We start from the raw sequence: 144179 nt of genomic DNA on the forward strand, positions 1-144179 counted from the left end.
AATGTCCCTGTCAACAGCTGATGGAACGGTATGGTTCTACTCAGACTGTCCAACACGACACGACGACACGTTACGCTGGGATGCTGTCTCACTTTTCTTTGGTAAGTGGGACTTGTCTTTAGAACGTGGACATGCTGGGGAGACATGAGGACGTCCTCGCATGTCTGAAATCCTGATTCCATCCTCTTCCTACCATCCTCTTCCTCCTCCTGTGATGAAGGAGACGAGTCTGCAGCTTAGAGGCTCAGTTAGATACAGCAGACCCACCTTTCACCTCGGTGCTGCTTCATGAACATTCACACCTTCTGGATGTCTGATTACAGCTTCCTGGATGGTGATGAAGATGATGATGATGGTGGTGATGATGATGAAGAGCAGAAGCCAGTGAGAGGAGGAGCTGGATGTGAACGGCTTGATGCTGGAAGTGAAGAGCTGCTGTGTTCTCTCTGTTCTTCATTGAGTCCAAGTGAAAATAATGTTGCTGCTCTTCATGTGGATGATGATGGTCTCCTTTCAGACTGGTAAGTCATGAACACATGCAGCTAAATGGAAGCCAAGAGGCAGAAAAACTGCTTCTATTTGAATAGAAACCAGTTGAAAGATGCAGAATGAAAATGCAAACATGATGGTGAAATCTATCTTTGTTTCAGGATCTTCTGAGGATTTACTGAAACCATTTAAAGAAGTCTGGATGTCTTTGGAAGGAGACAACGTCCCTCTCTCCTGCTCATATTCAGGCAACGTTTATAATCTCCTCTGGTACCAACAGAAGTCCACTTCACCTCCACAGCTCGTCATCGCAGGACTTTCAGACACGACAGTTAAAAAGTTTTCTTTAAAACATGACAGAGACAAAAAAGAGTTTCATCTGCAGATCAGCAGCAGTGCAGTGACAGACTCTGCTGTGTACTACTGTGCTCTGCAGCCCACAGTGACAGGAAACAGCAAAACTCTGTAGAAAAACCTTTGGAGCAAAGACAATGCAATACTCCACAACGTCCACTAGAGGGCCTCACACACTGTTCCACTTCTATGGTTTGTCAGGATTCAGTCTGGCTTCTTTGTTCAGGTGGAAAGAAAGTAAACAGAGTTTCTGCTGCATCATTAAACTGGAATGAATTTATATTGTTTAGTACTTTAATACAAGCATCAGAAAATAGTACAAATACATAATAATAATAATAAACGATGAAATATGGAGTAAAAGAATGAATGATTCTGCTGCACCAAAAGACTAAAAATGAATCATTTTCAAACATCATTGAGAAAAACAAACTGTTTTTATATGTTCCTGTGAATCTGGATGTCAGGAGGATCAGACCCTCAGCCTCCCTGGTGACGTCTATCCAGGGGTCCTGGAGAGGAGGGGATGTCTGACTGAGTAAGAGCAGTGTGGTTTTCATCTCAGTCCTGAAACAGTGGACCAGCTCTACACCCTCATAACCTTCATGGTCAGAATTCCTGAAATGAAATGAAAATAAAAACAGAGGTGGTTTTGTTTGGTCGCCCTGAGACTGTTCAAGTCCTTGCTAATGACCTCGGGCCACTTGCAGCTTACTAAAGATCTCATGCCAGGAATGTTGGTGTGATTATAGAAGATGACTTTAAGATGGACAAGCAATAAACAATCGTTCCAATTGATATAAACTTGGGAAGGTTCCATTTCTGCCATCGCTATCCTTCACTAAGTATGCTTTGCAGGATGTGAGAGATTCTGGAGATGTATTCGTGAGGAGAGACCCATGGAGGAAGTAACAAGCCAGCCAGAAATCACTAACAGAAAACTTTAGTTTTCTTCATTCATCGTCCTAATCAGTGTTTGCTGGGTCCTGGTCCAGTGAGGAGGGAAACAACACAAAGCACAAGGCTTCTTGGGATAATCTACTCTCGGTCTACAATCAAACATGTTATTGGTACTTACCTCCACAACGGTGTGCTTCCTCTGTCTAGGTGGTTCTTTTCATCCTCCATCTTCCCTTTTCTTTTATCCTGGCTTCCCCGTTTCTTCTCCAGCGTTTCATCCTTTGTCTCTCTCTCTCTCTCTCTCTCTCTCTCTCTCTCTCTCTCTCTCTCTCTCTCTCTCTCTCTGTCTCTCCGGCCGGCCACCTAGCCTCCATTTTTATCACATCTCCTAAGCAGCTGCACCTGTCACTGGTGTGTTGGCTTCTGGGAAATGTAGTTTCTGGCCCAACCGTCGTCTTAGACATAAGATGCCAGATTGGGGTGTATCGGCTGTTCACTACATGTCCTCTGGTGAGGTCACAGCTTGCAAAGGTATTCAGAAGAAAACTATTGTAATTATGAAACTATAGGGTTTATTTTTCTCTAACACCTGTTTTATATTCAAGTAAAAAGACAGTTTCTTTCACAGAAACCAAGGTAACACCATCCAGAGGAAGTCCAGAGTGAGACAGTGTCTCCTGAAGTATCCGGGTCCAAAGATAACTTCAGTCTGTCTGAATTCAGCAGAAAATTCAGTCATTCAGACTTTTAGGTCTTCAAGGCATCTTAAACTCTACGTATACTGAATAAGGATGTCCATTGGCACCCTGTAGAGGTGTGTTGGTGCTGTGCTAGCTGGATCTATATGAGGGAAATTGATGCAATGTTAGCTCCAACTGAAATATGGCCTGAAAGGTTTTACGAGTTTTATTGGCATTAAAAGACGTACGAGCTAACGCTACAAAAGGCTAACAGTCGTAAAGCCTGCGCCCACCAATGTATTGTGGTCAAAGGCCATTAAAGGCAGTAGGTAACTTCTGATAAGCCTTTGAAAATAAAATGAAGCGCCAAAAATATAATATTAATGGAGCTTCTGGTTATTTTAAAAGTAATAATTTTGCATGAAAATATGTGTTATTACTGTTAAATGTGCCATTATTCCAGTTTGAGAGTAATTACAGCTACAAGGAAGTGTTAAACTGTTCCTACACTCTCAAAACAAATGTGTTGTTTTTTAACACAATTTTTGCGTTATAGTCCAGCTGACACATATTGTGTTGTTTTTGACACATGATGTGTACATCCTTTTAAGTGATTGGACACACACAAGATGTGTTAAACCACTGACCAATCATGTTCCTACTTCTTCCCGGCGCCTTCTGGAAATTCCCATTTGCGTTAACCGTTTGGCCTGAAACAGAATGTCGACACACTGGGAAACCGAAGCTAAATGTATTTTCACAGTACTTTATGTTATTTGGGGGGCAAATTGGGTTATTACGTCAGACTTTATTTGGTAATTAAAATAGATCTGTTCGTGTCAAACATGATGCAAGTCTGCTTTAACATCTCCGTACTGCACAGCGGTGAAGAGAAAGGAAAAAAACTGCTTGCTAAGTTTAGAGTAGCTTTCCAGATGTAAACTGCATTAATTACACTCTGTCAGTCGCAGTCTTGATGAAATAAGACACTGTAGATAAGAATTCGCCATTGCCAATGTGGCGTAGCCTACATGCTAGGCGGCCGGTGTCACTTAGCTTATCCGTAGGACATCTGCAAATAACTTACAGATTAAACTTGTAAAGACTGCTATTGGTCTATTTTGGCACTTGTAACCGGCTTAGCTAGCTAGCGTGGGTGCTCCTTCTGCGGACTCCATTTGTTATGCTGAAGTCATATACATAGGATTCACATGTGATCCGATCCCCGGCTGCAGAAGCTGGCTCTAGGGACGTGGAATGTCACCTCTCTGGTGGGGAAGGAGCCTGAGCTTGTGCGTGAGGTTGAGCGGTTCCAACTAGATATTGTTGGACTCACCTCGACGCATGGCTTGGGCTCTAGAACCAGAACCCTCGAGAGGGGCTGGACCTTCTTCCACTGGCCGAGAGTTGTACCGCAGGGTGAAACAACAATCTGGTGAAAACTGGTAGACTGAGCCGTCCTTAAGTAGGCTTCCGCTGATTGTCTGAATGAGGACCAGGTGTAATCCATAGCCAGGAGCACAAGGCATGCCCACCACTGCCACAGACACAGGAGAGGGCACCATAACACCATTGTTCTGCTGGGGGACTTCAATGCTCACATGGGCAACGACAGTGAGACCTGGAGAGGAGTGATTGGGAGGCATGGACCCCCCCCCCCCCCCCCCCCTCTGAACCCAAATGGTGTTTTGTTATTGGATTTCTGTGTTCGTCATGCATTGTCCATAACGAAAACCATGTTCCAACATAAGAGTGTCCATATGTACACCTGGCATCAGGATTCCCTGGGCCGCAGTGCAATGATCAATTTTGTAGTCGGACCTGCAGCCACATGCCTTGGACACTCGGGTGAAGAAGGGGGGCGGAGCTGTCAACTGATATCTACCTGGTGGTGAGTTGGCTCAGATGGTGGGGGAGGAAGCCGGTCAGATCTGGCAGGCCCAAACGTGTTGTGAGGGTCTGCTGATGGGTACCGACAGGGTACCCATTAGGTGCGGCTTCGGCTGTCGCCAAGGCAAAAACACAGGCATGGGAGGAGTTTGGCGAGGCCATGGAGAAGGACTTCCGGACGGCTTCAAGGCAATTCTATTCCACCATCCGGCGACTCAGGAGGGGGAAGCAGTGCTCCGTCAACACTGTGTACAGTGGAGATGGGGAGCTGCTGACCTCAACAGCACCTATTCCTTCCACCTGTGTGTCGGTGGAAGGAATACAGCGAAGACCTCCTCAATCCTACCAACACGTCTTCCAATGAGGAAGCAGAGCTGGGGGACTCAGGGGTGGACTCTCCTATCTCTGGGGCTGAAGTCGCTGAGGTGGTCAAAAAGCTCCTTGGCAGCAAGGCCCCGGGGGTGGATGAGTTCCTTAAGGCTCTGGATGCTGTGGGGCTGTCCTGACTGACACGCCTCTGCAGCATCGCGTGGACATCGGGGACAGTGCCGCTGGACTGGCAGACTGGCTTGGTGGTCCCCCTTTTTAAGAAGGGGGACCGGAGGGTGTGTTCCAATTACAGGAGAATCACACTCCTCAGCCTCCCTGGTAAGGTCTATTCAGGGGTCCTGGAGAGGAGGGTCTGTCAGATAGTCAAATCTTGGATTGAGGAGGAGCAGTGTGGTTTTCGTACTGGTCGGGGAACAGTGGACCAGCTCTATACCCTCTTTGGGGTCCTGGAGGGGGCATGGGAGTTTGCCCAACCAGTCTACATGTGCTTTGTGGACCTGGAGAAGGCGTTCGACCGTGTCCCCCGGGGGCTCCTGTGGGTGGTACTCTGGGAGTATGGGGTACCGGACCCCCTTGTACGAGCTGTCCGGTCCCTGTACGACAGGTGTCAGAGCTTGGTTCGCATTGACTGTAGTAAGTCGGATTCGTTTCCAGTGAGGGTTGGACTCCACCAAGGCTGCCCTTATCACCGATTTTGTTCATAACTTATATGGACAGAATTTCTAGGTGCAGCCGAGGTGTTGAGGGGATCTGGCTTGGTGGCCTCAGGATTGGGTCCCTGCTTTTTGCACATGACGTGGTCCTGTTGGCTCCATCTGGTCGTGATCTCCAGCTCTCGCTTGAGCGATTCGCGGCAGAGTGTGAAGTGGCTGGGATGGGAATCAGCACCATCGATTTACCAGTCGATCTACGTTCCTACCCTCACCTATGGTCATGAGCTGTGGGTCGTGACCGAAAGAACCAGATCTCGTATACAGGCGGCTGAAATGAGTTTCCTCCGCAGGGTGGCCGGGCTCTCCCTTAGAGATAGGGTGAGGAGCTCAGTCATCCGGGAGGAGATCAGAGTAGAGCCGCTGCTCCTCCGCATCGAGAGAGACCAGTTGAGGTGGCTCGGGCATCTGGTCAGGATGCCTCCTGGACCTCCCTGGTGAGGTGTTCCAGGCACGTCCCTCTGGGAGGAGACCCCGGGGAAGACCCAGGACACACTGGAGGGATTATATCTCTCGGCTGGCCTGGGAACACCTCGGGATCCCCCCCGCAGAGTTGGCAAATGTGGCTGGGGAGAGGGAAGTCTGGGCTTCCCTGCTTAGGCTGCTGCCCCCGTGACCCGACCCCGGATAAGAAGCTGAAAATGAAGATGAAGATGAAATGAAGTTTCATTGGGTCAAAGATTAAGTACTTCTTTGGGTTGAATTTATGGGAACATCCATCCTTATAAAAGTTCTGTGTGTCTGAAGAAGATCACATTATTATCAGTTATAAGTTCAGACCTTCCTACACTTGAATAGAAGCGAGAAGATTTGATTTTCCTCTTGGAAAATATCAAACACTATAATTATAGACATCATCGTCCTGATGTCTCCAGCTGTGAAAAGGGGATTCATGGTTTGAACTCCTGTTCTAAAACAATAAGTAGTCTAAGCTGCTGATCTGAGAGTGATGAAGATGAAGCTGGCAGACTGTTAACCAGGAGGAAGAGGAAGTGAGAGAAGAGAAAGTGGAGATGAAAGAGGAGATGGAGAGATGGAGGGAGGAGCTGAGCTGTTACTGAACTATAGAAGAGACACAAACTTCCACATTCAACACAGTTCAACACACAAACATCACCTTTATTCAACATGCTGTCTTTGCAGACATTTGGATTCACTCTGCTGTTTCTAGTCATTCTAACAGGTTTGTTTGATTCTTTAAAAGATCCTTTTCTGGATTTTCTGCTTCTTCTTCACTTATTTGACTTCTCTCTTCCTTTAGGTGTCAGCTGTGAAGAACTCACTGCAGTCAAGGATGAAGAGTCCAGTTTAGAAGGAACCTCTGTTACTCTGTCCTACAGATATCCCAAACTGTCAACTAGTGATGATTTCTTCTGGTATCGACAATATCCAGGGAAACCACCAGAGTTCCTCCTGCACATCTCAGGATTTAACATTTCAAGAGCTGCTGAGTCTCTGGAATCATCCATGAGGTTTTCTACTAAACTGAGAGGAAAAGAACATGTAGATCTGCAGATCTCCTCTGCTGCAGTGTCTGACTCTGCTGTGTACTACTGTGCTCTGCAGCCCACAGTGACAGGAAACAGCAAAACTCTGTACAAAAACCTTTGGAGCAAAGACAATGCAATACTCCACAACGTCCACTAGAGGGCCTCACACACTGTTAAAGCTCTGATTGTTGAGTCATTGGACTGATGACAAAGACAAGAGAGAAATGAAGCAGTAAAGATCAGAGACAGAGACAGAGCTGCTGTGGAAGCAGAAAACAATCTGATTGGTTGGAACGGGCCCCGCCCACTCCACTTCAGCTCATCCAATGACATTATTTCTTCCTCATTCTACTGCAGTGGAAGAACATTGTTCATCTGCTGTGTGTCTGGCTTTAAGAAGTCCAAAGACATGTTGCTTTACCTCTTTCTGCTTCTATCTCACATTCTAGGTGAGTTTAAGAACAGGGATTAAAGTTTGCTTGAAGCTGCTGCATTAAGCAGATATCCAGACTGCATTTCACTACTTTTCTGCTTTCTTTGCTCTGATAGAATGAAAATCATCTTTGGATCATCTTGTAAATGGAACTGACAGAGTTCTCCAGTTGATTTAGTTGTGAATGTCCACAGAGTAACACTGTACAGGAGACATTGTCCACTGTCTTCTCCTCTCAGCCTCATGGACAATGTTAGTCTGATGGCTTCATTTTCTCTACTTTTTCCAGGACTAAAAGCTCAAGACGCAATCTCTCCTACAAGAGATGGAGTCAGTGGAAGAGAAGGACAACCTCTCACACTCACATGCAACTATCAGACAAGTTATAGCCCTGTCTACCTTTCCTGGTACAAACATCATTCTGACCTTCAGGCTCCTCAGTTTATACTTTACAAAGGAGCAAAAGGATGGAGTGGTGAACACATTCCTGATGATCGATATTCCTCAGCAACAACTTCTACATCAACTGAACTGACCATCAGAGAGCTAACCCTGGCAGACACAGCTCTCTACTACTGTGCTCTAGAAACACAGTGATACAAAGTGGAGAAGAGGCTGTACAAAAACCTGAACACAGATATCTGACTACTCTTCAAAGAGGAGGGAAGTGGGATTCAAACCACAGCTTCATATCAGATGGATTCTGATCATTCCTGTTTGATCAGAGTCTCTGTGCTTCCAGCTGCAAAGACTCTTTTATTTTCAGAGAAAAACTCACCAACAATGTGATTCATGGAGCTTTGGAAAGAAGAGAAAATGGTTTAAAATGTGTTCTAGAGAAGATAAAATAAAGAAAATAAAACAGAACGGTGAAAAGTAGAGTTTAGATTTCATCTCCAACAAGTTAAAGTAACTGCTTGAGTCATATTGAAGGTTTTCTAGGTAATGATGCAGAGTGAATCAGCAGCGTTAGGAGAGTAGAGTCAGACATCACTATTTACCCAGAATATAACAATATTGTTCCACGTTTCTGCTGCATAAAATACACAAATATGTGTCCAAAGTTCATTTTATTTAACCAGGTGAGTCCATTTGAGATTTGTGTCTCTTTAAAAGGGAGCTCTGGCCAAGAAGGCAGCAACAAGATTTACAACAATAAAAAGCTATAAAATAATCCCAACAAAGCATAAATACATGAGATACTTACAAGACACAAGTCACATAAAGCAGCTCCAGATTTCTGTTTTTACAAACTGGGAGAAAGTTTTAAACTCTTCCAGGGTGACCAGGTCAGACAATCTGAGCATTTTCTACGGTAGATTCCAGGACCAAGAAGCATGATAACAAAGTGCTGTCGTCCCAAATTCAGTGAAGGCACGAGGGACCAAGAACAACTAAAAGTCCTGGGAACGCAGACTGTAGCCACGAGAAAAGCTAATGAGGAGGCCATTAAAAGGGGGAATAAAAGAGAGAGATAAAGAGAAAGAAGCTCAGTGTATCAGGAAATGTCCCTCAGCAGTCTAAACCTATAGCAGCATAACTAAGGGATGCTAACCATCCCTAGCTATAGGACTTATCAAAAAGATAAGTCTTCAGCCTAGTCTTAAAGGTGGGGAGGGTGTCTGCTTCCCTAACACTAACTGGGAGCTTATTCCATAAGAGAGGGGCCTGATAACCAAAGGCTCTGCCTCCTGCTCGGCTCTTTCAGACTCTAGGAACCACAACTAAGCCTGCAGTCTGCGAACGAAGTACTCTGCTTGGTATATAAGGAACTATGAGGTCTTTGATATATAGTGGTGCCTGGTTGTGGAGGGCTTTATATGTAAGGAGAAGGATTTTAAATTCTATTCTAGATTGAACAGGCAGCCAATGAAGAGAGGCTAAAACTGGAGAAATATGATCTCTCCTGCTGGTTCTGGTCAGGACTCTGGCTGCAGAATTCTGGATCAGCTGAAGGCTTTTCAGGGCATATTTAGGACAGCCCAGTAATAGAGAGTTACAGTAATCTAGTCTCGAAGTAACAAAAGCGTGAACCAGTTTTTCTGCATCACTCTGAGACAGAATGTCCCTAATTTTGGCTATATTACGTAAATGAAAGAAGGCTGTTTTAGTAACCTGCTTAATATGTGGGCCAAAGGACAGGTCAGGGTCAAATATTACTCCAAGGTTTCTCACTGTAGCACTGGAAGCTAAAGTAATGCCATCCAGGTTCATTACAAAACCGGAAAATTTAGCTCTGAGTTTTTCAGATCCAACGAGAATTATTTCAGTCTTATCTGAGTTTAAGAGGAGAAAATTTCTAGACATCCAAGTCTTTATGTCTATGAGACAATTTTGTAGCCTATTGGGCTGATTTGTTTCATCTGGTTTAAAGGATAAGTATATCTGAGTATCATCTGCATAACAATGAAAGTTTATTCCATGCTGTCTAATAATTTTGCCGAAAGGGAGCATATCAAATCAAATCAAACTTTATTTGTATATGTTACGACCCTCAATGGAGTTTGTCCAGGGGTAAACGGGGGTGGCAACATTAACAAAAGAATACCACGAAGATGTACAAATGAAGGCTTTATTTTTGGACCCACTCGTCCCTAAACACATCAAAGGTCAGAAAACAACCAAAGAAACCCAATAACAAAAGTGTCCACCAAAGCTGGCACCAACCCAGCGGTAATCGCAAAAGCGTCAATGCAAACACCAAACAGTCAAACTCCTTCGCAGTCACTGAAGGAGTGGCAAGCTGTGGCACCAGGCTCAACCAGAACACAGCTGCCAGGAACAGCTGACAGCCTTTATTCCGGTGCTCTGTAGAAGGTCCGACCAATCAAGGGTAGGTGGCGACCAATCAGCATCCAGCACACATCAGCCTGAGGGCAGCTCCAGGAAGAAAGCCAGGTGTATCAGATCCCCAGGTGATGCTTGTTGAAATGATGAGCTAGATGACAGGCCATGGGCCGTAACAGTAGAGCACTTTTTGTGCTTAAAAACAATACAAAGTGCTTTACATTATAAAACAAGTTACACTAACACACATACAAATCCCCTTTCACCCACCCACAACCACCCTCACCCATGCCCTATTTGCCCTATAACAGTTAAAAGAAGATGAATGGCCAGGTGCATTTGCACCAGATGTGCACCAGATAAGGAAACGATATTCTCAGGGAGCCTCTACACAAAGGGCTGCCCCCAACCAAGACCACCCAGGCCATCACCATAGTGGCCACCCGGGTCCGGGCAGACAGGACCCACGCCACAACTGTAAGGCTGCAGCGCCGGATCCCGACCCACCAGACAGGGACAGCCCCCACAGCAACACCCATGCAGTCAGAGCAGGGGCAGCCCTCGGTGAAGAGGACCCCAATGAGGAGAGAACTGGAGTGATGACTAAAAAAAAATAAAATCCATTTAAAAAATAATAAAATAATAAAATCTATACTAATATGTAAATAAATATATAAAATAAATAAATCAAATTAACTAAAAAGATGTAAATCAATATATAAAATATATAAATCAAATTAACTAAAAAGAAGAATAAATATGGGTTAATATAAGAATGTTAAAACTTAGTTAAAAGCTAAACTAAAAAGGTCTTGAGCGTTTTTTTTTTTTAAAGACATCAACAGTCTCTGCAGCCCTGAGGCCCTCAGGCAGGCTGTTCCATAGGCGAGGCCCGTAATACTGAGATGTGGCCTCGCCATATGTTTTGGTACAAACTTTAGGAAGAACTAAAAGGCCGGTACCTGAGGACCTCAGGGTCCGCGAGGGTTCATACCTTAAAAACAGATCAGATAAATAAGAAGGCCCAGGATCATTAAGACATTTATAAACCACTAAAAGAACCTTAAAATCAATCCTGAAATGCACGGGGAGCCAATGCAGCGACTTTAAAACTGGTGTAATGTGTTCCCGCATCCTGGTCCTCGTCAGAACTCATGCCGCCGAGTTCTGCAGTCGTTGTAAACTAGAAATACTCTTTTTGGGAAGACCAGCGCGTGGGGCATTACAGTCGTCTAGTCTACTAGAAATAAAAGCATGCATTAGTACCTCCGTGCTGGCAAGAGAGAGAAATGGGCGGACTCTGGCGATGTTTTTAAGATGATAAAATCCTGTCTTTGTAACATTTCTGATATGTGGAATAAAATTCAGCTCAGAGTCAAAAATAACACCCAGATTTCGTACACACTGAGAGGATTTAAAACTCTGCAGTTTGCATGACATGATCTCTCTCTTGTCTTCAGGACCGATGATTAAAACTTCAGTCTTGTCCCTGTTGAGCTGTCAGAAGTTCTCTGCCATCCATGACTTTATATCTAAAATACAGTTTAAAAGGGTGTTGACTGGCTCCAGGTCATCAGGAGACACGGCGATGTAAAGCTGTGTATCATCAGCATAGCTGTGGAAATCAATGCCGTGTCTCCTGATGATGTCCCCAAGTGGCAACATATACAGGTTAAAAAGTAATGGGCCTAAAATTGATCCTTGGGGAATCCCACATTTTATTTTATGGGTCTTTGAGGAGCATGTGTCCATATTTATAAAAAACTGTCGATCTGTGAAATAGGAGTAAAACCATTTTAAAACAGTACCTAAGAGGCCCACCAGACATCTGAGTCTGTTTAATAGAATCTGGTGGTCTACTGCATCGAAAGCGGCACTGAGATCCAGCAGCACCAGGACAGAAAGTTTTTGTGCATCCAGATTGCCTCTTAGATCATTCACAATCTTTAAAAGGGCCATCTCAGTACTGTGGTCTCTCCTAAAACCAGACTGACACTTTTCTAAGATATTATTCCTGTTTAAAAACTCATTTAGCTGAATAAAAACAACTTTTTCTATCATTTTACTAAGAAATGGCAAGTTGGATACAGGTCTGTAGTGATCAAGAATGTTGGGATCCAGATTACTGTTCTTCAGAAGGGGCTTCACCACCGCTGTTTTAAAGGCGGTGGGGAAGACACCCGTCTAAAGAGAGGAATTTATTATCAGTAAAAACTCACTCAAAGAAGCCATAAAATGTCTCGAACAGTGATGTGGAAATGGGGTCTAAAAGGCAGGTTGTTGAGTTCAGCTGGGAGAAAACTCGACCAAGCATCTTCGTATCAACCAGAACAAAACTCTCCAGCTTCTCCTCGGGTAAAAACAATGCTTCAGATCTGTTCAAATCAACACTGCATTTAGATACCAGATCTGATAGCATTGATCTTACTTCTGAAGTGGTCTGCAAAGTCCTCACATGCTGTTTGTGATGGTTGCATGGAGGACTAATTGAAACCAGTGTTTATTAAAGTATCAATGGTGTTAAAAAGGAACTTTGGATTACTTTTGTTGACAGTTATGAGTTTTGAGAAGTGATCAGTTCTTGCCTGTTTTATTGAGTTATTATAGATTCTTAGGTGATCACACAGGATTTCATAGTGCACTACAAGTTTAGTTTTTCTCCATCTTCTTTCTGCTCTCCTGCAGTTTTGTTTCAGCTCTTTTGTTTCTTCAGTTCTCCACGGTGGCTTCAATTTGGTTTTTACGGTTTTTAATACAAGTGGAGCTGCTGTATCAATTGCTGTTTTTAATCTATTATTAAACTGATTAACAACTGAATCGCAGGAAGCAGGTACGATCTGAGAAGGTGTTTGGTTTAAAATTTCAATAAAATTCTCATCCACTTCAGAAGTAATATATCGTTTCCTTACAGTTCTCCCTGGGGCATATATAGCGTGAAGAGTACTGGTCCAAGTACAGAACCTTGAGGAACTCCATGACTTACTGTAGTTTGGGAGGAGGACTTGTCATTTACATGAACAAACTGAAGTCTATCAGATAAATATGATTTAAACCAGCTTAACGCTGTACCTGTAATTCCAATCACCTGTTCTAGTCTCTGTAACAGAATGTTATGATCGACTGTATCAAATGCAGCACTAAGATCAAGCAAGATAAGTACGGACACAAGTCCTTTGTCTGAGGCCATAAGAAGGTCGTTAGTAACTTTCACCAATGCCGTCTCAGTGCTATGATGAGCTCTAAATCCTGACTGAAACTCCTCGAATAAATTATTTCTGCTCAGGTGGGCATGTAGCTGAGCTGAAACTATTTTCTCCAGAATTTTGGACATAAACGGGAGGTTAGATATAGGTCTATAATTTGCTATCACCTCTGGATCCAGAGATTGCTTTTTAAGTAAAGGCTTGATTACAGCAGTTTTAAATGATTGTGGTACATATCCTGTCACTAAAGGCATATTGATAAGATTTAGTAGTGATGTATCAATTAAAGGGAAAATGTCCTTAACGAGGCTCGTTGGGAGAGGGTCTAAGATACAGGTGGATGGTTTAGATGAAGCTATTATTTTAGTTAATTCAGAGGGTTGGACAGGACAGAAACTATTTAGACACAAGTCAGATCCTGGTTCTAAGGATGCTTCGGAGACCACAACAGGCTCAACATTATAGGTAGAAGGAAGAGTATTGTGAATTTGATCTCTAATAGTGTCAATTTTATTCCTGAAAAAATACATGAAATCATCACAGCTAAGTGAGAAAGGAATACATGGCTCCACAGCGCTCCGGCTCCTAGTAAGCCTAGCTACAGTGCTGAAAAGAAACCGAGGGTTGTTTTTGTTTTCCTCTATCAATGATGAATAATAAGCTGTTCTTGCCGTACGTAAGGCTTTTTTGTATACGATTAAACTTCCTTTCCAGGTTAAGTGAGACTCCTCTAGTCCTGATGAACGCCATCTGTTTTCCAAACGCCTTGATGCCTGTTTTAGAGCTCGAAGCTGGGAATTAAACCAGGGAGCCTTCATAATCTTACCTAATTTCTTCTTCTTTAGGGGAGCAACATTATCCAAAGTTGTACGCATTGAAGCTGTTATAGTATCAGCATGTTGATCAATCTGAGCAGGAGTAAAGCTTAAAGGGGGACTCTCAGTCATGCTAACACATGGTAGAGGGGAAAAAATTTATTCAATTTGTTTAAATTTTGTAATATTATTGTCTGATAAACATCTGCTATAGTAGAATTTATTTTTGGTCAGTGAGTAATCAAATAAAGTGAATTCAAAGGTTAATAAGAAGTGATGGGACAAGACAGGGTTTTGAGGAAATACTTTGAGCTTATCAGTCTCAATACCAGATGTTAGAACAAGATCAAGAGTATGGCCATGAGAGTGAGTGGCTCCATGGACATTTTGTGAAAACCCAATTGAGTTTAGAATAGAGCTAAAGGAAATGTTTAAACTATCATTTTCATGGTCAACATGAATATTAAAATCGCCTAGTACAATGACCTTATCAGTAGTCAGCACTAACTCAGACAAGAGATCAGAGAATTCGGTCAGAAACTCGGAGTAAGGTCCAGGTGGGCGATACACTAATGCTAAAAGGAGCGGTTTCTCTGAATTCCATTTTGGATGAGATAAATTTAATGTCAGGAATTCAAAGGATTTATAGTTAGTTTGTGCTTAGGATTAATTAATAATTCTGACTTAAAAATAGCTGCAACACCTCCTCCTCTGCCTGTAGTTCTAGGAATGTGAAAGTTTAAATAGTTAGCTGGCGTAGCTTCATTAATACTAACATAATCCTCTTGCTGTCACCAGGTTTCCGTAAGACAGAATAAATCAATGTGGTGATCACCTATCAAGTCATTGACTAATAAAGACTTATTTGGGAGGGATCTGATATTCAGTAGGCCACACTTTATTGTCTTATTTTCAGATTTTATTAGATCCATTGTTTTTATTTTTATGAGGTTTTCACGATTAACCCCAGAAGTGTTTTTGTGTTGTTCAATTCTTACTGCTGGGAAGTTGTATAAGGTCGGAATGGGGTTTTGGGTGGGCGGTGGCAGGTGGGAAGCTGCAGAAAAGTGTGTAGGACTACAATTCTACCTCCTGGTCCCAACCCTGAGTTGTCAATTTAGCTGACTAATAAAAGAGTCCATATTGCTAGATAAGAGAGCGGCTCCATCCAACGTGGGATGGATGCCATCTCTCCTAATAAGACCAGGCTTTCCCCAAAAAGCGCTCCAATTATCTATAAAACCCACGTTGTTATCGGGACACCACCTAGACAACCAGTGGTTGAAAGATGACATGCGGCTAAACATGTCATCGCTGATTAAATTTGGCAAGGGACCAGAGAAAACTACGGAGTCCGACATGCTCTTGGCAAAGTTACACACCGAAGCAACATTAATTTTAGTGACCTCCGATTGGCGTAACCGGGTGTCGTTACCGCCGACGTGAATTACAATCTTACGGTATTTACGTTTAGCCTTAGCCAGCAGTTTCAAATACGATTCGACGTCGCCCGCTCTGGCCCCAGGAATGCATTTGACTATGGTCCCCGGTGTCTCTAGAGCCACGTTTCTGACTATGGAACTACCTATAATCAGGGTTTCTGCCTCAACGGGTGTGTCGCCGAGCGGGGAAAATCTGTTAGAAATGTGAACAGGTCGGTGGTGGCCAGTGGGTTTTGGTTTGGGGCTACGCTTCCGCCTGACCGTCGTCCAGCCCGCCTCGGCTCCCGGCTGCGCGGGAACTGCTGAGGGACGGCTCGGGATGGCTGCCCTGGCTGGTAGCTCCGCACTGGCTAATGGGGGCTTGCTGACTAACTGCTTCCCTAACTGAGTGCGGAGCTGGGCTTCTAACTCACAGAGCCTCGCCTCCAAAGCTGCCAAGCTGCTACACTTAATACACCTACCGTTATCACTAAAGGAGGCGGGGGAGTAGCTAAACATCAGACACACCGAGCAAGAAAAGGCAGGGGACCGGGGTGTGGGAAGAGAGCTAGCAGCCATGCTAAAACCGAGTGCTTGAGCTGTTTAAGTCAGTAAACAGAAAGCCAAAGATCCCAAAAATAAATGCAATATATAGAACAGTGGTTTGGGAAGATTTTGTGCGCTAAAGTGAGTGGTTGGTTAGCAATAGATAGAAGTTAGAAAGAGATTCAAGGTGCCAACGGCTCGTAGCAATCCGCAGTGACACACGCTAGGGAAACAGGAAATGACACGATACGTTACCGCAACGTCAGCACGTCTATGCACACAAGTGCTGTTGTCTCAATTCTCCAACACACCTGACCAACATTCATGAACAGGCTGATGAGAAGCTGCTGGATCAATTTGATTTGAGTCAGCTGTGTTGGTAGAGAGAAACAACAAAAACCTGCCGGATGTTGCCGTGGCTGACAATGTTGATGGAGAAACTGTGAGACTTGGTTAGAATGGAGGAAGTGCCAACAAGTAAAACTTCTGTTGAGAAAATTAGGGGAGAACCAGGCTTTGATTTCCTGGAGACAGTCAGAGAGGGAGGTGGGTGGAGGAGACGTAGAGATGGGTGTCATCTGCATAGGAATGGAAGTTAATACTATATGTACGGAATATGTGTCCGAGGGGAGAACATAGGTGATGAACAGAAGGGGTCTCAGGACTGAGCCCTGGGGAACACCAGCTGTGAAGGGGAATAACGTAGAAGTGTGAGCCTTTAGGTGGATGAACTGTGTGCGGTTGGAGAGATATGAAGAGAACCCAGTGAGAGGTTTATGGGAGACCCCGAGGAATGCCGGTCTGTTTAGCTAGCTGCTGTGGGAAATGGTCAAATGCTGAACTAAGATCTCAGAGGATGAGGATGGTGAGGAGACCAGAGTCAGCTGCCATCAGAAGGTCGTTGGTGGTTTTTAGAAGAGCTGATTCTGTGCTGTGAAGGAAACGGAAACCAAACTGGAAATGTTCATACTGGTTATTATCAGTGAGGTGTTCGTGGAACTGAGAGAAAACAACCTCTTCAAGAACTTTAGAGATGAAGAGGAGATTGGAAATAGGATGAAAGTTATTGAGGTTGGATGGATCGGCACCAGGGCTTTGAGGATCGGAGTGATGGCAGCTGTCTTGAAGGCCGATGGAACATGACCGGTGTTGAAGGAGGAATGAACAATGGCAGTGATGGAAGGAACCAGTGAAGGGAGACAAGCCTTGACTAAGACTGCTGGAAGAGGATCAAGCAGGCAGGTGGAAGGTTTGGATTTCTGAATCAGTTCAGAAATATCTGTTGAGGAAGGGAGAGCAGAACCTGAGAATGGATGGAGGATGGAAAAAGATGGAGGTACAGAGTCTGCAGCAGGAGCAGCAACTCCTTCAGAGGCAAGTTGTCGGTGGATGTTGGAGATTTGTGAGGCGAGGAAGGACAGGAAGGAATTGCAGAAGTCTGTTGAGATGTGGAGGGAACGAGTCCGAGGGTCTTGTGGTATTATTGAACAAGGAAAAGAGAGATTTGGGATTTCCTTCACTGGAGCAGATCAGACCAGAGTAGGAAGTGGATTTTGCTGAAGCAATACAGTCCTTATAGAAAAGAATATGATGATTGTACACGTCCGTGTGAATGGTGAGTCCACTTTTCATAGCAAGGTCCTTAAAGGGTAAGAAGGCTCACAGTCATGAAGCCACAGATGATGAACTCAGTGTGTTTCTGACTGTTTCAGAGTTTAGAGACATTTTTACCATGAAGAGAGTTTCACAGAGAAAAACCATCAGATCAGAAATCTGCAGTTTTTTCCTTCAGGCATCAGCTGTGAACATGTGAGTGAGACGCTGCTGGAAGCTTCTTTCCTCACTGCTGAAGGCAACTTTTTCCCTCCACTAGAGGGCGACATGATGAAGGCGGCGCTGCTCTACTTCTGCACTGTGTTCAAGCATTCTGTCAATAAGAAGAGCTGCTGTGAAGAGAACAATTGTCAGACTGAATGTTGAACATCAGCTAGTTTCTCCTGCTGATTTAAACCTTGTTGTACACATGGAACATTGGCTGTGGATTATTCTGGCTGCTCTTTTCTTTGGTAAGATACAAACTCAACATGTTTCCTCTTCAAACACTTGAACACATTACTGAGCTGCACATGAAGAGCTTTTAATCTTCATTCTCCACTAAATCATTTCTTACCTTGTAAAAACACCTTCTATGCTTCAAAGTGACAATGAGGAGTGAAAATGACATGTATTCTACATGGAATAGAACTCTTTAAAGCTGCTGATTGTTCTCCTTTAATCAATCATCTTTATTGATTCATCTCTTCCTCTGCATGTTCTGTTCTTCCTCAGAGTGTAAAGGAGAAGACACAGTGACCCAGCCAAGAGGAGATGTTACTGCTGCTGAAGGAGATGATATTATACTCACATGTAACTTTACTACTAGCAGCACCTTTCCATATCTGTTCTGGTACAAACAAGAAGTAAATAGTCCCCCAAAGTACATGCTGAAACGTTTCTCAACATCAGGAGAAAATGATCCAGAGTTCAGCAAAGACAGATTTGATGCAAATCTCAGAGACAAATCATCAGTTGATCTGAAGATCCAGAAGCTTCAGCTGTCTGACTCTGCTGTGTACTACTGTGCTCTGCAGCCCACAGTGAGAGGAAACAGCAAAACTCTGTAGAAAAACCTTTGGAGCAAAGACAATGCAACACTCCACAACGTCCACTAGAGGGCCTCACACACTGTTCCACTTCTATGGTTTGTCAGGATTCAGTCTGGCTTCTTTGTTCAGGTGGAAAGAAAGTAAACAGAGTTTTTGCTGCATTATCAAACTCCAATATTGTTCTGTTATAAACTTTAAATAAAATTTGGAAGAAGAACAGAATGAAGCCGTGTGTTTGCTGCAACATATGCCAAACCAAAGTCATTATCAAATATTAATCACAAAGGTATTTTTTTTATTGAATCTCTCCTAGACATATTATTCCTAATGTCAGTAATGTCCAGGTGGATGAAGGTTTTTTTTTCAAGAAACCTGTTTTATATGCGAGTCAAAGGACAGTTTCTTTGACAGAAACCAAGGTAACACCATCCAGAGGAATTCCAGAGTGGGACAGTGTCTCCTGAAGTATCCAGGTCCAAAGACAACAACTTCAGTCTCTCTGAACTCAGCAGCAAATTCACTAATTTAGACTTTTATGTCTTTAAGGCATCTTATTCTCTACATATACTGAATAAGTATTTTAGTGTCATCTGTGTAACAAAGGAAGTTCGTGCCATGCTGTCTAATATTAGCTAAAGGAGGCATGTACAGCCTTAGCATTGGTCATTTTGAAGGACTATGAAGAAATAGAAACTTTCCACCCTAGCATTCTAACATGAGATCATTTTGAAGATATTGGAGCTACATGTTGTTGTGAGATTTTTTTTTCTGTAAAATCGTCTTTAGTTTAGCTATCCTTTCTCATCTACATGCATGTGTCCCTTTATAGTTTTGGATTTGAGCTTTAGCAGACTTGCGGGAGGACAGATGGTCCTGGTTCGCTTCTGGATTTCTATGATACATTTTCTCATCAACTAAAATCATTCACTTTCCACTTGGGTTCAGTCCTGGGGTCTCTGCTATTCATCATTTATATATATGCTCATATTTTCCAAAAACAGCATATAAACTTCTACCTCTATGCAGATGACACCCAGCTATACCTCTCCTCTAAACCAGTTTCCATTCTCCCACCTTCATCACCTCAACTGTGTTAATGAAATTAACTCTGGTTCACATTCAACTTTCTTGCATTAAAGAGTGAAAAACTGAAATGCTTCTCATTGGTACCTTTGAGGTTTACAGCTCAACCTCTGGTGCTGATTTTTTGTCTAATTGGCCACTGCAGGGCTTCTGTCAGAAAGCATCTAAGTCGTCAGTGAAGTATATGAGGTTTACTGTTAAACTGTGTGGATACAGCACTGCCTTCAGATTACAGAGCATGTTCTGTGATATATATAACAGGAAACAAAAACAGGAAACAAAACAGATTAATCAGTGTGTGCATTTTGGTAATTGAACATGGTTTTCTGAAGAAAAACTTCACAGTAAATGAAATATATCATCAGCATCAAGCAACTATTGTTCATCAATGCTCAGTACTCATGAGTGCTATAACACTAAATTATGTAACATACATAGGTTGGATGAAAGAAATCCATAGATAACAGTCAGACAAGCTCAGTTAGCCAAAAAAATGCTAAATCTCGATCATGCTAGCGAGCTGAAACGGACATTTTAAAGAGTGGAAAAACACCCACAGGAGCGAGTCAACACTAGCAGAAAAGGTAAGTTACATTTAGACATTCATTCCACATCACTATAATCCTAACTTACATCGTCAGTGATTGCTGTTCTGTTGCAAACATGTCGACGACAGAATGTAAAGAAAATGAACAGGAACTACATAAACTGTCTTCAAAATAAAATGCCTAGTTCAAAATAAAAGCATGAATGCAGGAACATTTATAACTTGAAGAATTCATAACAGCCGCCCCACATTCGCCTGTGAATGTGTAAGACTGGGAATTCTTCAAGTGTCTTTGATGTAATCTAGAAATACAGGACGCTCGGTAGGTTGAGCAACTGATCTCGTGTAGATTTTGCCTTTGACTTTGACCTCTGCCATTCTGATACATCCATCCTGGCCCACAATGGCCTTGATGACTCTCCCAATAGGCCACTGACCTCTCTGTAGTGAAGGGTCAATGGTTAGCACAACAGAATCCACAGTGATGTTTCCTGATGACCTCTGCTACTTTTGCCGTGTTTCGAGATTCGGCAAGCAGTTCCTCACGAAAACTGGTCCACTAATGTTTGACAGTGTCACCATCTATGCCATCCCATACTTGCTTGAGTGAAAACCACCTGAGGCAGAGCCGCATCCTGTCGCCCCATCAGGATGATATCTGGAGTGATGGCATCCAGGTTGGCTACATCAGCTGACATATATGCCAGTGGCTTAAAATTTAAGATCCCTTCTGTTTCCACCAATGTTGTGTACAGAAGATCTTTTGTAATGAACTGGCTGCCCACAGCGACTTGGAGGCCAGATTTGATAGAGGGTATCTCTGTCTCCCATGCTCCACCAAAATGGATTTGGCGGGTTGAACTTGAAGTAAATCTGGTGTAAGTTAATCATTCAGCTGATGGCTGCAAAGGCTCATTTATTCATTTTCTAAACCACTTTATCCAATTCATGGTTGTTGGGAAGCTGGAGCCTATCCCAGCTGGCTTTGGGCGACAGGCAAGGTACACCCTGGACAGCTCGCCAGTCCATCGCAGGGCCCCAGAGAGACAAACAACCACTCACGCTAACACTCACTCCTAGGGGCAATTTAGAGTAACCAATTAACCTATCATGCATGTCTTTAGATGGTGGGAGGAAGCCGGAGTACCCAAAAAGAACCCACACATACACGGGGAGAACATGCAAACTCCACACAGAAAGGCACACAGACCAAACCTTGTCCCAGCCAGGGATCAAACCAGCAACCTTCATGCTGTGAGGCCACAGTGCTAACCACTATGCCACCGTGCAGTGCGTTGTCTGGCATTTAAGCAGGCAAAATGGATTTTCTGGATGCAAACTTACTTTGCCAAGGGAAGCATCATCGATATAATGCTCCCCTTGATATTCTAGATTTTAATTTTATTTTTCTATTTATTTTGCAGAATTCTTTGTATTACAAAGTTTGTTCCGCTGGACAGAAGAGGGACAGAAAGAGAATCGAAAAGAATAGAAAACAGAAATCACCTTGTAGAGAGAAAAAGAGAGAAAGAAAAAAAAGTGAGAAAGAGAACAACCTAGATAAATTTGCATGTATATAAGCACACATACACACCCGCTTATATATACACACATCCATACACCTATACACACTGGAGTCATGTTCCCCCTGCGGGAGGACGAAGGCATCAACTATCAGGAAAACCCAGAGCTCACAAGCTAGATCAGACACAGGAATAAAACCAGCCGTTGTTGGTAAATGAACCTGCAGACGACTCAGTGACTGTGTCGCATGCAGAACATACAGAGTGGAACGTGTTCAGAGAAGAGAGATCATGCCAATGTGGCCCCGTCCACACGCAGGCAAGAGGAAGGCCTGGAGAACCCCGAGGCTCGAGCAGCTTGAGGCCGTCCCCAGCCATGCATCCACCCAGGAGGTGGCGGGGGGGGCCCCAGCAGAGCCCACCACGATCAGGGGTAACAGGCCCCAGCAGGCCCAGACCGGCAAAGCCTCTGCCAGGCACTGGCCACCCAGGGCAGACAGAGTGCGGGACCCAGGACCCCAGGAGCCTGAAGGCACCTCCCCCCCCCCACTCCTTCAGGCAGAAGGTACAGCCCTCGCCGATGGAGAGCCAGGACACCCAGACCGCCTCCAAACGGCAGCCAGGCCGCGCCCCAGTGCACTGGTCGCACTCCCCGGGCACCAAGGCCCTCTCACCCCTCCCACACACTCAGTCACACACTCACACACTCACTCACTCACATACATACGTGTGCACACACTCCCTTCCTACACACACACACACACACACACACACACACACACACTGTCTATCTGACACTTACAGACACCCCATCTCGCACTACCCCGCCCCTCTGCCCCAAACCCCCCCACCCCATTCACACACTCACACCCCATAACATCCAAGCCTCACACGCTCCCCTTGACACACCCTCACACTCATCACACACCCACTTCTCAGTATCCATCCAGACCTCCACATCTACATTCACACACGCACGCTGAGACCACCCACTCCCTTGGTCCCAGGGCTACAACCAAGCACCAGGGCAAGGGCCCGCACACCACAACAGTGGCAAGTCAAGGCCAGCCCAGCCCACCTGGCACAGGCCGACCCTCCCCCCCATGAGAGACAGGGGACAGCCCCGAGCACCGGAGCCCAGGATCACCACCCAGTCCACCCCACAGCGGCACAGCAACCCGCCACGGAGCCAAGGCCCGCCAATCCCCCCTCTGCCAGAGGCCTCGCCCCGCCGCCGTGAGGCACAGTTGAGTTGTTGGTGTCTGATGGCCTGTCGTTCATGCAATATCCAGTACTGTCTCAGTCACTCGGCGTAGACCCATTCTGTGCCATATTGCAGCAGACATTCATACATGTCTTTAATGACAAGTTTAACAGCTAGGAGCTGTTAAACTTCAAACATGATTGGGTGGATCTTCCCAACACTTGGGTTCTGTAATCTGCGCAGTTTCCCCCCTACACGGATTAGGCATGCCACATTGTCCCTCTCTGGAGCAAGGCTGAGGAGATGCCTGTGATTTAGCATGGGTTTCTGTGCTTTATTGGCAGCAATTTCTCCTGGGGAACTATGTGCTTGACACCCTCTCAGCAGCAGGAGCTCTGCTTCTCAGTTACTGATAAACTGGTTAATCTGTTGCTGCCACTCCATAAGCTTGCGAATTTGCCTCCACTAGTTCCTTTCATGAGCTATACTTGGTAGCATCAGGGTTGTTGTTGGAGTTCACAGCTGTGAAGCAGCAGAAGGTAATACTCTTCAATTCGAAGGAGCCCACTGTTTGCTCATGTTTCTTTGGCCAGTGTTCTGTTTAAGGTGTGCAGGCCCTTGACTCCAGAGACTGCATCTTGCTAACTTCAGCAACGATTTTTGGCTTGTTTTATTGTCTGATGGATTCTTTAGGCTGTCAATGTATCAACAAGCCTTAGTCAGTCAGTCTTGGGTCTTCGATACATGAGTTCCAACAAACACTTTATAGCAGCAGGAATCTGACTGGAGCCATTTGGGAGCATAATCTCAGTCTCTATGAGCATAGACAGCTGAACTCCAGCTAGTGCCGCGAGTTCCAGGTGGGGTATGGACTGTTGTCATTTAGGAGGAACCCTGAGCCTAGCCATCACGAAGAAGGAAAATTAAAGCATGAATACAAGAACATTGAAAACTTCCATCCATTTTCTAAACTGCTTAATCCAATTCAGGGTTGAGCCTATCCCAGCTGGCTTTGGGTGACAGGCAGGGTACACCCTGGACAGCTTGCCAGTCCATTGCAGGGACAGAGAGACGAACAACCACTCACGCTCACTCATTCCTGGGGGCAATTTAGAGTAACCAATTAACCTATCATGCATGTCTTTGGATGGTGGGAGGAAGCCAGAGTACCTGGAGAGAACCTATGCATACACAGGGAGAACATGCAAACTCCACACAGAAAGGCCACTGACCAAACCCCTCTCCAGCCAAGGATTGAACCAGTGACCTTCTAGCTGTGAGGCCACAGTGCTAACCACTATGCCACTGTGCAGCCCACATTGAAAACTTGAATAATTCAAAACAGGTACCAGATCTCAAAGTGTCATTGATAACAAGCTGTGTTTTCATCATCCCTTGAATTTCACAACACCAAAATAAAACAACAAATAAAACATGTGTGTATATATATATATATATATATATATATATATATATATATATATATATATATATATATATATATAGATAGATAGATAGATAGACAGATAGACCCACACAAGCCAACTCTAGTTTCATGGTCCCTGCAGAGAACAAAAGTGTTGACTGTCAGGAGGACCAGAAACTAGCAAGTTAAATCAGAAAGACAGAAAGAAAGCTACTGATGCTAATGAATAAACTTGCTGGGTGACTCAGTGACTGTGACATGCAGAACATTCAGAGTGGAACGTGTTTAGAGAAGAGTGATCATACCAATGTGACCCCGCCCACCCATGGGCAAGCAGCAGACACCTCCAAGCACAGGCCCCAACGCCCCCACTCCGGAGCCAGGCATGCATCCACCCAGGAGGTGGCGAAGGAGGGCACCAGCCGGAGATCCCCACAGTCAGGGGAACAGGCCCTAGCAGGCCCAGGCCGGCAAGGGCCAACAGAGCGTGAACCCCAAGGCCCCAAGAGCCCGAAAGCAGCCCCCACCCCCCACAGGCAAATGGTGCAGCCCACACCGATGGAAGTCAAGGATCCCCAGACCGCCACCTAGTGGCCAGGCTGCATCCCGGTGCACCAGCTGCGCTCCCCAGGCACAAGACCCCCCCCAACCACACACACTCCTCTCCCAACTCCTAACCACACACCCCTCCCCAATCCACACACATGCCCCACCAAACACCCCTCCCCCCCTCCCCCTCCCACAAACCTTCCCTCCAAACTCCACCCTCACTCGCACAGCCCACTCCACATATATCGCCCCCCCCCCCCCCACACACACACACAGGCACAACCCATCACCCACAACCCCCCCTCCCCACCAGCTGAGAATCTAACTAGCAACCTTCTTGCTAACCACGGTGCAGCCCATCATCAGGAGACACTGTATTGATGTCCACAGCTATGCTGATGATACACAGCTTTACGTCGCTGTGTCTCCTGATGACGTAGAGCCTGTTAAAGTCCTTTTAAACTCTATGTTAGATATAAAGTCATGGATGGAAGAATTTCCTGCAGCTAAACCAGGACAAACTGAAATTTTAATGATTGTTCCGGAAGACAAAAAAGATCATTTTACCTACACTGAAACATTTGAAACCTTCTCAGTGTGACAAATCTGGGTTTTCTTTTATACTCTGAGCTGGATTTTATTCCTCACATTAGAAAAGTCACAAAAACAGGATTTTATCATCTTAAAAACATCTGCAGACTCCAGGGAGGTCTCTCTCCTAAACAGCATGAGGTGCTGATGCTTTTAGTTCTACTAGAATAGATAACTGTAATAACATGTTCTCTAGTCTTCACAAAAAACTGTATTTCTAACCAAACTAAGTTTATCTCCAGATGTTTTCTTTGCACTACATTTGTAAGACAAATGCTTTATAAATAAAGTTTCATTTGATCAAAGATGAAGCACTTCTTTGGGTTGAATTTATGGGAACATCCATCCTTATAAAAGTTCTGTGTGTCTGAAGAAGATCACATTATTATCAGTTATAAGTTCAGACCTTCCTACACTTTAATAGAAGCGAGAAGATTTGATTTTCCTCTTGGAAAATATCAAACACTATAATTATAGACATCATCGTCCTGATGTCTCCAGCTGTGAAAAAGGGATTCATGGTTTGAACTCCTGTTCTAAAACAATAAGTAGTCTAAGCTGCTGATCTGAGAGTGATGAAGATGAAGCTGGCAGACTGTTAACCAGGAGGAAGAGGAAGTGAGAGAAGAGAAAGTGGAGATGAAAGAGGAGATGGAGAGATGGAGGGAGGAGCTGAGCTGTTACTGAACTATAGAAGAGACACAAACTTCCACATTCAACACAGTTCAACACACAAACATCACCTTTATTCAACATGCTGTCTTTGCAGACATTTGGATTCACTCTGCTGTTTCTAGTCATTCTAACAGGTTTGTTTGTTTCTTTAAAAGATCCTTTTCTGGATTTTCTGCTTCTTCTTCACTTATTTGACTTCTCTCTTCCTTTAGGTGTCAGCTGTGAAGAACTCACTGCAGTCAAGGATGAAGAGTCCAGTTTAGAAGGAACCTCTGTTACTCTGTCCTACAGATATCCCAAACTGTCAACTAGTGATTATTTCTTCTGGTATCGACAATATCCAGGAAAACCACCAGAGTTCCTGATCTCTCACACAGGAAACAGAATGAAATTATTAAATCCAGTTGCTGGATTTACTTTTAATGTGAGTGAAGATAGTAAACGGATGGATCTGCAGATCTCCTCTGCTGCAGTGACAGACTCTGCTGTGTACTACTGTGCTCTGCGGCCCACAGTGACAGGAAACAGCAAAACTCTGTACAAAAACCTTTGGAGCAAAGACAATGCAATACTCCACAACGTCCACTAGAGGGCCTCACACACTGTTCCACTTCTATGGTTTGTCAGGATTCAGTCTGGCTTCTTTGTTCAGGTGGAAAGAAAGTAAACAGAGTTTCTGCTGCATCATTAAACTGGAATGAATTTATATTGTTTAGTACTTTAGTACAAGCATCAGAAAATAGTACAAATACATAATAATAATAATAAACGATGAAATATGGAGTAAAAGAATGAATGATTCTGCTGCACCAAAAGACTAAAAATGAATCATTTTCAAACATCATTGAGAAAAACAAACTGTTTTTATATGTTCCTGTGAATCTGGATGTCAGGAGGATCAGACCCTCAGCCTCCCTGGTGACGTCTATCCAGGAGTCCTGGAGAGGAGGGGATGTCTGACTGAGTAAGAGCAGTGTGGTTTTCATCTCAGTCCTGAAACAGTGGACCAGCTCTACACCCTCATAACCTTCATGGTCAGAATTCCTGAAATGAAATGAAAATAAAAACAGAGGTGGTTTTTGTTTGGTCGCCCTGAGACTGTTCAAGTCCTTGCTAATGACCTCGGGCCACTTGCAGCTTACTAAAGATCTCATGCCAGGAATGTTGGTGTGATTATAGAAGATGACTTTAAGATGGACAAGCAATAAACAATCGTTCCAATTGATATAAACTTGGGAAGGTTCCATTTCTGCCATCGCTATCCTTCACTAAGTATGCTTTGCAGGATGTGAGAGATTCTGGAGATGTATTCGTGAGGAGAGACCCATGGAGGAAGTAACAAGCCAGCCAGAAATCACTAACAGAAAACTTTAGTTTTCTTCATTCATCGTCCTAATCAGTGTTTGCTGGGTCCTGGTCCAGTGAGGAGGGAAACAACACAAAGCACAAGGCTTCTTGGGATAATCTACTCTCGGTCTACAATCAAACATGTTATTGGTACTTACCTCCACAACAGTGTGCTTCCTCTGTCTAGGTGGCTCTTTTCATCCTCCATCTTCCCTTTTCTTTTATCCTGGCTTCCCCGTTTCTTCTCCAGTGTTTCATCATTTGTCCACTCTCTCTCTGTCTCCGGCCGGCCATCTAGCCTCCATTTTTATCACATCTCCTAAGCAGCTGCACCTGTCACTGGTGTGTTGGCTTCTGGGAAATGTAGTTTCTGGCCCAACCGTCGTCTTTGACATAAGATGCCAGATTGGGGTGTATCGGCTGTTCACTACATGTCCTCTGGTGAGGTCACAGCTTGCAAAGGTATTCAGAAGAAAAGTGTTGTAATTATGAAACTATAGGGTTTATTTTTCTCTAACACCTGTTTTATATTCAAGTAAAAAGACAGTTTCTTTCACAGAAACCAAGGTAACACCATCCAGAGGAAGTCCAGAGTGAGACAGTGTCTCCTGAAGTATCCGGGTCCAAAGATAACTTCAGTCTGTCTGAATTCAGCAGAAAATTCAGTCATTCAGATTTTTAGGTCTTCAAGGCATCTTAAACTCTACGTATACTGAATAAGGATGTCCATTGGCACCCTGTAGAGGTGTGTTGGTGCTGTGCTAGCTGGATCTATATGAGGGAAATTGATGCAATGTTAGCTCCAACTGAAATATGGCCTGAAAGGTTTTACGAGTTTTATTGGCATTAAAAGACGTACGAGCTAACGCTACAAAAGGCTAACAGTCGTAAAGCCTGCGCCCACCAATGTATTGTGGTCAAAGGCCATTAAAGGCAGTAGGTAACTTCTGATAAGCCTTTGAAAATAAAATGAAGCGCCAAAAATATAATATTAATGGAGCTTCTGGTTATTTTAAAAGTAATAATTTTGCATGAAAATATGTGTTATTACTGTTAAATGTGCCATTATTCCTGTTTGAGAGTAATTACAGCTACAAGGAAGTGTTAAACTGTTCCTACACTCTCAAAACAAATGTGTTGTTTTTTAACACAATTTTTGCGTTATAGTCCAGCTGACACATATTGTGTTGTTTTTGACACATGATGTGTACATCCTTTTAAGTGATTGGACACACACAAGATGTGTTAAACCACTGACCAATCATGTTCCTACTTCTTCCCGGCGCCTTCTGGAAATTCCCATTTGCGTTAACCGTTTGGCCTGAAACAGAATGTCGACACACTGGGAAACCGAAGCTAAATGTATTTTCACAGTACTTTATGTTATTTGGGGGGCAAATTGGGTTATTACGTCAGACTTTATTTGGTAATTAAAATAGATCTGTTCGTGTCAAACATGATGCAAGTCTGCTTTAACATCTCCGTACTGCACAGCGGTGAAGAGAAAGGAAAAAAACTGCTTGCTAAGTTTAGAGTAGCTTTCCAGATGTAAACTGCATTAATTACACTCTGTCAGTCGCAGTCTTGATGAAATAAGACACTGTAGATAAGAATTCGCCATTGCCAATGTGGCGTAGCCTACATGCTAGGCGGCCGGTGTCACTTAGCTTATCCGTAGGACATCTGCAAATAACTTACAGATTAAACTTGTAAAGACTGCTATTGGTCTATTTTGGCACTTGTAACCGGCTTAGCTAGCTAGCGTGGGTGCTCCTTCTGCGGACTCCATTTGTTATGCTGAAGTCATATACATAGGATTCACATGTGATCCGATCCCCGGCTGCAGAAGCTGGCTCTAGGGACGTGGAATGTCACCTCTCTGGTGGGGAAGGAGCCTGAGCTTGTGCGTGAGGTTGAGCGGTTCCAACTAGATATTGTTGGACTCACCTCGACGCATGGCTTGGGCTCTAGAACCAGAACCCTCGAGAGGGGCTGGACCTTCTTCCACTGGCCGAGAGTTGTACCGCAGGGTGAAACAACAATCTGGTGAAAACTGGTAGACTGAGCCGTCCTTAAGTAGGCTTCCGCTGATTGTCTGAATGAGGACCAGGTGTAATCCATAGCCAGGAGCACAAGGCATGCCCACCACTGCCACAGACACAGGAGAGGGCACCATAACACCATTGTTCTGCTGGGGGACTTCAATGCTCACATGGGCAACGACAGTGAGACCTGGAGAGGAGTGATTGGGAGGCATGGACCCCCCCCCCCCCCCCCCCCTCTGAACCCAAATGGTGTTTTGTTATTGGATTTCTGTGTTCGTCATGCATTGTCCATAACGAAAACCATGTTCCAACATAAGAGTGTCCATATGTACACCTGGCATCAGGATTCCCTGGGCCGCAGTGCAATGATCAATTTTGTAGTCGGACCTGCAGCCACATGCCTTGGACACTCGGGTGAAGAAGGGGGGCGGAGCTGTCAACTGATATCTACCTGGTGGTGAGTTGGCTCAGATGGTGGGGGAGGAAGCCGGTCAGATCTGGCAGGCCCAAACGTGTTGTGAGGGTCTGCTGATGGGTACCGACAGGGTACCCATTAGGTGCGGCTTCGGCTGTCGCCAAGGCAAAAACACAGGCATGGGAGGAGTTTGGCGAGGCCATGGAGAAGGACTTCCGGACGGCTTCAAGGCAATTCTATTCCACCATCCGGCGACTCAGGAGGGGGAAGCAGTGCTCCGTCAACACTGTGTACAGTGGAGATGGGGAGCTGCTGACCTCAACAGCACCTATTCCTTCCACCTGTGTGTCGGTGGAAGGAATACAGCGAAGACCTCCTCAATCCTACCAACACGTCTTCCAATGAGGAAGCAGAGCTGGGGGACTCAGGGGTGGACTCTCCTATCTCTGGGGCTGAAGTCGCTGAGGTGGTCAAAAAGCTCCTTGGCAGCAAGGCCCCGGGGGTGGATGAGTTCCTTAAGGCTCTGGATGCTGTGGGGCTGTCCTGACTGACACGCCTCTGCAGCATCGCGTGGACATCGGGGACAGTGCCGCTGGACTGGCAGACTGGCTTGGTGGTCCCCCTTTTTAAGAAGGGGGACCGGAGGGTGTGTTCCAATTACAGGAGAATCACACTCCTCAGCCTCCCTGGTAAGGTCTATTCAGGGGTCCTGGAGAGGAGGGTCTGTCAGATAGTCAAATCTTGGATTGAGGAGGAGCAGTGTGGTTTTCGTACTGGTCGGGGAACAGTGGACCAGCTCTATACCCTCTTTGGGGTCCTGGAGGGGGCATGGGAGTTTGCCCAACCAGTCTACATGTGCTTTGTGGACCTGGAGAAGGCGTTCGACCGTGTCCCCCGGGGGCTCCTGTGGGTGGTACTCTGGGAGTATGGGGTACCGGACCCCCTTGTACGAGCTGTCCGGTCCCTGTACGACAGGTGTCAGAGCTTGGTTCGCATTGACTGTAGTAAGTCGGATTCGTTTCCAGTGAGGGTTGGACTCCACCAAGGCTGCCCTTATCACCGATTTTGTTCATAACTTATATGGACAGAATTTCTAGGTGCAGCCGAGGTGTTGAGGGGATCTGGCTTGGTGGCCTCAGGATTGGGTCCCTGCTTTTTGCACATGACGTGGTCCTGTTGGCTCCATCTGGTCGTGATCTCCAGCTCTCGCTTGAGCGATTCGCGGCAGAGTGTGAAGTGGCTGGGATGGGAATCAGCACCATCGATTTACCAGTCGATCTACGTTCCTACCCTCACCTATGGTCATGAGCTGTGGGTCGTGACCGAAAGAACCAGATCTCGTATACAGGCGGCTGAAATGAGTTTCCTCCGCAGGGTGGCCGGGCTCTCCCTTAGAGATAGGGTGAGGAGCTCAGTCATCCGGGAGGAGATCAGAGTAGAGCCGCTGCTCCTCCGCATCGAGAGAGACCAGTTGAGGTGGCTCGGGCATCTGGTCAGGATGCCTCCTGGACCTCCCTGGTGAGGTGTTCCAGGCACGTCCCTCTGGGAGGAGACCCCGGGGAAGACCCAGGACACACTGGAGGGATTATATCTCTCGGCTGGCCTGGGAACACCTCGGGATCCCCCCCGCAGAGTTGGCAAATGTGGCTGGGGAGAGGGAAGTCTGGGCTTCCCTGCTTAGGCTGCTGCCCCCGTGACCCGACCCCGGATAAGAAGCTGAAAATGAAGATGAAGATGAAATGAAGTTTCATTGGGTCAAAGATTAAGTACTTCTTTGGGTTGAATTTATGGGAACATCCATCCTTATAAAAGTTCTGTGTGTCTGAAGAAGATCACATTATTATCAGTTATAAGTTCAGACCTTCCTACACTTGAATAGAAGCGAGAAGATTTGATTTTCCTCTTGGAAAATATCAAACACTATAATTATAGACATCATCGTCCTGATGTCTCCAGCTGTGAAAAGGGGATTCATGGTTTGAACTCCTGTTCTAAAACAATAAGTAGTCTAAGCTGCTGATCTGAGAGTGATGAAGATGAAGCTGGCAGACTGTTAACCAGGAGGAAGAGGAAGTGAGAGAAGAGAAAGTGGAGATGAAAGAGGAGACGGAGAGATGGAGGGAGGAGCTGAGCTGTTACTGAACTATAGAAGAGACACAAACTTCCACATTCAACACAGTTCAACACACAAACATCACCTTTATTCAACATGCTGTCTTTGCAGACATTTGGATTCACTCTGCTGTTTCTAGTCATTCTAACAGGTTTGTTTGATTCTTTAAAAGATCCTTTTCTGGATTTTCTGCTTCTTCTTCACTTATTTGACTTCTCTCTTCCTTTAGGTGTCAGCTGTGAAGAACTCACTGCAGTCAAGGATGAAGAGTCCAGTTTAGAAGGAACCTCTGTTACTCTGTCCTACAGATATCCCAAACTGTCAATAGGTGATTATTTCTTCTGGTATCGACAATATCCAGGAAAACCACCAGAGTTCCTGATCTCTCACACAGGAAAAGGATCAGTTGTAAATGAAAACCTTGATGGCCTGAAGATTCAAGTCGAAAATAAAAACATGCATATGGAGATCTCCTCTGCTGCAGTGACAGACTCTGCTGTGTACTACTGTGCTCTGCAGCCCACAGTGACAGGAAACAGTAAAACTCTGTACAAAAACCATTGGAGCAAAGACAATGCAATACTCCACAACGTCCACTAGAGGGCCTCACACACTGTTAAAGCTCTGATTGTTGAATCATTGGACTGATGACAAAGACGAGAAATGAAGCAGTAAAGATCAGAGACAGAGACAGAGCTGCTGTGGAAGCAGAAAACAATCTGATTGGTCGGAATGGGCCCCGCCCACTCCACTTCAGCTCATCCAATGACATTATTTCTTCCTCATTCTACTGCAGTGGAAGAACATTGTTCATCTGCTGTGTGTCTGGCGTTAAGAAGTCCAAAGACATGTTGCTTTACCTCTTTCTGCTTCTATCTCACATTCTAGGTGAGTTTAAGAACAGGGATTAAAGTTTGCTTGAAGCTGCTGCATTAAGCAGATATCCAGACTGCATTTCACTACATTTCTTCTTACTTTGCTCTGATAGAATGAAAATCATCTTTGTATCATCTTGTAAATGGAACTGACAGAGTTCTCCAGTTGATTTAGTTGTGAATGTCCATAGAGTAACACTGTACAGGAGACATTGTCCACTGTCTTCTCCTCTCAACCTCATGGACAATGTTAGTCTGATGGCTTCATTTTCTCTACTTTTTCCAGGACTAAAAGCTCAAGACGCAATCTCTCCTACAAGAGATGGAGTCAGTGGAAGAGAAGGACAACCTCTCACACTCACATGCAACTATCAGACAAGTTATAGCCCTGTCTACCTTTCCTGGTACAAACATCATTCTGACCTTCAGGCTCCTCAGTTTATACTTGTAAAAGGAGCAAAAGGCTCCAGATATGAACACATTCCTGATGATCGATATTCTTCAGCAACAACTTCTACATCAACTGAACTGACCATCAGAGAGCTAACCCTGGCAGACACAGCTCTCTACTACTGTGCTCTAGAAACACAGTGATACAAAGTGGAGAAGAGGCTGTACAAAAACCTGAACACAGATATCTGACTACTCTTCAAAGAGGAGGGAAGTGGGATTCAAACCACAGCTTTCATATCAGATGGATTCTGATCATTCCTGTTTGATCAGAGTCTCTGTGCTTCCAGCTGCAAAGACTCTTTTATTTTCAGAGAAAAACTCACCAACAATGTGATTCATGGAGCTTTGGAAAGAAGAGAAAATGCAGTACATTCAATATTCTTCGTCAAGTCTAAATTTGTCGTGAAAGTTTCTAAAACAAAACTAATGTTGACAATCCACAACAAAGTAGAAATTCTTTCTGACTTTATCAAATCAATCAAATCAAAGATACTTTATTCATCTCTGAGGGGAAATTCAGAATTCAAGCCAGGTTGTCCAAGGTCAGACATACAGACATGTAACATTAACGAGAAAAGAATAATACAGAACCAAGCTTAAGCTCAGGCCACGCAGCCAGTTTTACCGGCACCGCCTTATAACAGATAAGAACAGAGATACATTAGGATCATAGGGGGTCGAGGGAAAAAAGGTCATGTAACTCCGGGCCGCGCCACAACATGACGCAGTATGAAGAGACAGAGAAAAAAAAACTCATACACTGAAGCACAAACTCAGACAAAGACGCACAAAGTCCAGGGAGGCGGTGAGTCATGTGGGAGGAGACTGGGGGTGGTTGAGGAGGGGGACAGAGCGTCTATGAACATCTCTTCTTCCGTTCTCAGGAGGGGTTGCGCCGGCCCAAGGCTGCTGGGAAGCCGAATCCAGATATGATTGTTGTTTGGGTTCCAGGCGAGGAAAACAATTTGCCCTCGGCCTTGAGTCCATAGCCGATCTCAGGCAGCCGAATGGGGGGATCAATTTCCACCAGTCCTAGCAGACTTCTTCTCCATGTTGTTATCAATTCTGCGGACCAGCTCCAGGACCTCGGCCAGATGACCAGTATGGACCAGATTGGCATCCTGCTTACGGTCGAGTCCGGTCAACGCAAGAGTCTGTGCACTGCTTGCTCGGCCCATACCGTTAGAGAACTCTGGCAGCCTGCCAGAATCTCACAGGTCTTCAGGTAGATCAGGACTCCACCAGCACCAATCAGCAGAATCCTGACCACCAATAATCCAAAGATGTAAACATCCTCCACATCCTCAGAGGACAGAACCGCCAGACACATCAGTCTCCACCTGGCCCATGAGTCCTGAACGTATCCAGCCGGAAGCGTCCCCTCAGGACATGCGGGTTCCTCTCTGCCCGATCTTCGGGTTGAGAAAATATGATGAATTATGTTGAGAGACCAGCCGATCAAATCCATGATGTAAAATTGCGTGGAAGTAAAGAGATGTAAAAAGAGGCTCCGAGTCAGACAGGAAAAACTCGCAGGCTAAAGTGATATGTGGGGGAGGAAACAGGAGCAGAGAGAGAAGTGTCCGCCTTCGCTGAGAGCAGGAGTGGAAACTTGGCTTATGGACTTCTTCTCATCATCAGATGCTGTAAATAGTCAAGTGATGAAAAATATCAAGTCTTTGTGTTTCCAGGTCTGAGAGTGATGAAGATGAAGCAGGCAGACTGTTAACCAGGAGGAAGAGGAAGTGAGAGAAGAGAAAGTGGAGATGAAAGAGGAGATGGAGAGATGGAGGGAGGAGCTGAGCTGTTACTGAACTATAGAAGAGACACAAACTTCCACATTCAACACAGTTCAACACACAAACATCACCTTTATCCAACATGCTGTCTTTGCAGACATTTGGATTCACTCTGCTGTTTCTAGTCATTCTAACAGGTTTGTTTGATTCTTTAAAAGATCCTTTTCTGGATTTTCTGCTTCTTCTTCACTTATTTGACTTCTCTCTTCCTTTAGGTGTCAGCTGTGAAGAACTCACTGCAGTCAAGGATGAAGAGTCCAGTTTAGAAGGAACCTCTGTTATTCTGTCCTACAGATATCCCAAACTGTCAATAGGTGATTATTTCTTCTGGTATCGACAATATCCAGGAAAACCACCAGAGTTCCTGATCTCTCACACAGGAAAAGGATCAGTTGTAAATGAAAACCTTGATGGCCTGAAGATTCAAGTCGAAAATAAAAACATGCATATGGAGATCTCCTCTGCTGCAGTGACAGACTCTGCTGTGTACTACTGTGCTCTGCGGCCCACAGTGACAGGAAACAGCAAAACTCTGTACAAAAACCTTTGGAGCAAAGACAATGCAATACTCCACAACGTCCACTAGAGGGCCTCACACACTGTTCCACTTCTATGGTTTGTCAGGATTCAGTCTGGCTTCTTTGTTCAGGTGGAAAGAAATCATACACGTTTGCTGCTTTATTGAGCCTCTGTTTTCATTATATTTATATTCTTTAGAAAAATAAAGCATTAGAGGTCATAATGAGGTTGTTATGTCCAGTCTAGGGGTTCATGAACGCAACATGAAACATCCTCAAAATTGACTCAAGCTGGCTCACAGGGGAAGGTTCAAACAAAAAACCTGTTTTTATTTACAATATGAATAATGACGTAACAAAAAAAGAACCAATTTAAAGACAAATCAGTGATAATATGTTTAAAGCAACTTGCAAGTGAGCAACAATGACAATGACAAACAAAACAAACCCTATGCTCTCAGTTAAACTGACATACTCAAAACAAATAAGAAAACAAAAACAGGTTCTTACCTTTAACTAATAAAAACAGGAGAAAACTCAAAAGTGGCAGCTCGCTGCTTTCCAATGATAATCTCCACACCTGTCAGCTTGACTCAATGTAAAGGATGGAACTCAACTCAGCTTTATTTATAAAGTTCTTTAAACAACCAGAGTTGTACACAATTAGCTAAAATAAAAATAGAATAAAACAGTTCAAATGCAAATAAATAATACAATAAAACAAAGGGTCATACAAAGAATACAGAATTAAAACAATGAAAAAAAGAATAAATAGCTGATAAAACCAATAAATATAAATGAACTAGAATACCCTGACTGGAAACTGTCTTACGTTGGGTTAAAGGCCAAGGAATAAAAATGGGTTTTAACATTAGTTTTAAAAATGGACAGGGAGGAGGCTTGTCTAATGTAGAGGGGAAGCTCATTCCACAGTTTTGGACCGGCAACTGAAAAAGCTCTCAGTTTCTGTTTGGACCTCGGTACGCCAGGAGCAGCAGGTCAGCTGACCTGAGGCACCAGGCAGGAGTCTGGGTGGAGGAGCTCAAAGAGGTAAGGAGGGGCCAGAGCATTTAAAGATTTAAAAACAAATAAAAGAATCTTAAAATGAATCCTGTAGGTCACTGGCAGCCAGTGGAGGGAGGCTAGAATAGGTGTTATGTGCTCCCTCTTATGTACTCCTGTTAGGAGGCATGCAGCTGCATTTTGTACCACCTAGAGACGTGCGAGGGAGGAGTGGCTCACCTCAAAATAAAGGGCGTTACAGTAATCCTGCCGAGATGTAACGAAGGCATGGATGACTGTTTCTAAGTGCTGTTGTACAAGAAAAGGTTTTACTTTAGCCAGCTGTCTGATGTGGAAAAAGCTCGACTTTACTCCAGAACTGGTTTGCTGATCCAGTTTGAAATCACTGTCCATCTTAAAACCCAAGTTTGATAATGTTGACTTTTAAAAAAACCTGTCAAAAGGCCAAAATCAACAGGCAGGGGTTCACAAGCTCCACTGGGACCAAACACCATTACTTCAGTTTTTTCTTCATTAAGATATAAGAAGTTTAGAGCCAACCAGGCTTTGGTGTCTTCCAGAAATGCTAAAACAGGTGCAAAGGAGAAGCATTTTTCTTTTCAAGTGGCATATATATCTGACCATCATCAGCATAAAACTGAAATGAGATGCCATGCCTTCTCAGGATTTATCCCAGGGGCAGTAAATACAGAGAGAAAAGCAAGGGCCCTAAAGTTGACCCCTGTGGTATCCCATTAGGAAATGGAGCAGAGCTGGGTTCAACATTTCCTAAACTCATGCTCATGCTTCTGTCAGACAAATTGGACTTGGACCACTCTGGTGCAGTTCCACAGATACCCAGTAGGTGGAATAACCGAGCCACTAAAGTGTTGTGTTCGACAGTGTCAAATGCTGCTGTCAAGTCCAATAAAATAAGAATAATATGTTCACCAGAGTCATTTGCAAAGAGGATGTCGTTGAGCAGCAGCAACCTTATCAATAAAAAAGCACAGGAAGCTGCTGCAAGTCTCAGAAGAGGCCTCCAAACTAGCAGGCTGGAGGACATTTAGAACTGAATCAATGGGTTTGAACAATACATGTGTCCTTTAGGATAAGAAAAAATAAGAAATGGCATCCTCACAAATATCCAAGTTTGACACGGATATACCATATGAGAGGACGAGGATGAATGTCCATGTTGGTGTGTGACACACACACACACATACACACACACACACACACTGCCCCAAGTTAAAAGAGTCAATCAGGCTTAAAAAGTCCTTCAGGACAACACAAATATTAAAATCCCCAAGAAAAATAGCACGGTCATACTTTGGCGCTGATTCAGCTAGAAGATCAGAAAAGTCTTTCACAAAGTCCTTATTGTATCTGGGTGTTCGGTACATGACAGCACACAGCCCTGGGTTGGAGCGTCCCACCTCAAATAAAGTCCCTTCAAAGCTGGGGAGTGGGGATAAAACGATGCTGTTTACATTTAAAAACAGTTTTATAAACTTCTGCCGTCCCTCCTCCATGATCTGATGTCCCCGGGGAGTTAATATAAGAACAGTCGGTCGGCAAAAGCTGGGTCAGAGTGCTGGACTCACCGGCACCGATCCAGGTCTCTGTCACACAGAGGAAATCCAGGGAACTGAAGAAGTCCTTCAGCGTTCACCAAGCCAATCCTGGTTAGGGCCAAGTCCGTAGTTCAATGTGTCAGGAAGCCCGAGGTAGTGTGCTCAAGAGCCGATGATCCACCTGGTGCTGAGAGATTCGGGGAGTGCAGGATCAGCGGAGATAAGCCAGCGACAGGCACCGGGCAGGCATCAGTTGGGTGGAGGAAGTGTTGGGACTCAGCGTATAGATGAAGGGCGTGACAGCCATAGTTTCAGCTTCACGAGCCGACCAGCACAACTACTGTGGTGACGCAGTCGCTTGTGCTGAAAAAGACGGGCGGAGGCCTGGCACAGGTGAGGCGGAATATCCACCTGCTGTGGGGCAAGAGCATTTTCTGCCATCATGAGTATAAACATTGAAAGTATTTATTTTCCTCTTGAATCAATAAAAGAGATTGGTGATCTTACACCAGCAAAGACTGGATTTGTTCAGTGGCAACACTAGAAATAGTTAAAAATAACAGAAAAACAAAACTTAGAGTGATTGATGGCCAGCGGCACACACTGGCGCCATCTTGCTTCCTCTTACACTACAGTCATGGAAAACATGGAAGGCTGCGCTCCGTCTCTCCGAGCCCCCAATCAGGCGTGTTGTCCTTCATTCTTATATGCGTGGGCCGGCAGCGGAACAGCCAATCATACCCAACCCGTCTCCTCAGGCAGCCCAATCCTGGTTAGGCTTATGCTATGGCGCATCCGTAACGGTGCTGGAACACACCCGTTTACAGAGTATACACAGAATATAGGGAGTTTACCTGAACACTAGCTGCAGCTAGCTGCTGCTGGTAAAGTGGATGGTCTTTACCTTGACGCTAGCTGCGGCTCACTGTTTCTGGTAAAGTGAAGGGACTTTACATCAATGCTGTCTGCAGCTTCTCCTCCTCTCAGGGTCCCGAGCTGGTTTGGAGGCAGAAAGTTTACCAGCTGCTTCTGTCGAAGTTTTCAGACAGTGGAGGCAGCAGAGCAGCTCGGTTACATGAAAGAAATGTTGCACTTCAGGACCAAAAATACCAGAAGGAAACAAGAGGAGAATAACTGGTTTTGTTGGAGCTGAATGGTCATGTAGGTGTTTAGTTCACCTGGTAAAGCAGCTGCTTCTGACACACAGCTGATGATAGGTTCAATTCCCACATCTCCCTGACCCACTTTCTCATCTACTGCTGGAAGGACAGTGGAGTCCACATCATGTTTAACATATCATAATGTCAAGAAAACACAACATATACAGATAACATGTTTTTCAGTCCTGCGATGGACTGGCGAGCTGTCCAGGGTGTACCCTGCCTGTCGCCCAAAGCCAGCTGGGATAGGCTCCGGCTTCCCCGCGACCCTGAATTGGAATAAGCGGTTTGGAAAATGAATGAATGAATATTTTTCAGTCTCCATTTAGATCTAGGATATAACAGGATATAATAGACTACATAAATAAATGTACAAATACAATGAAATACAATAGAACTTAGTAGGAAAAACAGCTTAGCTGTGACTTTGGCTTGCCATTCAGTCAGTCAGAAAAAGTTTGCCCCAGGTCAAATCTAGATGCTGACCCCTGAATTATCCTGTTTTCCATTCTTACTCTGGAAAATACAAAAGGAAATAAAAAAAACAACAAACTCTGCAGAAATGATAGTTTGGTAAAAAGTACTGAGTTGCAGTTAATGTTCTCAGAAAAAGAGCTTCTTCAGCAAACTACATGCTAGCTGAGGACTGCCGTTGTGTGTGAGTCAGATGTAGCGGAGAACCATGAAACCCTGGAGGAGGAAACTGAAAAGGATGGAGGAGATCTAAAGAAGCCAACGTTGACAGAAACATAAGCATCCGCTTTGAAGAGGACTTCTCAGAGAGGCCGCGGCCAGATGGTGGTCGACGGGGGAGGATGCTCGCAGGAATGGGAAGAAAGCCTCGTTCAGAGAGGGTTCTGCTCCTCATGAAGGTCCTTGTCTGATGCCTAATAGAAGGGCGGGAAAACGTCAGCGGAGCTCGTGGATGTTAGCTTCTGAGTTAAATGTGTTTCTGAAGGACAACAAGCCTGGAAAAGTACTTCTCTTTTCCTGTCGCTCTTTGATTTCTGTGGACGTTGTCTCCTTCCACTCTGTAAATGTTGGGGCTAAAAACAGTGTTCAATTTTTCAAAAGAGCACAAAGGACTTTTTTTGCAGGAAGCATTTTGGACAGCCGAAGGGAAGACGTTGCACTCAGCAGATGTGATGATTTTCTGTGTTGTTGAACCGCGGTGGTTACTAACCTGCAACAGTCTTGGTGTTTAGTTGGTTCAGATTTCCTTTGTTTGCTGTTGGTTGGCACACCAAGAGAGGCTCCTTTTACTCCTGGCAGCCTGTTGTGTTTGGTTTCCAGCAACATGGAAGCTTTTCCTCATCAGTGAAAACTGATCTAATAACCTTCCTAAACCCAACGAAGATGTACTCTCTGAACAGCTGCTGAATATGGATCAGCTTCTATCAGAGGACGTTCTGTCTCCAACCACGCTGCTTCTGGACATGCTAGACTTCGTTTAATCTCACAGCTTCATCCTGTTTCTGGACTTTTTAAAAAGCAATTGCATATTTTTCCTGACAAATAAGATGTGGTGACAAACTAAGAAAATGTTTTGCAATGATATTCATGTTAAATCATCTCGTCCTCATGGTTGTCAGCAGGGTCAAATCATGAGAGGAATCAGACAAAGCTGCTCAAAATCCCCAAAGCTGATCTCAGATCAGCTTATTCTGCCTGCAGCCATGCAGAGCTCAGACATATCCACATACTTAACTATGAATGTCAGCTTAGCCAGTCGTTTTAATTAAAAATAAACACGATTAGAGACTAAATAAAGGTCATTTCAACCTTTTCACAGGGTCTGTTAAACTTTTACCACGATGTTCCTGTAAAGTCCCAAGTCATGTATCTGGAGAGGAAACATGCTGATGGATCCACAGCGGACAGTCCAACACTGAGGTAGAAGTAAATCTGATGGAGAAATCTCTGGTTGACTTTTATATTTAGAAGAATTATGATGGTTAAAGCCGAACGCCTGTTAAAATCAATTTATTCTTCCAATTAATAAACGTGAATGGAGCTCTTAGAAAAACAAGTTAATTGTATCATTTATAACTGATCTGGAGCAGAATCATCCCTAATAATGCTATAAACTCTTAAAGTGTCGCGTTTCTCCCAAAGTCTGTGTAAAATAATGAATAATTGCTGCTCTGATGCTGAGAGGTTTCAGTCGAAAGCGTGGTGGTGTTACGGGGAGGGTAGCAAGACTAAAGTGTCCTGGTTTTATAAAACCTCTGCAAAACCTGCTTTATGTTAAACAATCCGTCAGAAACAGTTTTCCTTTCAGGCAGGTATCATATCCTCTGTAAACGCTGGAAGGTCCGCCTGTCCTCTGCGGCTGCGTTGAGAGGCCAAATAAAAAAGGATTTCATGTAACCTGCTCAGTGTCACTAAAGTCTGTTGCTGTAATTCTCTTTTTTTTAACAATACAAAACCTTGTCACGACAACCCTTATGTTGTTTTTTCTTTTACTATATTTGCAGCAGAAATTTCCTGATGTGACCACGCTGGATGTTCATGAAGATTGGAGAAAATCTCTTCCTGTCCTGTTTAGTCTGAGTTGTCCTCCCACCAGCAGGGGGCAGTGCTGTGCTGCTGCTGTGCAGTTATGTCCCATCCCGTCTGTTTACCGGATGGGACATGACTGTGGGTGTTTCTCAGTTCAGGTTCTCCACACTTCCAAGTGCGGGTTCGTCGGCTGCATGCGTCATCGTGGCGCGCCAAGTGCTGTCTCAATTCCAAGGCTCCTTCCAGTCCACCCTTCAAATGCGCACTTCGTCTGGCTCCAGATTAAAACCAAGGATACAAGAGATGTATCCTTTGCACCCTCTCCTATCCCAGAATTCATTGTGTTCCTGATATAAAATAATGAGCAGCAGAGCGCTGGTGTAGGCGCCACACCAGCCAGACGTTTATTTATTTATTTTTATGTTTAAACTCACATATTTGTGTCCAATAATCACAAATGGATTTCATTCTAGTCGTCCTCAGATGTCTTCATCTCCTTTCATTAAAGAAGATGCTGAATTTATTACAGTCACTCAGATAACTGGAGACTGGAATAAGGAAAAACAATGTGCTAAATTATAATCCAGGGATATAAGATGCTGTTTTGTCGTTAAACTGAGTAAAAGAAAAAACAAACAAATGTGTCCTGGACAAATTAGAGCATTTTTCTGATGAACAGTGGGACAAAATACCTGTCAACAGGTGCAGAAGTCTGATTGGGAGGAACAGAAAACACCTGACTGGAGTGAAAAGAAAGGATTTAAAAAAAATAAAAATAAAATTATATTATATATATATATATATATATATATATATATATATATATATATATATATATATATATATATATATATACACATATACACACACATTAATGCTTTTTAAAAAATATTTCTATTGAACCAGAATGAGAAAATAACGTCATGGTTTTAATAACACTTTAATTTATTATAACTATTGTCAATTTTCTCCTTCTTTAATGGGAGGGTATGAATACCTATGAGGACGACTGTATTTGTGTCTAACAAGGATTATTTTCCACTGAAGTTAACGTCAGCTTGACAGGATGAGCCGTCAGCCAGAGGAGAACTCGTCTAAACCGCCTCATGTTGCTCATTTACACACAAAGGAAAAGGAAAATAAATCAAAGTTAAATTACTGCCACCATTTTCTGTCATCTAATAAATATTTTTGTGTCTTTTTGTGGAAGAATGGGATCAGTAATTAGATAAACTTGGCATATGTAGTTGCTAGGCAACGGAGGACTGGAGCACTATGGGTAATTCTCGTCCACCAGAGAGGTGGTCTCATTTTACTGGCAGTAAGCCACTTCGGTGTGTGCAGACGATGTGGAACACTTTGTTGCCTACGCAGTCTCGACCCTGAGTTGAGAAACACCCTGTGTGTGTTACAGCAGACGCGGCAGGATGCCAGACTCTCCTCCGGCTAAAGGCAGGAAGCAGAAAAGAGGCAGTCGCCAACTCCACACAAGCCACCTGATAAATAACATGTTCCAGCATCTTCTATGTGAAGCTGCAGCGGCGTTCTGTTCGGCCCAGCTGATAGTTTACCTCTTGCTCTTTTCTTTTCCTGTCTTTCAATGATGCTTCTTTATTTCTAATGTTTCATGTCTCTATGAAGAGACACAAAACCACAGACAGACATGTTACTTTGTTCATATTCCACCATGGAAATATGTTTACAGCCTATGAGGTTGTTTTTCATTTCTACTCATATTTATATTTGTTGTGATGCATGTTTATTTCTTTTCTGTTGCCTCCTTTTAGTTTGTACTTTACTCCAAAAGCTGCTGTAACTCCTGAACTCGTCCACTACGAGATACGTCTCAGTCTCAACACCTAATCTGCTGCTGCATGGTGCTGCACAGGTAAACTCACCGCGCCGTACTTCCTGAGAAACATTACCAAACACTTGTTTATGTCTGGAAATGACTGTGAGGCGCCTAAATCAGAGTGTGGGAAGTGAAGATGAAGAAGTGAGTGACAGGAGTCAGAACAGCAGCTTCAGGCTGCAGGAGGAGGATCAGGTAGAAGGAGGAGAAGCACTGTCAGGGAGGTTGCAAGATGCTGCGCTTCATGTTTCCACTGATTGTGATCAGTCTAACAGGTAGATTCAAGCTGGAGGAATCTTTGTTTTTCACAGCAATCTTGGGAGCACATGCTCAGAGTTTAATAAAGACATTTCTCTCTTCCTTTAGGTGTCGGCTGTGAAGAACTCACTGCAGTCGAGAATGAAGAGTCCAGTTTAGAAGGAACCTCTGTTACTCTGTCCTACAGTTACGATAAAACTATCGCTGCTGCTGATGATTTCTTCTGGTATCGACAGCATCCAGGAAAACCACCAGAGTTCCTCCAATACATCTCTGGACTCAACAGCTCAAGAACTGCAGAGTTTCTGGAATCAGCAGAAAGGTTGTCCAGTAAACTGAGAGGAAAACAGCATGTAGATCTGCAGATCTCCTCTGCTGCAGTGACAGACTCTGCTGTGTACTACTGTGCTCTGCGGCCCACAGTGACAGGAAACAGCAAAACTCTGTAGAAAACCCTTTGGAGCAAAGACAATGCAATACTCCACAACGTCCACTAGAGGGCCTCACACACTCCTGAAGAGTGACAAGAAGAGACCAAACTTTCTGACGTAGACACAACAAACACACACAGTTCAAACACTGAGGGAAGGAAATCCAAACAGGAAGCAGGTGTGGAAGACTGACCAGGAAAAAGGAAGTTAAACAAGAAAAAAAGAGAAAAACTTAACAAAATAAATGGAGGAAAGACAGAATTAAGAATGAAACTCAGAAACTTTAATCATGAAGGCGGATACAAAACACAGACTGCCAAAGATAATGTAGAAAAATCCAAAACAAACATCTGGTTGCAAATTTGGGACCAACAAGCTGAACAGCAGAGATTTTATCTCCCAGCGGAAGATTAGTTAGTGTAACTACAGGAGACGTTTCCGTTATGATGAGTGTTCACCACTAGGGGTCACTGATTGGTAGGTAATTTAGTATAGCAAGTTAGAGTGAACAGCTACATAGATATAAACTTCTAGTCTAGTTTAGTTTCGTGAAGTTGAATTTAATTTTATTTTCATTAACCTAAAAAAATGTTCCGATGTCGTCTGAAGTATTATTTGTATACTTTCTAGTGCACTACAAGTACATGGTCTGTGGTATACATTTTACAAAGGTTACAGTTGTGCCGCCGGTCATGCTAATGGCAGAGAGGGGAGTAACATCAGGAAAACCTCAGACGTTGTCTCCAAGAGGACAAAGCCGTTTCCGTGGTGACGGTGAATGATGTCTCGCAGCAGCTTGGAGGAAACAGAGAACTCATAAAGGAACATTTCCTCCTGCAGAGACCCGATACAAACTCAGAAATCTGAAAAACCCTTCAAGCTTGTCCTGAATGACAGTAAAACAGCCAAACAAGACCAGAACGACAGTTTTCTTTCAGATTTTATTGTAAAGTTAGGTGGAAATAAAAGCTGGATGTTTTTAAGAGCTGAAGGGTAGAAAACGTGCAGAAGAAGATTGACACTAACAGGGCCGGATTAAAAGTACACAGGCCCCTGGGCCCAGAGTGTTCCACGGCCCCCTTCCCCATCGCAACATGGTGAAAACTGTGAATGATACACTGTGAAATGACATTTCTAACATCTCTCAGCCAGTGGTACCAATAGCAACACACTGGAGACTGGGTCTAACTATCTGGCTTTTATATACATTTTGTTTCATGTCCAAACTGTTGGTGTTTTCCCCACGTGGGCACCACATGGGCTCCAGGCGGGTATGGGCCCCTGGGCCTGTGCCCATAATGCCCATTGGATAATCCGGCCTTGGAAAATAGCATGGATGGACTTCTTTCTAACACTGAACAACGAGTACTTCCAGAGTGTCTCGCCCGGCTTTGTTCTGCAGGTCCTGTATCACCAGCGGAACCAAATACTTTCCACTGGGAAGGTTTTTCAGGGGAACAAGGCCGACTTCCTCACCTGAAGGATGGAAAGACAAGTTTGTAGCAGCGGTTTCGCTGGACTGATGAGACCGTAGAGACGTACCAACCTTGGAGACGGTCCAGTTTCCACTGCTCCTTCAGAACTTCATCATCCTCCAGGTAGAAGTAAAAGGGTCCGGTGTATGGAAAAGCATCGGGGTCCTGAGCAGACACCATCACCTTCTCCATACGGTTTGCACACATGGTGACGTTTCGTGTGACCAGAGTCGGAACGTTGTCGTTGATATCACCGAGGAAGACTTGGAGGAGGCTTGTGCCCGTAGCCGGAGGTTCGCCTTAAAGCAAACATAGTTTCATCAAGCAGCCATCCTGGTACCTTGCAGGTTCAACGTACAGGAAAGCAGCTGCCTACCATCATCTATCACAGCTACCACCGCTCGGTAGCCATGCTCTAAATCAACAAATGAAGACTCTCTGTCCATCTTCTTAGAGACTGAGACTTGTCCCGTTGTTTCATCGATGGACAGCCAACCAGCTGGATCCTCTGCCAGCACAAACCTGGTCCCAGTAGAACCAGAGTCAGCACATTGATGGGTGATAGAAGCACAAACACGTACCACGTACCTCCTCCATGACGCCCCATGTTTCATTATTATTTCAGCTTGAAAAGCATTTGGTGGAAAAATCCCATGTTGTCACTTTTACTGCATCATGCAGTGCAGCAGAGGAGTCCAGCTGCAGATTTCAATGTATCCCTGCTCCAACACACCTGACTCAGATGAATCATTATGCAGAACTTCCTCAGGCATTGGATCTATTTAATGTGAGTTAGCTGCGTTGGGGCAGGGACACACTGAAAACCTGCAGGACAGCATCGCTGGAGGGCCAACTGTAGACACTGGTACGTTTAGTTTCCAAACAAAAAGAACTTTCTTTTTCTTTTAATGAAGCCCTTACTGGGGGCAGAAAGCTGCATGGACGTTGTACCTGAAGTTGTTGGAGTCTTCGTCCTGTACTGTTGGAACAAACAGCACCTGTCCTGGCTCCGCCTCCTCCCACTGGTACACCTGGACCACCTGCTTGTCGAACACCGGAGGGCCGTATGTATCGATCATTCTCACAGTGACAGAAACAGAATCTGGACGCGACATCAGGGCTGCTTCTTCAGCTGATTTGCCGTCTTTACAAACAAATAATGGTTCAATATTTTCCACTCCGATCCGCAGCGTAAACCAGGTTGTTAGGTCAAAATTCAGCCCCTGCAGAAAACACACGAGCACAGGTCAGTGCACGTACAGCTGCTTTCTACGTGTTCAGCTGGTTTGACTGGATCAGAGAGGAAAAACCACCTTTGTGACACTCAGAATCCCCTCGTTTGTTTCCGGGTCTGTTTCCAGTTTGAAGATTCCTTCTTCATTCCCTTCAATAAAGAAGTATTTGGCGAGCCAGCTGTCGGTGTAAGGCGTGTCCTTGTCCTCTACAGCCAGCCTCAACAGACTTTCATAGACTGTCTTTTCTAAAGCCTCAGCGTGGTACTAAAGACAGAAAGTCTGAAGTATCATACACACCTTTATAAGTCTGCTTCTGTAATAAGCACAGCATGCCTTACCTTCCTCTCTGTGAACATCGGTCGGTAGTTGTTTGCATCAAAAATATTCAGAATAAGAACAGCAGTGGAGGAAAGCGCCGGTGTTCCTCCATCTTTTGCTTCAAGAAGAAGCTCGTACTGTTTAACTTTCTGAAATGCATGAAAGATGAGGTGAAGACCAAACACGTTCATGTGGATCTGCTAAGTTCAGTTCTACGGACTTAGATGTCGGGACATGATGAAGACCTTCTGAACTTCGTCAAAGGCAAGTTTAATACGTTCCTTTTCACCTCTCGCCTCCATCCACAAGCCAGCCGGATCTGAGAGACATATCCATCTCCCGTTGTATGTGTAGGGCTCATCCTGCTGCATATGCGCTCAAATTAACAACGCAATCAATGACATTAGCGACGTTAAGCTCTTATTCTCGACAGCTTTTGTAGGAATATATTTTACACTCTTACTGTAAATATATATCACAGATTGTATAAAAAAAAGATGGGTGGAGCCTCTGTGATGTCACTCCTGACATCTATCAAACCCTGGCCGGCATGTAGCTAAGAGCTAACCGAGCTAACAGAGGTGGACGCGCTAAAGCTAAGTCATAGTGTTAGCCTGACAATCAAATTGACCCACCCCTAATCATGCAGAATTTTAAGAAGAAATAAGATCTAAATGGTTCAAATTATTTGGAGTCAGTAACCTTGGTAACAAATTCAGAACTTGTAACCTCAGACGAGCAACGTGACAGTTTACACAGCGTCATTATTTCCTGAATATACAACCAGGATCAGTGCGGCGATCATGCAGCTGTTTCTACATGATGTCATCAGTCTCTCATAAGGTTGCAGAGGAACTCTGCTTCACTCTGCTGTGTTTTAGCAGCAGAAAGAGGATGAACTTGGATAAAACAGGTCATTGAACCTCACATCATAATCAAAGCATCCCATCAAGTTGAGCAGGGGTTCTCTATGGAGATCAGGTGACCCGATCTTTGGCTCCGGAGGATTCTGTGAAACCACACGGATGGCGATTTCAGAATTTTTCCCTTGGTCAGGGTCTGTGACGTTCAGCTGAACTGGCAGAAACCCTGCATGGAGATGAAAGCCAAAGAAAGACCAAAGTATGAGATGTGGTAGCAGCTGTATTTATCAACCCTAAAAGGCTTTCGATACGATCAACCATACTCTGCTCTTATGTAAAATGTTCGATTTTAATGTTTCACCGAGGCAGTACTCTGGTTTACCTCTTATCTCCAGTCTAGAGTGCCGTGTGTGAACATAGATCAAGACATTTCAGCACTTTCCAAAGTAAAAATAGGCGTTCCACAAGGCTCGATCCTCAGCCCTTTGCTGTTTAATCTTTTTATAACTGACATACATCTGCACTGCTCAGGTGCCAGCTCCATGCAGACGATGCAGCTCTTTACATATCCGCTAAGTCACCTGAGTAGGCAGCAGACCAGCTGTCCACCTGCATGTCAGCCATCCAACAATGTCTATGTGTTTTTCTATTAGGAAACTAGAATTAAAAGAAAACATTTAAAAATAACATAAAAATGGAAGAATTCATACTGTAACAGAATTTAAATGTCTTGGGTTGGTCAGATCCACAACTTAAGTTTAATAAACTAATAAAGAAACATTAAAAAATAATACAAAATAATCAAAAACTGGTTCAATTGATTCAGAAACTACAGAACAAACCAGGCTGCCCTGCTGTATGCTGCTAGTTTCTCATCTATCATACAGCATAGCATGGCGGCATAACAGCATAACAGCATAACAGCATAACAGCATAACAGCATAACAGCATAACAGCATGGCAGCATAACAGCATAACAGCATGGCAGCATAACAGCATAACAGCATAACAGCATGGCAGCATAACAGCATAACAGCATGGTAGCATAACAGCATAACAGCATAACAGCATAACAGCATGGCAGCATAACAGCATAACAGCATAACAGCATGGCAGCATAACAGCATGGCAGCATAACAGCATAACAGCATAACAGCATGGCAGCATAACAGCATAACAGCATAACAGCATGGCAGCATAACAGCATAACAGCATGACAGCATAACAGCATAACAGCATGGTAGCATAACAGCATAACAGCATGGCAGCATAACAGCATGGCAGCATAACAGCATGGCAGCATAACAGCATAACAGCATAACAGCATGGCAGCATAACAGCATGGCAGCATAACAGCATGGCGGCATAACAGCATAACAGCATGGCGGCATAACAGCATGGCAGCATAACAGCATAACAGCATAACAGCATAACAGCATAACAGCATAACAGCATAACAGCATGGTAGCATAACAGCATAACAGCATGGCAACATAACAGCATGGTGGCATAACAGCATGGCAGCATAACAGCATAACAGCATAACAGCATAACAGCATAACAGCATAACAGCATAACAGCATAACAGCATGGTAGCATAACAGCATAACAGCATGGCGGCATAACAGCATGGCAGCATAACAGCATAACAGCATGGCGGCATAACAGCATGGCAGCATAACAGCATAACAGCATGGCGGCATAACAGCATGGCAGCATAACAGCATAACAGCATGGCGGCATAACAGCATGGCAGCATAACAGCATAACAGCATGGCGGCATAACAGCATAACAGCATAACAGCATGGCAGCATAACAGCATGGCGGCATAACAGCATAACAGCATGGCGGCATAACAGCATAACAGCATGGCGGCATAACAGCATGGCAGCATAACAGCATAACAGCATGGCGGCATAACAGCATAACAGCATAACAGCATGGCAGCATAACAGCATAACAGCATGGCGGCATAACAGCATAACAGCATAACAGCATGGCAGCATAACAGCATAACAGCATGGCGGCATAACAGCATGGCAGCATAACAGCATAACAGCATGGCGGCATAACAGCATAACAGCATAACAGCATGGCAGCATAACAGCATAACAGCATGGCAGCATAACAGCATGGCAGCATAACAGCATAACAGCATGGCGGCATAACAGCATAACAGCATAACAGCATAACAGCATAACAGCATGGCAGCATAACAGCATGGCGGCATAACAGCATGGCAGCATAACAGCATAACAGCATGGCGGCATAACAGCATAACAGCATAACAGCATGGCGGCATAACAGCATGGCGGCATAACAGCATGGCAGCATAACAGCATAACAGCATGGCGGCATAACAGCATAACAGCATAACAGCATGGCGGCATAACAGCATAACAGCATAACAGCATGGCAGCATAACAGCATAACAGCATAACAGCATGGCAGCATAACAGCATAACAGCATAACAGCATGGCAGCATAACAGCATAACAGCATGGCGGCATAACAGCATGGCAGCATAACAGCATAACAGCATAACAGCATGGCAGCATAACAGCATAACAGCATGGCGGCATAACAGCATAACAGCATAACAGCATGGCGGCATAACAGCATAACAGCATAACAGCATGGCAGCATAACAGCATGGCAGCATAACAGCATGGCAGCATAACAGCATAACAGCATAACAGCATGGCAGCATAACAGCATAACAGCATGGCAGCATAACAGCATAACAGCATAACAGCATAACAGCATGGCGGCATAACAGCATGGCGGCATAACAGCATGGCAGCATAACAGCATAACAGCATGGCAGCATAACAGCATAACAGCATAACAGCATGGCAGCATAACAGCATGGCAGCATAACAGCATAACAGCATAACAGCATGGCAGCATAACAGCATGGCATCATAACAGCATGGCATCATGGCAGCATAACAGCATAACAGCATAACAGCATAACAGCATAACAGCATGGCAGCATAACAGCATAACAGCATGGCAGCATAACAGCATAACAGCATGGCAGCATAACAGCATAACAGCATGGCAGCATAACAGCATAACAGCATAACAGCATGGCAGCATAACAGCATAACAGCATGGCAGCATAACAGCATGGCAGCATAACAGCATAACAGCATGGCAGCATAACAGCATAACAGCATGGCAGCATAACAGCATAACAGCATGGCAGCATAACAGCATGGCAGCATAACAGCATAACAGCATGGCAGCATAACAGCATAACAGCATGGCAGCATAACAGCATAACAGCATGGCAGCATAACAGCATAACAGCATGGCAGCATAACAGCATAACAGCATGGCAGCATAACAGCATAACAGCATGGCAGCATAACAGCATAACAGCATAACAGCATAACAGCATGGCAGCATAACAGCATAACAGCATAACAGCATAACAGCATGGCATCATAACAGCATAACAGCATAACAGCATAACAGCATAACAGCATGGCATCATAACAGCATAACAGCATAACAGCATAACAGCATGGCATCATGGTAGCACGGGCTCAGGCTGCTCCGACTGCAACCGGACATGTAGACTCGCTATACAACCAAGCTTTAGAAGTTACGGATAAAAAACCAATCCGCCATCATCATTCTACGATTCTTAAAAATAGAATCTGAGCTTCGATAGCTTCAACAATTGTTTTATTTAGTAATTGACAAATTCCCTTATTATTTAGTACCTGAGCCACAAAGTGTCAGGGATCCAGGTTGTCTCTATGGGAGGGGTGTTTTTTAGGTTCCACCAGAGGTGGGACCTTTACCTGGAGGGTGATTTCCACAGGTGTGCTGACCTGCACACCTGCTGGCTGCCAGCCCCTGATTGCTGATGCATTGAGCCCAGTGGTAAAATCCAAACCCTCCGGTGTTTTCTTAGTAAACTTTGTGATCCCTGTGAAACTTTACAGATTCTCTGTGTTTCCCAGAAACCAACTGATTTGGATTCTCCAATGCTCCCCGTTGTTGTTCCTCAAGATCCCAGATCCCTCATCATCACTCTGCATCAACATCTTCAAAACACGCAGCAAAGCCAATGTTCTGTTATGTATCCATCTTATTGTCATTTTACTGATCTATGCCTGAAAGCCTGGCCGCGTGCTGCCATCTAGTGGCTGTATTTGGAACTGCACTTGAGTAAATCTGTCGCTGTTTGATGATGTAATGAGAAGGAGACAGTTAAGCTGCGGTAGAAAGCATGGTATGGACAGAACTACACTGCAACCTCTTCAACATCAAGTTGGTCTTTGAGAGCATGGTTTGTATGGAACTGAATTCACAAGTGTTATTTCTGTTGATGAGGAATGTTTGAGCATTTGCGGTTTGACAACATTTAGTTTCTATCAACATTTTTGAAGTTGAAAATAACTGTCCTGTTACTTAAAGAATTTGATTCAATGTAAAGCTGAATTATTTCCTGATTGAGATTTCTGAGAAGCTTTGTATGTTTATTTCTCAGTTTTACCCTACTCCAACTGGCTCGTGTAAAGAGTCAGCGGGAACTCTTTTGTCCGTGTCATCATTTTGGAGAGGAGTTATTTGAGTGTCGACTCCAGCAAGGCGCTGGAGGTAGAGGACATGACAGCCAGTACTTACCAAGAAATCTCCGAATCCTACCACAGCTCATATATCTGCAGTTCCAAGCTCCTGGATTTTCCTGGCCACCATATCTCTCATTTCCCCAATAAAACCTTCTCACTTCTTACGTTCTCTTGCTTCATTTGCATGTGGGCCAAAACCCTCCACACCATGACACCAAGTGTATTTAAGAGACCAAACAGCAGCAGAGTGACCAGAAGTGCGACAAATCTTGATTGGAACATCCCGACTGCAGGACGAGCTTTGGACTGATGGCCTTCTCCGTTTAGAGTCTTAAGTCATGGAACTGGCTCCCAGCTGACATTAAGGCCATAACTGAATGAAAAGGTTTACTTCCAGTCTGAACTGGAACTGGCTAAAGGATAACCAGGACTGTACTGACTTTTCATACCGTAACTTTCTGTTGGTGTTAATTGGGTGGGATTGTTGCTGCACTGACAACCGAACACACTGACTTATTGTCTGATAGTGTTTTTATTTTAAAGTGTTGTGCAGAATTACCGTCTGTGTTTTGTGTAAAAGCCCAGCTAGGGAAGGCCGTTGAGCGTTAGCCTCGGCTAACTGCTGTAGCATGTATGTAGTATCATCTCTACCAAATAAAAGATGTAAAAGATGTAAGATGTAACAAAAAACCCAAATTGAATAAAAACACATTAGATCATAAAGGCAGAGAAGCAAACCTTAAATTTCTTCTCACCTTTCTCCATATTTTCCTTCAGATCAGCCGTCATGGTGGAGTTGGCGAACGTGGGGGGGTTGTCATTTATGTCCACTATGTGGACACTTAAAAGAAGCTCAAACTCAAAGTTCACCATATTGTCAAGCACATAAATCGTAGTCTGGGGATGAAATGAAGATCATGTTTCATTGATTAGACAATGTAAAGCTTTCAGAAGGATCAGCGAATCGACATCTGCTCACACTGTAGGAAGATTTCTCCTCTCTGTCAAATGGCTCATGGACGTAAAAGCCTCCAGTTTCATCCACGGAGAACAGTCCCTCAGCAATTCCTTCCTCACTTAGTCGGTGCTTGAATCTGTTTTTGATGTGCACGCTGAAAAACAGCTGACAGAAACAAACATCTGAGCTGCTTTTCTACCTTTAACCTGAACTTAATGTGAACTTCCTCACCATGGTGAGTTTGTAGGGGTAGTCCACCTCCAGATGCTCTTGTACCGACACAGAATGATACGGATGAGATTTAGCTCGAAAACACCCCAGCTGAAGGTTGCACAGGGTTGACCAAAGATACTGGTGTGAAAACATCCATATAAAGGGAAATGTTGCAGAAGGAGTTTAAACCATTTACCTGTTCATACCAATCGATGAGGTTTCCATCACACTGCGGCAGGGCTGCCAATGTAACCTGCATGACCAGAAAACAGGAACATGCAGCTTTCTTCACAGTATTAAAAGTCATTTATTACAATCTGTGTGGAAACAAAGTATCTGAACCTTGGTGCTTTCTGGTGAACTGGTCTGCATTCACACCAGTGTAACCAGAAGACTGGAAAAGTGATGGATCACGTTGATTATCTGCAACCTTTTGTCCTTGATGTAACCAACTCCAGATGCAACAAGCTGCTTGTTTGGGGGTCTGATTTGATCCTGATATTTTCAGACACTGAATGTGTTTAACTTTATAGTTAAAAAGTCTGGATTTGTAAAAGTCCTGCAGGACTGGCAGGTCCTGTTGTCCTGTTAGCGGAGCGAACCGCTCTGTTTAAAGTGTTCTTTTCTTTTACAGTGAGATTGTCAAACCAAACAGCGTCAGAGCTGGGAAGTAGGCTTCCATGTGGACCAATGAACTTTAAAAAAATGGTTTTGTTTTGAGTAAATTCCCTTCATTTTCAGAAAAAGAAGAGAAGCTGGCGAGCCTTTTTAGCAATGTTACTACTGTCTGACTGCCAGCTCAGATCTTTGGAGGGAGTGTCACCCAATGACATCCAGTTATCCACCATTTGTAGCTCAGAATCAGGAATGACAACCGGCCCCTTGTTCTTCTCATGACTAAAACCAACAACCAGTTCAGAGGTTTGAGGAGCCTTCAGAACAAGGTTTCCACCTCCTCCTTCACATGTCGAACGTTTCATTAAGACTTGAGGAAAACGATGGCTGAAAAGAAAAAGAGCTGAAGAGTTTCCATCCTTTGGAGGCGAGATGGGTGTGAAAAGGATAATTATGTGACTCATTGGAACAAGATGGAGATCCTCCCATCAGCTGAAACATCTAATGCCAGCTATTATCTCCACCAGTTGAGCTGGAGGTCTGAGGGCAAGGATCCAGGAGCGGATCAACAAATACGTGTGTGCGACAGGTTTAGACATGACAGAAAGCAGAACTTTCCACACATAAAGGCGGTTTTATCCAGACACAGGCAGGGAACTGGTTTGCATGAACTCTTGAAGACTGAATCAACAACTTCAAACTAAAAAGTGCAAAAGAAAGCCTCCTCAGGTGTGTGTCACTGAAATGTTCTGAAATTCTCGGGTCACAAGGCGGTGTCTCCTGGTAAACATGCTGCAGTAAACACTCATCATGTAGATAATCTGCTGGTTTCCGTCCTGCAGGAGAACTTTCACTACTTTTCCATCTGCACATAAATGCAGCGTGTTTGAACTTTTACAGCTCGTCCATAAATCTGCACCTACCAGCAGAAGCAGCGGGACGCTCCTCATCTTGGTCCGAGCGCTTTGCGAAGCCTCAAAGTCAGCAGGAGAGAGTTCAGACGACAAACCCAAACTGCCTGAAGGAGGCGGATCAGCTGAGTCAGCAGAAAGCAAAGGGCGGCTCCATCATGTCTGCAATCACATGAATACGCTTCATTTCAGCTTATTGGCTGCGAGAAAAGCCTTTTGAGAGAGTGAAGCAATCATTAATCAGGAGATTCCTTTGATTTTCCATGGAAAGGTTGGTGTGTGTGCAGCTGAGGAATGTGGGATACTTTAGGGATTCAAAGCAGTCTGATGGGACATGAGTCAGCATGGTGACGGTCTGCACTGGAGCCGAGACATGATGACCACTGCGCCACTGGGCGTCGTGGAGGAGCAGTTGAAATGAGGGAAACCTGGAGGGAAGGAACGGTCTGCAGGATGGAACCCAGGAAAGATCAGAGAGCTCGCCATCAGAAAAAGGTTTAAGAACAAAGTCAGGTGATCCTTAAAGGTTCAGCTCCAGCAGCAGCGCCTCGGTGGAGGCGAGAGGACGGAGGGACCATGCAGAAGACATGAACGCACCCACAGAGATGCTGAGATCTGTGAGGATCTGCCTTTAGAGGAAACCAGGAAGACAAACAGGAAAGTTAAAGGAAGTGAAAGAACTCCTACAGGTCCAGGATTCCTCTCCATCCCAAACAGGGAAGAACAACTTCATCAGGTCATGTTTACTTTTGCTTTGCAGCTTCTTCTGTTTCCTGTCTTGCTTCCTGTTCATGAGCTGACCTGCTTTGATGCAGCTGCTCCTCATTCGTCCCTCGGTGTGTTTGTCCTCTTTGCTTTGCAGCTTCCATCCTCAGATCATCAGTTTTGTTCCATCCAGGCTTCCGTCCAGTCTCTAAACATTCAGAGGTAATATTTTGGATAAAACTTTGTTCCTGCATCCTGCCTGCCTCTTCATCCTGCAACTGGGTCGTCACACCTCCTCGCCGTGACACATTCAAATCCAGACAAACAATCTGAAATGCAAGGCCTGAAAAAGCCCCGAAAAGGGAGGCAAAGAAAGACCTGGATGGGATGGGCAGGTGCACAGATCCAGAGCCTAACAACAACTCAGCAGAGCTAGAAGTGTGGAAACGGTGAGCAGAGGATGGATGAGAAGGCCGCTGCTGAAATGAGAAGCAGTGCAGGTGATCTGCACCAGGAGTCAGTGCTTGGGGGGAGATGCATTCAGAGGAAGCTGGGAGAAAAGCAGACGCAGGATGAAGCCATGACACCACTCTGCTCAGGTGCAGCAGTTCAGCCAAGAAGAAAAACTTGATCGCCCGCCGTCAGAACGTGGAAGTGAACTCAGCGCTGCCCCCTAGTGGACGACCTGACTTCACCATGGCAACGTAAAAGACACATGACAGCATGACGGAGACGTAGACGTTTGAAACGCATTTATGTATATAAGAGAACAAAAACGGACCTTTTCACTGAGTTTGTTACCATGGTAACTGACTCCCACCTGTCTCCTCCCACCTGAGGCAGCAGTCAGACATGGGTTGTCATAGCAACGTGATTGAAGGCATGTAGAAGTTTTCAGAAGTCAGACATATGTGATATAATGTCCCTGTCAACAGCTGATGGAACGGTATGGTTCTACTCAGACTGTCCAACACGACACGACGACACGTTACGCTGGGATGCTGTCTCACTTTTCTTTGGTAAGTGGGACTTGTCTTTAGAACGTGGACATGCTGGGGAGACATGAGGACGTCCTCGCATGTCTGAAATCCTGATTCCATCCTCTTCCTACCATCCTCTTCCTCCTCCTGTGATGAAGGAGACGAGTCTGCAGCTTAGAGGCTCAGTTAGATACAGCAGACCCACCTTTCACCTCGGTGCTGCTTCATGAACATTCACACCTTCTGGATGTCTGATTACAGCTTCCTGGATGGTGATGAAGATGATGATGATGGTGGTGATGATGATGAAGAGCAGAAGCCAGTGAGAGGAGGAGCTGGATGTGAACGGCTTGATGCTGGAAGTGAAGAGCTGCTGTGTTCTCTCTGTTCTTCATTGAGTCCAAGTGAAAATAATGTTGCTGCTCTTCATGTGGATGATGATGGTCTCCTTTCAGACTGGTAAGTCATGAACACATGCAGCTAAATGGAAGCCAAGAGGCAGAAAAACTGCTTCTATTTGAATAGAAACCAGTTGAAAGATGCAGAATGAAAATGCAAACATGATGGTGAAATCTATCTTTGTTTCAGGATCTTCTGAGGATTTACTGAAACCATTTAAAGAAGTCTGGATGTCTTTGGAAGGAGACAACGTCCCTCTCTCCTGCTCATATTCAGGCAACGTTTATAATCTCCTCTGGTACCAACAGAAGTCCACTTCACCTCCACAGCTCGTCATCGCAGGACTTTCAGACACGACAGTTAAAAAGTTTTCTTTAAAACATGACAGAGACAAAAAAGAGTTTCATCTGCAGATCAGCAGCAGTGCAGTGACAGACTCTGCTGTGTACTACTGTGCTCTGCAGCCCACAGTGACAGGAAACAGCAAAACTCTGTAGAAAAACCTTTGGAGCAAAGACAATGCAATACTCCACAACGTCCACTAGAGGGCCTCACACACTGTTAAAGCTCTGATTGTTGAGTCATTGGACTGATGACAAAGACAAGAGAGAAATGAAGCAGTAAAGATCAGAGACAGAGCCAGAGCTGCTGTGGAAGCAGAAAATCTGATTGGCTGAGTGAAACTGTGATGTGAAACAAACAAGACAACCCAATGTGCTGAACACAAAACAACAGAAAGTGTCGTAATAAGTCTCCCTGCAGAGTTCTGACCCACCTGTTTAATCTCAGGAACGACATTTTCCGGTGGAATTATTGGAGTTCACAGGGTCTGAATCAGTACAAAGATGATAAGAGGTTTCACTGAACTGTTTTATGACCCGACTTAAGGGAATCGCATAAAACAGAAACTAAATAGAGCCCAGAACGGAGCCCTGAGGAACTCCACATGGCATCTCTGAAGATTCAGACATCACCTGATTAGCAAGAACACAGAAACTCCAATCAGAGAAGTTCATACATTTAATTTATATAACACATCTCACAGAGAAGACTCACAAAGTGTTTTACTGGATAAAATACATAAAATTCCATCAGACATCAAACAATTAATATACAAGATAAATGACAAATAAAAGCAGCAAAACATTTTGTTAGAAACCAACAGAAAAACCATCCAGCTGGTTCAAATGCTGGTCTAAGCAGATGTTGTTGAACTTTTTTCTAAAAGCGTCAGCAGAGGAGGCTCTTCACTGAAGAGGAAGTGAGTTCCACCGTTTGGTGGCGACGGACGAAAAGCTCCATCACCTTTGGTTTTTAACCTGCCATGTGGGCAACAAAGTGGTCGGGATTCAGCAGATGGCAGAGACCTCACAGGGTGCTAGAAAGAGAGGAGATCAGCTTCATAAGGAGGAGTCTGACCGCTGAGGGCTCTGGATGTGAGGGTGAGGATGTTGGAATGGATTTACGGGGAGCCCAGATGTTCAGACAGGAGTGATGTGAGAGCATTTATGGGATGTGGACAGAAGTCGGGCAGCAGCGTTCTGGGTGGACTGAAGGTGGTTTCTGACGAGGTTTTACTGAGGCAGGTGAAGACGTTACAATAATGGAGGCGTGAGGAGATGAAGGCGGGAATGATGGTTTCCAGGTCTGAATCAGAGACAACTGACCAAAGTCTGGTGATGTTTTTAAGGTGGAAGAAGCAGGACCAGGTCCAAGGTTTCATTTGTTCATCAAAGAGCATAACCCGATGAAAACCCCAAGGTTTTAGAACTGGTGCCCACATTAACAGAAAGGACCCGTAAACAGCTGACAGCTTTAGAAGCCAAACCTTCAGGGCAACAATTAAAACTTGACTTTTAGCTGCATTTAACTGTAAATAACTACTGTCCATCCAGTCAGGTAGAGAATGGATCTGTCCTGTCCCATCAGGGACAAGAGAAAATCAGAACTGCAAACCCATGGTATGAGATATCCTCCAGTTTAGAGATGAGAACGGGACGGGCCCAAGACCGAGCCCTGGGGAACACCAGAGGAAAGGAGGACAGACTCTGACTTATGGAGCCTGTCAGCTACCTGTCAGACAGATAAGACCTGAACCGGGTTAGTGCAGTTCCAGAGACTCCTACCCAGTCTCTCAGCCTGTCCACGAGGATGCTCTGATCCACCGGGTCCAAAGCTGAACTGAGACCCAGCAGAACCAGGATTGTGCGTCTCCTCCACCTTTTCAAGGCGTTTACACATAAAAGGTAGTTTGGATGTCGACACCAGAAAGAAAAGAGTAAAATGTGTTTGTGTCTGGCTCCGCCCACCACGGCCGACCTCAGCCAATGAGATGGTTTGTGTGTGCAGAAGTAAAAGCAGCTCGATGTTGAGGAGAAGGCTGTGCAGCAGAGAAGCTGCTTCGTTTTCATTCTGCTGCAGTGGAAGAACTTTGTTCATCTGCTGTGAAAACATGTTACTTTACCTGTTTCTACTTCTCTCTCACTACGTAGGTGAGTGTTGGAACACAGAGAAAAATCTTGTCTGACTTTGTAAACCAGTCTCAGTTTGATCACATGTGAAAGTCAAAGTGAAGAACTTCTGTCGAGTCTCTTGCTGTTTGGATCTCCTGCAGAATAACTGACATGAACGACTCATTTTGCAGCAATGGGCTCCATGAACGTCATAAAACAGCAAAGCAGTGAAGAAGTTGTTGCAGAGGGAAGAAACATCACTGTGAGCTGTGAATATGAGGGTTCCATCTACAGTATCCAGTGGTACCGACAACAGCAGAGATCCAGACCAGAGTTCCTGCTCTACATCACAGAGGGAGGATCGATTCATCCACCTGAGTCTGATTTTAAAGCTCACATAGACAAAACACAGAAACATGTAGATCTGCAGATCTCCTCTGCTGCAGTGACAGACTCTGCTGTGTACTACTGTGCTCTGCAGCCCACAGTGACAGGAAACAGCAAAACTCTGTAGAAAAACCTTTGGAGCAAAGACAATGCAATACTCCACAACGTCCACTAGAGGGCCTCACACACTGTTAAAGCTCTGATTGTTGAGTCATTGGACTGATGACAAAGACAAGAGAGAAATGAAGCAGTAAAGATCAGAGACAGAGACAGAGCTGCTGTGGAAGCAGAAAACAATCTGATTGGTTGGAACGGGCCCCGCCCACTCCACTTCAGCTCATCCAATGACATTATTTCTTCCTCATTCTACTGCAGTGGAAGAACATTGTTCATCTGCTGTGTGTCTGGCTTTAAGAAGTCCAAAGACATGTTGCTTTACCTCTTTCTGCTTCTATCTCACATTCTAGGTGAGTTTAAGAACAGGGATTAAAGTTTGCTTGAAGCTGCTGCATTAAGCAGATATCCAGACTGCATTTCACCACTTTTCTGCTTTCTTTGCTCTGATAGAATGAAAATCATCTTTGGATCATCTTGTAAATGGAACTGACAGAGTTCTCCAGTTGATTTAGTTGTGAATGTCCACAGAGTAACACTGTACAGGAGACATTGTCCACTGTCTTCTCCTCTCAGCCTCATGGACAATGTTAGTCTGATGGCTTCATTTTCTCTACTTTTTCCAGGACTAAAAGCTCAAGACGCAATCTCTCCTACAAGAGATGGAGTCAGTGGAAGAGAAGGACAACCTCTCACACTCACATGCAACTATCAGACAAGTTATAGCTATCCTGTCCTCTCCTGGTACAAACATCATTCTGACCTTCAGGCTCCTCAGTTTATACTCTGGAAAGGAGCAAAAGACAGAAGTGATAGAGAACACATTCCTGATCAGCAGCGATATTCCTCAGCAACAACTTCTACATCAACTGAACTGACCATCAGAGAGCTAACCCTGGCAGACACATCTCTCTACTACTGTGCTCTAGAAACACAGTGATACAAAGTGGAGAAGAGGCTGTACAAAAACCTGAACACAGATATCTGACTACTCTTCAAAGAGGAGGGAAGTGGGATTCAAACCACAGCTTCATATCAGATGGATTCTGATCATTCCTGTTTGATCAGAGTCTCTGTGCTTCCAGCTGCAAAGACTCTTTTATTTTCAGAGAAAAACTCACCAACAATGTGGTTCATGGAGCTTTGGAAAGAAGAGAAAATGGTTTAAAATGTGTTCTAGAGAAGATAAAATAAAGAAAATAAAACAGAACGGTGAAAAGTAGAGTTTAGATTTCTATCTTTTTAGAAAATCATGGAGAAATGCTTTTTCATAAAACCTTTTGTCGTTTCTTTTTAACACTGCTGGAGGATTGTTTTCAGAGAGCCTGGTGTCCTGAACACAAGCTACCAGTATGGTCACTGGGATTCCTGCAACAACTCCAGCAGAAGAGAATTCATGAGGATTATTTGTGAGATTTAATTCTAAGAAAGCAGATTTACTTGGTGGGAAGGAAGATGTACCCGCTGGGATACGTTCAGATCACCACTTGTCCATATCAGGCCATCTGATGCAGTGGTGAAGCAGTCCCAGTTTAAACTCCCAGCAGTACCAGTTCAGTAAATTCAGCCAACATATTTTAGATAAAACACTATAAAACTCCATCATCCTTACTGGAGCCGTCAGCGCCAAACAGATATCTATACCGATAGACGTGTCAGAGACCAGGACAAAACCAGGACATCAGGATCTGTAGTGAAGACTTGGTACAGAGAGCAAGATGTGGGACCAAGATTAGATTTAATATTACCTGAAAGCAGAAGATGTGACATCATAAGCACATGTGACTTATTCGTCAGTACATTAGACAGGAAGTATGTATGGGAGGTATCACCAGAGGCCCTGATCATTTATAATAATGAAATTAGTTGGTTTCATCTGTAATCTTACTGCATAAAACCACAAATCCTGAATTTCTCAACTGGCTCAGTGCAAAATACAGAACATGACAAATACAGAAACTGATGAATGTGATGACAGTCAAGGTGGGTTGGGTCAGAGGTGGGACAGCTACTCATTACCAAGAGCAGTGTCGCTAAAAACCACTGATGGCAAAAGCCATGATGGAACAGAGGATAATGCAAACAACTTCACAGGCAAACACAGAACCTCTGGTGCAAACAGTTTGCTGAGAGACGACAAAAGAAAAGGACTTAAAGCCTCCATAAGGAAGTTAATCCCCATAAAGTCCCATGTTAAAAAACCAACAGAAATAAACATGTTTACAGCCTCGAACAAAAAACATTTAGCTTTAATAGGTCAGGTTAACCTTCCTGACAACTGTATGGAATAAAATCTTTCATAACTCCTCCATTTAGATGTTGTTAAACCTGGAAATTCAGCAGGATTCGGGGCGTGTCCTTTTGATTGACAGGTATGTAATATCTGGCTGCAAGAAGTCTGAGTGTAGCATCAACCGCGAACAGCGTGACTTAGCTTTAGCCTGGCTACCTCCGTTAGCTGGCTACCATTAGCTCCGGGTTTGCTTGGTAGCGGTGTGTGACGTTGCAAAGATGGTGACAGTGGGAACCGCCCACCAAGCTTAAATTAAGCTCTTAAGGATGACATCGCAGAAGGTCGTCCATCTTTAAAATACAGTCACCAGGGAGCAGCAGTAGGCGTCGGTGTTGGTTTATTATATGTAGCTCGGTAAAAAGACATCTAATGCCAACAAAATGATCAAATCATGTTTAACTCAACATAAAACCATCTTTTGAACTAATTCTTCCCTACGATCAAAGCTGCAGGGACCCATATTGTCATCTCTCTGGAATCCGCTGTCTTTCGCTCTGTCTTCCAGCAAGCTCGGGTCACCCTGCTGCTGAAGAAACCCACACTCAACCCAGTCCAGGTTGGAAACTACCGACTGGTCCCACTGGTGTCGTTCTTGTCAAAACTACTAGAGTCAGGTCTCCCAGTTCCTCCATGATAACCTGTTAGATCCATGAAACAGGGGAGCCTCAGGGATCGGTGCTCGGCCCTCTTCTCTTTCCACTATACACCTCCTCACTCGGTGCAGTTAGAAGCTCTCATGGCTTCTCCTACCACTGCTATGCAGATGACACTCAGCTTTTCCTTTCCTTCCCACCAGACGACACAACATTTCACTGAGAATATCAGCTTGCCTTGCTGATATCTCTGCATGGATGAAGGATCACCACCTTCAGCTCAATCTGTCCAAGACAGAACTCATTGTCTGTCCAGCCAATCCTTCCTTATCTCCGCAGATACGTGTGAAACTCAACTCTATCACACTTGTTCCTACGTCTGCTGCCTGGAATCTTGGTGTCATGGTGGATGACCAGTTGACCTTGGTTGCCCGTACTTTCTGATTTGCTCTCTTCAACATCAAGAGAATCAGACATAGCTGTTATGGTTTGCTGTGTGTGTGTGTGTGTGTGTGTGTGTGTCTGAGTTTCAGGTAGGGATGAGCAGGCTGCTGTTGGAACTAAGGGTCGAGTCTAGAGCTTCAATTGCCACCACCTCCAACTCATCATCCTGCTCGTTATGCTGTGTGACACCCTACTATTTAAAGACAAGCAGGTTTTCCAGTCTTTGCCAGATTGTCTCACTTTGCTGCGTGCGCTTCTGGACGACTCTTGGAATCATCCCTGATCGGGACCTTTCCCTCTACCCACCATACCTGCTGTGTATGTCTGCCTGCTCATCCTGCCTCCCACCAGATTTCAGTCACACCAATTGGAGATCTCCCCTCAGCTAAAACTCTTCACCATCAGACTACTTAGTAATCCAAGAAAGGTTTCCCTGGCCTTGGACCAATCATACAAGAACTGTGTTTCAAAATATCATTAATTCTCTCCTCCACCCTTGGAGTTCTGCTTTTGGGTCCACCTCTCCACCCAGGTCTCTGAATGTGACAGAACCTGACAGAACACATGACGCAGCTTTTGGTTCAGGTTCTGGTCTTTTCATGCATTGATTTTTGCAGTTCCCTACTGGCAGGTCTGCATACATGCTCTGGTAAAGCTCTGCAGATGATCCAGAACCAGCAGCACGTCTGGTCTTCAACCAACCCAAACGGGTTCATGTCACTATGATGCTCATCACACTTCACTGGTTTCCAGTTGCAGAGCATCAAATTCAAAGCTCTGCTTCTGGTTTACAAAACAATCAGTCAAACGTCTCCTGTCTACCTTCACTCCTTCATACAGACCTACACTCCCTCTCCACAGCTACGCTCCACCAGTGGAAGACACCTAGCGTGACCATGACTACGTGGGACTAAATCACCAGCCAGACTCTTTTCCTCTGTTGTTCCACGATGGTGGAACGACCTGCTGAACTCTGTCTGATCTGCAGAGTCCTGATCTGCTTTTAACAGCAAGTTGAAGACTCAGCTCTTCAAGGAGAACTTCCACACTTAGTTTAACTATATTTGTCGGAGGACTTGGAGAACTTAGCCCAGTTCTTTACAACAAATATTATGGTATTCATTCTTTGTATATTAACATCGGTAATATTGTCAGATGGGAAGGAAAATACTAAAAAAAGAAAAAGCCTTTAGCACTACATGTCCACACCGGTGTCCAACTGGACTCCAGCAGTCCACCAGCACCTCCAGAATGTCCTCTACCGTTTGATTTCATGCTTGTGTTGTTCTTACTCTCATATGTAAGTTACTTCCTTAACACTTATATCATTATTGTTTAAATAAGTCCCAACACCTTCATTAATACAGGACTCCTGTTCTGGCTGTTGTATCAAACCTTCTGATGAGGGTAGAGAAGAGAAAAACACTGGTCTGGTCTGCAGTTTTATGTGAACGTTGGTGTAGAAGAATGAACTCTGGTGATTACCTTGTCTGTACGTGTGTGAACATGTGAGTGAGACGCTGCTGGAAGCTTCTTTCCTCACTGCTGAAGGCCACTTTTTCCCTCCACTAGAGGGCGACATGATGAAGGCGGCGCTGCTCTACTTCTGCACTGTGTTCAAGCATTCTGTCAATAAGAAGAGCTGCTGTGAAGAGAACAATTGTCAGACTGAATGTTGAACATCAGCTAGTTTCTCCTGCTGATTTAAACCTTGTTGTACACATGGAACATTGGCTGTGGATTATTCTGGCTGCTCTTTTCTTTGGTAAGATACAAACTCAACATGTTTCCTCTTCAAACACTTGAACACATTACTGAGCTGCACATGACGAGCTTTTAATCTTCATTCTACACTAAATCATTTCTTACCTTGTAAAAACACCTTCTATGCTTCAAAGTGACAATGAGGAGTGAAAATGACATGTATTCTACATGGAATAGAACTCTTTAAAGCTGCTGATTGTTCTCCTTTAATCAATCATCTTTATTGATTCATCTCTTCCTCTGCATGTTCTGTTCTTCCTCAGAGTGTAAAGGAGAAGACACAGTGACCCAGCCAAGAGGAGATGTTACTGCTGCTGAAGGAGATGATATTATACTCACATGTAACTTTACTACCAGCGACACAGTTCCGACATTGTTCTGGTACAAACAAGAAGTAAATAGTTCCCCAAAGTACATGCTGAAACGTTCCCCAACATCAGGAGAAAATGATCCAGAGTTAGGCAAAGACAGATTTGATGCAGAGACAAATCATCAGTTGACCTGAAGATCTCCTCTGCTGCAGCCTCTCACACTGTTCCACTTCTATGGTTTGTCAGGATTCAGTCTGGCTTCTTTGTTCAGGTGGAAAGAAAGTAAACAGAGTTTTTGCTGCATTATCAAACTCCAATATTGTTCTGTTATAAACTTTAAATAAAATTTGGAAGAAGAACAGAATGAAGCCGTGTGTTTGCTGCAACATATGCCAAACCAAAGTCATTATCAAATATTAATCACAAAGGTATTTTTTTTATTGAATCTCTCCTAGACATATTATTCCTAATGTCAGTAATGTCCAGGTGGATGAAGGTTTTTTTTTTCAAGAAACCTGTTTTATATGCGAGTCAAAGGACAGTTTCTTTGACAGAAACCAAGGTAACACCATCCAGAGGAATTCCAGAGTGGGACAGTGTCTCCTGAAGTATCCAGGTCCAAAGACAACAACTTCAGTCTCTCTGAACTCAGCAGCAAATTCACTAATTTAGACTTTTATGTCTTTAAGGCATCTTATTCTCTACATATACTGAATAAGTATTTTAGTGTCATCTGTGTAACAAAGGAAGTTCGTGCCATGCTGTCTAATATTAGCTAAAGGAGGCATGTACAGCCTTAGCATTGGTCATTTTGAAGGATTATGAAGAAATAGAAACTTTCCACCCTAGCATTCTAACATGAGATCATTTTGAAGATATTGGAGCTACATGTTGTTGTGAGATTTTTTTTTCTGTAAAATCGTCTTTAGTTTAGCTATCCTTTCTCATCTACATGCATGTGTCCCTTTATAGTCTTGGATTTGAGCTTTAGCAGACTTGCGGGAGGACAGATGGTCCTGGTTCACTTCTGGATTTCTATGATACATTTTCTCATCAACTAAAATCATTCACTTTCCACTTGGGTTCAGTCCTGGGGTCTCTGCTATTCATCATTTATATATATGCTCATATTTTCCAAAAACAGCATATAAACTTCTACCTCTATGCAGATGACACCCAGCTATACCTCTCCTCTAAACCAGTTTCCATTCTCCCACCTTCATCACCTCAACTGTGTTAATGAAATTAACTCTGGTTCACATTCAACTTTCTTGCATTAAAGAGTGAAAAACTGAAATGCTTCTCATTGGTACCTTTGAGGTTTACAGCTCAACCTCTGGTGCTGATTTTTTTTGTCTAATTGGCCACTGCAGGGCTTCTGTCAGAAAGCATCTAAGTCGTCAGTGAAGTATATGAGGTTTACTGTTAAACTGTGTGGATACAGCACTGCCTTCAGATTACAGAGCATGTTCTGTGATATATATAACAGGAAACAAAACAGATTAATCAGTGTGTGCATTTTGGTAATTGAACATGGTTTTCTGAAGAAACACTTCACGGTAAATGAAATATATCATCAGCATCAAGCAACTATTATTCATCAATGCTCAGTACTCATGAGTGCTATAACACTAAATTATGTAACATACATAAGTTGGCTGAAAGAAATCCATAGATAACAGTCAGACAAGCTCAGTTAGCCATAAAAAAATGCTAAATCTCGATCATGCTAGCGAGCTGAAACGGACATTTTAAAGAGTGGAAAAACACCCACAGGAGCGAGTCAACACTAGCAGAAAAGGTAGGTTACATTTACACATTCATTCCACATCACTATAATCCTAACTTACATCGTCAGTGATTGCTGTTCTGTTGCAAACATGTCGACGACAGAATGTAAAGAAAATGAGCAGGAACTACATAAACTGTCTTCAAAATAAAATGCCTAGTTCAAAATAAAAGCATGAATGCAGGAACATTTATAACTTGAAGAATTCATAACAGCCGCCCCACATTCGCCTGTGAATGTGTAAGACTGGGAATTCTTCAAGTGTCTTTGATGTAATCTAGAAATACAGGACGCTCGATAGGTTGAGCAACTGATCTCGTGTAGATTTTGCCTTTGACTTTGACCTCTGCTATTCTGATACATCCATCTTGGCCCACAACGGCCTTGACGACTCTCCCAATAGGCCACTGACCTCTCTGTAGTGAAGGATCAATGGTGAGCACAACAGAATCCACAGTGATGTTTCCTGATGACCTCTGCTACTTTTGCCGTGTTTCGAGATTCGGCAAGCAGTTCCTCACGAAAACTGGTCCACTAATGTTTGACAGTGTCACCATCTATGCCATCCCATACTTGCTTGAGTGAAAACCACCTGAGGCAGAGCCGCATCCTGTCGCCCCATCAGGATGATATCTGGAGTGATGGCATCCAGGTTGGCTACATCAGCTGACATATATGCCAGTGACTTAAAATTTAAGATCCCTTCTGTTTCCACCAATGTTGTGTACAGAAGATCTTTTGTAATGAACTGGCTGCCCACAGCGACTTGGAGGCCAGTATTGATAGAGGGTATCTCTGTCTCCCATGCTCCACCAAAATGGATTTGGCGGGTTGAACTTGAAGTAAATCTGGTGTAAGTTAATCATTCAGCTGATGGCTGCAAAGGCTCATTTATTCATTTTCTAAACCCCTTTATCCAATTCATGGTTGTTGGGAAGCTGGAGCCTATCCCAGCTGGCTTTGGGCGACAGGCAAGGTACACCCTGGACAGCTCGCCAGTCCATCGCAGGGCCCCAGAGAGACAAACAACAAAAGAACCCACACATACACGGGCAGAACATGCAAACTCCACACAGAAAGGCACACAGACCAAACCTTGTCCCAGCCAGGGATCAAACCAGCAACCTTCTTGCTGTGAGGCCACAGTGCTAACCACTATGCCACCGTGCACTGCGTTGTCCGGCATTTAAGCAGGCAAAATGGATTTTCTGGATGCAAACTTACTTTGCCAAGGGAAGCATCATCGATATAATGCTCCCCTTGATATTCTAGATTTTAATTTTATTTTTCTATTTATTTTGCAGAATTCTTTGTATTACAAAGTTTGTTCCGCTGGACAGAAGAGGGACAGAAAGAGAATCGAAAAGAATAGAAAACAGAAATCACCTTGTAGAGAGAAAAAGAGAGAAAGAAAAAAAAAGTGAGAAAGAGAACAACCTAGATAAATTTGCATGTATATAAGCACACATACACACCCGCTTATATATACACACATGTCCATACACCTATACACACTGGAGTCATGTTCCCCCTGCGGGAGGACGAAGCCATCAACTATCAGGAAAACCCAGAGCTCACAAGCTAATTTAGACACACAGGAAGAAAACCAGCCGTTGTTGGTAAATGAACCTGCAGACGACTCAGTGACTGTGTCACATGCAGAACATACAGAGTGGAACGTGTTCAGAGAAGAGAGATCATGCCAATGTGGCCCCGCCCAAACAATGTGACCCCGCCCACACAACGTGACCCCGCCCACACGCAGGCAAGAGGAAGGCCTGGAGAACCCCGAGGCTCGAGCAGCTTGAGGCCGTCCCGAGCCATGCATCCACCCAGGAGGTGGTTGGGGGGGGGGCCCCAGCAGAGCCCCCCACGGTCAGGGGTAACAGGCCCCAGCAGGCCCAGACCGGCAAAGCCTGCCAGGCACTGGCCACCCAGGGCAGACAGAGTGCGGGACCCAGGGACCCAGGAACCCAGGAGCCTGAAGGCACCCCCCCCACTCCTTCAGGCAGAAGGTACGGCCCACACCGATGGAGAGCCAGGACACCCAGACCGCCTCCAAACGGCAGCCAGGCCGCGCCCCAGTGCACTGGTCGCACTCCCCGGGCACCAAGGCCCTCTCACCCCTCCCACACACTCAGTCACACACACACACACACACACACACTCACACACTCACTCACTCACATACATACGTGCGCACACACTCCCTTCCTACACACACACACACACACACACACTGTCTATCTATCTGACACTTACAGACACCCCATCTCGCACTACCCCACCCCTCTGCCCCCAACCCCCCCACCCCATTCACACACTCACACCCCATAACATCCCCGCCTCACACGCTCCCCTTGACACACCCTCACATTCATCACACACCCCCTACTCAGCCCCCATCCACACACACTTCTGCTTTACACTCAACCCACCCCAGTTCCCCTTATACACTGTCCCCCAATACATGACCCCATCGCTTCACCTCGCTCCACCTCCATACACCCACACACACTGTTGGAGAAATTATTATGAGTTTGGTTTGAATTAAGTATTAGACATATATGCATTGATTTGCTGTGATCCTGCTGTGTTTTGTGTCTATGCACAAAGCTTTCTTTAAGTCATATGATCCTTGTCTGGAATGTGCAGACAAAGTCTGAGACAGGAAGAGTTTCCTGCAGGACATCTGTTTTTGTCAACTGCTTGGTTGACCAGTTGTCTAAAGGTTAGAGGTTAAAGGTAATAAAGTAATATAGTGAGTGATTGATGCTTAGTGAGTTCAGTTTAGCTTCGGAGGAGAGAATGATTGTTTTCTGTGGTCTGCCCAGCAACTAGGAGGAGTTAAGCATGGTTTATAATCGGGTGTTACTTCAGCATCTGCGGAGAGAGTTCTCTCTCCAAGCTCCAGCGTGTGCTTGTATTAGTTTATAATAAAATGTTCATTGTAAGAAGACAGTTGACTCTTAGATGTATTACAACTTCTCAAGACCAGAGTATTTTCCACCACAGTTTTTGGGGGCTCGTCTCGGGATCCTGCGTCAGTCCGCCCAGGTTGGGGATAGACGGGTTGGCCACCTGAATCCACAGATTCATCCTAAGAACCTCAATTAGAGAATTTCAGAGGACAGGACGTCTTTCTCCCACCCGTGGTCGACTACGCCAGGACTCCTTCTGAACCAGTGTGAAAAGACAATGGTGAGAAGTGTTATTCTAAATTTACATTAATTTTCAGACTCAAACTGGAGTCAAACATTACTATAAATTTATCACAAATTAATAATCAATATCTTAATTAATAATCACAATATTTTTCTGTTTTGTGGTCAATTGTCTTCATTATTCTCATTGTGACAGGGATTCTCCTCCTCACCTCCTCATCGAAAGAACAACTCAAGGGATAAGAGAATAACTTAAGACGAGATCGGGTTGACGTCATAAATAAAATCCTTTGAGTTTAAGTTAAGTTTAGGTTAAAGTTTAAGTTAAAAATCGTGAGTAATAAGACCAAGTCGTAAGTGCTGTGAGCTAGACGTAGCAAGACCAGACCAGTAAATCTTGTGAGTTACAAGACCGAGAACAGTAAATTAGTCAGTAAGTCCTGTGAGCTCGAGAAGCAAGACCAGGCCAACCTTGAGTTAGAAAACTGAGAGGAAAGCCATCTTGAGTGAGGAGGAACAGAGAAGAAACTGTGTGGGCTGGTTGCTGGAGACATTGAAAATTTTGCCTGATAATTCTACAAAGGTGTGGGATTGACCCTCTGTGTACATCCGCTGCAAACAGAACTAGTTCCTTTGCAGTAGGAGGTTGATGTACAGCACCATTAAAGAGTTGAAATCTCTGTCTTCATGTGAGGGGAAACTGGGGTGGTTGTGTAAAATTTCCTGTGTTAAACTTGATTGGATTGATTGTGTGGAGAATTAAAACCACGTCTTGTGAAGCCACACCGGACTCTCGCAGGAGAGCCTAGAAGCTTGTGTGGGGGTAGACAAACGTGGGGGCACGACCCATTCACATGCATTCATCCAACTGTTGAAGTGAATTGTTTGTGTAAAATCTAATTTACTGCAGTAAGAAAAAAATAAAAAACAAACAACAAAAAATGTATGAGAGAGTTTCAGACATGAAGGAGTCCAGAGAGGGAAGTGAGAAAAAAGTGTTCATTAAAGGCCTTCTGCTCACTGAAGGAGATGATGTCATAGCATGTTAGGCAGAAACAAACATATAAATCCTGTGTAAAATAGCTGCTTGTGCTTTTCTTCCTAAAGCTTTTATAAGAGCATAAAAGCCACTCCCTGTATGAATGTGGAACCTTTTCCTAAAGGAAAAGCATTCTCTATTATCACCTGAGAACATTTTAAAGAGCAACAACATAATGAGAATGAAAAATCTGAAATGTGAGAGATGTGATTTATAGTATTAGGAACTTACTATGTTAAATTACTGTACATTGTGTAGGCAATAAGCTTAGGTTTCTGTCTGTTCCCTTTCAGACATTCATAAGGTGATTTTTATTCCTTTACTACTGCAATTATTAATTTATGCCTAGCATGTCTAAATAAATTTAGATAAACTGGAAATAAATAATGCAGCTGGAGGATGCTGAAACTAAGCATAATGTTAGGAAAAAAAGAGAAAATTCTTGACCTTAAAATAGGAATGGTGAACCAACGTAACTTTGACAGAGTAAATTTCTCTTGCAATAAGTTCACTTTAGCTAAATGTGAGCTAACGGCGAGAAGAGAAGTTCTCAGAACAAGTGTATCTTCTTAGCAAGATCATGTTCAGCTTTCCCAGGAGAGAACTGAGTTATGAATCCACTGATAATATAGTCTCACACACACAATTACAATGTAATATTCAAGTTACAGGATGTTCACAGCACAGAACATGGTCCACATAATATGTTTGCCACAGGATTCAGAAGAAAACTATTATAATTATGAGGCTATGATCTTTATTTTCCCCTTACTGGAGAAGAAAATACACCACATGACCAAATGGTTCAGTCTCAAAAGCTCGTCTGCTGTATGGTGTTGGACGCATTGCAGCTTTCCCTTCTAAACCCTTGTCAGCATGCAGCTTGGACCTAAAATTGTCTATCCTGCCTGAGGGGATTCAGAGGAGGGGCTGGGGGAGAGTGAGTTCTTGATCCGGGTCACTGCAGAGTTCTGGGTGTCACACGCGTGGTCAGTCAGGAGACTGGAGCAGAAACGGTCCCTACAACCTACAGCATCATTTCACCTCCCTTCTGTGTCAGCTCTGAGTCCTGGAGCAGAACCTGATATGCAGATGTGGCTGCATGGACCCGGCCGCTGCTGATGGGGCCCGGAGATCCCAGAACCAGAGGGTCTGGCAGAGCCCTGTTGGTTGTGACTGTGAACAGTGTGGATATGGCTCCTATGGTGGACATGTGAGCTGGATTTTCACCTTTGACCTCTGGAGGTGATGGATCCTCCTTGTCCTCAGACTGTGTTTCAGTTGTGGGATTTTCTGGAAGTAAAAGACTAACGGATGTGGCCGACAGGCAGCACAAGTCCCACCCCGACTACAGAGTCAGATGATGTTTTCTGGAATAAGCTGCACCCTGATTCTGTCAGAAAGACTGTTGGGTTCACTCAGTTCTCTGTGGAAAACCTGGATCTCCTTCCTTGAACTTTTGCCTACTTTCTGATCCTTTACATGTTACTCTTTATTAATTACACATATGAATCTGATTTATCTACCAGGAAGCTTTGATGAACATGTGTCGGGCACTTCCTGGCATGAATTTCTGATTGTATGCTGATTGGAGGAGAGCATGGTGGCTGTGGCGCGTCTGACTCCTGAGCAGATCAAGTGATACGAGCTGAATGATTATCCACAAGACCAGGCCAAGGAATGAGGCCCTACAACCAAACATTTACTCACTGTTTCTGCTTAGCTTTATACCACATTTATGAGCATGCATAAAATTTTGCACTCCTGCAGACTTCTGCAACTGAACAATGACACAGACATCTCTGCTCTGCTGCAGGGAAGCTGTTCATACAGACTAGTCAACTTCTGGCACGCCGTGCCTTATAAAAAACAAAAAAAAGGTGTCAAATTCTGCCGCCTTTTAAAAAAAAAAAAAAAAAAAAAAAAAGTGTGATGAATACTAAGTTTTTAATGTTTGAGACAGAATAGATGTCAAAAGAGAAAAAATAAGCCGCTATATGACATTAAATAAGAAGGTAGCTTTGTAATTTCCCGACTTCAGTGAATGCAACACAGGTACAACAATCTCCGTGTTTTATTTGCTGACAGCTGGTGTTTTATCCCTAATCTGAATTCATTATTTTGAATTAAAGCAGATATGCTCAGTGGTTAAAATACACATCAGATGATTTTTGTTTAAAGAGTAGAACCAACTCTTGCGATGGCTGCCAGTAAACAGACCAGTCTCTTAGTTAACACGCTTAATAAGTAAACAAACAAGTCATTTAAGCCCTGTATGTCCTCAAAATAACATGAATATGAGGCAGATTATTTGTAACAGTATTGATACTTCCAAAGTTAAGCTAACTATGCTAAACCATTAGCCTTGGCCTTTTCTGTTACACGTTTGCATTAAAATCATTAAGGAAGAAGTGCTGCTGTGAGTGTGTGCACGTACATGTGTGCGTCGTGTTGTTGTAGATGAAAACAGCTTTACCATCAGTATTAGAAGTTTGTTTCTAAATGCTGCTTTAGTTCAAATGTAGATAGAAAACAAACAGCTTTATTATGACCTGAAGGTCTCTGGCTGTTCAGTACCTGAAGTCCAGCTGTTAAAGATGGTTTTACATCTTGTTGCTTTATGCTTATGCTTATGTTTACAATATATTTGGAATAGAAAGCCAGTCTTATCATGATCTCAGTTTTGTGTGTGTTATGCATTAATGAGGATGCTGGCTGTTGCATGTGTGTGTTGCTCCTGAATGGGTCTGTTGGAGTCTGGGAGAGACAAACCAGAGTAAACCATGAGACTAAACTAGACTACATTACTGATTAAATCAACAGTTCTGAATGAGCTTTATTTAATATATGCAGAGATTCTTCAGTTTGGTTCTGCTTCTGTCATTTAGCGGACATGACATAAACAACACGAGCAGTAAATCAGAAAGGAAATTCCAGCATGGATAAGTGTTGGTCAGACTGCTGGGAGTCCAGTTTGACACATGTCCTGCTATGCAGTACTAGAGGATTTTTCTGGTTGTTGATTAAGATGAGACTACCTGATAGGAACTTTGCAATAAGTAATTAAATGAATTTGGTTACTTTGAATGATTACCTACCAGATAACTGAGTGGCCCTAACTGTTGCTTTGTATTGTTCATGTTTTACTCCATGACTGTTTAGCTGAAACTGACTATCCTCTGCACCCCCCAGGCCTGGCCCCTGACCGACCTCTAGTTGACCCTGACTTGATTTTCCTTTTGATGCTGTTTGCTCTGACTGTGACGCGGTGGAGGCTGCAGCTCTCCCGTCTCAGTTCTCGTTACTTGAGCTTACTCTTTAGCTGAAAACAAGTCCATGTTTTGGCGCTCTCTTATGAATGACTTTCTGGATGCCATTTTCCTGAATGTTTTCCTCCCACAGGTTGCAGACGGGGAAATTTCTTTCTGGCTCTCTTTTCAGGTCTTCCTTGGACCAAAAGTACTTTCTCTGGTTCCAATGTACATGCGCATGCGTAACATGGAAACATGGGCCTTTTTGTGATTCTTTTTGCAGGACCCTCACCCAAGTGGGCATGGTTCCTTCCAAGACTGCCTGTTCAGACACAGCTCTGTGTGAAAGTAATGATTTAACATATTGTCCTAACCTCATAAGAACCCTTTTCAGGCATTTGCACACAGGTGAAAGCTGCCCTTCATGAATCAGCATCTACGCAGCTCTATTCACGTCAGCCTGGAGATTTTGTCCTGATAAGAAGTTTTAAACATCAGCGCTGGAACCAACATCGATGGTTTAGGCCATTTCAGGTTTTCCTGACGACCCAGACAGCGGTAAAGGTCGCAGAGTGAGCTGCTTGGCACTACAGATTGCTTGAACCTCCTGAAGCGCTTCAGTCTGAAATTACAGAAGAATAACGCACCACCCAACAAAGGGCAGAATAATCCCTGTGGTTGCGTGGGTAAGTGAGATAGTCTACTCTCACACCTGAAGACCAGCCTTCGCTCTCAAGCAAGATCAGTGAGAGGTGAAAAAAAAGCGCTCCACTGCCACTGTGACATGCCAAGTCCCACCAGAACGCCGACAGTGTCTTCACTACACCTCTGTCACCACCTCAGAGGAATGATGTGTTTCCACTTTTCTTAAATTAATTCTTAGACTGAGATTTTGAAGCTGAAGTAAATGGCTCCTCACTATTGTAATTTCTGAAAGATTCTTTTAAAACCTGATAGGCATGAGGCTCCTGATGTTTTGAGAATGTTGTCTTCTGTATGTATTTTTGCGTTCTGATAACAATTTCTCTTCTTATTGTTGGTCCTGTAGGACCAAGAGGAGGGAGAGTGTTGGAGAAATTATTATGAGTTTGGTTTGAATTAAGTATTAGACATATATGCATTGATTTGCTGTGATCCTGCTGTGTTTTGTGTCTATGCACAAAGCTTTCTTTAAGTCATATGATCCTTGTCTGGAATGTGCAGACAAAGTCTGAGACAAGAGTTTCCTGCAGGGCATCTGTTTTTGTCAACTGCTTGGTTGACCAGTTGTTAAAGGTTAGAGGTTAAAGGTAATAAAGTAATATAGTGAGTGATTGATGCTTAGTGAGTTCAGTTTAGTCTTAAATAAGAGAATGATTGTTTCATATGGTGTGCTCAGCAACTAGGAGGAGTTAAGCATGGTTTATAATTGGGTGTTACTTCAGCATCTGTGGAGAGAGTTCTCTCTCCAAGCTCCAGCGTGTGCTTGTATTAGTTTATAATAAAATGTTCATTGTAAGAAGACAGTTGACTCTTAGATGTATTACAACTTCTCAAGACCAGAGTATTTTCCACCACAACACCCCATCACATACTCCAGTCTGCACACATACATACCCCCTAACTCCTCTTCCATCCGGCCACATATTCCTTATACACAAGCACACTCCATCATACATGCATCCATCTCATTGTGTCCCCCCTAACATGCCCCTTCTCATACCCCAGCCATCCTCATCTGCCTCCCATTGTCCACCCACTTCCCTGAATTATTTCCCCCTTATTTCTCCCCTTTTCCCTGCCTACCCACAAACACACACACACATACCACTCACACCTTCCATTTGCAACTTCACCCGTCCATTCACAGTCACCCTCCTCTCCCCTTCCCAACATGCCCCGAGTGCGACGCCCCGGGGGGACAGAGGGTAGGTGGGCCCAGACAATAGCCCCCATGACCACCGCCCACCACCCCCAGTGCCCCCCGGCTCCCCACAGATGCAGCCGACTGGCACCCCCTCAGGACCAGCAGTGCCCTCTCCCAGCCAAGCCAGCCGAGGCCCAGGTCTACCACCCACCACCACGACCACACAAGCACTCCCTCCTATGCACACCCCCTCCCCCACATGTCCAAACACTCCCCGATACCCCACCACACACGCACCAACTCACTCCTCCACACACTCATGCACCCTCACACTCCCCCATACATACCCCTACCCCCCCACATGCATCCCCACCCTCCTCCATACAAACACCCCTTTCTTTGCCATACTTTAGCACCACCATACTTCCCCGTACACATGTTCCTAACCCCCCCCCACACACACACACACACGCACCATCACACTCCCTGTATGCAAACCCCTAACCTCCGCACACATGCACCCCTACTCTACCCATACACACATCCCTAAACATCCACCAACATGCACCACCACACTCCACCATATTCATGCATCACTACACATCCCTGACACCCCCCCACCACCACCACCCACACACACACTCACACACCCTAACATCCACACACAGAACTCCACATCCACATTCACACACGCACGCTGAGACCACCCACTCCCTTGGTCCCGGGGCTACAACCAAGCACCAGGGCAAGGGCCCGCACACCACAACAGTGGCAAGTCAAGGCCAGCACAGCCCACCTGGCACAGGCCAACCCCCCCCCCCCCCCCCCCCCCCCCCCCCATGAGAGACAGGGGACAGCCCCGAGCACCGGAGCCCAGGATCACCACCCAGTCCACCCCACAGTGGCACAGCAACCCACCACGGAGCCGAGGCCCGCCAATCCCCCCCTCTGCCAGAGGCCTCGCCCCGCCGCCGTGAGGCACAGTTGAGTTGTTGGTGTCTGATGGCCTGTCGTTCATGCAATATCCAGTACTGTCTCAGTCACTCGGCGTAGACCCATTCTGTGCCATATTGCATCAGACATTCATACATGTCTTTAATGAGAAGTTAAACAGCTAGGAGCTGTTAAACTTCAAACATGATTGGGTGGATCTTCCCAACACTTGGGTTCTGTAATCTGCGCAGTTTCCCCCCTACACGGATTAGGCATGCCACATTGTCCCTCTCTGGAGCAAGGCTGAGGAGATGCTTGTGATTTAGCATGGGTTTCTGTGCTTTATTGGCAGCAATTTCTCCTGGGGAACTATGTGCTTGACACCCTCTCAGCAGCAGGAGCTCTGCTTCTCAGTTACTGATAAACTGGTTAATCTGTTGCTGCCACTCCATAAGCTTGCGAATTTGCCTCCACTACTTCCTTTCATGAGCTATACTTGGTAGCATCAGGGTTGTTGTTGGAGTTCAAAGCTGTGAAGCAGCAGAAGGTAATACTCTTCAATTCGAATGAGCCCACTGTTTGCTCATGTTTCTTTGGCCAGTGTTCTGTTTAAGGTGTGCAGGCCCTTGACTCCAGGGACTGCATCTTGCTAACTTCAGCAACGATTTTTGGCTTGTTTTATTGTCTGATGGATTCTTTAGGCTGTCAATGTATCAACAAGCCCGTCCATCAGTCAGTTCTTGGGTCTTCGATACATGAGTTCCAACAAACACTTTATAGCAGCAGGAATCTGACTGGAGCCATTTGGGAGCATAATCTCAGTCTCTATGAGCATAGACAGCTGAACTCCAACTAGTGCCGCGAGTTCCAGGTGGGGTATGGACTGTTGTCATTTAGGAGGAACCCTGAGCCTAGCCATCACGAAGAAGGAAAATTAAAGCATGAATACAAGAACATTGAAAACTTCCATCCATCCATCCATTTTCTAAACCACTTAATCCAATTCAGGGTCGTGGGGAAGCTGGAGCCTATCCCAGCTGGCTTTGGGCAACAGGCAGGGTACACCCTGGACAGCTTGCCAGTCCATTGCAGGGCCACACAGAGAGACAAACAACCACTCATGCTCACTCATTCCTGGGGGCAATTTAGAGTAACCAATTAACCTATCATGCATGTCTTTGGATGGTGGGAGGAAGCCAGAGTACCTGGAGAGAACCCACACAGACATGGGAAGAACATGCAAACTCCACACAGAAAGGCCACTGACCAAACCCCTCTCCAGCCAAGGATTGAACCAGTGACCTTCTAGCTGTGAGGCCACAGTGCCACCGTGCAGCCCACATTGAAAACTTGAAGAATTCAAAACAGGTACCAGATCTCAAAGTGTCATTGATAACAAGCTGTGTTTTCATCATCCCTTGAATTTCACAACACCAAAATAAAACAACAAATAAAACATGTGTATGTATATATATATATATATATATATATATATATATATATATATATATATATATATATATATATGTATAGATAGATAGATAGATAGATAGACCCACACAAGCCAACTCTAGTTTCATGGTCCCTGCAGAGAACAAAAGTGTTGACTGTCAGGAGGACCAGAAACTAGCAAGTTAAATCAGAAAGACAGAAAGAAAGCTACTGATGCTAATGAATAAACTTGCTGGGTGACTCAGTGACTGTGACATGCAGAACATTCAGAGTGGAACGTGTTTAGAGAAGAGTGATCATGCCAATGTGACCCCGCCCACCCATGGGCAAGCAGCAGACACCTCCAAGCACAGGCCCCAACGCCCCCACTCCGGAGCCAGGCATGCATCCACCCAGGAGGTGGCGAAGGAGGGCACCAGCCAGAGATCCCCACAGTCAGGGGAACAGGCCCTAGCCGGCCCAGGCCGGCAAGGGCCAACAGAGCGTGAACCCCAAGGCCCCAAGAGCCCGAAAGCAGCCCCCGCCCCCCACAGGCAAATGATGCAGCCCACACCGATGGAAGGCAAGGATCCCCAGACCGCCACCTAGTGGCCAGGCTGCATCCCGGTGCACCAGCTGCGCTCCCCAGGCACAAGACCCCCCCCAACCACACACACTCCTCTCCCAACTCCTAACCACACACCCCTCCCCAATCCACACACATGCCCCACCAAACACCCCTCCTCCCCTCCCCCTCCCACAAACCCTCCCTCCAAACTCCACCCTCACTCGCACAGCCCACTCCACATATACCGCCCCCCCCACACACACACACACACAGGCACAACCCATCACCCACAACCCCCCCTCCCCACCAGCTGAGAATCTAATTAGCAACCTTCTTGCTAACCACGGTGCAGCCCATCATCAGGAGACACTGTATTGATGTCCACAGCTATGCTGATGATACACAGCTTTACGTCGCTATGTCTCCTGATGACGTAGAGCCTGTTAAAGTCCTTTTAAACTCTATGTTAGATATAAAGTCATGGATGGAAGAATTTCCTGCAGCTAAACCAGGACAAACTGAAATTTTAATGATTGTTCCGGAAGACAAAAAAGATCATTTTACCTACACTGAAACATTTGAAACCTTCTCAGTGTGACAAATCTGGGTTTTCTTTTTTACTCTGAGCTGGATTTTATTCCTCACATTAGAAAAGTCACAAAAACAGGATTTTATCATCTTAAAAACATCTGCAGACTCCAGGGAGGTCTCTCTCCTAAACAGCATGAGGTGCTGATGCTTTTAGTTCTACTAGAATAGATAACTGTAATAACATGTTCTCTAGTCTTCACAAAAAACTGTATTTCTAACCAAACTAAGTTTATCTCCAGATGTTTTCTTTGCACTAAGTTTTTAAGACAAATGCTTTATAAATAAAGTTTCATTTGATCAAAGATGAAGTACTTCTTTGGGTTGAATTTATGGGAACATCCATCCTGCAAAGTTCTGTGTGTCTGAAGAAGATCACATTATTATCAGTTATAAGTTCAGACCTTCCTACACTTTAATAGAAGCGAGAAGATTTGATTTTCCTCTTGGAAAATATCAAACACTATAATTATAGACATCATCGTCCTGATGTCTCCAGCTGTGAAAAGGGGATTCATGGTTTGAACTCCTGTTCTAAAACAATAAGTAGTCTAAGCTGCTGATCTGAGAATGATGAAGATGAAGCTGGCAGACTGTTAACCAGGAGGAAGAGGAAGTGAGAGAAGAGAAAGTGGAGATGAAAGAGGAGATGGAGAGATGGAGGGAGGAGCTGAGCTGTTACTGAAATATAGAAGAGACACAAACTTCCACATTCAACACAGTTCAACACACAAACATCACCTTTATTCAACATGCTGTCTTTGCAGACATTTGGATTCACTCTGCTGTTTCTAGTCATTCTAACAGGTTTGTTTGATTCTTTAAAAGATCCTTTTCTGGATTTTCTGCTTCTTCTTCACTTATTTGACTTCTCTCTTCCTTTAGGTGTCAGCTGTGAAGAACTCACTGCAGTCAAGGATGAAGAGTCCAGTTTAGAAGGAACCTCTGTTATTCTGTCCTACAGATATCCCAAACTGTCAACTAGTGATGATTTCTTCTGGTATCGACAATATCCAGGAAAACCACCAGAGTTCCTCCTGCACATCTCAGGATTTAACATTTCAAGAGCTGCTGAGTCTCTGGAATCATCCATGAGGTTTTCTACTAAACTGAGAGGAAAAGAACATGTAGATCTGCAGATCTCCTCTGCTGCAGTGACAGACTCTGCTGTGTACTACTGTGCTCTGCGGCCCACAGTGACAGGAAACAGCAAAACTCTGTAGAAAAACCTTTGGAGCAAAGACAATGCAATACTCCACAACGTCCACTAGAGGGCCTCACACACTGTTAAAGCTCTGATTGTTGAGTCATTGGACTGATGACAAAGACAAGAGAGAAATGAAGCAGTAAAGATCAGAGACAGAGACAGAGCTGCTGTGGAAGCAGAAAACAATCTGATTGGTTGGAACGGGCCCCGCCCACTCCACTTCAGCTCATCCAATGACATTATTTCTTCCTCATTCTACTGCAGTGGAAGAACATTGTTCATCTGCTGTGTGTCTGGCTTTAAGAAGTCCAAAGACATGTTGCTTTACCTCTTCCTGCTTCTATCTCACATTCTAGGTGAGTTTAAGAACAGGGATTAAAGTTTGCTTGAAGCTGCTGCATTAAGCAGATATCCAGACTGCATTTCACTACTTTTCTTCTTTCTTTGCTCTGATAGAATGAAAATCATCTTTGGATCATCTTGTAAATGGAACTGACAGAGTTCTCCAGTTGATTTAGTTGTGAATGTCCACAGAGTAACACTGTACAGGAGACATTGTCCACTGTCTTCTCCTCTCAGCCTCATGGACAATGTTAGTCTGATGGCTTCATTTTCTCTACTTTTTCCAGGACTAAAAGCTCAAGACGCAATCTCTCCTACAAGAGATGGAGTCAGTGGAAGAGAAGGACAACCTCTCACACTCACATGCAACTATCAGACATCTGCAGGAGGCGTTGGGCTTTCTTGGTACAAACATCATTCTGACCTTCAGGCTCCTCAGTTTATACTCTGGAAAGGAGCAAAAGACAACAGTGGTTATGAACACATTCCTGATGATCGATATTCCTCAGCAACAACTTCTACATCAACTGAACTGACCATCAGAGAGCTAACCCTGGCAGACACAGCTCTCTACTACTGTGCTCTAGAAACACAGTGATACAAAGTGGAGAAGAGGCTGTACAAAAACCTGAACACAGATATCTGACTACTCTTCAAAGAGGAGGGAAGTGGGATTCAAACCACAGCTTCATATCAGATGGATTCTGATCATTCCTGTTTGATCAGAGTCTCTGTGCTTCCAGCTGCAAAGACTCTTTTATTTTCAGAGAAAAACTCACCAACAATGTGGTTCATGGAGCTTTGGAAAGAAGAGAAAATGGTTTAAAATGTGTTCTAGAGAAGATAAAATAAAGAAAATAAAACAGAGGCGTCAGAACGGTGAAAAGTAGAGTTTAGATTTCATCTCCAACAAGTTAAAGTAACTGCTTGAGTCATATTGAAGGTTTTCTAGGTAATGATGCAGAGTGAATCAGCAGCGTTAGGAGAGTAGAGTCAGACATCACTATTTACCCAGAATATAACAATATTGTTCCACGTTTCTGCTGCATAAAATACACAAATATGTGTCCAAAGTTCATTTTATTTAACCAGGTGAGTCCATTTGAGATTTGTGTCTCTTTAAAAGGGAGCTCTGGCCAAGAAGGCAGCAACAAGATTTACAACAATAAAAAGCTATAAAATAATCCCAACAAAGCATAAATACATGAGATACATACAAGACACAAGTCACATAAAGCAGCTCCAGATTTCTGTTTTTACAAACTGGGAGAAAGGTTTAAACTCTTCCAGGGTGACCAGGTCAGACAATCTGAGCATTTTCTACGGTAGATTCCAGGACCAAGAAGCATGATAACAAAGTGCTGTCGTCCCAAATTCAGTGAAGGCACGAGGGACCAAGAACAACTAAAAGTCCTGGGAACGCAGACTGTAGCCACGAGAAAAGCTAATGAGGAGGCCATTCACACAGCCAGGGAAAGCCCTAGTATGGCTTTGGAGATAAAAATATGCCAGTGGAGTCATCTGCAATCAGCTGCTGGTGTCAGACCACACCCTTCATAGTGATGGAGAGATTTAGTGCTCAGAATGAAACTCAACGCTCCATGATGGACAGTGTCTGAAGCCTCTAGGGATGCAGCAGGGGCATTACTGGAAGCATGGTGGCCACGAAAAGTCTCCTTTCAGCAGCAAAGTTAAAACATTTCTTGTTTCTGAAATAAAATCTACTTTAATCCTGAGTCTTTGACTAATCTGTCCAAACGAATAGAAAAGGTAAGTTTAGAACCAAACCAGAGAGCAAGATATTTATAGGAAGCCTCGTCCCACAGACAAGATTTTAGGAGACTCAGGACTATGCCAGGCAGCCAGGTATCGTGGTTTCAGGGTTTTCCTCTTGCAGCGGATTCTCCACGGCTTTTCCAAACCCTTCTGCCTCATTTCTTTTTCTAATTCATTGTAAAACTCTGCATTTAAATGTAAAACTCTGTTGTTTGCCATCAAGGATGGATGTTTTACACTTCCCTTTAATAATCTGTGAAAAGATTTCCGTCTCCTCCATTCATACACACCGTGCCATCTTTACTGGAAATGAACTGGTCACATGACCCCTGATGTCACATCCAGTGAAATGTAAATACAAAGAAAGTGTTCTTACTTCTAGATCAACACGTCTGAAAATCCACCTCATGAGTGTTACACCTGCACCAGGCTCTGCCACGGTCACGCCCACTGGAATCAGTTACCCACGCAGCAGTTCACCTGATTACTAATCATTCCCACCTGTCACCTGTTCAGTTCACCAGCCGTGTAAGCACCAGGTTCCCAGTCCCTCATCGTGGGACCTCATAACTATCAGCAGCTTTTTCCTTGTCCCTTTCCTTGGCTCAGACTCACACACCTACCCCAAAGATTATTCTGACTGCTCTCCTGGCTCTGACCCTCCTGATCGTCCCTGGCTTACCCATGGCTCGTTTCTCCAAGCTCTGATCCGACCGTCCCAGGCTTATCTGTGGCACGTCTCCTGACTCCGATCCTCCTGCCTATCTCAGGATTCCTGGTGTACTTACTTCCCGACTCTGACGTCTTGCTCGACTCCTGGACTCTGTCTGTAAGCTGCAACTCCCACCGAGTCGTGATATTATCCACCTTGTGTTCTTGTGAATAAATCTCTCCATCACTCCTCCAGACTCCAAGAGTCCTTCGTTATAATGAGCCTAAAAGTTTTTTAGTGATTTTTGAAAGGTTTTCCATGATGAAGGTGTTTCCATCATCGGTTTCTATTGCTATATTTAGTTTCTGCATAAATCTAAAGCACAGGTGTCAAACTCCAGTCCTCGAGGGCCGGTATCCTGCAGGTTTTTGTTGTCTCAATCCTCCAACACACCTGACCAACATGCATAAATAGGCTGATGAGAAGCTGCTGGATCCATTTGATTTGAGTCAGCTGTGCTGGTAGAGAGAAACAACAAAAACCTGCCGGATGTTGCCGTGGCTGACAATGTTGATGGAGAAACTGTGAGACTAGGTTAGAATGGCGGAAGTGCCAACAAGTAAAACTTCTGTTGAGAAAATTAGAGGAGAACCAGGCTTTGATTTCCTGGAGACAGTCAGAGAGGGAGGTGGGTGGAGGAGACGTAGAGATGGGTGTCATCTGCATAGGAATGGAAGTTAATACTATATGTACGGAATATGTGTCCGAGGGGAGAACATAGGTGATGAACAGAAGGGGTCTCAGGACTGAGCCCTGGGGAACACCAGCTGTGAAGGGGAATGACGTAGAAGTGTGAGCCTTTAGTTGGATGAACTGTGTGCGGTTGGAGAGATATGAAGAGAACCCAGTGAGAGGTTTATGGGAGACCCCGAGGGATGCTGGTCTGTTTAGCTAGCTGCTGTGGGAAATGGTCAAATGCTGCACTAAGATCTCAGAGGATGAGGATGGTGAGGAGACCAGAGTCAGCTGCCATCAGAAGGTCGTTGGTGGTTTTTAGAAGAGCTGATTCTGTGCTGTGAAGGAAACGGAAACCAGACTGGAAATGTTCATACTGGTTATTATCAGTGAGGTGTTCGTGGAACTGAGAGAAAACAACCTCTTCAAGAACTTTAGAGATGAAGAGGAGATTGGAAATAGGACCAATGTTATTGAGGTTGGATGGATCGGCACCAGGGCTTTGAGGATCGGAGTGACAGCAGCTGTCTTGAAGGCCGATGGAACATGACCGGTGTTGAAGGAGGAATGAACAATGGCAGTGATGGAAGGAACCAGTGAAGGGAGACAAGCCTTGACTAAGACTGCTGGAAGAGGATCAAGCAGGCAGGTGGAAGGTTTGGATTTCTGAATCAGTTCAGAAATATCTGTTGAGGAAGGGAGAGCAGAACCTGAGAATGGATGGAGGATGGAAAAAGATGGAGGTACAGAGTCTGCAGCAGGAGCAGCAACTCCTTCAGAGGCAAGTTGTCGGTGGATGTTGGAGATTTGTGAGGCGAGGAAGGACAGGAAGGAATTGCAGAAGTCTGTTGAGATGTGGAGGGAACGAGTCCGAGGGTCTTGTGGTATTACTGAACAAAGAAAGGACAGATTTGGGATTTCCTTCACTGGAGCAGATCAGACCAGAGTAGGAAGTGGATTTTGCTGAAGCAATACAGTCCTTATAGAAAAGAATATGATGATTGTACACGTCCGTATGAATGGTGAGTCCACTTTTCATAGCAAGGTGTTTAAAGGGTAAGAAGGCTCACAGTCATGAAGCCACAGATGATGAACTCAGTGTGTTTCTGACTGTTTCAGAGTTTAGAGACATTTTTACCATGAAGAGAGTTTCACAGAGAAAAACCATCAGATCAGAAATCTGCAGTTTTTTCCTTCAGGCATCAGCTGTGAACATGTGAGTGAGACGCTGCTGGAAGCTTCTTTCCTCACTGCTGAAGGCAACTTTTTCCCTCCACTAGAGGGCGACATGATGAAGGCGGCGCTGCTCTACTTCTGCACTGTGTTCAAGCATTCTGTCAATAAGAAGAGCTGCTGTGAAGAGAACAATTGTCAGACTGAATGTTGAACATCAGCTAGTTTCTCCTGCTGATTTAAACCTTGTTGTACACATGGAACATTGGCTGTGGATTATTCTGGCTGCTCTTTTCTTTGGTAAGATACAAACTCAACATGTTTCCTCTTCAAACACTTGAACACATTACTGAGCTGCACATGAAGAGCTTTTAATCTTCATTCTCCACTAAATCATTTCTTACCTTGTAAAAACACCTTCTATGCTTCAAAGTGACAATGAGGAGTGAAAATGACATGTATTCTACATGGAATAGAACTCTTTAAAGCTGCTGATTGTTCTCCTTTAATCAATCATCTTTACTGATTCATCTCTTCCTCTGCATGTTCTGTTCTTCCTCAGAGTGTAAAGGAGAAGACACAGTGACCCAGCCAAGAGGAGATGTTACTGCTGCTGAAGGAGATGATATTATACTCACATGTAACTTTACTACCAGCGACAACTTTCCATATCTGTTCTGGTACAAACAAGAAGTAAATAGTTCCCCAAAGTACATGCTGAAACGTTTCTCAACATCAGGAGAAAATGATCCAGAGTTCAGCAAAGACAGATTTGATGCAAAGCTCAGAGACAAATCATCAGTTGATCTGAAGATCCAGAAGCTTCAGCTGTCTGACTCTGCTGTGTACTACTGTGCTCTGCGGCCCACAGTGACAGGAAACAGCAAAACTCTGTAGAAAAACCTTTGGAGCAAAGACAATGCAATACTCCACAACGTCCACTAGAGGGCCTCACACACTGTTCCACTTCTATGGTTTGTCAGGATTCAGTCTGGCTTCTTTGTTCAGGTGGAAAGAAAGTAAATAGAGTTTTTGCTGCATTATCAAACTCCAATATTGTTCTGTTATAAACTTTAAATAAAATTTGGAAGAAGAACAGAATGAAGCCGTGTGTTTGCTGCAACAAATGCCAAACCAAAGTCATTATCAAATATTAATGACAAAGGTATTTTTTTATTGAATCTCTCCTAGAAATATTATTCCTAATGTCAGTAATGTCCAGGTGGCTGAAGGTTTTTTTTTCATGAAACCTGTTTTATATGCGAGTCAAAGGACAGTTTCTTTGACAGAAACCAAGGTAACACCATCCAGAGGAATTCCAGAGTGGGACAGTGTCTCCTGAAGTATCCAGGTCCAAAGACAAGAACTTCAGTCTCTCTGAACTCAGCAGCAAATTCACTAATTTAGACTTTTATGTCTTTAAGGCATCTTATTCTCTACATATACTGAATAAGTATTTTAGTGTCATCTGTGTAACAAAGGAAGTTCGTGCCATACTGTCTAATATTAGCTAAAGGAGGCATGTACAGTCTTAGCATTGGTCATTTTGAAGGATTATGAAGAAATAGAAACTTTCCACCCTAGCATTCTAACATGAGATCATTTTGAAGATATTGGAGCTACATGTTGTTGTGAGATTTTTTTTTTCTGTAAAATCGTCTTTAGTTTAGCTATCCTTTCTCATCTACATGCATGTGTCCCTTTATAGTCTTGGATTTGAGCTTTAGCAGACTTGCGGGAGGACAGATGGCCCTGGTTCGCTTCTGGATTTCTATGATACATTTTCTCATCAACTAAAATCATTCACTTTCCACTTGGGTTCAGTCCTGGGGTCTCTGCTATTCATCATTTATATATATGCTCATATTTTCCAAAAACAGCATATAAACTTCTACCTCTATGCAGATGACACCCAGCTATACCTCTCCTCTAAACCAGTTTCCATTCTCCCACCTTCATCACCTCAACTGTGTTAATGAAATTAACTCTGGTTCACATTCAACTTTCTTGCATTAAAGAGTGAAAAACTGAAATGCTTCTCATTGGTACCTTTGAGGTTTACAGCTCAACCTCTGGTGCTGATTTTTTGTCTAATTGGCCACTGCAGGGCTTCTGTCAGAAAGCATCTAAGTCGTCAGTGAAGTATATGAGGTTTACTGTTAAACTGTGTGGATACAGCACTGCTTTCAGATTACAGAGCATGTTCTGTAATATATATAACAGGAAACAAAAACAGGAAACAAAACAGATTAATCAGTGTGTGCATTTTGGTAATTGAACATGGTTTTCTGAAGAAACACTTCACGGTAAATGAAATATATCATCAGCATCAAGCAACTATTATTCATTAATGCTCAGTACTCATGAGTGCTATAACACTAAATTATGTAACATACATAAGTTGGCTGAAAGAAATCCATAGATAACAGTCAGACAAACTCAGTTAGCCAAAAAAATGCTAAATCTCGATCATGCTAGCGAGCTGAAACGGACATTTTAAAGAGTGGAAAAACACCCACAGGAGCGAGTCACCACTAGCAGAAAAGGTAAGTTACATTTACACATTCATTCCACATCACTATAAACCTAACTTACATCGTCAGTGATTGCTGTTCTGTTGCAAACATGTCGACGACAGAATGTAAAGAAAATGAACAGGAACTACATAAACTGTCTTCAAAATAAAATGCCTAGTTCAAAATAAAAGCATGAATGCAGGAACATTTATAACTTGAAGAATTCATAACAGCCGCCCCACATTCGCCTGTGAATGTGTAAGACTGGGAATTCTTCAAGTGTCTTTGATGTAATCTAGAAATACAGGACACTCGATAGGTTGAGCAACTGATCTCGTGTAGATTTTGCCTTTGACTTTGACCTCTGCTATTCTGATACATCCATCTTGGCCCACAACGGCCTTGACGACTCTCCCAATAGGCCACTGACCTCTCTGTAGTGAAGGATCAATGGTGAGCACAACAGAATCCACAGTGATGTTTCCTGATGACCTCTGCTACTTTTGCCGTGTTTCGAGATTCGGCAAGCAGTTCCTCACGAAAACTGGTCCACTAATGTTTGACAGTGTCACCATCTATGCCATCCCATACTTGCTTGAGTGAAAACCCCCTGAGGCAGAGCCGCATCCTGTCACCCCATCAGGATGATATCTGGAGTGATGGCATCCAGGTTGGCTACATCAGCTGACATATATGCCAGTGGCTTAAAATTTAAGATCCCTTCTGTTTCCACCAATGTTGTGTACAGAAGATCTTTTGTAATGAACTGGCTGCCCACAGCGACTTGGAGGCCAGTATTGATAGAGGGTATCTCTGTCTCCCATGCTCCACCAAAATGGATTTGGCGGGTTGAACTTGAAGTAAATCTGGTGTAAGTTAATCATTCAGCTGATGGCTGCAAAGGCTCATTTATTCATTTTCTAAACCCCTTTATCCAATTCATGGTTGTTGGGAAGCTGGAGCCTATCCCAGCTGGCTTTGGGCGACAGGCAAGGTACACCCTGGACAGCTCGCCAGTCCATCGCAGGGCCCCAGAGAGACAAACAACCACTCACGCTAACACTCACTCCTAGGGGCAATTTAGAGTAACCAATTAATCTATCATGCATGTCTTTAGATGGTGGGAGGAAGCCGGAGTACCCAAAAAGAACCCACACATACACGGGCAGAACATGCAAACTCCACACAGAAAGGCACACAGACCAAACCTTGTCCCAGCCAGGGATCAAACCAGCAACCTTCTTGCTGTGAGGCCACAGTGCTAACCACTATGCCACCGTGCACTGCGTTGTCCGGCATTTAAGCAGGCAAAATGGATTTTCTGGATGCAAACTTACTTTGCCAAGGGAAGCATCATCGATATAATGCTCCCCTTGATATTCTAGATTTTAATTTTATTTTTCTATTTATTTTGCAGAATTCTTTGTATTACAAAGTTTGTTCCGCTGGACAGAAGAGGGACAGAAAGAGAATCGAAAAGATTAGAAAACAGAAATCACCTTGTAGAGAGAAAAAGAGAGAAAGAAAAAAAAGTGAGAAAGAGAACAACCTAGATAAATTTGCATGTATATAAGCACACATACACACCCGCTTATATATACACACATCCATACACCTATACACACTGGAGTCATGTTCCCCCTGCGGGAGGACGAAGGCATCAACTATCAGGAAAACCCAGAGCTCACAAGCTAGATCAGACACAGGAATAAAACCAGCCGTTGTTGGTAAATGAACCTGCAGACGACTCAGTGACTGTGTCACATGCAGAACATACAGAGTGGAACGTGTTCAGAGAAGAGAGATCATGCCAATGTGGCCCCGCCCACACGCAGGCAAGAGGAAGGCCTGGAGAACCCCGAGGCTCGAGCAGCTTGAGGCCGTCCCCAAGCACAGATCCCAACAACCCCGCTCCGGAGCCAGCCATGCATCCACCCAGGAGGTGGCGGGGGGGGGGGGGCCCAGCAGAGCCCCCCACGGTCAGGGGTAACAGGCCCCAGCAGGCCCAGACCGGCAAAGCCTGCCAGGCACTGGCCACCCAGGGCAGACAGAGTGCGGGACCCAGGAACCCAGGAGCCTGAAGGCACCCCCCCCCCCCCCCCACTCCTTCAGGCAGAAGGTACAGCCCTCGCCGATGGAGAGCCAGGACACCCAGACCGCCTCCAAACGGCAGCCAGGCCGCGCCCCAGTGCACTGGTCGCACTCCCCGGGCACCAAGGCCCTCTCACCCCTCCCACACACTCAGTCACACACTCACACACTCACTCACTCACATACATACGTGCGCACACACTCCCTTCCTACAAACACACACACACACATACACACACGATCAATCCGGACACTTACAGACACCCCATCTCGCACTCCCCCGCCCCTCTGCCCCCAACCCACCACCCCCTTCACACACACACCCCATAACATCCCGCCTCACACGCTCCCCTTGACACACCCTCACACTCATCACGCACCCCCTACTCAGTCCCCATCCACACACACTTCTGCTTTACACTCAACCCACCCCAGTTCCCCTTATACACTGTCCCCCAATACATGACCCCATCGCTTCACCTCGCTCCACCTCCATACACCCACACACACCCCATCACATACTCCACTCTACACACATACATACCCCCTAACTCCTCTTCCATCCGGCCACATATTCCTTATACACAAGCACACTCCATCATACATGCATCCATCTCATTGTGTCCCCCCTAACATGCCCCTTCTCATACCCCAGCCATCCTCATCCGCCTCCCATTGTCCACACACTTCCCTGAATTATTTCCCCCTTATTTCTCCCCTTTTCCCTGCCAACCCACAAACACACACACACACACGCACCATCACACTCCCTGTATGCAAACCCCTAACCTCCGCACACATGCACTGCTACGCTACCCCATATACACATCCCTAAACATCCACCAACATGCACCACCACACTCCACCATATTCATGCATCACTACACATCCCTGACACCCCCCCACCACCACCACCCACACACACACTCACACACCCTAACATCCACACACAGAACTCCACATCCACATTCACACACGCACGCTGAGACCACCCACTCCCTTGGTCCCGGGGCTACAACCAAGCACCAGGGCAAGGGCCCGCACACCACAACAGTGGCAAGTCAAGGCCAGCCCAGCCCACCTGGCACAGGCCGACCCTCCCCCCCATGAGAGACAGGGGACAGCCCCGAGCACCGGAGCCCAGGATCACCACCCAGTCCACCCCACAGCGGCACAGCAACCCGCCACGGAGCCAAGGCCCACCAATCCCCCCTCTGCCAGAGGCCTCGCCCCGCCGCCGTGAGGCACAGTTGAGTTGTTGGTGTCTGATGGCCTGTCGTTCATGCAATATCCAGTACTGTCTCAGTCACTCGGCGTAGACCCATTCTGTGCCATATTGCATCAGACATTCATACATGTCTTTAATGAGAAGTTTAACAGCTAGGAGCTGTTAAACTTCAAACATGACTGGGTGGATCTTCCCAACACTTGGGTTCTGTAATCTGCGCAGTTTCCCCCCTACACGGATTAGGCATGCCACATTGTCCCTCTCTGGAGCAAGGCTGAGGAGATGCTTGTGATTTAGCATGGGTTTCTGTGCTTTATTGGCAGCAATTTCTCCTGGGGAACTATGTGCTTGACACCCTCTCAGCAGCAGGAGCTCTGCTTCTCAGTTACTGATAAACTGGTTAATCTGTTGCTGCCACTCCATAAGCTTGCGAATTTGCCTCCACTACTTCCTTTCATGAGCTATACTTGGTAGCATCAGGGTTGTTGTTGGAGTTCAAAGCTGTGAAGCAGCAGAAGGTAATACTCTTCAATTCGAATGAGCCCACTGTTTGCTCATGTTTCTTTGGCCAGTGTTCTGTTTAAGGTGTGCAGGCCCTTGACTCCAGGGACTGCATCTTGCTAACTTCAGCAACGATTTTTGGCTTGTTTTATTGTCTGATGGATTCTTTAGGCTGTCAATGTATCAACAAGCCCGTCCATCAGTCAGTTCTTGGGTCTTCGATACATGAGTTCCAACAAACACTTTATAGCAGCAGGAATCTGACTGGAGCCATTTGGGAGCATAATCTCAGTCTCTATGAGCATAGACTGCTGAACTCCAGCTAGTGCCGCGAGTTCCAGGTGGGGTATGGACTGTTGTCATTTAGGAGGAACCCTGAGCCTAGTCATCACGAAGAAGGAAAATTAAAGCATGAATACAAGAACATTGAAAACTTGAAGAATTCAAAACAGGTACCAGATCTCACAGTGTCATTGATAACAAGCTATGTTTTCATCATCCCTTAAATTTCACAACACCAAAATAAAACAAAAGAAAAAAAAACTGGTGATGGAAACACCTACATCTGGAAACCCTCTCAAATATCTCTAAAATCTTTTACACTCTTACAAATAGTTTTTCCAGACATCTTCATGTCAAAGTATATGGAAAAAGTGAGAGTAGAGATGGTCTTGGTTTGGTTCTGGATTTCTATCATGTGTGTATCATGTTAACTGGGCTATATATGTATATATACATACATAATGATGAAGATGAAGCTGGCAGACTGTTAACCAGGAGGAAGAGGAAGTGAGAGAAGAGAAAGTGGAGATGAAAGAGGAGACGGAGAGATGGAGGGAGGAGCTGAGCTGTTACTGAACTATAGAAGAGACACAAACTTCCACATTCAACACAGTTCAACACACAAACATCACCTTTATTCAACATGCTGTCTTTGCAGACATTTGGATTCACTCTGCTGTTTCTAGTCATTCTAACAGGTTTGTTTGATTCTTTAAAAGATCCTTTTCTGGATTTTCTGCTTCTTCTTCACTTATTTGACTTCTCTCTTCCTTTAGGTGTCAGCTGTGAAGAACTCACTGCAGTCAAGGATGAAGAGTCCAGTTTAGAAGGAACCTCTGTTACTCTGGCCTACAGATACAAGAAAGCAGCTGCTGCAAATGATTATTTCTTCTGGTATCGACAATATCCAGGAAAACCACCAGAGTTCCTGATCTCTCACACAGGAAAAGGAATGAAATTATTAAATCCAGTTGCTGGATTTGCTTTTATTGTGAGTGAAGATAGTAAACGGATGGATCTGCAGATCTCCTCTGCTGCAGTGACAGACTCTGCTGTGTACTACTGTGCTCTGCAGCCCACAGTGACAGGAAACAGCAAAACTCTGTAGAAAAACCTTTGGAGCAAAGACAATGCAATACTCCACAACGTCCACTAGAGGGCCTCACACACTGTTCCACTTCTATGGTTTGTCAGGATTCAGTCTGGCTTCTTTGTTCAGGTGGAAAGAAAGTAAACATCACTGTTTTCTACATCACTGACCTCCTTTGTTCCTACTTTCAGTCATTTTACACAGGTGGAAGACGTCTGAGTGAGAACCATGTTTTATATGTGAGTCAAAGGACAGATGCTTTGATATATAAAACCAAGGTGACATCATCAGAGTCATTTTGTAGTGAGACATTGTCTCCCTGAGACTTCCAGGTCAAAAGACAAACAACTCAGTCTGCAAATTGAGACTCGTCCAGGTTTTCATGTCTTTAAGACATCTTTGTAATCTGACCAACTGATTGGTTTCATCATAAACTTACAAATAAATGTATGACATGAGAATAAAAGAAGCTGAAATGTTTTGCCTGAATTCTGTAACGGTATGTGCCGGGCTAGAAGTGAGCAGACTCTTGCGTTGACCGGACTCGACCGTAAGCAGGATACCAGTCTGGTCCATACTGGTCATTTGGCCGAGGTCCCGGAGCTGGTCTGCAGAATTGATAACAACATGGAGAAGATGTCTGCTAGAATCGGTGGAAATTGACCCCCCCATTCGGCTGTCTGGAGCTGCCACCCTGAGATCGGCTATGGACTCAAGGCCGAGGGCAAATTGTTTTCCTCGCCTGGAACCCAAACAGCAATCATATCTGGATTCGGCTTCCCAGCAGCCTTGGGCCGGCGCAACCCCTCCTGAGAACGGAAGAAGAGATGTTCATAGACGCTCTGTCCCCCTCCTCAACCACCCCCAGTCTCCTCCCACATGACTCACCGCCTCCCTGGACTTTGTGCGTCTTTGTCTGAGTTTGTGCTTCAGTGTATGAGTTTTTTTTTCTCTGTCTCTTCATACTGCGTCATGTTGTGGCACGGCCCGGAGTTACATGACCTTTTTTCCCTCGACCCCCTATGATCCTAATGTATCTCTGTTCTTATCTGTTATAAGGCGGTGCCGGTAAAACTGGCTGTGTGGCCTGAGCTTAAGCTTGGTTCTGTATTATTCTTTTGTCATTAATGTTACATGTCTGTATGTCTTACCTTGGACGAGCTGGATTGAACTTTGAATTTCCCCTCGGGGGATGAATAAAGTATCTTTGATTTGATTTGATCCAACATGGCTGCTGTCACCTGTGACTAATCATGTGACCACACCTGATCTACAGAGAAGCTGAGAAACCTGAAGTGAGCCGTCTGCTTCCTCCACACAATCAACGGGTGGAGCTAAAACACTTCCATGGAACATGGAGCATCACAGATGCTGAGTGGAGAGATGGAGGGAGGAGCTGAGCTGTTACTGAACTATAGAAGAGACACAAACTTCCACATTCAACACAGTTCAACACACAAACATCACCTTTATTCAACATGCTGATCTTCTGCTTTTCCATTTCTCTGCTTCTTCTCCTTCTCGCAGGTAAACTGGACTAAAAAGGAAAAAGAAGATATATGTAAATCATCTCCAAACATTAACAAAGATTTCTCTTCCTTCAGGTTTCAGCCATGAACAACTCACCACCAACAACACCAGTATGACCAGTTTAGAAGGCAGCAATGTTACTCTGTCCTGCAGATACACCAAAGGAGCTGCTGATTATTTCTTCTGGTATCGACAAGATCCAGGAAAACCACCAGAGTTCCTGATCTCTCACCTGGAGTCTGGAGAGATTGGAGCAGATTCAGGCAGTGGACATTCTGTTAGAGTCAGAAAAGAAGAAACTCTGATGGATCTGCAGATCTCCTCTGCTGCAGTGACAGACTCTGCTGTGTACTACTGTGCTCTGCAGCCCACAGTGACAGGAAACAGCAAAACTCTGTAGAAAAACCTTTGGAGCAAAGACAATGCAATACTCCACAACGTCCACTAGAGGGCCTCACACACTGTTCCACTTCTATGGTTTGTCAGGATTCAGTCTGGCTTCTTTGTTCAGGTGGATAGAAAGTAAACAGAGTTTCTGCTGCATCATTAAACTGGAATGAATTTATATTGTTTAGTACTTTAGTATAAGCATCAGAAAATAGTACAAATACATAATAATAATAATAAACGATGAAATATGGAGTAAAAGAATGAATGATTCTGCTGCACCAAAAGACTAAAAATGAATCATTTTCAAACATCATTGAGAAAAACAAACTGTTTTTATATGTTCCTGTGAATCTGGATGTCAGGAGGATCAGACCCTCGGCCTCCCTGATGACGTCTATCCAGGAGTCCTGGAGAGGAGGGGATGTCTGACTGAGTAAGAGCAGTGTGGTTTTCATCTCAGTCCTGAAACAGTGGACCAGCTCTACACCCTCATAACCTTCATGGTCAGAATTCCTGAAATGAAATGAAAATAAAAACAGAGGTGGTTTTGTTTGGTCGCCCTGAGACTGTTCAAGTCCTTGCTAATGACCTCGGGCCACTTGCAGCTTACTAAAGATCTCATGCCAGGAATGTTGGTGTGATTATAGAAGATGACTTTAAGATGGACAAGCAATAAACAATCGTTCCAATTGATATAAACTTGGGAAGGTTCCATTTTTGCCATCGCTATCCTTCACTAAGTATGCTTTGCAGGATGTGAGAGATTCTGGAGATGTATTCGTGAGGAGAGACCCATGGAGGAAGTAACAAGCCAGCCAGAAATCACTAACAGAAAACTTTAGTTTTCTTCATTCATCGTCCTAATCAGTGTTTGCTGGGTCCTGGTCCAGTGAGGAGGGAAACAACACAAAGCACAAGGCTTCTTGGGATAATCTACTCTCGGTCTACAATCAAACATGTTATTGGTACTTACCTCCACAACAGTGTGCTTCCTCTGTCTAGGTGGCTCTTTTCATCCTCCATCTTCCCTTTTCTTTTATCCTGGCTTCCCCGTTTCTCCTCCAGTGTTTCATCATTTGTCCACTCTCTCTCTGTCTCCTGCCGGCCATCTAGCCTCCATTTTTATCACATCTCCTAAGCAGCTGCACCTGTCACTGGTGTGTTGGCTTCTGGGAAATGTAATTTCTGGCCCAACCGTCGTCTTAGACATAAGATGCCAGATTGGGGTGTATCGGCTGTTCACTACATGTCCTCTGGTGAGGTCACAGCTTGCAAAGGTATTCAGAAGAAAACTATTGTAATTATGAAACTATAGGGTTTATTTTTCTCTAACACCTGTTTTATATTCAAGTAAAAAGACAGTTTCTTTCACAGAAACCAAGGTAACACCATCCAGAGAAGTCCAGAGTGAGACAGTGTCTCCTGAAGTATCCGGGTCCAAAGATAACTTCAGTCTGTCTGAATTCAGCAGAAAATTCAGTCATTCAGATTTTTAGGTCTTCAAGGCATCTTAAACTCTACGTATACTGAATAAGGATGTCCATTGGCACCCTGTAGAGGTGTGTTGGTGCTGTGCTAGCTGGATCTATATGAGGGAAATTGATGCAATGTTAGCTCCAACTGAAATATGGCCTGAAAGGTTTTATGAGTTTTATTGGCATGAAAAGACGTACGAGCTAACGCTACAGAAGGCTAACAGTCGTAAAGCCTGCGCCCACCAATGTATTGTAGTCAAAGGCCATTAAAGGCAGTAGGTAACTTCTGATAAGCCTTTCAAAATAAAATGAAGCGCCAAAAATATAATATTAATGGAGCTTCTGGTTATTTTAAAAGTAATAATTTTGCATGAAAATATGTGTTATTACTGTTAAATGTGCCATTATTCCTGTTTGAGAGTAATTACAGCTACAAGGAAGTGTTAAACTGTTCCTACACTCTCAAAACAAATGTGTTGTTTTTTAACACAATTTTTGCGTTATAGTCCAGCTGACACATATTGTGTTGTTTTTGACACATGATGTGTACATCCTTTTAAGTGTTTGGACACACACAAGATGTGTTAAACCACTGACCAATCATGTTCCTACTTCTTCCCGGCGCCTTCTGGAAATTCCCATTTGCGTTAACCGTTTGGCCTGAAACGGAATGTCGACACACTGGGAAACCAAAGTTAAATGTATTTTCACAGTACTTTATGTTATTTGGGGGGCAAATTGGGTTATTACGTCAGACTTTATTTGGTAATTAAAATAGATCTGTTCATGTCAAACATGATGCACGTCCGCTTTAACATCTCCGTACTGCACAGCGGTGAAGAGAAAGGAAAAAAACTGCTTGCTAAGTTTAGAGTAGCTTTCCAGATGTAAACTGCATTAATTACACTCTGTCAGTCGCAGTCTTGATGAAATAAGACACTGTAGATAAGAATTCGCCATTGCCAATGTGGCGTAGCCTACATGCTAGGCGGCCGGTGTCACTTAGCTTATCCGTAGGACATCTGCAAATAACTTACAGATTAAACTTGTAAAGACTGCTATTGGTCTATTTTGGCACTTGTAACCGGCTTAGCTAGCTAGCGTGGGTGCTCCTTCTGCGGACTCCATTTGTTATGCTGAAGTCATATACATAGGATTCACATGTGATCCGATCCCCGGCTGCAGAAGCTGGCTCTAGGGACGTGGAACGTCACCTCTCTGGTGGGGAAGGAGCCTGAGCTTGTGCGTGAGGTTGAGCGGTTCCGACTAGATATTGTTGGACTCACCTCGACGCATGGCTTGGGCTCTAGAACCAGAACCCTCGAGAGGGGCTGGACCTTCTTCCACTGGCCGAGAGTTGTACCGCAGGGTGAAACAACAATCTGGTGAAAACTGGTAGACTGAGCCGTCCTTAAGTGGGCTTCCGCTGATTGTCTGAATGAGGACCAGGTGTAATCCATAGCCAGGAGCACAAGGCATGCCCACCACTGCCACAGACACAGGAGAGGGCACCATAACACCATTGTTCTGCTGGGGGACTTCAATGCTCACATGGGCAACGACAGTGAGACCTGGAGGGGAGTGATTGGGAGGCATGGACCCCCCCCCCCTCTGAACCCAAATGGTGTTTTGTTATTGGATTTCTGTGTTCGTCATGCATTGTCCATAACGAAAACCATGTTCCAACATAAGAGTGTCCATATGTACACCTGGCATCAGGATTCCCTGGGCCGCAGTGCAATGATCAATTTTGTAGTCGTAGCGTCGGACCTGCAGCCACATGCCTTGGACACTCGGGTGAAGAAGGGGGGCGGAGCTGTCAACTGATATCTACCTGGTGGTGAGTTGGCTCAGATGGTGGGGGAGGAAGCCGGTCAGATCTGGCAGGCCCAAACGTGTTGTGAGGGTCTGCTGATGGGTACCGACAGGGTACCCATTAGGTGCGGCTTCGGCTGTCGCCAAGGCAAAAACACAGGCATGGGAGGAGTTTGGCGAGGCCATGGAGAAGGACTTCCGGACGGCTTCAAGGCAATTCTATTCTACCATCCGGCGACTCAGGAGGGGGAAGCAGTGCTCCGTCAACACTGTGTACAGTGGAGATGGGGAGCTGCTGACCTCAACAGCACCTATTCCTTCCACCTGTGTGTCGGTGGAAGGAATACATCGAAGACCTCCTCAATCCTACCAACACGTCTTCCAATGAGGAAGCAGAGCTGGGGGACTCAGGGGTGGACTCTCCTATCTCTGGGGCTGAAGTCGCTGAGGTGGTCAAAAAGCTCCTTGGCGGCAAGGCCCCGGGGGTGGATGAGATCCGCCCGGAGTTCCTTAAGGCTCTGGATGCTGTGGGGCTGTCCTGACTGACACGCCTCTGCAGCATCGCGTGGACATCGGGGACAGTGCCGCTGGACTGGCAGACTGGCTTGGTGGTCCCCCTTTTTAAGAAGGGGGACCGGAGGGTGTGTTCCAATTACAGGGGAATCACACTCCTCAGCCTCCCTGATAAGGTCTATTCAGGGGTCCTGGAGAGGAGGGTCTGTCAGATAGTCAAATCTTGGATTGAGGAGGAGCAGTGTGGTTTTCGTACTGGTCGGGGAACAGTGGACCAGCTCTATACCCTCTTTGGGGTCCTGGAGGGGGCATGGGAGTTTGCCCAACCAGTCTACATGTGCTTTGTGGACCTGGAGAAGGCGTTCGACCGTGTCCCCCGGGGGCTCCTGTGGGTGGTACTCTGGGAGTATGGGGTACCGCACCCCCTTGTACGAGCTGTCCGGTCCCTGTACGACAGGTGTCAGAGCTTGGTTCGCATTGACTGTAGTAAGTCGGATTCGTTTCCAGTGAGGGTTGGACTCCGCCAAGGCTGCCCTTTATCACCGATTCTGTTCATAACTTATATGGACAGAATTTCTAGGTGCAGCCGAGGTGTTGAGGGGATCTGGCTCGGTGGCCTCAGGATTGGGTCCCTGCTTTTTGCAGATGACGTGGTCCTGTTGGCTCCATCTGGTCATGATCTCCAGCTCTCGCTTGAGCGATTCGCGGCCGAGTGTGAAGTGGCTGGGATGAGAATCAGCACCATCGATTTACCAGTCGATCTACGTTCCTACCCTCACCTATGGTCATGAGCTGTGGGTCGTGACCGAAAGAACCAGATCTCGTATACAGGCGGCTGAAATGGGTTTCCTCCGCAGGGTGGCCGGGCTCTCCCTTAGAGATAGGGTGAGGAGCTCAGTCATCCGGGAGGAGATCAGAGTAGAGCCGCTGCTCCTCCGCATCGAGAGAGACCAGTTGAGGTGGCTCGGGCATCTGGTCAGGATGCCTCCTGGACCTCCCTGGTGAGGTGTTCCAGGCACGTCCCTCTGGGAGGAGACCCCGGGGAAGACCCAGGACACGCTGGAGGGATTATATCTCTCAGCTGGCCTGGGAACGCCTCGGGATCCCCCCGCAGAGTTGGCAAATGTGGCTGGGGAGAGGGAAGTCTGGGCTTCCCTGCTTAGGCTGTTGCCCCCGTGACCCGACCCCGGATAAGAAGCTGAAAATGAAGATGAAGATGAAATAAAGTTTCATTTGATCAAAGATGAAGCACTTCTTTGGGTTGAATTTATGGGAACATCCATCCTTATAAAAGTTCTGTGTGTCTGAAGAAGATCACATTATTATCAGTTATAAGTTCAGACCTTCCTACACTTGAATAGAAGCGAGAAGATTTGATTTTCCTCTTGGAAAATATCAAACACTATAATTATAGACATCATCGTCCCGATGTCTCCAGCTGTGAAAAGGGGATTCATGGTTTGAGAACTCCTGTTCTAAAACAATAAGTAGTCTAAGCTGCTGATCTGAGAGTGATGAAGATGAAGCTGGCAGACTGTTAACCAGGAGGAAGAGGAAGTGAGAGAAGAGAAAGTGGAGATGAAAGAGGAGACGGAGAGATGGAGGGAGGAGCTGAGCTGTTACTGAACTATAGAAGAGACACAAACTTCCACATTCAACACAGTTCAACACACAAACATCACCTTTATTCAACATGCTGTCTTTGCAGACATTTGGATTCACTCTGCTGTTTCTAGTCATTCTAACAGGTTTGTTTGATTCTTTAAAAGATCCTTTTCTGGATTTTCTGCTTCTTCTTCACTTATTTGACTTCTCTCTTCCTTTAGGTGTCAGCTGTGAAGAACTCACTGCAGTCAAGGATGAAGAGTCCAGTTTAGAAGGAACCTCTGTTACTCTGTCCTACAGATACAAGAAAGCAGCTGCTGATGATTATTTCTTCTGGTATCGACAATATCCAGGAAAACCACCAGAGTTCCTGATCTCTCACACAGGAAAAGGATCAGTTGTTAATGAAAACCTTGATGGTCTGAAGATTCAAGTAGAGAATAAAGAAATACATATGAGCATCTCCTCTGCTGCAGTGACAGACTCTGCTGTGTACTACTGTGCTCTGCGGCCCACAGTGACAGGAAACAGCAAAACTCTGTACAAAAACCTTTGGAGCAAAGACAATGCAATACTCCACAACGTCCACTAGAGGGCCTCACACACTGTTCCACTTCTATGGTTTGTCAGGATTCAGTCTGGCTTCTTTGTTCAGGTGGAAAGAAATCATACATGTTTGCTGCTTTATTGAGCCTCTGTTTTCATTATATTTATATTCTTTAGAAAAATAAAGCATTAGAGGTCATAATGAGGTTGTTATGTCCAGTCTAGGGGTTCCTGAATGCAACATGAAACATCCTCAAAATTGACTCAAACTGGCTCACAGGGGAAGGTTCAAACAAAAAACCTGTTTTTATTTACAATATGAATAATGACGTAACAAAAAAAGAGCCAATTTAAAGACAAATCAGTGATAATATGTTTAAAGCAACTTGCAAGTGAGCAACAATGACAATGACAAACAAAACAAACCCTATGCTCTCAGTTAAACTGACATACTCAAAACAAATAAGAAAACAAAAACAGGTTCTTACCTTTAACTAATAAAAACAGGAGAAAACTCAAAAGTGGCAGCTCGCTGCTTTCCAATGATAATCTCCACACCTGTCAGCTTGACTCAGTGTAAAGGATGGAACTCAACTCAGCTTTATTTATAAAGTTCTTTAAACAACCAGAGTTGTACACAATTAGCTAAAATAAAAATAGAATAAAACAGTTCAAATGCAAATAAATAATACAATAAAACAAAGGGTCATACAAAGAATACAGAATTAAAACAATGAAAAAAAGAATAAATAGTTGATAAAACCAATAAATATAAATGAACTAGAATACCCTGACTGGAAACTGTCTTACGTTGGGTTAAAGGCCAAGGAATAAAAATGGGTTTTAACATTAGTTTTAAAAATGGACAGGGAGGAGGCTTGTCTAATGTAGAGGGGAAGCTCATTCCACAGTTTTGGACCGGCAACTGAAAAAGCTCTCAGTTTCTGTTTGGACCTCGGTACGCCAGGAGCAGCAGGTCAGCTGACCTGAGGCACCAGGCAGGAGTCTGGGTGGAGGAGCTCAAAGAGGTAAGGAGGGGCCAGAGCATTTAAAGATTTAAAAACAAATAAAAGAATCTTAAAATGAATCCTGTAGGTCACTGGCAGCCAGTGGAGGGAGGCTAGAATAGGTGTTATGTGCTCCCTCTTATGTACTCCTGTTAGGAGGCATGCAGCTGCATTTTGTACCACCTAGAGACGTGCGAGGGAGGAGTGGCTCACCTCAAAATAAAGGGCGTTACAGTAATCCTGCCGAGATGTAACGAAGGCATGGATGACTGTTTCTAAGTGCTGTTGTACAAGAAAAGGTTTTACTTTAGCCAGCTGTCTGATGTGGAAAAAGCTCGACTTTACTCCAGAACTGGTTTGCTGATCCAGTTTGAAATCACTGTCCATCTTAAAACCCAAGTTTGATAATGTTGACTTTTAAAAAAACCTGCCAAAGGGCCAAAATCAACAGGCAGGGGTTCACAAGCTCCACTGGGACCAAACACCATTACTTCAGTTTTTTCTTCATTAAGATATAAGAAGTTTAGAGCCAACCAGGCTTTGGTGTCTTCCAGAAATGCTAAAACAGGTGCAAAGGAGAAGCATTTTTCTTTTCAAGTGGCATATATATCTGACCATCATCAGCATAAAACTGAAATGAGATGCCATGCCTTCTCAGGATTTATCCCAGGGGCAGTAAATACAGAGAGAAAAGCAAGGGCCCTAAAGTTGACCCCTGTGGTATCCCATTAGGAAATGGAGCAGAGCTGGGTTCAACATTTCCTAAACTCATGCTCATGCTTCTGTCAGACAAATTGGACTTGGACCACTCTGGTGCAGTTCCACAGATACCCAGTAGGTGGAATAACCGAGCCACTAAAGTGTTGTGTTCGACAGTGTCAAATGCTGCTGTCAAGTCCAATAAAATAAGAATAATATGTTCACCAGAGTCATTTGCAAAGAGGATGTCATTGAGCAGCAGCAACCTTATCAATAAAAAAGCACAGGAAGCTGCTGCAAGTCTCAGAAGAGGCCTCCAAACTAGCAGGCTGGAGGACATTTAGAACTGAATCAATGGGTTTGAACAATACATGTGTCCTTTAGGATAAGAAAAAATAAGAAATGGCATCCTCACAAATATCCAAGTTTGACACGGATATACCATATGAGAGGACGAGGATGAATGTCCATGTTGGTGTGTGACACACACACACATACACACACACACACTGCCCCAAGTTAAAAGAGTCAATCAGGCTTAAAAAGTCCTTCAGGACAACACAAATATTAAAATCCCCAAGAAAAATAGCACGGTCATACTTTGGCACTAATTCAGCTAGAAGATCAGAAAAGTCTTTCACAAAGTCCTTACTGTATCTGGGTGTTCGGTACATGACAGCACACAGCCCTGGGTTGGAGCGTCCCACCTCAAATAAAGTCCCTTCAAAGCTGGGGAGTGGGGATAAAACGATGCTGTTTACATTTAAAAACAGTTTTATAAACTTCTGCCGTTCCTCCTCCATGATCTGATGTCCCCGGGGAGTTAATATAAGAACAGTCGGTCGGCAAAAGCTGGGTCAGAGTGCTGGACTCACCGGCACCGATCCAGGTCTCTGTCACACAGAGGAAATCCAGGGAACTGAAGAAGTCCTTCAGCGTTCACCAAGCCAATCCTGGTTAGGGCCAAGTCCGTAGTTCAATGTGTCAGGAAGCCCGAGGTAGTGTGCTCAAGAGCCGATGATCCACCTGGTGCTGAGAGATTCGGGGAGTGCAGGATCAGCGGAGATAAGCCAGCGACAGGCACCGGGCAGGCATCAGTTGGGTCGAGGAAGTGTTGGGACTCAGCGTATAGATGAAGGGCGTGACAGCCATAGTTTCAGCTTCACGAGCCGACCAGCACAACTACTGTGGTGACGCAGTCGCTTGTGCTGAAAAAGACGGGCGGAGGCCTGGCACAGGTGAGGCGGAATATCCACCTGCTGTGGGGCAAGAGCATTTTCTGCCATCATGAGTATAAACATTGAAAGTATTTATTTTCCTCTTGAATCAATAAAAGAGATTGGTGATCTTACACCAGCAAAGACTGGATTTGTTCAGTGGCAACACTAGAAATAGTTAAAAATAACAGAAACACAAAACTTAGAGTGATTGATGGCCAGCGGCACACATCTTGCTTCCTCCTACACTACAGTCATGGAAAACATGGAAGGCTGCGCTCCGTCTCTCCGAGCCTCCAATCAGGCGTGTTGTCCTTCATTCTTATATGCGTGGGCTGGCAGCGGAACAGCCAATCATACCCAACCCGTCTCCTCAGGCAGCCCAATCCTGGTTAGGCTTATGCTATGGCGCATCCGTAACGGTGCTGGAACACACCCGTTTACAGAGTATACACAGAATATAGGGAGTTTACCTGAACACTAGCTGCAGCTAGCTGCTGCTGGTAAAGTGGATGGTCTTTACCTTGACGCTAGCTGCGGCTCACTGTTTCTGGTAAAGTGAAGGGACTTTACATCAATGCTGTCTGCAGCTTCTCCTCCTCTCAGGGTCCCGAGCTGGTTTGGAGGCAGAAAGTTTACCAGCTGCTTCTGTCGAAGTTTTCAGACAGTGGAGGCAGCAGAGCAGCTCGGTTACATGAAAGAAATGTTGCACTTCAGGACCAAAAATACCAGAAGGAAACAAGAGGAGAATAACTGGTTTTGTTGGAGCTGAATGGTCATGTAGGTGTTTAGTTCACCTGGTAAAGCAGCTGCTTCTCACACACAGCTGATGATAGGTTCAATTCCCACATCTCTGCTGCCACTCTCCCCAAAACCCAGAATGATGGTATCTGCCCCCCCAAAACTCAGAAAGAATAAAACAGCACGGATGGAGTAAATCATAAAAACCTCAAAACAATTAAGATCATCAGACAAAATAATAAAACCATTAAATGCAGTTTATTGAATATCAGATCTCTTGTGTCGAAGTCTCTGTTAATCAATGACCTGATTACTGATCATCATATTGATCTATTCGGTCTTCTGGAAACCTGCTGCAGCAGGAGGATCATGTTAGTATTAATGAATCAACTCCACCAGATTGTCTAAATGTTCATGTTCCCAGAACTACAGGTCGAGGAGGAGGTGTGGCAGCTATCTTTAAATCAGAACTATTGATTAGTCCTAAACATAAAAATAGTTCCAGTAGCTTTGAACACCTGACTCTTAGTCTCTCCCACCCAAGATGGAAATGAGAGAAGCCACTTCTCCTAGTAGTAGTCTACCGTCCACCTGGATCTTCCTCACAGTTCCTAACTGACTTCTCAGACCTCTTATCAGACTTAGTGCTGAATACTGATAAAGTTATTGTTCTGGGGGATTTTAACATTCATCTTGATGATGAACATGACAGTTTAACCATTGCCTTTAACTCTATATTAAGTTCAATTGGTTTTTCCCAAAATGTCCACAGACCGACTCGTTCTCATCGTCACACTCTGGATCTTCTTCTGACATGTGGCATCAGAAGTGATCAACTAACAGTTTTTCCTCATAACCCTGTTCTGTCTGATCATTTTTTAATAACTTTTGAGTTTACTTTACTTGACTACACAAGGGCTGAGAAGAAAATTCATTACAGTCAATGTTTGTCAGATAGTGTTGTTAACAAATTTAAGAAGTCTATTTCAGCAGTATTTCCTCCAACACCATGTGTTAACCTGACAGGAAACACCCATCCGAGCTTTACTCCAACACAGGTCCATGAATGTGTTGCTAGAATGACGGCTTTAATGCGTATAACACTAGATAATGTTGCTCCTCTAAAGAAGAAGAGAACCAGTCAGAAGAAGCGGCCCGGTGGTTTAATTCCCAGCTTCAAGCTTTAAAACAGACATCAAGATTTTTGGAAAGAAAATGGCGTTCATCTGGCTTAGAAGAGTGTCGCATAGTCTGGAAAGAAAGTTTAATAGTGTATAAAAAAGCCTTGCATGTGGCTAGAACAGCTTATTATTCATCATTGATAGAGGAGAAGAACAACCCCAGGTTTCTCTTCAGCACTGGAACCAGACTGACTAAGAGCCTTAGTGCCGTTGAGCCATCTATTCCTTTCAACCTCAGCTGTGACGACTTTATGAGTTTCTTTGGAAACAAAATAGTTTCTATCAGGAAGGAAATCAGTAATAACCTGAACACTACTAATGTTATTTCATCTGCAGCAGCCTTAGAGACGTCTTTAGAAGCTGATTGTCATTTGGACCGTTTCTTGCCTGTACAGCTCTCCGAGTTAACCAACATAATAGCTTCATCTAAACCTTCAGCCTGTGTTTTAGACCCCATCCCAACCAGATTATTCAAGGAATTATGTTTCCTAATCAATACATCTGTACTCGACCTGATCAATACATCTCTATTATTAGGATATGTACCTCAATATATAAAGACAGCTGTAATTAAACCGTTGCTAAAAAAAAAAAAAAAAACCAACTCTGGATCCAGGAGTTTTAGCTAATTATAGACCAATATCTAATCTCCCCTTCTGGTCTAAAATTCTGGAGAAAACAGTTTCAACCCAACTATGTTCCTATCTGAGCAGAAACAATCTGAAGAGTTTCAGTCAGGATTTAGAGCTCATCATAGCACAGAGACAGCACTGGTGAAAGTCTAATGATCTTCTCATGGCCTCAGATACAGGACTTCTGTCTGGACTCATTCTTTTAGATCTCAGTGCTGCATTCGACACTATTGATCACAATATTCTGCTACAGAGGCTGGAACATGTTATTGGGATTAAAGGGACCGCATTAGACTGGTTCCAGTCATATTTATCTGATAGATTTCAGTTTGTAAATGTAAATGATGAGTCTTCCTCACACACCAGGGTAAGTCATGGAGTTCCTCAGGGTTCTGTACTTGGACCAATACTTTTCACATTATACATGCTTCCCTTAGGAAATATCACCAGGCAGCATGGTATAAATTCTCATTTCCATGCAGATGACGCTCAGATCTACCTTTCCATGAAGCCAGATGAAACCAATCAGTTTCTTAGATTACAAAGATGTCTTACAGACATCAAGACCTGGATGACTCTGAATTTTCTCCTTTTAAACTCAGACAAGACAGAGGTCGTTATCTTCAGGTCTGAAAAACTTAGAACAAAATTATCCAGTTATGTAATTAATCTGGATGGCATTAATCTGGCATCCAGTACCACTGTGAGGAATCTTGGAGTCATTATTGACCAGGACTTGTCTTTTAGATCACATTTAAAACAGGTTTCTAGAACCGCCTTCTTCCACCTGCGTAATATTGCAAAAATTAGGAGCATCTTGTCTCAGAAAGATGCAGAAAAATGAGTCCATGCCTTTATTACTTCCAGACTGGATTACTGCAATTCCTTATTTATGGGTTGTCCCAAATATGCCCTGAAAAGTCTCCATCTGATCCAAAATGCTGCAGCGAGGGTTCTGATGAGGACTAGCAGGAGAGATCATATTTCACCAGTTTTAGCCTCTCTACACTGGCTCCCTGTTAAATCCAGGATAAAGTTTAAAATTCTTCTCCTCACATATAAAGCTCTCCATGACCAAGCTCCATTGGACATAAAAGATCTTATAGTTCCATATATTCCAAATAGAGCACTTCACTCTCAGACTGCAGGTTTACTGGTGGTTCCCAGAGTCTCAAAGAGTACTATGGGAGGAAGGGCCTTTAGCTATCAGGCTCCTCTCTTATGGAACCAGCTCCCACCGTGGGTTCTGGAGGCAGACTCCCTCCACACCTTTAAGATGGAGCTGAAAACCTTCCTTTTCCATGATTCTTATAGTTAGGATATGAGCATCTCCTGAGTTGGAGTCTGCATGTACGGGACCCAACTGTCCAGGTTCTGCTCATTGCTCTTATAGTTATGGGTAGTCTAGCCATCCATTACTTATGTAGCAATGGGGATGTTACCTGATGCACTGAGAAGTACCTCTCTCTATTTCTCTAATATATTAATGTATAAATATATGACAATATTGCAGTTTCTAACTTATTTCTCCTTTTTTCCGCAGGTCTTCCTGAATAAGTGCAGTTGTACATGTTGATCTGTCTTTCCTGTCCTCTCCACCCCAACCAGTCGAGGCAGATGGCTGCCCTCCCTGAGCCGGGTTCTGCCGGAGGTTTTCTTCCTGTTAAAGGGGAGTTTTTTCCTTCCCACTGTCGCCTCGTGCAGCTCAGGATGGGGGATTGGATCCAAGTCATGACTCGATGCCATCAGTTGGTTTCTATTATAGGATATGTATGAATTGGCTTGAAATGATGTGTATGTTGATTTGTGTATGTAAAGTGTCCTGTGACAACATTGCTGTGAAGTGGCGCTGTACAAATAAAGTTGAATTGAATTGAATCTCCCTGACCCACTTTCTCATGTACTGCTGGAAGGACAGTGGAGCCCACATCATGTTAAAACTATAATAATGTAAAGAAAACATATCGTATTCAGATAACATGTTTTTCAGTCTCCATTTAGATCTAGGATATAACAGGATATAATAGACTACATAAATAAATGTACAAATACAATGAAATACAATAGAACTTAGTAGGAAAAACAGCTTAGCTGTGACTTTGGCTTGCCATTCAGTCAGTCAGAAAAAGTTTGCCCCAGGTCAAATCTAGATGCTGATCCCTGAATTATCCTGTTTTCCATTCTTACTCTGGAAAATACAAAAGGAAATAAAAAAAAACAACAAACTCCGCAGAAATGATAGTTTGGTAAAAAGTACTGAGTTGCAGTTAATGTTCTCAGAAAAAGAGCTTCTTCAGCAAACTACATGCTAGCTGAGGACTGCCGTTGTGTGTGAGTCAGATGTAGCGGAGAACCATGAAACCCTGGAGGAGGAAACTGAAAAGGATGGAGGAGATCTAAAGAAGCCAACGTTGACAGAAACATAAGCATCCGCTTTGAAGAGGACTTCTCAGAGAGGCCGCGGCCAGATGGTGGTCGACGGGGGAGGATGCTCGCAGGAATGGGAAGAAAGCCTCGTTCAGAGAGGGTTCTGCTCCTCATGAAGGTCCTTGTCTGATGCCTAATAGAAGGGCGGGAAAACGTCAGGGGAGCTCGTGGATGTTAGCTTCTGAGTTAAATGTGTTTCTGAAGGACAACAAGCCTGGAAAAGTACTTCTCTTTTCCTGTCGCTCTTTGATTTCTGTGGACGTTGTCTCCTTCCACTCTGTAAATGTTGGGGCTAAAAACAGTGTTCAATTTTTCAAAAGAGCACAAAGGACTTTTTTTGCAGGAAGCATTTTGGACAGCCGAAGGGAAGACGTTGCACTTAGCAGATGTGATGATTTTCTGTGCTGTTGAACACGGTGGTGGAAGCTTTTCCTCATCAGTAAAAAAATGATCTAATTAACCTTCCTAAACCCAACGAAGATCACCTGTCTGAACAGCTGCTGAATATGGATCAGCTTCTATCAGAGGACGTTCACAGAACTCAAAGGAACATTTCCTCCTGCAGAGACCCGATACAAACTCAGAAATCTGAAAAAACCTTCAAGCTTGTCCTGAATGACAGTAAAACAGCCAAACAAGACCAGAACGACAGTTTTCTTTCAGATTTTATTGTAAAGTTAGGTGGAAATAAAAGCTGGATGTTTTTAAGAGCTGAAGGGTAGAAAACGTGCAGAAGAAGATTGACACTAACAGGGCCGGATTAAAAGTACACAGGCCCCTGGGCCCAGAGTGTTCCACGGACCCCCTTCCCCATCGCAACATGGTGAAAACTGTGAATGATACACTGTGAAATGACATTTCTAACATCTCTCAGCCAGTGGTACCAATAGCAACACACTGGAGACTGGGTCTAACTATCTGGCTTTTATATACATTTTGTTTCATGTCCAAACTGTTGGTGTTTTCCCCACGTGGGCACCACATGGGCTCCAGGCGGGTATGGGCCCCTGGGCCTGTGCCCATAATGCCCATTGGATAATCCGGCCTTGGAAAATAGCATGGATGGACTTCTTTCTAACACTGAACAACGAGTACTTCCAGAGTGTCTCGCCCGGCTTTGTTCTGCAGGTCCTGTATCACCAGCGGAACCAAATACTTTCCACTGGGAAGGTTTTTCAGGGGAACAAGGCCGACTTCCTCACCTGAAGGATGGAAAGACAAGTTTGTAGCAGCGGTTTCGCTGGACTGATGAGACCGTAGAGACGTACCAACCTTGGAGACGGTCCAGTTTCCACTGCTCCTTCAGAACTTCATCATCCTCCAGGTAGAAGTAAAAGGGTCTGGTGTAAGGAAAAGCATCGGGGTCCTGAGCAGACACCATCACCTTCTCCATACGGTTTGCTCACATGGTGACGTTTCGTGTGACCAGAGTCGGAACGTTGTCGTTGATATCACCGAGGAAGACCTGGAGGAGGCTTGTGCCCGTAGCCGGAGGTTCGCCTTAAAGCAAACATAGTTTCATCAAGCAGCCATCCTGGTACCTTGCAGGTTTAACGTACAGGAAAGCAGCTGCCTACCATCATCTATCACAGCTACCACCGCTCGGTAGCCATGCTCTAAATCAACAAATGAAGACTCTCTGTCCATCTTCTTAGAGACTGAGACTTGTCCCGTTGTTTCATCGATGGACAGCCAACCAGCTGGATCCTCTGCCAGCACAAACCTGGTCCCAGTAGAACCAGAGTCAGCACATTGATGGGTGATAGAAGCACAAACACGTACCACGTACCTCCTCCATGACCCCCCATGTTTCATTATTATTTCAGCTTGAAAAGCATTTGGTGGAAAAATCCCATGTTGTCACTTTTACTGCATCATGCAGTGCAGCAGAGGAGTCCAGCTGCAGATTTCAATGTATCCCTGCTCCAACACACCTGACTCAGATGAATCATTATGCAGAACTTCCTCAGGCATTGGATCTATTTAATGTGAGTTAGCTGCGTTGGGGCAGGGACACACTGAAAACCTGCAGGACAGCATCGCTGGAGGGCCAACTTTAGACACTGGTACGTTTAGTTTCCAAACAAAAAGAACTTTCTTTTTCTTTTAATGAAGCCCTTACTGGGGGCAGAAAGCTGCATGGACGTTGTACCTGAAGTTGTTGGAGTCTTCGTCCTGTACTGTTGGAACAAACAGCACCTGTCCTGGCTCCGCCTCCTCCCACTGGTACACCTGGACCACCTGCTTGTCGAACACCGGAGGGCCGTATGTATCGATCATTCTCACAGTGACAGAAACAGAATCTGGACGCGACATCAGGGCTGCTTCTTCAGCTGATTTGCCGTCTTTACAAACAAATAATGGTTCAATATTTTCCACTCCGATCCGCAGCGTAAACCAGGTTGTTAGGTCAAAATTCAGCCCCTGCAGAAAACACACGAGCACAGGTCAGTGCACGTACAGCTGCTTTCTACGTGTTCAGCTGGTTTGACTGGATCAGAGAGGAAAAACCACCTTTGTGACACTCAGAATCCCCTCGTTTGTTTCCGGGTCTGTTTCCAGTTTGAAGATTCCTTCTTCATTCCCTTCAATAAAGAAGTATTTGGCGAGCCAGCTGTCGGTGTAAGGCGTGTCCTTGTCCTCTACAGCCAGCCTCAACAGACTTTCATAGACTGTCTTTTCTAAAGCCTCAGCGTGGTACTAAAGACAGAAAGTCTGAAGTATCATACACACCTTTATAAGTCTGCTTCTGTAATAAGCACAGCATGCCTTACCTTCCTCTCTGTGAACATCGGTCGGTAGTTGTTTGCATCAAAAATATTCAGAATAAGAACAGCAGTGGAGGAAAGCGCCGGTGTTCCTCCATCTTTTGCTTCAAGAAGAAGCTCGTACTGTTTAACTTTCTGAAATGCATGAAAGATGAGGTGAAGACCAAACACGTTCATGTGGATCTGCTAAGTTCAGTTCTACGGACTTAGATGTCGGGACATGATGAAGACCTTCTGAACTTCGTCAAAGGCAAGTTTAATACGTTCCTTTTCACCTCTCGCCTCCATCCACAAGCCAGCCGGATCTGAGAGACATATCCATCTCCCGTTGTATGTGTAGGGCTCATCCTGCTGCATATGCGCTCAAATTAACAACGCAATCAATGACATTAGCGACGTTAAGCTCTTATTCTCGACAGCTTTTGTAGGAATATATTTTACACTCTTACTGTAAATATATATCACAGATTGTATAAAAAAAGATGGGCGGAGCCTCTGTGATGTCACTCCTGACATCTATCAAACCCTGGCCGGCATGTAGCTAAGAGCTAACCGAGCTAACAGAGGTGGACGCGCTAAAGCTAAGTCATAGTGTTAGCCTGACAATCAAATTGACCCACCCCTAATCATGCAGAATTTTAAGAAGAAATAAGATCTAAATGGTTCAAATTATTTGGAGTCAGTAACCTTGGTAACAAATTCAGAACTTGTAACCTCAGACGAGCAACGTGACAGTTTACACAGCGTCATTATTTCCTGAATATACAACCAGGATCAGTGCGGCGATCATGCAGCTGTTTCTACATGATGTCATCAGTCTCTCATAAGGTTGCAGAGGAACTCTGCTTCACTCTGCTGTGTTTTAGCAGCAGAAAGAGGATGAACTTGGATAAAACAGGTCATTGAACCTCACATCATAATCAAAGCATCCCATCAAGTTGAGCAGGGGTTTTCTATGGAGATCAGGTGACCCGATCTTTGGCTCCGGAGGATTCTGTGAAACCACACGGATGGCGATTTCAGAATTTTTCCCTTGGTCAGGGTCTGTGACGTTCAGCTGAACTGGCAGAAACCCTGCATGGAGATGAAAGCCAAAGAAAGACCAAAGTATGAGATGTGGTAGCAGCTGTATTTATCAACCCTAAAAGGCTTTCGATACGATCAACCATACTCTGCTCTTATGTAAAATGTTCGATTTTAATGTTTCACCGAGGCAGTACTCTGGTTTACCTCTTATCTCCAGTCTAGAGTGCCGTGTGTGAACATAGATCAAGACATTTCAGCACTTTCCAAAGTAAAAATAGGCGTTCCACAAGGCTCGATCCTCAGCCCTTTGCTGTTTAATCTGTTTATAACTGACATACATCTGCACTGCTCAGGTGCCAGCTCCATGCAGACGATGCAGCTCTTTACATATCCGCTAAGTCACCTGAGTAGGCGGCAGACCAGCTGTCCACCTGCATGTCAGCCATCCAACAATGTCTATGTGTTTTTCTATTAGGAAACTAGAATTAAAAGAAACATTTAAAAAGAACATAAAAATGGAAGAATTCATACTGTAACAGAATTTAAATGTCTTGGGTTGGTCAGATCCACAACTTAAGTTTAATAAACTAATAAAGAAACATTAAAAAATAATACAAAATAATCAAAAACTGGTTCAATTGATTCAGAAACTACAGAACAAACCAGGCTGCCCTGCTGTATGCTGCTATTTTCTCATCTATCATACAGCATAGCATGGCGGCATAACAGCATAACAGCATGGCGGCATAACAGCATAACAGCATAACAGCATAACAGCATGGCAGCATAACAGCATAACAGCATAACAGCATAACAGCATGGCAGCATAACAGCATAACAGCATAACAGCATGGCAGCATAACAGCATAACAGCATAACAGCATGGCAGCATGGCAGCATAACAGCATAACAGCATGGCAGCATAACAGCATAACAGCATGGCAGCATAACAGCATAACAGCATGGTAGCATAACAGCATAACAGCATAACAGCATAACAGCATGGCAGCATAACAGCATAACAGCATAACAGCATGGCAGCATAACAGCATGGCAGCATAACAGCATAACAGCATAACAGCATGGCAGCATAACAGCATAACAGCATAACAGCATGGCAGCATAACAGCATAACAGCATAACAGCATGACAGCATAACAGCATAACAGCATAACAGCATAACAGCATAACAGCATAACAGCATAACAGCATGGCAGCATAACAGCATGGCAGCATAACAGCATGGCAGCATAACAGCATAACAGCATAACAGCATGGCAGCATAACAGCATAACAGCATAACAGCATAACAGCATGGCAGCATAACAGCATAACAGCATAACAGCATAACAGCATGGCAGCATAACAGCATAACAGCATGGCAGCATAACAGCATAACAGCATGGCAGCATAACAGCATAACAGCATGGCAACATAACAGCATGGCAACATGGCAGCATAACAGCATGGCATCATGGCAGCATAAGAGCATGGCATCATGGCATCATGGTAGCACGGGCTCAGGCTGCTCCGACTGCAACCGGACATGTAGACTCGCTATACAACCAAGCTTTAGAAGTTACGGATAAAAAACCAATCCGCCATCATCATTCTACGATTCTTAAAAATAGAATCTGAGCTTCGATAGCTTCAACAATTGTTTTATTAAGTAATTGACAAATTCCCTTATTATTTAGTACCTGAGCCACAAAGTGTCAGGGATCCAGGTTGTCTCTATGGGAGGGGTGTTTTTTAGGTTCCACCAGAGGTGGGACCTTTACCTGGAGGGTGATTTCCACAGGTGTGCTGACCTGCACACCTGCTGGCTGCCAGCCCCTGATTGCTGATGCATTGAGCCCAGTGGTAAAATCCAAACCCTCCGGTGTTTTCTTAGTAAACTTTGTGATCCCTGTGAAACTTTACAGATTCTCTGTGTTTCCCAGAAACCAACTGATTTGGATTCTCCAATGCTCCCCGTTGTTGTTCCTTAAGATCCCAGATCCCTCATCATCACTCTGCATCAACATCTTCAAAACACGCAGCAAAGCCAATGTTCTGTTATGTATCCATCTTATTGTCATTTTACTGATCTATGCCTGAAAGCCTGGCCGCGTGCTGCCATCTAGTGGCTGTATTTGGAACTGCACTTGAGTAAATCTGTCGCTGTTTGATGATGTAATGAGAAGGAGACAGTTAAGCTGTGGTAGAAAGCATGGTATGGACAGAACTACACTGCAACCTCTTCAACATCAAGTTGGTCTTTGAGAGCATGGTTTGTATGGAACTGAATTCACAAGTGTTATTTCTGTTGATGAGGAATGTTTGAGCATTTGCGGTTCGACAACATTTAGTTTCTATCAACATTTTTGAAGTTGAAAATAACTGTCCTGTCACTTAAAGAATTTGATTCAATGTAAAGCTGAATTATTTCCTGATTGAGATTTCTGAGAAGCTTTGTATGTTTATTTCTCAGTTTTACCCTACTCCAACTGGCTTGTGTAAAGAGTCAGCGGGAACTCTTTTGTCCGTGTCATCATTTTGGAGAGGAGTTATTTGAGTGTCGACTCCAGCAAGGCGCTGGAGGTAGAGGACATGACAGCCAGTACTTACCAAGAAATCTCCGAATCCTACCACAGCTCATATATCTGCAGTTCCAAGCTCCTGGATTTTCCTGGCCACCATATCTCTCATTTCCCCAATAAAACCTTCTCACTTCTTACGTTCTCTTGCTTCATTTGCATGTGGGCCAAAACCCTCCACACCATGACACCAAGTGTATTTAAGAGACCAAACAGCAGCAGAGTGACCAGAAGTGCGACAAATCTTGATTGGAACATCCCGACTGCAGGACGAGCTTTGGACTGATGGCCTTCTCCGTTTAGAGTCTTAAGTCATGGAACTGGCTCCCAGCTGACATTAAGACCATAACTGAATGAAAAGGTTTACTTCCAGTCTGAACTGGAACTGGCTAAAGGATAACCAGGACTGTACTGACTTTTCATACCGTAACTTTCTGTTGGTGTTAATTGGGTGGGATTGTTGCTGCACTGACAACCGAACACACTGACTTATTGTCTGATAGTGTTTTTATTTTAAAGTGTTGTGCAGAATTACCGTCTGTGTTTTGTGTAAAAGCCCAGCTAGGGAAGGCCGTTGAGCGTTAGCCTCGGCTAACTGCTGTAGCATGTATGTAGTATCATCTCTACCAAATAAAAGAAAAGATGTAAGATGTAACAAAAAACCCAAATTGAATAAAAACACATTAGATCATAAAGGCAGAGAAGCAAACCTTAAATTTCTTCTCACCTTTCTCCATATTTTCCTTCAGATCAGCCGTCATGGTGGAGTTGGCGAACGTGGGGGGGTTGTCATTTATGTCCACTATGTGGACACTTAAAAGAAGCTCAAACTCAAAGTTCACCATATTGTCAAGCACATAAATCGTAGTCTGGGGATGAAATGAAGATCATGTTTCATTGATTAGACAATGTAAAGCTTTCAGAAGGATCAGCGAATCGACATCAGCTCACACTGTAGGAAGATTTCTCCTCTCTGTCAAATGGCTCATGGACGTAAAAGCCTCCAGTTTCATCCACGGAGAACAGTCCCTCAGCAATTCCTTCCTCACGTAGTCGGTGCTTGAATCTGTTTTTGATGTGCACGCTGAAAAACAGCTGACAGAAAGAAACATCTGAGCTGCTTTTCTACCTTTAACCTGAACTTAATGTGAACTTCCTCACCATGGTGAGTTTGTAGGGGTAGTCCACCTCCAGATGCTCTTGTACCGACACAGAATGATACGGATGAGATTTAGCTCGAAAACACCCCAGCTGAAGGTTGCACAGGGTTGACCAAAGATACTGGTGTGAAAACATCCATATAAAGGGAAATGTTGCAGAAGGAGTTTAAACCATTTACCTGTTCATACCAATCGATGAGGTTTCCATCACACTGCGGCAGGGCTGCCAATGTAACCTGCATGACCAGAAAACAGGAACATGCAGCTTTCTTCACAGTATTAAAAGTCATTTATTACAATCTGTGTGGAAACAAAGTATCTGAACCTTGGTGCTTTCTGGTGAACTGGTCTGCATTCACACCAGTGTAACCAGAAGACTGGAAAAGTGATGGATCACGTTGATTATCTGCAACCTTTTGTCCTTGATGTAACCAACTCCAGATGCAACAAGCTGCTTGTTTGGGGGTCTGATTTGATCCTGATATTTTCAGACACTGAATGTGTTTAACTTTATAGTTAAAAAGTCTGGATTTGTAAAAGTCCTGCAGGACTGGCAGGTCCTGTTGTCCTGTTAGCGGAGCGAACCGCTCTGTTTAAAGTGTTCTTTTCTTTTACAGTGAGATTGTCAAACCAAACAGCGTCAGAGCTGGGAAGTAGGCTTCCATGTGGACCAATGAACTTAAAAAAAAAATGGTTTGTTTTGAGTAAATTCCCTTCATTTTCAGAAAAAGAAGAGAAGCTGGCGAGCCTTTTTAGCAATGTTACTACTGTCTGACTGCCAGCTCAGATCTTTGGAGGGAGTGTCACCCAATGACATCCAATTATCCACCATTTGTAGCTCAGAATCAGGAATGACAACCGGCCCCTTGTTCTTCTCATGACTAAAACCAACAACCAGTTCAGAGGTTTGAGGAGCCTTCAGAACAAGGTTTCCACCTCCTCCTTCACATGTCAAACGTTTCATTAAGACTTGAGGAAAACGATGGCTGAAAAGAAAAAGAGCTGAAGAGTTTCCATCCTTTGGAGGCGAGATGGGTGTGAAAAGGATAATTATGTGACTCATTGGAACAAGATGGAGATCCTCCCATCAGCTGACACATCTAATGCCAGCTATTATCTCCACCAGTTGAGCTGGAGGTCTGAGGGCAAGGATCCAGGAGCGGATCAACAAATACGTGTGTGCGACAGGTTTAGACATGACAGAAAGCAGAACTTTCCACACATAAAGGCGGTTTTATCCAGACACAGGCAGGGAACTGGTTTGCATGAACTCTTGAAGACTGAATCAACAACTTCAAACTAAAAAGTGCAAAAGAAAGCCTCCTCAGGTGTGTGTCACTGAAATGTTCTGAAATTCTCGGGTCACAAGGCGGTGTCTCCTGGTAAACATGCTGCAGTAAACACTCATCATGTAGATAATCTGCTGGTTTCCGTCCTGCAGGAGAACTTTCACTACTTTTCCATCTGCACATAAATGCAGCGTGTTTGAACTTTTACAGCTCGTCCATAAATCTGCACCTACCAGCAGAAGCAGCGGGACGCTCCTCATCTTGGTCCGAGCGCTTTGCGAAGCCTCAAAGTCAGCAGGAGAGAGTTCAGACGACAAACCCAAACTGCCTGAAGGAGGCGGATCAGCTGAGTCAGCAGAAAGCAAAGGGCGGCTCCATCATGTCTGCAATCACATGAATACGCTTCATTTCAGCTTATTGGCTGCGAGAAAAGCCTTTTGAGAGAGTGAAGCAATCATTAATCAGGAGATTCCTTTGATTTTCCATGGAAAGGTTGGTGTGTGTGCAGCTGAGGAATGTGGGATACTTTAGGGATTCAAAGCAGTCTGATGGGACATGAGTCAGCATGGTGACGGTCTGCACTGGAGCCGAGACATGATGACCACTGCGCCACTGGGCGTCGTGGAGGAGCAGTTGAAATGAGGGAAACCTGGAGGGAAGGAACGGTCTGCAGGATGGAACCCAGGAAAGATCAGAGAGCTCGCCATCAGAAAAAGGTTTAAGAACAAAGTCAGGTGATCCTTAAAGGTTCAGCTCCAGCAGCAGCGCCTCGGTGGAGGCGAGAGGACGGAGGGACCATGCAGAAGACATGAACGCACCCACAGAGATGCTGAGATCTGTGAGGATCTGCCTTTAGAGGAAACCAGGAAGACAAACAGGAAAGTTAAAGGAAGTGAAAGAACTCCTACAGGTCCAGGATTCCTCTCCATCCCAAACAGGGAAGAACAACTTCATCAGGTCATGTTTACTTTTGCTTTGCAGCTTCTTCTGTTTCCTGTCTTGCTTCCTGTTCATGAGCTGACCTGCTTTGATGCAGCTGCTCCTCATTCGTCCCTCGGTGTGTTTGTCCTCTTTGCTTTGCAGCTTCCATCCTCAGATCATCAGTTTTGTTCCATCCAGGCTTCCGTCCAGTCTCTAAACATTCAGAGGTAATATTTTGGATAAAACTTTGTTCCTGCATCCTGCCTGCCTCTTCATCCTGCAACTGGGTCGTCACACCTCCTCGCCGTGACACATTCAAATCCAGACAAACAATCTGAAATGCAAGGCCTGAAAAAGCCCCGAAAAGGGAGGCAAAGAAAGACCTGGATGGGATGGGCAGGTGCACAGATCCAGAGCCTAACAACAACTCAGCAGAGCTAGAAGTGTGGAAACGGTGAGCAGAGGATGGATGAGAAGGCCGCTGCTGAAATGAGAAGCAGTGCAGGTGATCTGCACCAGGAGTCAGTGCTTGGGGGGAGATGCATTCAGAGGAAGCTGGGAGAAAAGCAGACGCAGGATGAAGCCATGACACCACTCTGCTCAGGTGCAGCAGTTCAGCCAAGAAGAAAAACTTGATCGCCCGCCGTCAGAACGTGGAAGTGAACTCAGCGCTGCCCCCTAGTGGACGACCTGACTTCACCATGGCAACGTAAAAGACACATGACAGCATGACGGAGACGTAGACGTTTGAAACGCATTTATGTATATAAGAGAACAAAAACGGACCTTTTCACTGAGTTTGTTACCATGGTAACTGACTCCCACCTGTCTCCTCCCACCTGAGGCAGCAGTCAGACATGGGTTGTCATAGCAACGTGATTGAAGGCATGTAGAAGTTTTCAGAAGTCAGACATATGTGATATAATGTCCCTGTCAACAGCTGATGGAACGGTATGGTTCTACTCAGACTGTCCAACACGACACGACGACACGTTACGCTGGGATGCTGTCTCACTTTTCTTTGGTAAGTGGGACTTGTCTTTAGAACGTGGACACGCTGGGGAGACATGAGGACGTCCTCGCATGTCTGAAATCCTGATTCCATCCTCTTCCTACCATCCTCTTCCTCCTCCTGTGATGAAGGAGACGAGTCTGCAGCTTAGAGGCTCAGTTAGATACAGCAGACCCACCTTTCACCTCGGTGCTGCTTCATGAACATTCACACCTTCTGGATGTCTGATTACAGCTTCCTGGATGGTGATGAAGATGATGATGATGGTGGTGATGATGATGAAGAGCAGAAGCCAGTGAGAGGAGGAGCTGGATGTGAACGGCTTGATGCTGGAAGTGAAGAGCTGCTGTGTTCTCTCTGTTCTTCATTGAGTCCAAGTGAAAATAATGTTGCTGCTCTTCATGTGGATGATGATGGTCTCCTTTCAGACTGGTAAGTCATGAACACATGCAGCTAAATGGAAGCCAAGAGGCAGAAAAACTGCTTCTATTTGAATAGAAACCAGTTGAAAGATGCAGAATGAAAATGCAAACATGATGGTGAAATCTATCTTTGTTTCAGGATCTTCTGAGGATTTACTGAAACCATTTAAAGAAGTCTGGATGTCTTTGGAAGGAGACAACGTCCCTCTCTCCTGCTCATATTCAGGCAACGTTTATAATCTCCTCTGGTACCAACAGAAGTCCACTTCACCTCCACAGCTCGTCATCGCAGGACTTTCAGACACGACAGTTAAAAAGTTTTCTTTAAAACATGACAGAGACAAAAAAGAGTTTCATCTGCAGATCAGCAGCAGTGCAGTGACAGACTCTGCTGTGTACTACTGTGCTCTGCAGCCCACAGTGACAGGAAACAGCAAAACTCTGTAGAAAAACCTTTGGAGCAAAGACAATGCAATACTCCACAACGTCCACTAGAGGGCCTCACACACTGTTAAAGCTCTGATTGTTGAGTCATTGGACTGATGACAAAGACAAGAGAGAAATGAAGCAGTAAAGATCAGAGACAGAGACAGAGCTGCAGTGGAAGCAGAAAATCTGATTGGCTGAGCGAAACTGTGATGTGAAACAAACAAGACAACCCAATGTGCTGAACACAAAACAACAGAAAGTGTCGTAATAAGTCTCCCTGCAGAGTTCTGACCCACCTGTTTAATCTCAGGAACGACATTTTCCGGTGGAATTATTGGAGTTCACAGGGTCTGAATCAGTACAAAGATGATAAGAGGTGTCACTGAACTGTTTTATGACCCGACTTAAGGGAATCGCATAAAACAGAAACTAAATAGAGCCCAGAACGGAGCCCTGAGGAACTCCACATGGCATCTCTGAAGATTCAGAAATCACCTGATTAGCAAGAACACAGAAACTCCAATCAGAGAAGTTCATACATTTCATTTATATAACACATCTCACAGAGAAGACTCACAAAGTGTTTTACTGGATAAAATACATAAAAATCCATCAGACATCAAACAATTAATATACAAGATAAATGACAAATAAAAGCAGCAAAACATTTTGTTAGAAACCAACAGAAAAACCATCCAGCTGGTTCAAATGCTGGTCTAAACAGATGTTGTTGAACTTTTTTCTAAAAGCGTCAGCAGAGGAGGCTCTTCACTGAAGAGGAAGTGAGTTCCACCGTTTGGTGGCGACGGACGAAAAGCTCCATCACCTTTGGTTTTTAACCTGCCATGTGGGCAACAAAGTGGTCGGGATTCAGCAGATGGCAGAGACCTCACAGGGTGCTAGAAAGAGAGGAGATCAGCTTCATAAGGAGGAGTCTGACCGCTGAGGGCTCTGGATGTGAGGGTGAGGATGTTGGAATGGATTTACGGGGAGCCCAGATGTTCAGACAGGAGTGATGTGAGAGCATTTATGGGATGTGGACAGAAGTCGGGCAGCAGCGTTCTGGGTGGACTGAAGGTGGTTTCTGACGAGGTTTTACTGAGGCAGGTGAAGACGTTACAATAATGGAGGCGTGAGGAGATGAAGGCGGGAATGATGGTTTCCAGGTCTGAATCAGAGACAACCGACCAAAGTCTGGTGATGTTTTTAAGGTGGAAGAAGCAGGACCAGGTCCAAGGTTTCATTTGTTCATCAAAGAGCATAACCCGATGAAAACCCCAAGGTTTTAGAACTGGTGCCCACATTAGCAGAAAGGACCCGTAAACAGCTGACAGCTTTAGAAGCCAAACCTTCAGGGCAACAATTAAAACTTGACTTTTAGCTGCATTTAACTGTAAATAACTACTGTCCATCCAGTCAGGTAGAGAATGGATCTGTCCTGCCCCATCAGGGACAAGAGAAAATCAGAACTGCAAACCCATGGTATGAGATATCCTCCAGTTTAGAGATGAGAACGGGACGGGCCCAAGACCGAGCCCTGGGGAACACCAGAGGAAAGGAGGACAGACTCTGACTTATGGAGCCTGTCAGCTACCTGTCAGACAGATAAGACCTGAACCGGGTTAGTGCAGTTCCAGAGACTCCTACCCAGTCTCTCAGCCTGTCCATGAGGATGCTCTGATCCACCGGGTCCAAAGCTGAACTGAGACCCAGCAGAACCAGGATTGTGCGTCTCCTCCACCTTTTCAAGGCGTTTACACATAAAAGGTAGTTTGGATGTCGACACCAGAAAGAAAAGAGTAAAATGTGTTTGTGTCTGGCTCCGCCCACCACGGCCGACCTCAGCCAATGAGATGGTTTGTGTGTGCAGAAGTAAAAGCAGCTCGATGTTGAGGAGAAGGCTGTGCAGCAGAGAAGCTGCTTCGTTTTCATTCTGCTGCAGTGGAAGAACTTTGTTCATCTGCTGTGAAAACATGTTACTTTACCTGTTTCTACTTCTCTCTCACTACGTAGGTGAGTGTTGGAACACAGAGAAAAATCTTGTCTGACTTTGTAAACCAGTCTCAGTTTGATCACATGTGAAAGTCAAAGTGAAGAACTTCTGTCGAGTCTCTTGCTGTTTGGATCTCCTGCAGAATAACTGACATGAACGACTCATTTTGCAGCAATGGGCTCCATGAACGTCATAAAACAGCAAAGCAGTGAAGAAGTTGTTGCAGAGGGAAGAAGCATCACTGTGAGCTGTGAATATGAGGGTTCCATCTACAGTATCCAGTGGTACCGACAACAGCAGAGATCCAGACCAGAGTTCCTGCTCTACATCACAGAGGGAGGATCGATTCATCCACCTGAGTCTGATTTTAAAGCTCACATAGACAAAACACAGAAACATGTAGATCTGCAGATCTCCTCTGCTGCAGTGACAGACTCTGCTGTGTACTACTGTGCTCTGCAGCCCACAGTGACAGGAAACAGCAAAACTCTGTAGAAAAACCTTTGGAGCAAAGACAATGCAATACTCCACAACGTCCACTAGAGGGCCTCACACACTGTTAAAGCTCTGATTGTTGAGTCATTGGACTGATGACAAAGACAAGAGAGAAATGAAGCAGTAAAGATCAGAGACAGAGACAGAGCTGCTGTGGAAGCAGAAAACAATCTGATTGGTTGGAACGGGCCCCGCCCACTCCACTTCAGCTCATCCAATGACATTATTTCTTCCTCATTCTACTGCAGTGGAAGAACATTGTTCATCTGCTGTGTGTCTGGCTTTAAGAAGTCCAAAGACATGTTGCTTTACCTCTTTCTGCTTCTATCTCACATTCTAGGTGAGTTTAAGAACAGGGATTAAAGTTTGCTTGAAGCTGCTGCATTAAGCAGATATCCAGACTGCATTTCACTACTTTTCTGCTTTCTTTGCTCTGATAGAATGAAAATCATCTTTGGATCATCTTGTAAATGGAACTGACAGAGTTCTCCAGTTGATTTAGTTGTGAATGTCCACAGAGTAACACTGTACAGGAGACATTGTCCACTGTCTTCTCCTCTCAGCCTCATGGACAATGTTAGTCTGATGGCTTCATTTTCTCTACTTTTTCCAGGACTAAAAGCTCAAGACGCAATATCTCCTACAAGAGATGGAGTCAGTGGAAGAGAAGGACAACCTCTCACACTCACATGCAACTATCAGACAACTGATACATACATTTTGCTTTCCTGGTACAAACATCATTCTGACCTTCAGGCTCCTCAGTTTATACTCTGGAAAGGAGCAAAAGGACGGAGTGGTGAACACATTCCTGATGATCGATATTCCTCAGCAACAACTTCTACATCAACTGAACTGACCATCAGAGAGCTAACCCTGGCAGACACAGCTCTCTACTACTGTGCTCTAGAAACACAGTGATACAAAGTGGAGAAGAGGCTGTACAAAAACCTGAACACAGATATCTGACTACTCTTCAAAGAGGAGGGAAGTGGGATTCAAACCACAGCTTCATATCAGATGGATTCTGATCATTCCTGTTTGATCAGAGTCTCTGTGCTTCCAGCTGCAAAGACTCTTTTATTTTCAGAGAAAAACTCACCAACAATGTAGTTCATGGAGCTTTGGAAAGAAGAGAAAATGGTTTAAAATGTGTTCTAGAGAAGATAAAATAAAGAAAATAAAACAGAACGGTGAAAAGTAGAGTTTAGATTTCTATCTTTTTAGAAAATCATGGAGAAATGCTTTTTCATAAAACCTTTTGTCGTTTCTTTTTAACACTGCTGGAGGATTGTTTTCAGAGAGCCTGGTGTCCTGAACACAAGCTACCAGTATGGTCACTGGGATTCCTGCAACAACTCCAGCAGAAGAGAATTCATGAGGATTATTTGTGAGATTTAATTCTAAGAAAGCAGATTTACTTGGTGGGAAGGAAGATGTACCCGCTGGGATACATTCAGATCACCACTTGTCCATATCAGGCCATCTGATGCAGTGGTGAAGCAGTCCCAGTTTAAACTCCCAGCAGTACCAGTTCAGTAAATTCAGCCAACATATTTTAGATAAAACACTATAAAACTCCATCATCCTTACTGGAGCCGTCAGCGCCAAACAGATATCTATACCGATAGACGTGTCAGAGACCAGGACAAAACCAGGACATCAGGATCTGTAGTGAAGACTTGGTACAGAGAGCAAGATGTGGGACCAAGATTAGATTTAATATTACCTGAAAGCAGAAGATGTGACATCATAAGCACATGTGACTTATTCGTCAGTACATTAGACAGGAAGTATGTATGGGAGGTATCACCAGAGGCCCTGATCATTTATAATAATGAAATTAGTTGGTTTCATCTGTAATCTTACTGCATAAAACTACAAATCCTGAATTTCTCAACTGGCTCAGTGCAAAATACAGAACATGACAAATACAGAAACTGATGAATGTGATGACAGTCAAGGTGGGTTGGGTCAGAGGTGGGACAGCTACTCATTACCAAGAGCAGTGTCGCTAAAAACCACTGATGGCAAAAGCCATGATGGAACAGAGGATAATGCAAACAACTTCACAGGCAAACACAGAACCTCTGGTGCAAACAGTTTGCTGAGAGACGACAAAAGAAAAGGACTTAAAGCCTCCATAAGGAAGTTAATCCCCATAAAGTCCCATGTTAAAAAACCAACAGAAATAAACATGTTTACAGCCTCGAACAAAAAACATTTAGCTTTAATAGGTCAGGTTAACCTTCCAGACAACTGTATGGAATAAAATCTTTCATAACTCCTCCATTTAGATGTTGTTAAACCTGGAAATTCAGCAGGATTCGGGGCGTGTCCTTTTGATTGACAGGTATGTAATATCTGGCTGCAAGAAGTCTGAGTGTAGCATCAACCATGAACAGCGTGACTTAGCTTTAGCCTGGCTACCTCCGTTAGCTGGCTACCATTAGCTCCGGGTTTGCTTGGTAGCGGTGTGTGACGTTGCAAAGATGGTGACAGTGGGAACCGCCCACCAAGCTTAAATTAAGCTCTTAAGGATGACATCGCAGAAGGTCGTCCATCTTTAAAATACAGTCACCAGGGAGCAGCAGTAGGCGTCAGTGTTGGTTTATTATATGTAGCTCGGTAAAAAGACATCTAATGCCAACAAAATGATCAAATCATGTTTAACTCAACATAAAACCATCTTTTGAACTAATTCTTCCCTACGATCAAAGCTGCAGGGACCCATATTGTCATCTCTCTGGAATCCGCTGTCTTTCGCTCTGTCTTCCAGCAAGCTCGGGTCACCCTGCTGCTGAAGAAACCCACACTCAACCCAGTCCAGGTTGGAAACTACCGACTGGTCCCACTGGTGTCGTTCTTGTCAAAACTACTAGAGTCAGGTCTCCCAGTTCCTCCATGATAACCTGTTAGATCCACATCATCTGGCTTTAGGCAGGACCACTCCACTGGAACTGGTCTACTGTCTGTTACTGGTTCCCTACGACTTGCCAGATCCACTGGTCAGTCCTCAGTCCTGATCCTGCTGGACCCAGATCCACCAGTCAGTCCTCAGTCCTGATCCTGCTGGACCCAGATCCACTGGTCAGTCCTCAGTCCTGGTCCTGCTGGACCAGATCCCCCGATCAGTCCTGGTCTTATTGAACCTGTCTTCTGCTTCTCATACAGCCAACCATCAGATTCTCCTCTCCACTCTCTGAGCTCGGCATCTCTGGATCTGTCCTCTCGTGGTCCATGTCCTACCTCACAGGAAGATCCTTCAGAGTATCCTGGTGAGGAGAAGTGTCCAGATCACATGAAAACAGGGGAGCCTCAGGGATCGGTGCTCGGCCCTCTTCTCTTTCCACTATACACCTCCTCACTCGGTGCAGTTAGAAGCTCTCATGGCTTCTCCTACCACTGCTATGCAGATGACACTCAGCTTTTCCTTTCCTTCCCACCAGACGACACAACATTTCACTGAGAATATCAGCTTGCCTTGCTGATATCTCTGCATGGATGAAGGATCACCACCTTCAGCTCAATCTGTCCAAGACAGAACTCATTGTCTGTCCAGCCAATCCTTCCTTACCTCCGCAGATACGTGTGAAACTCAACTCTATCACACTTGTTCCTACGTCTGCTGCCTGGAATCTTGGTGTCATGGTGGATGACCAGTTGACCTTGGTTGCCCGTACTTTCTGATTTGCTCTCTACAACATCAAGAAAATCAGACGTATCTGTCATGGTTTGCTGTGTGTGTGTGTGTGTGTGTGTGTGCCTGAGTTTCAGGTAGGGATGAGCAGGCTGCTGTGGGAACTAAGGGTCGAGTCTAGAGCTTCAATTGCCACCACCTCCAACTCCTCATCCTGCTCGTTATGCTGTGTGACACCCTACTATTTAAAGACAAGCAGGTTTTCCAGTCTTTGCCAGATTGTCTCACTTTGCTGCGTGCGCTTCTGGACGACTCTTGGAATCATTCTGGATCGGGACCTTTCCCTCTACCCACCATACCTGCTGTGTATGTCTGCCTGCTCATCCTGCCTCCCACCAGATTTCAGTCACACCAACTGGAGATCTCCCCTCAGCTAAAACTCTTCAACATCAGACTACTTAGTAATCCAAGAAAGGTTTCCCTGGCCTTGGACCAATCATACAAGAACTGTGTTTCAAAATATCATTAATTCTCTCCTCCACCCTTGGAGTTCTGCTTTTGGGTCCACCTCTCCACCCAGGTCTCTGAATGTGACAGAACCTGACAGAACACATGACGCAGCTTTTGGTTCAGGTTCTGGTCTTTTCATGCATTGATTATTGCAGTTCCCTACTGGCAGGTCTGCATACATGCTCTGTTAAAGCTCTGCAGATGATCCAGAACCAGCAGCACGTCTGGTCTTCAACCAACCCAAACGGGTTCATGTCAATATGATGCTCATCACACTTCACTGGTTTCCAGTTGCAGAGCATCAAATTCAAAGCTCTGCTTCTGGTTTACAAAACAATCAGTCAAACGTCTCCTGTCTACCTTCACTCACAAGAAAGTAAACAGAGTTTCTGCTGCATTATCAAACTCCAACATTGTTTTGTTATAAACTTTAAATAAAATTTGGAAGAAGAACAGAATGAAGCCGTGTGTTTGCTGCAACATATGACAAACCAAAGTCATTATCAAATATTAATCACAAAAGTATTTTTTGATTGAATTTCTCCTAGACATATTATTCCTAATGTCAGTAATGTCCAGGCGGATGAAGGCTTTTCAAGAAACCTGTTTTATATGTGAGTCAAAGGACAGTTTCTTTGACAGAAACCAAGGTAACACCCTCCAGAGGATTTCCAGAGTGGGACAGTGTCTCCTGAAGCATCCAGGTCCAAAGACAACAACTTCAGTCTCTCTGAACTCAGCAGCAAATTCACTAATTTAGACTTTTATGTCTTTAAGGCATCTTGTTCTCTACATATACTGAATAAGTGGTTTAGTGTCATCTGTGTAACAAAGGAAGTTCGTGCCATGCTGTCTAATATTAGCTAAAGGAGGCATGTACAGCCTTAGCATTGGTCATTTTGAAGGACTATGAAGAAATAGAAACTTTCCACCCCAGCTTTCTAACATGAGATCATTTTGAAGTTATTGCTGGAGCTACATGTTGTTGTGAGTTTTTTTTGTTTTTGTTTTTTTTCCTGAAAAATCGTTTTCAGTTTAGCTATCCTTACTCGTCTACATGCATGTGTCCCTTTATAGTCTTGGATTTGAGCTTCGGCAGACTTGTGGGAGGACAGATGGTCCTGGTTCGCTTCTGGATTTCTATGATACATTTTCTCATCAACTAAAATCATTCACTTTCCACTTGGGTTCAGTCCTGGGGTCTCTGCTATTCATCATTTATATATATGTTCATATTTTCCAAAAACAGCATATAAACTTCTACCTCTATGCAGATGACACCCAACTCTACCTCTCCTCTAAACCAGATTCCATTCTCCCACCTTCATCACCTCAACTGTGTTAATGAAATTAACTCTGGTTCACATTCAACTTTCTTGCATTAAAGAGTAAAAAACTAAAATGCTTCTCATTGGTACCTTTGAGGTTTACAGCTCAACCTCTGATTTTTTGTCTAATTGGCCACTGCAGGGCTTCTGTCAGAAAGCATCTGAGTCGTCAGTGAAGTATATGAGGTTTACTGTTAAACTGTGTGGATACAGCACTGCCTTCAGATTACAGAGCATGTTTTGTAATATATGTAACATGAAACAAAAACAGGAAACAAAGCAGATTCATCAGTGTGTGCATTTTGGTAATTCAACATGGTTTTCTGAAGAAACACTTCACAGTAAATTAAATATATCATCAGTATCAAGCAACATTTATTCATCAATGCTCAGTACTCATGAGTGCTATAACACTAAATTATGTAACATACATAGGTTGGATGAAAGAAATCCATAGTTAACAGTCAGACAAGCTCAGTTAGCCAAAAAAATGCTAAATCTCGATCATGCTAGCGAGCTGAAACGGACATTTTAAAGAGTGGAAAAACACCCACAGGAGCGAGTCACCACTAGCAGAAAAGGTAAGTTACATTTAGACATTCATTCCACATCACTATAATCCTAACTTACATCGTCAGTGATTGCTGTTCTGTTGCAAACATGTCGACGGCAGAATGTAAAGAAAATGAACAGGAACTACATAAACTGTCTTCAAAATAAAATGCCTAGTTCAAAATAAAAGCATGAATAAAAGAACATTTATAACTTGAAGAATTCATAACAGCCGCCCCACATTCGCCTGTGAATGTGTAAGACCGGGAATTCTTCAAGTGTCTTTGATGTAATCTAGAAATACAGGACGCTCGATAGGTTGAGCAACTGATCTCGTGTAGATTTTGCCTTTGACTTTGACCTCTGCTGTTCTGATACATCCATCTTGGCCCACAACGGCCTTGATGACTCTCCCAATAGGCCACTGACCTCTCTGTGGTGAAGGATCAATGGTGAGCACAACAGAATCCACAGTGATGTTTCCTGATGACCTCTGCTACTTTTGCCGTGTTTCGAGATTCGGCAAGCAGTTCCTCACGAAAACTGGTCCACTAATGTTTGACAGTGTCACCATCTATGCCATCCCATACTTGCTTGAGTGAAAACCACCTGAGGCAGAGCCGCATCCTGTCGCCCCATCAGGATGATATCTGGAGTGATGGCATCCAGGTTGGCTACATCAGCTGACATATATGCCAGTGGCTTAAAATTTAAGATCCCTTCTGTTTCCACCAACGTTGTGTACAGAAGATCTTTTGTAATGAACTGGCTGCCCACAGCGACTTGGAGGCCAGATTTGATAGAGGGTATCTCTGTCTCCCATGCTCCACCAAAATGGATTTGGTGGGTTGAACTTGAAGTAAATCTGGTGTAAGTTAATCATTCAGCTGATGGCTGCAAAGGCTCATTTATTCATTTTCTAAACCGCTTTATCCAATTCAGCAACCTTCTTGCTGTGAGGCCATAGTGCTAACCACTATGCCACCGTGCACTGCGTTGTCTGGCATTTAAGCAGGCAAAATGGATTTTCTGGATGCAAACTTACTTTGCCAAGGGAAGCATCATAGATATAATGCTCCCCTTGATATCCTGGATTTTAATTTTATTTTTCTATTTATTTTTCAGAATTTTTTGTATTACAAAGTTTGTTCCGCTGGACAGAAGAGGGACAGAAAGAGAATCGAAAAGAAGAGAAGACAGAAATCACCTTGTAGAGAGAAAAAGAGAGAAAGAAAAAAAAAGGATGAGAAAGAGAACAACCTAGATAAATTTGCATGTATATAAGCACACATACACACCCGCTTATATATACACACATGTCCATACACCTATACACACTGGAGTCATGTTCCCCCTGCGGGAGGACGAAGCCATCAACTATCAGGAAAACCCAGAGCTCACAAGCTAAATTAGACACACAGGAATAAAACCAGCCGTTGTTGGTAAATGAACCTGCAGACGACTCAGTGACTGTGTCACATGCAGAACATACAGAGTGGAACGTGTTCAGAGAAGAGAGATCATGCCAATGTGGCCCCGTCCACACGCAGGCAAGAGGAAGGCCTGGAGAACCCCGAGGCTCGAGCAGCTGGAGGCCGTCCCCAAGCACAGACCCCAACAACCCCGCTCCAGAGCCAGCCATGCATCCACCCAGGAGGTGGCGGGGGGGGCCCCAGCAGAGCCCACCACGATCAGGGGTAACAGGCCCCAGCAGGCCCAGACCGGCAAAGCCTGGCTCCGCCAGGCACTGGCCACCCAGGGCAGACAGAGTGCGGGACCCAGGACCCCAGGAGCCTGAAGGCACCCCCCCCCCACTCCTTCAGGCAGAAGGTACAGCCCACGCCGATGGAGAGCCAGGACACCCAGACCGCCTCCAAACGGCAGCCAGGCCGCGCCCCAGTGCACTGGTCGCACTCCCCGGGCACCAAGGCCCTCTCACCCCTCCTACACACACACACACACACACACACTGTCTATCTGACACTTACAGACACCCCATCTCGCACTACCCCGCCCCTCTGCCCCCAACCCCCCCACCCCATTCACACACTCACACCCCATAACATCCCCGCCTCACACGCTCCCCTTGACACACCCTCACACTCATCACACACCCCCTACTCAGTCCCCATCCACACACTCTTCTGCTTTACACTCAACCCACCCCAGTTCCCCTTATACACTGTCCCCCAATACATGACCCCATCGCTTCACCTCGCTCCACCTCTATACACCCACACACACCCCATCACATACTCCACTCTACACACATACATACCCCCTAACTCCTCTTCCATCCGGCCACATATTCCTTATACACAAGCACACTCCATCATACATGCATCCATCTCATTGTGTCCCCCCTAACATGCCCCTTCTCATACCCCAGCCATCCTCATCTGCCTCCCATTGTCCACCCACTTCCCTGAATTATTTCCCCCTTATTTCTCCCCTTTTCCCTGCCTACCCACAAACACACACACACATACCACTCACACCTTCCATTTGCAACTTCACCCGTCCATTCACAGTCACCCTCCTCTCCCCTTCCCAACATGCCCCGAGTGCGACGCCCCGAGGGGACAGAGGGCAGGTGGGCCCAGACAAAAGCCCCCATGACCACCGCCCACCACCCCCAGTGCCCCCCGGCTCCCCACAGATGCAGCCGACTGGCACCCCCTCAGGACCAGCAGTGCCCTCTCCCAGCCAAGCCAGCCGAGGCCCAGGTCTACCACCCACCACCACGACCACACAAGCACTCCCTCCTATGCACACCCCCACCCCCCACATGTCCACACACTCCCCGATACCCCACCACACATGCACCAACTCACTCCTTCACACACTCATGCATCCTCACACTCCCCCATACACACCCCTACCCCCCCCCCCCCCCCCCCCCCCACATGCATCCCCACCCTCCTCCATACAAACACCCCTTTCTTTGCCATACTTAAGCACCATCATACTTCCCATCACCATCACACTCTCTATATGCAAACCCCTAACCTCCGCACACATGCACCCCTCCTCTACCCATACACACATCCCTAAACATCCACCAACATGCACCACCACACTCCACCATATTCATGCATCACTACACATCCATGATGTGGCAAGTGCCGCCGGTTCCAGGTGGGGTATGGACTGTTGTCATTTAGGAGGAACCCTGAGCCTAGCCATCACGAAGAAGGAAAATTAAAGCATGAATACAAGAACATTGAAAACTTGAAGAATTAAAAACAGGTACCAGATCTCACAGTGTCATTGATAACAAGCTGTGTTTTCATCATCCCTTGAATTTCACAACACCAAAATAAAACAATAAAAAAAACTGGTAATGGAAACATCTACATTTAGAAAACCCTCTCAAATATCTCTAAAATGTTTCATGCTCTTACAAGTGGTTTTTCCAGACATATTCATGCCAAAGTATATGATAAAAGTGGAATAAAAACACTTTTTTTTTCTTTTTTTTTTTTACATTTATACGTCACCAGATGTGGACCTGGATTCTGAACTTCAGTACACCTGAGAGAGTAGAGATGGTCTTGGTTTGGTCCTGGATTTCTATCATGTGTGTATCATGTTAACTGGGCTATATATATGTGTATATATATATATATATATATATATATATATATATATATATATATATATATATATATATAGATAGATAGATAGATAGATAGACCCACACAAGCCAACTCTAGTTTCATGGTCCCTGCAGAGAACAAAAGTGTTGACTGTCAGGAGGACCAGAAACTAGCAAGTTAAATCAGAAAGACAGAAAGAAAGCTACTGATGCTAATGAATAAACTTGCTGGGTGACTCAGTGACTGTGACATGCAGAACATTCAGAGTGGAACGTGTTTAGAGAAGAGTGATCATGCCAATGTGACCCCGCCCACCCATGGGCAAGCAGCAGACACCTCCAAGCACAGGCCCCAACGCCCCCACTCCGGAGCCAGGCATGCATCCACCCAGGAGGTGGCGAAGGAGGGCACCAGCCGGAGATCCCCACAGTCAGGGGAACAGGCCCTAGCAGGCCCAGGCCGGCAAGGGCCAACAGAGCGTGAACCCCAAGGCCCCAAGAGCCCGAAAGCAGCCCCCGCCCCCCACAGGCAAATGGTGCATCCCACACCGATGGAAGGCAAGGATCCCCAGACCGCCACCTAGTGGCCAGGCTGCATCCCGGTGCACCAGCTGCGCTCCCCAGGTACAAGACACCACCCCTGCCCAACCACACACACTCCTCTCCCAACTCCTAACCACACACCCCTCCCCAATCCACACACATGCCCCACCAAACACCCCCCCCCCCCCCCCTCCCACAAACCCTCCCTCCAAACTCCACCCTCACTCGCACAGCCCACTCCACATATATCGCCCCCCCCCCCCCCCCCCCCACACACACACAGGCACAACCCATCACCCACAACCCCCCCTCCCCACCAGCTGAGAATCTAACTAGCAACCTTCTTGCTAACCACGGTGCAGCCCATCATCAGGAGACACTGTATTGATGTCCACAGCTATGCTGATGATACACAGCTTTACGTCGCTGTGTCTCCTGATGACGCAGAGCCTGTTAAAGTCCTTTTAAACTCTATGTTAGATATAAAGTCATGGATGGAAGAATTTCCTGCAGCTAAACCAGGACAAACTGAAATTTTAATGATTGTTCCGGAAGACAAAATAGATCATTTTACCTACACTGAAACATTTGAAACCTTCTCAGTGTGACAAATCTGGGTTTTCTTTTTTACTCTGAGCTGGATTTTATTCCTCACATTAGAAAAGTCACAAAAACAGGATTTTATCATCTTAAAAACATCTGCAGACTCCAGGGAGGTCTCTCTCCTAAACAGCATGAGGTGCTGATGCTTTTAGTTCTACTAGAATAGATAACTGTAATGACATGTTCTCTAGTCTTCACAAAAAACTGTATTTCTAACCAAACTAAGTTTATCTCCAGATGTTTTCTTTGCACTACATTTGTAAGACAAATGCTTTATAAATAAAGTTTCATTTGATCAAAGATGAAGCACTTCTTTGGGTTGAATTTATGGGAACATCCATCCTTATAAAAGTTCTGTGTGTCTGAAGAAGATCACATTATTATCAGTTATAAGTTCAGACCTTCCTACACTTGAATAGAAGCGAGAAGATTTGATTTTCCTCTTGGAAAATATCAAACACTATAATTATAGACATCATCGTCCTGATGTCTCCTGCTGTGAAAAAGGGATTCATGGTTTGAACTCCTGTTCTAAAACAATAAGTAGTCTAAGCTGCTGATCTGAGAGTGATGAAGATGAAGCAGGCAGACTGTTAACCAGGAGGAAGAGGAAGTGAGAGAAGAGAAAGTGGAGATGAAAGAGGAGACGGAGAGATGGAGGGAGGAGCTGAGCTGTTACTGAACTATAGAAGAGACACAAACTTCCACATTCAACACAGTTCGACACACAAACATCACCTTTATTCAACATGCTGTCTTTGCAGACATTTGGATTCACTCTGCTGTTTCTAGTCATTCTAACAGGTTTGTTTGATTCTTTAAAAGATCCTTTTCTGGATTTTCTGCTTCTTCTTCACTTATTTGACTTCTCTCTTCCTTTAGGTGTCAGCTGTGAAGAACTCACTGCAGTCAAGGATGAAGAGTCCAGTTTAGAAGGAACCTCTGTTACTCTGTCCTACAGATACAAGAAAGCAGCTGCTGCAAATGATTATTTCTTCTGGTATCGACAATATCCAGGAAAACCACCAGAGTTCCTGATCTCTCACACAGGAAACAGAATGAAATTATTAAATCCAGTTGCTGGATTTACTTTTATTGTGAGCAAAGATAGTAAACGGATGGATCTGCAGATCTCCTCTGCTGCAGTGACAGACTCTGCTGTGTACTACTGTGCTCTGCGGCCCACAGTGACAGGAAACAGCAAAACTCTGTAGAAAAACCTTTGGAGCAAAGACAATGCAATACTCCACAACGTCCACTAGAGGGCCTCACACACTGTTCCACTTCTATGGTTTGTCAGGATTCAGTCTGGCTTCTTTGTTCAGGTGGAAAGAAAGTAAACATCACTGTTTTCTACATCATTGACCTCATTTGTTCCTACTTTCAGTCATTTTACACAGGTGGAAGACGTCTGAGTGAGAACCATGTTTTATATGTGAGTCAAAGGACAGATGCTTTGATATATAAAACCCAGGTGACGTCATCAGAGTCATTTTGTAGTGAGACATTGTCTCCCTGAGACTTCCAGGTCAAAAGACAAACAACTCAGTCTGCAAATTGAGACTCGTCCAGGTTTTCATGTCTTTAAGACATCTTTGTAATCTGACCAACTGATTGGTTTCATCATAAACTGACAAATAAATGTATGACATGAGAATAAAAGAAGCTGAAATGTTTTGCCTGAATTCTGTAACGGTATGTGCCGGGCTAGCAGTGAGCAGACTCTTGCGTTGACCGGACTCGACCGTAAGCAGGATACCAGTCTGGTCCATACTGGTCATTTGGCCGAGGTCCCGGAGCTGGTCTGCAGAATTGATAACAACATGGAGAAGAAGTCTGCTAGGACTGGTGGAAATTGATCCCCCCATTCGGCTGCCTGAGATCGGCTATGGACTCAAGGCCGAGGGCAAATTGTTTTCCTCGCCTGGAACCCAAACAACAATCATATCTGGATTCGGCTTCCCAGCAGCCTTGGGCCGGCGCAACCCCTCCTGAGAACGGAAGAAGAGATGTTCATAGACGCTCTGTCCCCCTCCTCAACCACCCCCAGTCTCCTCCCACATGACTCACCGCCTCCCTGGACTTTGTGCGTCTTTGTCTGAGTTTGTGCTTCAGTGTATGAGTTTTTTTTTCTCTGTCTCTTCATACTGCGTCATGTTGTGGCGCGGCCCGGAGTTACATGACCTTTTTTCCCTCGACCCCCTATGATCCTAATGTATCTCTGTTCTTATCTGTTATAAGGCGGTGCCGGTAAAACTGGCTGCGTGGCCTGAGCTTAAGCTTGGTTCTGTATTATTCTTTTGTCATTAATGTTACATGTCTGTATGTCTTACCTTGGACGAGCTGGATTGAACTTTGAATTTCCCCTCGGGGGATGAATAAAGTATCTTTGATTTGATTTGATCCAACATGGCTGCTGTCACCTGAGACTAATCATGTGACCACACCTGATCTACAGAGAAGCTGAGAAACCTGAAGTGAGCCGTCTGCTTCCTCCACACAATCAACGGGTGGAGCTAAAACACTTCCATGGAACATGGAGCATCACAGATGCTGAGTGGAGAGATGTAGGGAGGAGCTGAGCTGTTACTGAACTATAGAAGAGACACAAACTTCCACATTCAACACAGTTCAACACACAAACATCACCTTTATTCAACATGCTGATCTTCTGCTTTTCCATTTCTCTGCTTCTTCTCCTTCTCACAGGTAAACTGGACTAAAAAGGAAAAAGAAGATAAATGTAAATCATCTCCAAACATTAACAAAGATTTCTCTTCCTTCAGGTTTCAGCCATGAACAACTCACCACCATCAACACCAGTATGACCAGTTTAGAAGGCAGCAATGTTACTCTGTCCTGCAGATACACCAAAGGAGCTGCTGATTATTTCTTCTGGTATCGACAAGATCCAGGAAAACCACCAGAGTTCCTGATCTCTCACCTGGAGTCTGGAGAGATTGGAGCAGAATCAGGCAGTGGACATTCTGTTAGAGTCAGAAAAGAAGAAACTCTGATGGATCTGCAGATCTCCTCTGCTGCAGTGACAGACTCTGCTGTGTACTACTGTGCTCTGCAGCCCACAGTGACAGGAAACAGCAAAACTCAGTGACACAGTGACCCAGCCAAGAGGAGATGTTACTGCTGCTGAAGGAGATGATATTATACTCACATGTAACTTTACTACCAGCGACCCAGTTCCGACATTGTTCTGGTACAAACAAGAAGTAAATAGTTCCCCAAAGTACATGCTGAAACGTTTCTCAACATCAGGAGAAAATGTTCCAGAGTTCAGCAAAGACAGATTTGATGCAAAGCTCAGAGACAAATCATCAGTTGATCTGAAGATCCAGAAGCTTCAGCTGTCTGACTCTGCTGTGTACTACTGTGCTCTGCAGCCCACAGTGACAGGAAACAGCAAAACTCTGTAGAAAAACCTTTGGAGCAAAGACAATGCAATACTCCACAACGTCCACTAGAGGGCCTCACATGCTGTTAAAGCTCTGATTGTTGAGTCATTGGACTGATGACAAAGACAAGAGAGAAATGAAGCAGTAAAGATCAGAGACAGAGACAGAGCTGCTGTGGAAGCAGAAAATCTGATTGGCTGAGCGAAACTGTGATGTGAAACAAACAAGGCAACCCAATGTGCTGAACACAAAACAACAGAAAGAGTCGTAATAAGTCTCCCTGCAGAGTTCTGACCCACCTGTTTATTCTCAGGGACGACATTGTCCGGTGAATTATTGGAGTTCACAGGGTCTGAATCAGTACAAAGATGATAAGAGATATCAATGAACTGTTTTATTACCTGAGTTAAGGGAACCACATATAACAGAAACTAAATAGACCCCAGAATGGAGCCCTGAGGAACTCCACATGGCAGCTCTGAAGATTCAGACATCACCTGATGAGCAAGAACACAGAAACTCTAATCAGAGAAGTTCATACATTTCATTTATATAACACATCTCACAGAGAAGACTCACAAAGTGTTTTACTGGATAAAATACATAAAATTCCATCAGACATCAAACAATTAATATTCAAGATAAATGACAAATAAAAGCAGCAAAACATTTTGTTAGAAACCAACAGAAAAACCATCCAGCTGGTTCAAATGCTGGTCTAAACAGATGTTGTTGAACTTTTTTCTAAAAGCGTCAGCAGAGGAGGCTCTTCACTGAAGAGGAAGTGAGTTCCACCGTTTGTTGGCGACGGACGAAAAGCTCCATCACCTTTGGTTTTTAACCTGCCATGTGGGCAACAAAGTGGTCGGGATTCAGCAGATGGCAGAGACCTCACAGGGTGCTAGAAAGAGAGGAGATCAGCTTCATAAGGAGGAGTCTGGCCGCTGAGGGCTCTGGATGTGAGGGTGAGGATGTTGGAATGGATTTACGGGGAGCCCAGATGTTCAGACAGGAGTGATGTGAGAGCATTTATGGGATGTGGACAGAAGTCGGGCAGCAGCGTTCTGGGTGGACTGAAGGTGGTTTCTGACGAGGTTTTACTGAGGCAGGTGAAGACGTTACAATAATGGAGGCGTGAGGAGATGAAGGCGGGAATGATGGTTTCCAGGTCTGAATCAGAGACAACCGACCAAAGTCTGGTGATGTTTTTAAGGTGGAAGAAACAGGACCAGGTCCAAGGTTTCATTTGTTCATCAAAGAGCATAACCCGATGAAAACCCCAAGGTTTTAGAACTGGTGCCCACATTAACAGAAAGGACCCGTAAACAGCTGACAGCTTTAGAAGCCAAACCTTCAGGGCAACAATTAAAACTTGACTTTTAGCTGCATTTAACTGTAAATAACTACTGTCCATCCAGTCAGGTAGAGAATGGATCTGTCCTGTCCCATCAGGGACAAGAGAAAATCAGAACTGCAAACACATGGTATGAGATATCCTCCAGTTTAGAGATGAGAATGGGACGGGCCCAAGACCGAGCCCTGGGGAACACCAGAGGAAAGGAGGACAGACTCTGACTTATGGAGCCTGTCAGCTACCTGTCAGACAGATAAGACCTGAACCGGGTTAGTGCAGTTCCAGAGACTCCTACCCAGTCTCTCAGCCTGTCCACGAGGATGCTCTGATCCACCGGGTCCAAAGCTGAACTGAGACCCAGCAGAACCAGGATTGTGCGTCTCCTCCACCTTTTCAAGGCGTTTACACATAAAAGGTAGTTTGGATATCGACACCAGAAAGAAAAGAGTAAAATGTGTTTGTGTCTGGCTCCGCCCACCACGGCCGACCTCAGCCAATGAGATGGTTTGTGTGTGCAGAAGTAAAAGCAGCTCGATGTTGAGGAGAAGGCTGTGCAGCAGAGAAGCTGCTTCGTTTTCATTCTGCTGCAGTGGAAGAACTTTGTTCATCTGCTGTGAAAACATGTTACTTTACCTGTTTCTACTTCTCTCTCACTACGTAGGTGAGTGTTGGAACACAGAGAAAAATCTTGTCTGACTTTGTAAACCAGTCTCAGTTTGATCACATGTGAAAGTCAAAGTGAAGAACTTCTGTCGAGTCTCTTGCTGTTTGGATCTCCTGCAGAATAACTGACATGAACGACTCATTTTGCAGCAATGGGCTCCATGAACGTCATAAAACAGCAAAGCAGTGAAGAAGTTGTTGCAGAGGGAAGAAGCATCACTGTGAGCTGTGAATATGAGGGTTCCATCTACAGTATCCAGTGGTACCGACAACAGCAGAGATCCAGACCAGAGTTCCTGCTCTACATCACAGAGGGAGGATCGATTCATCCACCTGAGTCTGATTTTAAAGCTCACATAGACAAAACACAGAAACATGTAGATCTGCAGATCTCCTCTGCTGCAGTGACAGACTCTGCTGTGTACTACTGTGCTCTGCAGCCCACAGTGACAGGAGTCTCTGTCAGTCTCTGTGCTTCCAGCTGCAAAGACTCTTTTATTTTCAGAGAAAAACTCACCAACAATGTTTCTGCAGATGAAAAGACTCACGTCGACATCCGGATTTATTCAGCAGCTGATTACCAACATGGAAGGTTTTCAGACAAACGGCTGCTTTTTAACTTGATCTGTAAACTGGACTCATTGATCCACCTGGAACCAGTCAGAACTGGACATTTTTACAGATCTGGATTATTATATTCCAGTTAAACCGCCATGTTTGTGTTAAACATTTTCCACATGTTTTATGTTTTTCTACCTTTTAAAATGTCGTTAATCATTTTCCATATTTCCATAATAAACCTGAGTAAAACTTTCACCAAACCTTTAGCAAGAAAACACGTTTATGTTTTACAGAACTGCATATTTCTCATATAATATGTTGCTCCACGATCAACAAGAAAGCTGCTTTTTCTTTCATAACTTCTGTTATTCTGATAAAATGTGTTTTTTCTCTCCGTTCTGGGAAACATGCATGTTTCCTTCATGATGTTGGTCCTGAACGTCTGCAGACTTTTGGCACAGAAAAAGAGCCCAGCATGCACCAGGTCTGGATGCAAATCCTTGTGGGGTAATAGGACACCTCCAATGGACACATATTCACTTTACTGGCGACAGCCTGAAAGAAATGTGTAACGATCATGTTTTTATTCTTTTTTCCACATATAAATAATTTTCTACCTCAGAAAAGTAAATGCTTTCCCTCCATTTGGCCGACAAACTTCTCCTCTTCCTCCTGCTCGTCATCACTCCTCCCGGGGCAAATGCCCGGCTGGTGGGAAAGGAGCGGACCCAGCTGTTAGCAGCTAAGAACAGAGCTTGTTGTACTTATTTATTTATTTAAAATACATTTTTTGACAGGGAGAAAGCGTTTTAAAACAAACTCTTCTAAACATGTCAGATTCAGCCAAAGGTTCATTTTCACGTCGTCTCTGGTCGGATCTTACAAAAGCTCCCGGCTGGACTCAGCAGAAACACAACAAAGAGCAGAGAGTCAGGCTGGTAAAACCTGGCAACCACACACCAGGGCAGGGAGACCAAGTCCGCCCCTCCAGAGTCCCTCACGTGTTCCCTGCTGCAACGCACCTGACTCACATCAGACTTTGCTGAGTTTGACTTCGATCGCTGCTGATTTCTTAGAAACAGCAAAAACAATTCCACACAAAATAAAGAAAAAGCCAAAGAACAGAAGAAACTGCTGGTCAGCCGTCTGTCTTCCTGTTAATAAATCATTAACAACACAGGATCACAGTTTCCCGTTCAGACAGCTTTTAGATGCGCCGTGATCATGACTGATTAGCTACTCGCTAACCTGATTAGTTATTATCCTGATTATTCATTTATACATGAAATGGAGATTTTCTGGAGCATTTACCAAAGTTTCAGATTATTTACATCAAGAAGTAAAATCAGTCCACAGAAAGTTTCTTTTATTCAGATGTTGTCACTTATTGATGAGTTAAAGAATATCCTCACACAAATGCCAAAGTTTTTAGTCATTCATTCATTTTCCTCACCGGTAAATCCAGTTCAGGGTGGCGGGAAGCTGGAGCCTATCCCAGCAGTCTGTGGGCGAAAGGCAGGGTACACCCTGGACATCTCGCCGCTCCATCGCAGGGCGCCAAAGGTTTTAGCCATTATCAAATGATTAGCTTGAAGAACATTTTCTGTTGTTTTACTGCTTTTCTGTGTCATCAGTGGCGATTTATGACTTTCACAAGAGCAGAATTTTAGATTTGTTTCTACATACGACGAGTCAGCCGGTGGGGAAGCGCCATGACAGTCGGCCATGTTGAAAATACAGCTGCTGGTAAGGGACAAACGGCACCAACGTGGAATAACAAAACGTTTTCCCAGAATGAGACGCCGGAGGAGATCAGCGAAAGGCAAGCTGGAACATCTGTTCCAAACTGCAGCAGCAGCTCAGGAACGTTTCCAGCATGGAGAAGAAGGAACTTGAAGGCAGCGAGGCCGGAGCATCAACATGAAGCTAAACTTCCCCGACGGAAGGAGCTCAAGAAGGAGGAAGATTTCAGAGGTTTTCTCCTCCTCCAGAAAGTCAGCTGTACTGGCTAAATTAGCCTGAAGCTAACTGTTTCCTTGGGTTTGTTTGACAGCGTTGCTCGTTAGCATGGTTAGCATAACAGCAGTCTCGTTGCTGCAGAAGTCAACGTTTACCTGCTTTCAGTTGCTTTCAGAATGGTGGTAAACGTCGTTTTTCGTCCCCGTAAATGCAGCTAAAGCCTCCCCACCGGCCTCTAGCCCGGGTTTACCGCCACTGAAAGCCACGGATCACATGGTTCCATCTGTTGTTGAGGCTTTTTGATCCACCGTTGTGGCTACAGGTGTTCATGAGGTGAGGAGCTAGCATGCATTATTTATCTGAATATGGTACACGATTTCAGCGTTGGATGGGAGGAATTCTGACACATTGTCCCTTTAACAAAACCAAAAAAGGTTCAAATAAGAAAATTAAAAAATGATTCTAATCTTGTAGAGTGAAAACATGGAATGTAAAAGTATCGCTGGTTGACGTACGCCGTCTCCAGGTGGCAGGAACCTCCTGTGTGACTTCATCAGTCACTGTCTGAGTTCATCAGCAATGGAAGCCAAATTCCCAAGATTGGTTTGATTGAGCAGATATCAGAGAATCCAATCCGCCGCTGGAATTTAGGGGAGTTCTTCCCACATTTCCTGTCAGATCTTCAGCTCTGATTTCTAAAAGCAGAACGAGGAACTTCTGAGATCAGTTTCCGTCCTTGTAGACCTGCTGCAAGATTTTCAGTGACAGACCGTGTTATCACCTATCAGAGGTTTCTATGTTCTATTTTCCCTCATCCCAAAGGTCAATCCTTCTCATTCAGCTTAGTTATGACCCAGAGGCATACAACACGTCTTTTAGGTTCTAAACACCAGAAGGAAACCTGACATAGTTGGTCTGCTTAAGAATAAAATATGATTTTATAGCTTTTCTCCAGGTTTTACCCAACTAACCCCATATTCCAGGGTCAGGCTGAATGGTCTCAGCGTACCTGAACATATCTGTTTAAGTTTTGTAGAACAAATATTTGACAAATGACAAACATAAAACCAGGAACTGAAACTGAATCATGTAGTTACTGCAGAACTTTTCATGAAATCATTTACA

The sequence above is a fragment of the Telmatherina bonti genome (assembly GCF_933228915.1).
Source record: "Telmatherina bonti genome assembly, chromosome: 7".
NCBI classification, from domain to species: Eukaryota; Metazoa; Chordata; class Actinopteri; order Atheriniformes; family Telmatherinidae; genus Telmatherina; species Telmatherina bonti.